Source organism: Phyllostomus discolor, chromosome X, assembly GCF_004126475.2.
Source record: "Phyllostomus discolor isolate MPI-MPIP mPhyDis1 chromosome X, mPhyDis1.pri.v3, whole genome shotgun sequence".
Taxonomy (NCBI): domain Eukaryota; kingdom Metazoa; phylum Chordata; class Mammalia; order Chiroptera; family Phyllostomidae; genus Phyllostomus; species Phyllostomus discolor.
Genome location: NC_050198.1, coordinates 64,490,831 through 64,635,009, shown reverse-complemented (window position 1 = coordinate 64,635,009; position 144,179 = coordinate 64,490,831). Strand labels below are relative to the sequence as shown.

Genomic DNA, 144,179 nt, shown 5'->3' with positions numbered 1-144,179 from the left:
TCTATTCTTCTTTACTACTGCTGCAATGTCTTTGGAGATCACATGTTTTACATGGCATAGTTACAGCATGGAATAGAATTTAGGAACCATATTGTGCTTTATACAAATAGCAAAGAAACTAGTGGCATAGCCAAGTTTATTCTGACTCATACAAAATTGTTTTAAATTATCCAAGGACCGGGCCAATTCATCATATTATCACTCTAGGTGATTGTAAAGGATATTCAAAATATCTACTTTTGCAAATGCTGCATAGGAATCTATAAATGCCAACTTTGAGGGAAGATCATAATACAGAGAAAAGCATGAACTTTGATCTTTAGGGTTTTTTTATCTTTATGGGTGCTTTATTCAGATGGCCAGTGATCTAAGAAGACAATGGATTCTGATCTTTAGTTTTCCAGCAGTTACTGTTCTTGCTATGTTTCTTCTCAGTGTCACATGGTTCTAAACCATTCTGGAGTTAAAAGTGAAGTTCATCCCACAGTTAAGGATGGCATCTATAATGGTTTATAAGTTCAGACAGCTGCTATCCTATAGTAAGTTGAAGCTCAAATCAAAACTTCCTTCCACTATATGTAGAATTAGTGGTATATGTTGGTTACCCAAAATAATATATGAAGAAGAGATCACATATAGATTTAAATCTCTTTTATTCTTGGAGGTGAGCTAGAGGTGAATCACATTTCAGTTCAGTCAATGTTCATTATTTTTTAACAGTTTTTCTCTGCTCCTCTTGCCATAAAAAAGATCCTAACTGCTGAAAAGGGTTAATAAAATTGGTAGTAACAAATAATTTGGGGCTGATTTATTTTAAATTATAAATTTGTATTAAAAAGTTCAACTGAGCATATTAAGGATAGTATGTATTGTAAATATATCCTTGCCTCATAAGAAGTAATGAAATACTTGGCAGTCCCTGGTTCAGTTTATTCATGTATCACAAGTCTTTTCAAATTCTCATGCATTTTTGGTGACTCTGTTTTATGTCTTTATATTTAACTCATTCCAGAAGGTTTTTGTTAGAAAATCCTATATAAGGTCAAGAATCTGAACTAATGACATTAATATGGTCACAAGATGAAAATACAACCTGATGATCTTCTTACCCCCTTACTTTCACCTGAATAAAAATGAGAAGCAATAGAACATCCACAACAAGAGAAATGATATCATTTTATCTACTGAAGAAGCATAGCTGATGGTTTCCTAGATTCAAATCAAAGCATTTGATTTGACTGAAAAACCTTCTCTGATAATATACTAATAAAATAGGCTTGGATGGTGTAAAATCAGATTGACTATAAACTGATCCTTGACAGAAAGAGAACAGGTATGGAAGACTGATATCTACCAGAGAATTTTTCATTTAATAAATAATTCATTAAAATTAAAATAAAAATGAAATAGCTTTCATTACTGACTCCTAAGTTAGTTTATGCAGACTATCTGAATAACACATTCTAGATCAGGAAATTTATATCTACTTATTTTCTATTCAAAAATAGCTGCTTCTCTGTCCAAGGAAAATAGTTTTTTTCTTGCCTTTACCTTCCCTCTCCTTTTTATTTATTTCCTTTTTTTAGCAGATTGAATGTATTTTTTTTCATTACAGATGTCACTGAATTATCTATAGATTCAATGTGTAGATAATTTGAACTTTACTTTTCATCTGCATAGAACACCAAAGGATTATAAAAATCATGTAATAAGGATATTTTTGCAATCCTAATTACCATTTTTAGTTGGGTTGTTAAAACTTCCAATTTTCCTTTACTCTGGATTTAGGCTTTCACAGGCACTGCATGTGGTTTTAGGTTCTCTATGCAAATACTGGCAATATCTTTTGGATTTGAGGTGTCCTTAACTTTTCCAAATTGAAGACTTTACTGCTTATGCTTAGAGAAAGTTTGAGAGATGATGATGATGATGATGATGATGATGATGGTGATTGATGATGAAATATTCTTTTTCAACCCTTCCTGAAAACATAAACCCATTGCAGGGGTAAAATGCACTGTCAATTCAATGAGAATATAGATAATGGAACAAAACTTGTAGGGTGGGTCAAAATTCATGATGGTGAATTGTCTTATAACATAAGGATCTGATTCAATTTAGCTGGGCTATACATTCCTAATAATATTTGTTGAGCTCTGAATGATTGTGTAATCATTGCTATATCCAGGGTTCCTCAATTCTAGCATTATTAACATTTGGACTAGGTAATTCTTTGTTGTAATGGGCTGTCCTATACATTGTAGAATATTTAGTACCCTCTCCTGTACCCACTAAATGCTGGTTGTAAATTTACCCCTAGTTATAACAACAAGAATATCTGTAGACATTATAAAATGTCACTGGGTAGGGAAACAAAACTGCTCCTGGTTGAGAACCACTGCTTTAGTGCAAAAGACCTTGCAGCAGAAAATTTTGTTGGAGCACTGGGTCAGGGGTGGGTGGGTGGAACAAATGAGCAAAAAAGGGAAAAAAAAGAGAGAGAGAAACTCATGGATATGGACAACAGTGTGGTGATTGCCAGAGTCAAGATAGAGAGGTGGTGGAAAGTATATGGGGGATAAACGGTAATGGACAGAGACTTAACTTGGGGTGGTGAACCCACAATACTGTATACAGATGATGTGTTGTGGAATTGTGCACCTGAAATATATAATTTTGTTAACCAATGTTATACCAATAAATTCAACAAACAGGAAAAAAATAAAGGGGAATTTTTTTTTCTGTTAAAGAGTGGTAAACTTGGCATATTCAACACCTGGAAAATATGACTTGTAACATCTCCCTATGCTATAGGACAAAATTATTTTTGGTAATTATAATGAAGTGAAATTAATGCCTGAGATAATTTTTTCATTAATTTTTATTTAGAATCTAATTTTGTATGCGCACGCTAGTAAAATATTTAAAAGTAAAATAAACATAACAATTCAAAAATGAAAAGGTAGGATATAGAAGATGGCAGTGAGATAGGTGGGAGCAGAGTCCACTTCCCCCTGAGCATGGGTAGAACACCTAGCCAATCTTCTGAGGAACAGAGTGAACAGCCAACGGTATCCCAGCATATATGAAGGTTGGAGGCCAAAACTAGAGGACACTGAAAAATCAGATGGTAAGGAGATTGTTTTGGGACAATAAAGTCCCTGGGTTCAGTGCAAGGACAGGGCAGCTGCAGCCCCAGGCCTGGTGCCTGCTGGGCTTGCCACAGGATTCTTGGAAGAGAGCCAGGTAAATGGCTTCCTCCCCTGAAAAACAGGTTTGAGCAGCACCAGTATGGGTCTGGATTCTTGAAGTTGCTGGGGGGAATAAGGACAAATGGGCAAACACACAGGGGCTGTGTGCACTCACTGAGACTATGGATGCCAGGTGGGAAGAGTTGGGCTCTGATGACCCTGATCCAGATAGTCTCCAGTGTGGTTGGAGAGTTGGGCTGTGTGAGAGGCCAGGCACTTGTTTGGAGCAGCAGGCTTGAGCAGGAGGAGTTAAGAAAAAAAAAAGGCAGTCAGTGGCTGTTCAGGGAATTATCCCTCAGCAGCCACCCATGCCTCCCCAAGCTGCACCCGTGCAGCCTCTGCAGCCTCAGCTGTGGGCCTGCCTCTGCTGCCAGGACAGCAGTTGCACCCCTAACATACCTCTGGCCACAGCAGTGGAGAAGGCCCAATTGCGCCCGCAAACCCAATGGTGCGCGACGGACCCAGCCACAACACTCCCCCCACCCCAAGTCCGTCACCACAACCACGGTCGCAGCCCTGCCATGCAGCCCTAACTGGCTGGCTAAGAGAAGGCAGAGGCACACCCCACCCCTGCAGAAGAGAAGCAGGGCTCAGGGAATCAGCAGTACTGTTGGAGTCCGCCCTGCCTGGTCTCAGGAAGCTGTAACCCCCTGTGACTTAGGCTGAGTGAGAGACCTCTGGACCAGGAGCAACTAAAGAGACAAAACTTATTTCCCTGGCATGAACGCTGCCTGTTCTGTGCCTGGCCTCCAATGCTTGGTCAGTTAGCCAATGACGGGTAAGATTTCCCAAGGAGGGAATTGTCTAAAACAGGCATGATCACGTGGAGGCCTCAGGGAAGAGACTCAGGGGGCTGTGGAAATGCAGGAGTGATGGACATTGGCCCCTGCCCCCTCGGCTTTGTCAAAGCCTGTGTCCTTGTTCTTAGTTGTGAGAAATCCAAATCTCTTGGCTGCCTTTGTCTCCTCTGCCTGACTCAGGCCTGCGGAAATAACAGGGGCGGTGCAGTCCAGACCAGAGTCGGTGGACCCCTCAGGTAATCAGGCCTGGGACATAGAATATGCAAGGTTCTGTGATATCTGCTTGCTGGAGGATGCTCTTGAATTAGAATATGAAGGCACAGGCAGGAAACGAAACTAGCCTTTTAGGTCCTGTAGTCTTTTTAAGTGATAACACAAACTCTCAGCCCAGAATCCAAGTGGGAGATCTACCAGCACCTTTGAAAGCTACCTATTCCTTTTGATCTTCCCTGCCAGGCTGTAATCCACAAACTGTATCTGTATTCTTAATAAAAGTCTGCTTGGGCAGGAAAACGGGGCATTCTCCACTAGAGAGAGTGGCCGTTTCGTCCCTATTTCTGCATAGGACTCGGTTGTCCATGTGTATATTTTTCTTGTGTTTCAATGAGCCATCTGCAGCATTCCGTGGTCATTGCAGGCCGGTGGCCGCGACACAGTACCTAGAAAGACTTAACTCACTGGGAGAGCTGAACTACTCTGAAGAGACTCTGAGAGTCCCTGGCACCTCAAGGACAGCACAAGCGGTGGACTGAAGGCATAGGCCTGGCACACAAGGGCACTGAGGGCCTGGCAGAGAACTGAGGAACTGAGCTAGAGGCTGGGCAATGGTGAAGAGTATGGCTCAGACCTGGCCCCCATCCATGCAAAACCACAGGCAAGGAGAAAACCAAAACCCATCCCCACTCAGCCTGCTGCAGCCAGAAAGCCCAGGAGAACTGGCTTGGCCAGTTTAAAGTCAGCAGGAGTCTTTTTTTTTTTTCGTTTCCTCTTCCTTTCTTTCTCTTTTTTTTTTAATTCCCCACAAGAGAGACAATAAAACCTGGAGCTATGAAAGGACAGAGTTGGACCCAAAGAGGGGTCATCTCAACAACTGAGACAGTGAGACAAATTTCACCTTGCTATTCCAGAGAACTTGCAAGTTATCGTTTATTTGAATTATTATTTTTTATTATTTTTACTTCTTTTATTTTATTAGTATTTTTTATTTATCTTCTTTCTGATTAGTTTTTTTTTTTCATTTTGTTTGTTTAATTGCGTTGTTTTACTGGTTTTCTTTGTTTTCTCTTTCATAGTGTATTTTTAATTTTTCTTCTATCATTTCACTTGTGTCCCAATAGCATACTACTCTAAGTCATGTACTTCCCATTCTTGTTATTCAGATCACACAGATTCTGTCACATGATTGTTGTTCCATTACAATTGTAAATAATTATCATTCCATACAATTGTAAATACTACATAGTACCCCTCCTGAATCTTAGCTCACTTCACCGTCTCTGGAACTTTATAACTGTTGTGGTTAACTCTATTCTCTCAGATGTTACACTTATTTTCTATCCTTTATTCTCACTATATCTCACAATCTGACCTCCCATAAACTCACTGTTTTCTGGATCAAACTCATAATCCTTCCCCCAACACCCAAAAAGGGTCTTATCTTTTTTCCGCCATGTCTTAAAAGTGACTAGTTGGATGAAATATCATAGTTAACACTATATTTATACAAAGGATCTCCTATCTCTTCTGTATAGGTTGGCACGTTAATCCCATAGAATACACTCTTGCTATCTTGATCCATTTTGTCTTCCCCCTCCAACTGATCACATAAAACAGTAGGTGGGAGCTGGGAACAACAGTATACCTGCTGGAAGACAGAACCCACCAACAAAAGAACTACCAACAGATAGTAATGCAAGAAGGTGAAGAAAGGAGTGGAAGCCACACGAACCTCCACCCAGCACTAATCAGGAATTACAACTAAATGGTGGAGAAATTACCTAGAACAAAAACTAAACAATAGCAAGAGAGAAGCCTCAAAACCTTGGATGAAAGAAGAACCAGCTTCAATGTAACCTGCCCACACCTGCACAACAGAATACAAAATGTGGTGGATGGTGTGACCCTCAGTTAACCAGCTAGAGGGAAGGACACACCAAAGAAAGACCCAAAAACAATCAAAACTCAAAGACATTCAAAGAGCCAACATAAAGGACAGCCCAAGACCAGCAAGCTCAGGAGTTCAAGGAGACCGAACTACTGAATATCACAGGTTTCCTAACATAGAAGTTCACACCATAAACCCAGGGAGTCAGAACAGATCTACATAAAAAACAGAGGCTAATGACAAGAGTCTCACAAACAATGGAAAGAAAAAAAAACAAACCCCAAATGAAAGAAAAGGAGGAAGCATCAGAAAGAATGCTAAATGAACTAGAGGCAAGTCAACTATCAGATATTGACTTCAAAGGAATGCTTATCAAGAAGTTTCAATGAGCTCACATAGAATTAACAAAAACTACAGGCAAACTACAATTAACTCACTGTAACTATATCAATATGAAAAAGAAAATTGAAATTATCAACAAAGGCCAAGAGGAAATGAAGAATGCAATTTCTGAATTTAAGAACACAGTAAAGGAATTAAAAGCAGGCTAGATGAAGCAGAGGATTGAATCAGTGAGCTGGAATATAAGGTAGAAAAAAACACCCAGAAAGAGCAAGTAAAGGAAAAGAGACTCAGAAAGAACAAAGAGGTGTTAAGGGAAATGCAGAACAACATGAAACATAATAATATCTATACAATAGGGATACCAGAAGTAGAAGAAGAAGAGCAAGGGACAGTAAACCTGTTTGAAAAAGTAATGATGGAAAACTTCCCTAATTTGATGAGAGAAAAAAATCAAACAAATCCAGAAAACACAGAGTCCTAATCAAGAGGAACCCAAAAAGTCCCACTTCAAGACACATCATAATTAAAATGGCAAAATTCCAAGACAAAGAGAAAATCTTAAAGGCACCAAGGGAGAAACAAGAAATAACATACAAGTGAGCCCCCATAATACTAGCAGCTGAGTTCTCAATGGAAACCTTCCAAGCCAGAATAGATTGGCAAGAAATATTCCAAGTAATGAAAACCAAAGGCCTGCAACCAAGACTACTTTACCCAGCAAGGTTTTCCATTAAAATAAAAGGTGAAATAAAGAGTTTTCCAGGGAAAATAGCCTCAGAGAATACACCTCCTCCAAACCAGCTCTGCAAGAGATGCTAAAGGGTCTGGTTTAAGAAAAGGAAAAAAAAAAAAGAGTGTGGCCAAGATGGAGGTGTAGGTAGAAACCCATCGCTTCCTCGAAAAATCAAAAGGAGGATGACAACCAATCTAAAATCAATAAACAACCAAAAGTTCCAGAAAATCAAACTACATGGAGCTCAAAAAAAAACAAGGAATTAAAGAAAGAGTCAAATGGAACAAGCAGACTGGTAAAAAGTCACAATGAAGCAGCAGACCACAGGGGTGGGGCTGGCCGAGAGAAACCTGAGGTGAGATAGTGGACATTAAGAGCAGGACTGGCTGTGGTGAGGTAGCAGCGTGGATGGGCAGGGTAGGCTGAACTGGAAACTGAGACTCAGACTGAATGTGGACTACAGTGGGTGCACAGTGGGGGAAATTCCCAGTCCCACATAAGAGTTCGCTGGAAAGTGGGTTAAAGTCAAGTAGGCAAGCTGCATTGCTCCCTCTTTGGCTCCTCCCCCAAAGGCAAAACCAGAGAAAGGCAAAAACAGTAGTCCTGCCCTGGTGAAAGCCTAAGGCCCTGCCCCTTTACAACTTAACAGGTGCACTGAGACAAAGAAATATGACCCAAATGAAAGAACAGAGCAAAACTTAGAAAGAGAACTAAGTTATGAGAACATAGCCAACCTATCTGATGGAGAATTTAAAGCCTGGGTAATCAAAATGCTTATAGATCTGACTGAGCTTGGTCAAATGATTGAAAAACACAAATGAAGGATACCCAAAGTGAAATAAAGCAGATGTTCAGGCAACCAAGAATAACAGGAAGGAAACCAGGTCTCAAAGCGATGATTTAAAACAAAAGGGAGAAAAAAAAACATCCTACAGGAACAGAATGAAGAAATAATAATTCAAAAAATGAAGAGAGGTTGAGGAATCTCTGAGACAACCTGAAACATTCCAATATCTGAATAATGGGGGTGCCAGAAGGGGAAGAACAACAGCAAGAAACTGAAAACTTATTTGAACAAATAATGAAGGAAAATACCCCCAACCTGACAAAGGAAATAGACAACAACCATTATGAGGTATTTAATAAAAATAATCTGTTTGCTTAAAAGCAACTTTACTTTATGGCTGAAATGTTATTTAAAATTCTGCAACTGTTAAAAATGAAAAGAAAAAAGAGTGAGAGAGGAACACAGGTATGAAAAAATGGCAATGAATAAGTACATATCAATAATAACCTTAAACATAAATGGATTAATATGCTCCATTCAAAAGACATAGAATAGCTGAATGAATAAGAACTGAAAACCCACACATATGATGCCTACAAGGGACCCACCTCAGAACAAAAGACCTACAAAGACTGAAAGTGAAGGGATGATAAAAAATATTGCAAGGAACTGGATAGGGAAAATAAAAGCCAGGATAGCAGTACTCATATCAGATAAAATAGACTTAAAAAAAGAGCCATGAAAAGAGTCCCAGAAGATCACTTCATAATACTCAAAGGAATAATACACCAAGAAGGCATAAACATTGTAAATATTTATGCACCCAACATAAGAGAACCCAAATACATAAAGAAAATCTTGGAGGACTATGAGATATTAACAACAACAAAACTATAGTAAGGGATTTCAACACCCCATTGTCAAAAATGGATAGATCTTCCAAACAAAATGTCAACAAAGATATTGTGACATTGAATAATGTCCTAATCAGATGGAATTAACTGATTATATATATATAATCACTCTACATATATATATTAACAGATTATATATATATATATATTCTCTCTCTCTCTCTCTCTCTCTCTGTATATATATATATATATATATATATATATATATATATATATATATATATATAGGAATATCCAGGAAAATTTTTTCCATATATATATATATATATATATAGAGAGAGAGAGAGAGAGAGAGAGAAAGAGAGAGAGAGAGAGAGAGAGAGAGGGAGCCTTTCATCCCAAAGAAGCAAAATACACATTCTTTTCAAAAGCACATGGAATATTTTCAAAGATAAACCACATAATAGGATGCAAAACAAGCCTCAACAAATTCAACAAAATTGAAATCATACAAAGCATTTTCTCAGACCAAAAGGGACTGAACCTAGAAACCAACTTCAAGGAAAAGACCCAAAAATACTCAAAGCCATGGAGATTGAATAGAATGCTATTTAGCAATGAATGGGTCAGTAATGAGATCAAGGAAGAAATAAAAAAAATTCCTGGAAACAAATGAAAACGAACTCACAACGACACAAAACTTATGCGACACAGCACAGGCAGTCCTGAGAAAAGTTCATACCTATAGAGGCCTACCTAAAAAGAGTAGAAACATTTCAAACAGCCAACTCAACCCTACACTTACAAGAACTGGAGGAACAACAACAAAGGCAGCCCACAGTAAGTATGAGAAAGAAAATAATCCAAGATCAGAACAGAATTAAATGACATAGAGATCAAAAGCACAATTCTAAGGATCAATACATCCAGGAGTTGGTTCTTTGAAAAGATAAACAAAATGCACAAGCCTTTAAGCAGACTCATCAAAAAAAAAAAAAAAGAGGGAGGACACAAACACAATCAGAAATGAAAGAAGAGAGATTGCAACTGATACCACAGAAATGCAAAGGATTGTAAGAAATTACTACAAAGAACTGTATGCCAAGAACTTTGAAAACTTAGGTGAAATGGACAAATTTCTAGAAAAAATATAATCTTCAAAAACTGAATGAAGAAGAAGCAGAAAGTCTGAACAGATCAATAACAGCTGATGAAATTGAAGCAGTAGTCAAAAAATTCCCAGCACCCAAAAACTCTGGACTGGATGGTTGCATAGGAGAATTTTACAAAATATTTAAGGGAATACTAAATATTGAGTTCTTTAAATATTTTGGGGATCAAAACCTTGTGTGATGTGCCATTGGCAAATATGTTTTCCCATACATTGGTTCTCTTTTCATTTTAATGTTGTTTCCCTTAGCCATGAAGAAGCCTTTTATTTTCATAAGATCCCATTTGTTTATTCTTTCCTTTATGTCCCTTGCTTTAGGGGAGAGATTGGTGAAGGTATTGCTGTGTGGAATATCTCAGGTATTCCTTCCAATGTTCTCCTCTAGGACTTTAATGGTGTCACGGTTTATATTTAAGTCTTTTATCCACCTTGAATTAATTTTTGTATAAGGTGTAACTTGGTGCTCAAGTTTCATTTTTTTGCGCGTAGGTGTCCAGTTCTCTCAAGACCATTTGTTGAAGAGATCATTTTTAATCCATTTTATGTTGCTCTCTCCTTTGTCAAATATTAATTGATGGTAGAGACTTGGGTTTATTTCTGGGCTCTCTGTTCTGTTCCATTGGTCCATGTGCCTGTTTTTATGCCAGCACCAGGCTGTTTTAATGACAGTGGCCTTGTAGTACAGTTTAGCGTCAGGTATGGTGATCCCTCCTACTTTACGGTTCTTTCTCAAAATTGTAGCAGCTATTCGGGGTCTTTTATGGTTCCATATAAATTTTTGAAGTGTTTGTTCTGTCTGTGAAATAAGCCATTGGTACTTTAATAGGTATTGCATTGAATGTGTACACTGCTTTAGGTAGTATGGACATTTTGATTATATTAATTCTTCCAATCCATGAACACAGTATATATTTCCATTTGTTTGTGTCTTCCTTGATTTCTTTCCTGAGTGTTATGCAGTTTTCTAAATACAGATCTTTTACCTCTTCAGTTAGGTTTATTCCTAGATATTTTCTTTTTCTTTTTTCTATTTCAAATGGGATTTTTTTCTTGATTTCTGCTTCTGCTGTTTCACTGTTGGTGTACAGAAATGCCTTTGATTTCTGGATATTAACTTTGTATCCCGCTGTTTTGCCAAATTCATTTATTAGGTCAAGCAGTTTTTTGGTGGAGTCTATAGGATTTTCTATGTACACTATCATGTCATCTGCAGACAGCGACGGTTTTGTTTCTTCCATTCTGATTTGGATGCCTTTTACTTCTTTTTCTTGTCTGATCACTGTGGCTAAAACTTCCAGTAGTACATTGAATAGAAGTGGTGAAATTGGACAGCCTTGCCTTGTTCCTGATCTTAGGGAAAAGATTTTAATTTTCGCCCATTGAGTATGATGTTGGCTGTAGGTCTCTCATATATGGCCTTGATTATGTTGAGGAATGCTCCCTCTATTCCCACTTTGCTGAGGGTTTTCATCATAAATGGATGCTGTACCTTATCAAATGCTTTTTCTGCATCTATTGGTATGATCATGTGGTTTTTGTCTTTGCTTTTGTTTATGTTATGTATTACATTTACTGATTTGCGAATATTGTACCATGCTTGCACATCTGGAATGAATTCCACTTTGTCATGGTGTATGATCTTTTTAATGTACTGTTGGATGTGGTTTGCCAGTATTTTGTTGAGGATTTTAGCATCAATGTTCATCAGCGATATTGGCCTGAAGTTTTCTTTCTTTGTTGTGTCTTTATCAGGTTTTGGAATTAGGATGATGTTGGCCTCATAAAAAGAGTTTGGGAGCCTCCATCTTTTTGGATTTTATGGAATAGTCTGTGAAGGATAGGGGTTAGCTCTTCCTTAAATGCTTTGTAAAAGTCTCCTGTGGAACCATCTGGTCCAGGGCTTTTGTGTGTTGGAAGTTTTCTTATTACTGCTTCAATATCTTTTGCTGTTATTGAATTGTTCAGGTTTTCTGCTTCTTTTTCATTGAGTTTTGGAAGATTATATTTTTCTAGAAAATTGGCCATTTCTCCTAGGTTTTCAAAATTTTTGGCATACTGTTCTTTGTAGTAATTTCTTACAATCCTTTGTATTTCTGTGGTATCTGTTGTAACATCTCCTCTTTCATTTCTGATTATGTTTATTTGGGTCTTCTCTCTTTTTTTTTCTTGATGAGGCTGCTTAAAGGCTTGTCGATTTTGTTTATCCTTTCAAAGAACCAGCTCTTGGATTCATTGATCCTTAGAATTGTGCTTTTAGTCTCTATGCCATTTAATTCTGCTCTGATCTTGGTTATTCCCTTCCTTCTGCTTCCTCTGGGCTGTCTTGGTTGTTGCTCCTCGAGTTCTTGTAGATGTAGGGTTAGCTTGTTTGTTTGAAATGTTTCTAACATTTTTAGGTGGGCCTGAATTGCTATGAACCTCCCTCTCAGTACTGCCTTAATTTTGTCCCATAAGTTTGGGGTTGTTTTGAGTTCATATTCATTTGTTTCCAGAAACCTTTTGACTTATTCCCTAATATCATTCTTGACCCATTCATTGTTTAATAGCATGCTATTTAATCAGCATGATTTTGAGTGTTTTGGGGTTTTTTTCCTTGGGATTGGTTTCTAGCTTCAGTCGCTTGTGATCCAAGACAATGCTTGGTATGATTTCAATTTTCTTGAAATTGTTGAGGCTTGTTTTGTGTCCTATCATGTGGTCAATCTTTGAAAACGTTCCGTATACATTTGAAAAGAATGTGTATTTAGCTTCTTTGGAATGGAGGGCTCGGTATATATCAGTAAAGTCCATTTCATCTAGGGTATTGTTCAATGCCACAATATCTTTGCTGATGTTTTGTGTGTAAGATCTGTCCATTTTTGATAGTGGGCTGTGAAAATCCCCCACTATAATTCTGTTGCTGTCCATATCTCTTGAAGTCTTCTAAAATTTTCTTTATGCATTTGGGTGCTCCTATGTTGGGTGCATATATATTCCCAATATTTACGTCTTCTTGGTGGATTCTTCCCTTGAGTATTAGGAAGTGACCTTCTGTGTCTCTCTTTATGCACCTTTTTTGGAAGCCTATTTTGTCTGATATGAGTATTGCTACCCCGGCTTTTTTTTTCCTATCCATTTACTTGGAAGATTTGTTTCCAGCCCTTCACTTTCAGCCTGTGCAGGTCTTTTATCCTGAGGTGGGTATCTTGTAGTCAGCATATGTGTGGGTCATTTTTTCTTATCCATTCAGTTAGTCTATGTCTTTTGATTGGAACATTTAATCCATTTACTTTTAAGGTTATTATTGATAGGTACTTATTCATTGTCTTCTATGTACGTGTGTTCCTCTCTCTCTCTCTCTCTCTCTGTCTCTCTCTTTCTCTCTCTCTTTTCCTTTCTTTCCTTAAAGCAGTCCCTTTAGAATGTCTTGCAGAGCTGGTTTGGTGGAGGTGTATTCTTTCAGACTTCTTTTGTCTGGGAAGCTTCTTATTTGCCTTCTATCTTGATTGAGAGCCTTGCAGGGTAAAGTAGCCTTGGTTGCAGACCTCTGGTTCTCAAAACTTGGGATATTTCTTGCCATTCTCTTCTGGCTTGGAGTGTTTCCATTGAGAAGTCAGCTCTTAGGCCTATTGGGGCTCCCTTGTATGTTACTTCCTTCTTCTCCCTTGCTGCCTTTAAGATTCTCTCTTTGTCTTGAAATGTTGCCATTTTAATTATGATGTGTCTTGAGGTGGGCCTGTTTGGGTTCCTCTTGATTGGGACTCTCTGTGTTTCCTGGATTTGTGTGTCTTTTTCTCTCATCAAATTAGTTAAGTTTTCCATCATTGCTTTTTCAAATAGGTTTTCTATGCCTTGCTCTTCTTCTTCTCCTTCTGGTATCCCTTTTATATGGATATTATTATGTTTCCTATTGTCTTGCATTTCTCTTAGCTGCTCTTCATTCTTTCTGAGCCTCTTTTCCTTTTCTTGCTCTTTCTGGGTGTTGTTTTGTACTTTGTCCTCTAGCTCGCTAATCCGATTTTCTGCTTCATCAATCCCGCTTTTCATTCCTTCTACTGTGTTCCTCGGTTCAGAAATAGCATTCTTCATTTCCTCTTGGCCCGTGTTGATAATTTCTATTTCCTTTTTCATGTTTATATAGTTGCAGTGAGATTGTTGTAGCTTCCCTCTAGTTTCTGGTAGCTCATTGTGAGTTCATTGAGCTTCCTGATAATCATTGTTTTGAACTCAATATCTGATAGTTGAGTTGCCTCCATTTCATTTCGCATTTTTTCTGAAGCTTCCTCTTTTCTCTTCATTTGGGGAGTGTTTCTTTGCTTTCTCATTGTTCGTGGGATTCTTCTTGTTAGCCTCTGTTTCTTAAATTGATCTGTTCTGGTTCCCTGTGATTATGGTGTGAACTTCTGTGGTAGATTACCTGTGAGATTCAGTTGTGCAGTCTCCTTCGTGTATCCTGGTGTTCACAACTTCCTCCTAATCTTTTTTGTGATCAGTTGGAGGAGTAAGGCAAAATGGTTGAAGACAGCAAGACAGTATTCTATGATATTTACATTAGCAGCCAGTAGAGAAGAGATGGGATATCCTTTGGCTACTTTTAGTGTTAAACACGATCCTCCACCCCACTAGCCAAGTTTTAGAAAGGTTGGAAAGAAGGTAAGACTCTTATTGGGGACAAAAGTATTGTTAGTTGGATCTAGAAAGCTGTGAGGCTGTGGGAGGTCAGATTCTGATGTAGGGTTGGAATAAAGATTAGTAAATAGGAGTAGTGTGTAAAAGAATAGAGACAACCCCTACAATAATGGAGTTCAGGAAACTGTGAAGTGGGCTGATATCAGGGAGGGGTGTTGAGTAGTGTTTGCAATTGTATGGACTAGGTCTTATTTATAGTAATATTAAAGCAACAATTATGTGGCAGAATCGATGAGATCTAGATAACAAGAATAAGGAGTATAGAACCTTGAGAGGTGTACTAATGGAACATAAACGAAGGATAGTAAATTATCAACACACTGTGACTGAGATAACAGGGGGAACCAATCAAATGACAGTATAACCAGCCAAGCGAAGAACATTATACAGAAAGAAAAAGAATACCAAAATACTATTAAAATAATAAATGTCAGAAAAGTGAGAAAAAGATAATACAAATTTGCAATAACTTGCAAGCTCAAAAAAAGGGAAAAAAAGCAGAATAGCAGAAGATGGGGTGCAGGAGAGATAAATTTTGAGTGGAAGGGATAATAGTCAGATGAATGGAAGAGAAACATAAGGTATTGAGAGATATAAAAATAGTAAGAATTAAAAAATAAAAAGTCACTTAAAACACAAGATACAATCAATCAACCAACAACAGCCAAAAAAACCAAAACAAAACAAAAACCTCTTGTTGGTTTCTAACTGGCCAAACCAGGTTTTCTGGTCTTGCTGCCTTCAGCACGCTGAGGGGCATTTGAAATGCTTATCACTCTTCTGAGTCCAAACTCAGTAAGTCTCTCAGGTACTGTCTTTAGGGCCAGCAGGGCAATCTCCCCAGAGCCAATCTGACTTTTCCCTACAGGGCCCTGGGCACTCCTGAGCATGCTCTCTGGAGCTCACTGCCATGGTCTCCCAGGCTCCCGGGCCCCGCAGAGCTCCTGCGTCTTTTCCAGGTTCATGATGCAAGCTCCAGGGATTGCAAGGAGATGTGCCCTTCCCCCAAATTTCACCGAGACGGGTGCTGTGTTCTCGGGAAGCACACACTTCTTTTCTGGATTCATGGTGCAACCTCTGGGGATCATAAAGGGGCACACACATCCCCCAATTTTTCAGTTTCGGGCCCTAGGAACCCTGTAAGCACCACGTCCCTTCCGGGTTCACAGAGCAAGAGTCAGGATTCCTGAGGGGGCCTGCGCTTCAACAGTTCACCACAGCAGGCTCCAAATTTGTATTTCTTAATCCCCTCATAATTTTCACCTATGTCCCAGAACCCCTCCCATCTGATAACCATCAAAACATTCTCTGTATCTATGATTCTGTTTCTGTTCTGTTTGCTTATTCTATTTTTGAGATTCAATTATTGATAGATATATACTGATTGCCATATTATTGTTCATGTTTGTTGTTGTTGTTGTTGTTGTTGTTCTTCTTCTTCTTCTTCTTCTTCTTTTCTTCTTCTAGAAGACCATTTAACATTTCATATAATACTGGCTTGGTGATGATGAACTTTAACTTTTTCTTGTCTGGGAAGCTCTCAAGGCACATCATAATTAAAATGCCAAAAGTTAAGTAGAAATAGAAAATCTTAAATGCAGTAAAAGAAAAGCAGTTAATTGCCTACAAAGGAGCCCCTATACAACTGTCAACTGATATTGCAAAAGAAACTTTGCTGGCTAGTTGTGATTTGTAAGAAGTATTCAAAGTGATGAAAAGCAAGGGCCTACAACCAAGATTACTCTACTCAACAAAGTTATTATTTATATTAATATATTTTTATGAGAAAAATTATACCTATATATTGATTTGTTACAATAATAACGATAAAATAATGTTATATTTTAATAACAATTAAAACAGTTTACCAATTTAAAATAGAATAACTTTTAATTTTAAATATAGCATTCAAATTCAATATGGTTTTATTAACTAAAATTTCCACTTACTGCACCAAAATATCAAATCAAGTATATTAAAACACCAAATCCAAATAGATAAGGAACAGTACATTACAACATTCCATTGACATTAGTCTTTTAATAAAAATTCAAGTCATCACACAGAATGACAGTATTGAAGCAGCTTAGATCCAGTTTGTTTGCTGTTAAAATCATTGTGCTATCATTGTTTACTTCAAAGCTCCTATTTAAATGCATGAATATGCAGAAGCACAGGGGTTGGAGATGTGAACTCTACCAAAGGAGAGCTTGCATGATTTTAAACTGCTATGAACTTCTTGAAATGAATGCACTTAGATATTCATGTGTGTCCGAGGTCAAGTATATAAGTGAAAGTTCTTCAAGTTATTTTCCATGTCAAATATAATGTTTACCATGATATAAGTAATAGCAATAAGCATTATTATTAAAAGCAATATAAGATATATTATTAAATCTTAATGGTGATTACTGCAATTTTTTTGAACTCAGACTAGTGGTTCTCAGCCAGTGTTGATTTTCCTTCACAGGGGAATTTGGCAATGTTGAGAGATATTTTTGGTTGTCATAATTGGGGAGGAAATTGCCACTGACTTCTTGTGGGTAGTGGCTGTGATTGCTATTAAACATCTTACAATGTACAATATAGACATCACCCAAAAGAATTATGTAACTCAACAAGTCAATAGTTGTGAGGCTGAGAAACTCTGACTCAGATTGGTCAAAGAATTATTCCTCTTGGAGAAGTATTTTATCTCTGAGATTGTTTAAAATGCAGACACGTGGTAATAATAAATAGAAGACTGATTTTCAGTGTTTTATTTACTATTTGTAAACCTTCTACAAACAATCTACACCCCTGTATTTTGTGTCTGAAAGAGGCTGCATTCACTATTCTGACCTGGATTAGATGGCCAATTAGCAAAAATTGAGGCATAGAGATATTTTATTTATGTGGTTGTCATAGGCCTTGCTAAAGATTTTAAATTATTGTTCAAGTACACTTATCTCCATTTTTACCCTTCCACAGCTCCCCCCACACCATCCATTCCTGCCTCCCATCCTCAAACCTATCCCCTTTGGCTATATCCATGTGTCCTTTATACAAGCTCCTTGATGATCCTTTCCTATAATTCCTCTCCCCTCTCCTCTCTGGAAACTGTCAGTTTACAGTGATCCCTCACCTATTGCAGGAGTTACATTCCAGAGACCCCTGGGATAGGTGAAAATCCGTGAAGTAGCAGCGTTATATTTATGATATATACATATGTAATATATAATAAATATATAAAAATATATATAAACTATATAAAATAAATATAAATATATTTAAATCTATCTATATAATATATATCTTCATATATAACATATATAATATATATAATATAATATATTTTATACACATATGCATAATATATATGTATAAAATATATTATAATATTTTATATATGTATTATATGTACATATATAAAATATTAGTATATACTATATATTATTATACATACAGGTATTACATATTACAGTATAAGTATTGTATTACATAATAATCACAAACATCAATATATATTAACATATTATATGATATAATATACATTACATATTAATACATAATACATATAATGCATATATTAATATATTATATTATATATTAATATTTATTACATATTATATTTGTATATAAATATACATAATATATATGCATAATATATTATATAATATGTATAATATATATTATATATGCTTATATGCTTTATAAACCCTTCCCACACTCCTATAAACCTTTCTTACTCTCTTATTAACCTTTCCCACACTCTTATAAGCACTTCATATGCTCTTAAACACTTGTTACACTCTTAAACCTATGTAACTTTAACAACATATACTATTCTATATGTGTACTTACTAGTGAAGTGTACTACAACTTGAATGATGAAGATCATGAATTATTTAGCTGTGCAGTATTGATGGTGATGAAAGTGATGACAATAGATGAATGTCCTGCACAGCCAAGAAGAGCATTACAGCTCTTCTGAAGGCACCACTTCATCAGGTGCTTCATCAGGTGGTGCAGTATCTTCTCCCTGGGCTGTAACTTCTGTTTCCACTAAAGACATAAGCGTAACTGATCTCTTTGTCTGAGTGATGAACATAGTTAGGGGGAGTTGCTGGTGCTGCTTTTTATCTGCAGAGGCAGCTTCCCCATGCAGAGAAACACTCTTGAGTCCAAAGTGTCTCTGAAATTTATCAAACCAGCCCTTGCTGGCACTGAATGGGGTTGGTCTGGTGGGAGAAGCACTCGACGGTCCTGCTTCTGTGTCATCATCCTGGTCTTCATCCTCACCATCGTCATGAACTTCCGTGCTTTCTGAAAAACTATCACAAAGCTTTTTGGCCTTCATCCAGATGGTGTTGGTATCCAGCGAGATATTCTTCTTCCTGCAGTCATTTATCAACAGGACCAATGCAGACTCCATCCTCACAATGACCTTATTGTGGGAAGTGACCACCCTCTTTGCAGATCTTGTTAAAAGTCATTGTTGCCATAGACCTAATATTCTTCTCGTCTTTCTTTATGTAGCGAACAATAGATTCGTTGATCCCGTAATGGTGGCCTATGGCCACGTAGCTTTTGCCTTCCTTTAAAATGTCAAGAAGTTGCACCTTTTCTTTGGTGGTAAGAAGATTCCTCTGGTGCTTGGGTTCACTGCCACAAGCCTTAGAAGGTGCAGAACATTTGCATGGCATCATAGGGCTTGAAATAAATTCAAACTTTTATGAAAATTTCACAAAAACACAACACTGCAGAGCAACACTACATGCAGTGATCAGACATCGATGTGAAGTGCACAAGGAGAGATGCTGAATGAATGGGTGCAGTGTGGGAGAGCAAACAGACTGATGCTACGGTTACTGAGCCAATCAGTACCCAGGATACGGAACACGGTCTGTGGTTGGTCTCCCTCCATTCCATCAGCCAAAAGTGTGCCATGTACAATCTCACATTGGCAAACTTGTGCAAGTGGTAGTAGTGTATTGCATTTCCATTGTGTACAGTACAGTATTCATCTGCTGATGAAATACATACTGTATTTTATTTCAATTTAATATTCTTTTAATATGTTTGAATTAACACATTTTTTGTATTTTTATATTGTTTTAAAGTTTTAGGCAAAAATAATTTAAAAAATATTATATAAATACCTATATACTGCAAAATCCCATGATATAATGAAAACTTCATGATACAGAATTAGATATATATTTTTTTAAACCCCACAATACAGGGAAGCCATAATAAGTGAACCGTGATATAATAAAGGATGACTGTATTCTTTATTTCAATGTCTCTAGCTGTATTTTGCTTGCTTGTTTGTTTTGGTGATTAGGTTCCACTTATAGGTGAGACCTTATGGTAATTCTCTTTTGCCATGTGGCTTATTGCACTTAGCATAATATTTTCTAGTGCCATCAGTGCTGTACCAAAAGATAGGAGCTTCTTCTCTTTCTTTCTGCTCTGTGGTGTTTCACTGTGTAAATGTACCACAGTTTTTTTGATCCACTGGTTTACTGATGGGCATCTTGGTTGCTTCCAGCATCTAGCTATTTTAAATTGTGCTGCTGTGAACATTGGGGTGCATAGGTTCTTTTGAATTGGTGTTTCAGGATTCTTAGGGTATAATCCCAGCAGTGGAATTGACAGATAAAAAGGCCATTCCATTTTTAGGTTTCTGAGGAAATTCCATACTGTTTCCAACTGTGGATGCACCAGTCTGCTTTCCCACCAACAGTGCACTAGGGTTCCCTTTTCTGCACAACCTCTCCAACACTTGTTGCTTGTTGATTTGTTTATGATGGTCATTCTCACTGTTTTGAAGTGGTATCTCATTGTGGTTTCAATTTGCATCTCTCAGATGGCAATTAAAAAATGGGCAAAGGACTTGAACAGATATTTCCAAGGAGGACATACAAAAGGCCCAGAGATATATGAAAAGTTGCTAAAGTATTTAATGCCATTAAGAGAACTGGAGTTTTGAGAGTTCTGAAACTTCTGGCAGCTCTGAAAATATACTTGAAAAAATTTTCCAATATACTGAGGTTGATCTGTGATGAAATGTGTCATAAATTCATGCTGTGCTGTTTGGCTGAACCCAAATGTAAAGAAGAACATATTTAAAAAAATTTTTTGAGATCTAGGAAGGCAGAACCTGAGTGGCAATGTTCGTAAGAAACAATCACACTAATTGACTAGATCAACTTCAGTGAGCATATATAAATCACCAAATAGAAAACTTCAAAGACAAAATCAGATAGTGAGATATTGAGTACCAGATATGGATTTTACTATCTGGTTTGCTTATTCTTGTTTCTGTTTTGTTTTGTTTACTGTTAACTGGGTCAGCCAAGATTGCAAAATGTTTATCCAGGATATGTTAAAGTTGACAAATCAAAGGCAAATGGATAAATTCTTATTTGATAAATTCCCATGTAATGAAACAGAATTCATTCTCTGGAGATGGCACACTCAGTCTTGTCTTTATGTCTTTATTCTATTTCTCTTTCTTTGGACACCTAGTTCACCTTTCCACTAGAGAAAGAAGCAAATTTGATTAGTTTTCTCAGGATCTAGTTTGAATCAGACTTCAGGTGTTTATGCAACTTCTATTCTCATTTTTATTTAATGTTGATATATTTTCAGGATTTTCTTTGTGGGATTATACTTACACAACTCTCTTTCTCTCAAGTGATGAGGTTGTGGTCCAGGTTTGACTAAGTAGAGTGTTGCTTTCTCTTGGCTATAGTGATTGGTTCACAGATAATAACAGGACCCAAACAAAGTAAATTAGAGTTAGAGAATATTTTCTCATGGGGTTTCTTGAAGAGTGGGATTTAAACCTAGAGTTGCTGGTAACCATCTTACTACCAGGAGAGGAGGACCTTCCTAAAAGTAGAACCAACAGGGAGGAGAATAGAGCTGACAGATGCAAAGGGAGAGAAGAGAGAGCATTTTGTTTGGATTCCCTGAATGCATTTGTATTTAATGTATACACCTGAACTTTCCAGTTACATAAATCAATAAATCCCAGTTATGGGGGAAGACAGTTTGTGTTGGTTTTTTGTCACTTATAACATAGTAGTTTATAACTACTACCATCACTTCCTTCCTAAAACTTTTCTTGAACATTTTACCTCAAATAATTCTTTCATAACTCTGAATTTGCATAGGTTTTCTAAATTCATATTATGTAATCTCACAGTTTGTTATATACTATCTTTTATTTTTATCCACTTATTAAATGCATGTGAATCTCATCTCCCCAATTTGAATAATAGAAATATAGTCATGGTTTATAAATTAATTTTGCATTTAACATTTAATTAATTTATAAATTCATCAAGAGAAGGTATTTTGTATTATATTTTTTACATATTTTCCATAGTACTCAGCATAGGATGGTCACTTAATTGGTACCTAACAAGTACTGGATTTATTCAAAAATCCATTCATAGCTATGTTTCTGATTTGCAAGCATCTGAGAAACTTTCAATTTAATAAGCTACAGGCATCAGACATGTTTTTAGGAACAATAATCTTGGACTTTACAAAAATAAACAAATGCAATTCACCATGAACCAATTTGCAGATATAGAGCAGGGTCAATTCATTCCAGTGAGCTTTTGGAAGTTAGAAACCTTGCCATATTTTCCTTTGTGCACACCACGATCTAACCCAATGCCAGGCAAATAGTAAATGCTCCATACAGATTTATTAGATGAATTAATGCATTGTTTATAACATTATATCAGCAATGATATACATATACTATAGTTGGTGCTGTTCAATATGGTAGCCACATGTGATTATTGAACACTTGAAAGTTGCTTCAGTGACTAACAGAATATTTCTTTGTTTGTTTGTTTATTTTTAATCCTTACCCAAGGAGGAAGGGAGAGGAGAGGAGGGGAGAGAGGGGGGATATCAATGAGAGAGAGAGAGAAACATCAGTTGGTTGCCTCCCATCAGTTGCCTCTTGTACGTGCCACAACTAGGGGTTGAACCCCCAACCTAAGTGTGTGATCAGACTGTGAATTGAATCTTCAACCTTTAGGTGTATGGGACTCTACTCCAACCAAGTGAGCCACCTGACCAGGGCCTGAATGTTTATTTTCATTTCATTTTAATTAACTTAAATGGTCACATGCTGGTTACTATGCTGTACAGCAAGGATTTATAAGCTCAAGGAAGCCCAACGCAGCTCAACTCAAGTATCTCTTTGGAAATACACATTTAAGAAGCCATTACAGATTTGGTTCTTTGGAAGAAAATATAAATTATAGTGATAGTCAAAGCAACAAGGAAGTCTTCTTTTAAACTTCAGCTCAAATATCACCTCTTCTGTGAAGTCTTTTTTGATTCTGACTCACACCCCATCTTCACACTCATCTAGGTCAGAACTAATAAATTATTGATTAATTCCAATGGTACTTTGTTCATACTATTATAATAAAGTTTGTTAGGCTATATTATAACAAGTTTAACTTATTCTTCATTAATGAGTTATGTTTGTTGCTTTTTGAGAGCATAGACTATGTCTTATTCTCCTTTATTCATTCGAAAGTACTTATTAAGTTCTTCTGTCAGAGCTTACAGTCTAGGAAGCAAAATGGATCTTAAATATTCCTTAATAATAAAATATAATAAATATTACATGCTATGGAATTACATTCTTCCAAAAATTTATGTGTTGAAGTCCCAATCCCCAATGTGACAATATTTGGAAATAGTTCCTAGAAGAAGGAAATAAGGGTTAAATGAAGTGATATGGTGGAACCCTAATCTGATAGGATTGGTGTCCTTATACAAAGAGGATGAGACACCAGAGCTCTCTCTCCAAGCTCACACATGATGAAGAAACCACGTGAGTACAGGGAAATAGTGTCCACCTACAACTCAAGAAAAGAGGCCTCAGAATTAAGCTTACCTTGCTGGCATCTTGATCTTGGACTTCCCAGCCTCAATAACTAGGAGGAAAAATTCTGTATTTTAAGCCAGTGAGTCTATGGTATTTTGTTATGGCAGTTAAAGTGGATTAATAAATTACAACTGAGGTATATAGTAGAGTCCTATGAAGGCATCAAGCAAGACAACCTAACAGGATACTGCACAACACACAGGGTGTTTTATTTGTTTTTTCCTCCTCTTTTATTTATTTGTTTATTTATTTATTTAAGATTTTCACATTTTTTATTTTTTTTTTAGAAATCAGCTGTTTTCTCTTTTTTAAGATTTTATTTATTTTTAGAGAAGGAAGGGAGGGAGGGAGAGAGACAGAGACAGAGACAGAGAGAGAGAAACATCAATGTGTGGTTGCTGGGGGTCATGACCTGCAACCCAGGCATGTACCCTGACTGGGAATTGAACCTGCGACACTTTGGTTCACAGCCCGTGCTCAATCTACTGGACATTTTTTATTCTTGTTCAAGTACATTTGTCCCCATTCCCACCCTCACACACCTCCCAAACACAACCTGCCCCACTTCCCACCCTTGATCCTACCCCATTTTGGCTTTGTCCATGTGTCCTTTATACATGTTCTTTTTCTTTTTTTTTTTAATATTCTTTTTTTAAGATTTTATTTATTTATTTTTAGAGAGGGAAGGGAGGGAGATAGAGAGAGAGAGAGAGAGAAAGAAACATCATTGTGCGGTTGCTGGGGGTTATAGCCTGCAACCCAGGCATGTACCCTGGCTGGGAATCGAACCTGCGACACTTTGGTTCACAGCCCGCGCTATACATGTTCTTAACAACCTTTTCCTCTCATTATCTTATCACACCTCCCCTCTGGTTACTGCCAGGTGTTCTTAATTTCAGTGTCTCTGGTTGTATTTTGCTTGCTTGTTTGTTTTGTTGATTAGGTTCCACTTATAGGTGAGATCATATGGTATTAGTCTTTCACTGCCTGGCTTACTTTACTTAGCATAGTGCTCTCCAGATCCATCCATGCCGTTGCAAAGAGTAGGAGCTCATTCTTTCCTTCTGCTGTGTTGTATTCCATTGTGTAAATGTACCATAATTTTTTTATCCATTTGATGTGGACTCTGGCCTGCAGGGTCCATGTGTTGTGGCTGTGACAAATTCACACAGAGTACAGAAGTCCTGTGGAGAAAAAGTGATGGCATGGCTGGTTTCTAAGTGAGAGAGAGGGCCCAACCCCTGCCTTTACAGGCTTTTATTGCTTCTCTGGGTACATTATGTTGAAGATGGTCCTCATTTACTACGCACAGGGTCACTGTAGTTGATTACCTTTTAAAGATAACAAAGGAAAAATGTTGCTAATTACTTCAAAGAGAAGGATGTTGCAGATCAAGGGGAAAGGTGTTTGAACTGGTTACACCCCATACTTTGGAGGTTTAGCACAGATTTTAGGAAGTTATTTTAGAGATATGCAGTCGACATTTGCTGCCTCAATTAAAGGTGAGGGAGTTTTAGAAAAAATAAACCTCATAGCAGCCTAGGTACAATGCAGGCCTGGTTCCCCATGGGAGAACTGATCTGTGGGTTTGGCTTCCTGGGTGCTGACCTCACTCCCTGTCAATTTTCTGAATCAAGGGCTGGGCTATGTATGCTATATCACACAGAAAGGTTCCCTATATCAGTTCACATGCTGATGGGAATTTAGGCTGCTTCCAGCACCTGGCTATTGTAAAGTGTGCTGCTATGAACATTGGGTGTACAGCTCACAGTGTGAACCCTATGATGCTACACTAAGGTGGCTTCTTTTAAGCTCAGATCCAAGAAAGACCAGGAGATAGCCTATTGAGGGACTACTGAGGGGGCAAAAGAACTAGACTGTCTGAAGTGAATGATACCATGTGGAGCCCATGAGGAAGTGAAAGAAATTTAGTATGTCTGGAACCTAAGTAGGAAATGGTGTACAATGAAGAGGAGGTTTGTGAAGGAACATGGAAGCCAAGGCAAAGTATTTATCTTGGAGCCCCCAAATGAAGCCATTTAAAACATTTTAAGCAGTAGAGTGGGACAATTATTGTTTTTTCTGGAAAGCTGAGTGGTTGCAGAATTAAAAGAAGATTGGAGGAAAGCCATTTTGAGGCAAGGAGACCACATAGAAAGCTGCTGCATTTGTTCAGATGACAGATGATAATGGTTTGGGCCAGAGTTCTTACATTTCTAAGGCCTGGTACAATACCCAGGACATGACAGGTGTTCAGTGAATGAGGTAAAGCAGTTTGAATTAAAATTAAAAGGTCAATATATTCTTTTTTTGGATGACAAAAATAAAAGAAGACCTACAAAGAGAAACAGCATCTTTCAAGATTTACATGATACTAACGGATATATCAAGATGTTATTTCAGATGCATAAAACAAGGAAAGGATTTTTACTAATTTTGGTCACATCCAAACCAAAAAAAACTATTTATGCCAATAACATCATCTCAGAAAATGAATAAGATTAGCAATACAGAGATAAATAGAACAGGAAGATGTAATAGCTGACCACTGGATTCAGGTTTAAACAAGGTTTTCACATTAATTGAAACTAAATACAATTCTGACTTATAGTCTGTATTGAAGGAGTTGAAGGTGCATTTTTTGAAGACCGATATTTCAGAGAATTATCCTACACTTTTTTTTATTTCCATTTCCTTTCTAAAGTTAGCTCAGATGTTAATAGTAGAATTTAGTTTGGCAAAAAGCATATCAGAAAAGATTGAAACTATTGAAATTACCTTACCTGATAAAGGAACTGATTTATAAAACTTTAAGAATTTGGGTTAAGGCCCAAGATGGTTGGGAGTTAAGTGGGACCACAGCGCAGTTCTCCTTGTGCCCATCTGGAACACCTAGCCGATCTTCTAAGGAATACAGTGAACAGCCAATGGAATCCCAATTTATATGAAGTTTGGAGACCAAAAATTGTGCAAGACATTGAAAAACAGATGGTGAGGAGACTGAGCTGGGACAGTATGGTCCTGAGATCTGCACAGGGTCCCAGGTTGCTGTGGCCCCTGGCCAGTGTCTGCCACAGGATACGGGAGCGGGGAGAGTTAGATCACCAGCTCCCTCTCCTCCCAGAGCAGGGAGGGCAGCCCAGAACTAGAAGGGACCTAGATGCTGTAGATCACTGCGGGGGATAGAGATAAAGTGGGAGACACACAGAGGCAGGTATACATCCACTGGGACTGTGGACACCAGCACCAGAAAAATTGGGGTGCTGGGAGACACCTGGAGAAGGGAGGAATTGGGCAGGGTCAGACCCTGACTCAGATAGTCTCTGGTCTGGATAGAAAGTTGGGCTGTGTGAAAAGCCATGAGCTTGTTAAGTATGATGGGTAGCTGCTTTGTAAGGAACTCTTGAGTAGTGGGTGACTTGCCCTGATGGTGATTTGAGCTGAATGCACCCAGAGACTGAGTGGCTAAGTAGAACCATGTGCCTGAGCCTGACTTGTGCTGAGTGCCCAGAAACAGAGTGGCTGATTTGAGCCTGGCAGCTCAGGGAGGACCTGGGCCAGAGGCTGGACAACTGTGAACATTGTAGCCCAGATCTGGTCTCCATCCTCTCAAAACCAAAGGAAGGGAGAAAAGCAAAGCCCAGCCCCCCTCTTCCTGTGGCATCCAGGAAGACCAGCAGAACTACCTGAAAAGGTTTCAAGTCAAAAGGAGGTTGATTTTTTCTTTCCTCTATCTTTTTTTCCTTCCCACAAATGAGATAATAAGAGGTGAAATTACAAAGGACCCAGAGACAGATCCAAAGAAGGACCACAAGGCTAACCCCCAAAATTGAGAAGTGAGGCAAATGTCAACTTGCTATCCCATAGAGCTGGCATTTTATTGTTTATGTGTATGATAATTATTTTTTTCAGTATTTTTTACTACTTTTATTTTATTAGTATTTTTTTTATTTCTCTTCCATATGTTTAGTTTTCCTTGTTTTGTTTCTTGGTTTAATTGCATTGTTTGATTGTTTTTCTTATTCTCTTTTTATTCTGTTTTAATTTTCCTTCTTTCACTTTACTTGTGTTCCAATAACACACTACTCTTGATTGTGTACTTTCTATTCTGGTTATACAAATCATATATTTCTTGTTATATTATTTTTGTTCCAGTACTCTTGTAAATAATTGTAGTTCCATATAATTTTACATACTATACAACCACCTTCCCTGATCTTATCCCACTTCACCTTTTTCCTGAGCATTATTATTTTTGTGGTTCACTCTTATCTTATCTCTCACACTACACCTACTTTTTATCCTTTATTCTCACTATATCTCATTATCTAACCTTGACTAAGGGCTCTGTTTTCTGAATTCAGCTCACAATCCTCCTCCTCTCTAAAAAAGAGTCTTATCTCTCTTTCACCTTTAAAAAAAGGAGGTAGTTTGGTGAAATATCACAGTTAATGCTACATTTATCCAAAGAATCTCCTATCTCTTCTGTACTTGCTGGTACTTTAAATCCCATAAAATATTCTCCTGATGTCCTAATCCAGTTTGCCTACCGCATGCCATTGATCACATACAAGAATAAATGAGAGGTGCAAACATCAGTATACCTGTGGGAAGACAGAAACCACCAACAAAGGAACCACCAAAAGGTAAAAAATCAAATACAACAAGAGGGCCCACACAAACAGAAGAAAAGAGCAAACCTAGAGTGTCCAGACAAGGAGATCAAAGAGACCACAACACTGAACCCCATAGAATTCCTATCATAGGAGTTCACCCTACAAAGAGAGCTAGCAAAGCAGAATATCAGGAAGGACAAAAACAAACAAACAAAAAGTCACCTAAAATGGGGAGAGGAAAAAAGCCAGAACAGTTTGACAACAAATATTCCAAATAATGAAAACCAAAGGCCTGCAAACAAGACTGCTCTATCCAGCAAGGCTGATAATTAAAATGGAAAGCAAAATAAGGGGTTTCCCAGACAAAAGAATTCTAAATGAATACACATCCTCCAAACCAGCTCTGCAAGAGATGCTAAAGGGAATGCTGTAAGAAGTGAAGAAAAACAGTGAGAGAGAGAGGAACACAGGTACAAAAAGTGGCAATGAGTAAGTACGTATCAAAAATAAACTTAAACATAAAAGATTAAATGCTCCAATCACAAGACATAGAATAGCTGAATGGATAAGAAAGCATGACACACATATATACTGACTACAAAAGAGCCACCTCAGAGCAAAACACCTACACAGACTGAAAGTGAAGGGCTGGAAACAAATATTCCAAGCAAATGGACAGGAAAAAAAAGCCAGGGTAGCAATACTCATATCAGACAAAATAGGCTTCATAAAATGGGTCAGAAAAAGAGACCCAGAAGGTCGCTTCATAAATCTCAAGGGAAGAATCCATCAAGAAGATATAAACATTATAAATATATATGAACCCAACATAAAAGTGCCCAAATACATAAAGGAAATCTAGGAGGACTTTAAGAAAGATATTGACAGCAACATAATTATACTATGGGATTTCAACACCCCACTGTCAAAAATGGATAGATCTTTCAAACAAAATATCAACAAAGATATTGAGGCATGAACAATGTCTAGATCATATGGACTTAACTGATATATATATATATATATATATATATATAATCAGTTAATATATATATACACACAGAGAGAGAGAGCCTTTCATCCCAAAGAAGCAAAATACGCATTCTTTTCAAATGCACATGGAACATTTTCAAAGATATACCACATGATAGGACACAAAACAAGCCTCAACAAATTCAAGATAGTTGAAAACCATCAAGCATTTTCTCTGACCACAGGGGACTGAAAATGGGAACCAACTTCAAGAAAAAAAACCCAAACACTCAAATTCATGGACATGGAATATCATGCTATTAAACAAGAAATCAAAAAGTTTCTGGAAACATAGAAATGAACTCAGAACAACCCAAAACTTACATGACATAGCAATGGCAGTTCTGAGAGGGAAGTTCATAGTGATACAGGCCTACCTAAAAAAAGATAGAAACATTTCAAATAAACAACCTAACCCTATACCTGCAAGAAATTGAGAAACGCCCTGGCTGGCGTAGCTCAGTGGATTGAGTGCGGGCTGGGAACTAAAGTGTTCCAGGTTCGATTCCCAGCCAGGGTACATTCCTGGGTTGCAGGCCATAACCCCCAGCAACCGCACATTGATGTCTCTCTCTCTCTCTCTCTCTCTCTCTCTCTCTCTCTCTCTCTCTCTCCCTCTCTCTCTCCCTCTCCCCCTTCCCTCTCTAAAAATAAATAAATAAAATCTTAAAAAAAAAAGCCATTCGGAAGTTTAAAAAAAAGAAAAAGAAATTGAGAAACAACAACAAAGGTAGTCCACAGTAAGTATGAAGAAGGAAATAACCAAGGTCAGAGCAGAATTAAGTGACATAGAGACTAAAAGCACAATTCTAAGGATCAATACATCCAGGAGCTGGTTCTTAGAAAGATAAACAAAATTGACAAGCCTTTAAGCAGACTAATCAATTAAAAAAGAGAGAGGATCCAAATAAACACAATTACAAATGAAAGAAGTAAGATTAAAATGAATACCACAGAAATACAAAGGATTGTAAGAAATTACTGTGAAGAAGTATATGCAAAGAAATTTGAAAACCTAGGTGAAATGGACAAATTTCTAGATAAATACAATATTCCAAAACTGAATGGAGAAGAAGCAGAAAGCCTAAACAGACCAATAACAGCTAACACGAAATTGAAGCAGTAATAAAAACCCAAACCAAACCAAACCAAACCAAACAAAACAAAAACAAAACAAAACAAACAAACAAAAAAAACCAGCGACTCCCAGCACACAAAAGCCCTGGATTGGATGGTTTCACAGGAGAATTCTACAAAGCATTTAAGGAAGAGCCAACCCCTATCCTTCACAAACTATTTCAAAAACTCCAAGAAGAAGAATGACTCCCAAAGTCTTTTTATGAAACCAGCACCATCCTAATGCCAAAACAATGTAAAGACATAACAAACAAAGAAAACTTCAGTCTGATATCGCTGATGGACATAAACGCTAAGCTCCTCAAGAAAATATTGTCAAACCACATCCAGTAATACATTAAAAAGATCATACATTATGATCAAGTTGAATTCATCCCAGGGATGCAAGGATGGTATAATATTTGCAAATCAATAAAAGTAATACATCACATAAACAAAAACAAAGACAACGATGACATGATCATAGTAATAGATGTGAAAAACACATTTTACAAGGTACAGCACCCATTTATGATTAAAAACTCGGCAAAGTGGGAATAGAAGGAGCATTCCTCAACCTAATGTCATATATGAGAGACCTACAGCCAACATCATTCTCAACGGTCAAAAAAACAAAACTTTCCCACTAAGATCAGGAGCAAGACAAAGTGGTCCACTTTTACTACTTCTATTCAACATAGTATTGGAAGTCCTAGCCACAGCAATGAGACATGAAGAGGTAGCAAAATGCATCCATATTGGAAAAGAGGAAACAAACTGTCATTGTTTTCAGACTACACATAGAAAATCCTACAGATTCTACCATAAAATTGCTCAACCTAATAAATCAGTCTAGTGAAACAACAAGATACAAATCAATGTTCAGAAATCAAAGGCATTTTTGTCACCAACAATGATACATCAGAAACAAAAATCAGGAAAAAAAATCCCATTTGATATAGCAACAAGAAAAATAAAATACCTAGGAATAAACCTAACCAAGGAGGTCATGGACCTGTACTCAGAAATCTATACAACACTGAAGAAAGAAATTAAGGAATACACAAACAAATGGAAACATATATCGTGTTCGTGGACTGGAAGAATTAATCTCATCGAAATGTCCATACTACCAAAATCATTTTATAGTTTCAATGAAATCCTTGTTAAAGTAACAATGGCATATTTCACAGACATAGAACAAATAACTCAAAAAATTTATATGGAACCATAAACGCCCCCAAATAGCTGCAGCAGTTTTGAGAAAGAAGAACAAAGTAGGAGGTATCGCAATGCCTGATATCAAACTATTACAAGGGTACTGTAATCAAAACAGTATGTTACTGGCATAAGAAGAGACATATAGACCAATGGAACAGAAGAGAGAGCCCAGAAATAAACTCATGTCTCTACAGTCAATTAATATTTGACAAAAGGGGCAGCAACATAAAATGTAGCAAAAATAGCCTCTTCAACAAATGGTGTTGGGAGAGCCAGACAGCTATATGCAAACAAATGAAACTTGATCACCAACTTACACCATACACAAAAATAAATTTAAGGTGGATAAAAGACTTAAATATAAATTGTGATACCATAAAAGTCCTTCAGGAGAACATAGGCAGGAAAATTTCAGATATTCCATGCAGCAATATTTTCACTGATATGTCCCCTAGGCCAAGCGTTATAAAGGAAAAAATGAACAAATGGAATCTCATCAAAGTAAGAAGCATCTGCATGGCTAAAGAAAAACATGAACCATATGGGAATGCATATTTGCCAATGATACCTCAGACAAGGATTTGATCTCCAAAATATATAAAGCACTCACATGACTCCACTCTAAGGAGACAAGCAACCCAATTAAAAACGGGCAAAGGACTTGTACAGACACTTCTCCAAAAGGGACCAAAGGCATATGAAAAGATGCTTAGTATTGCTAGCAATCAGAGAGATGCAAGGTAAAACCACAATGAGATACCACTTCATACCCATGAGAATGACCATCATAAACAAAGCAACAAACAAGTATTGGAGAGGCTGTGGAGAAAAGGGAATCCTAGTGCACCGTTGGTGGGATTGCAGACTGGTGCAACCACTATCGAAAACAGTATGGAATTTCCTCAGAAACCTAAATGGAGGTGTCTTTTGACTCAGCCATTCCACTGCTGGGATTATTCCCTAAGAACCCTGGAACACCAATCCAAAAGAACCTATGCATCCCAATGTTCATAGAAGCATGATTTATGATAGCCAATTGCTGGAAGCAACCTAAGTGCCCATCAGTAAATTAATTGATAGAAAAAAAAAACATGTTGGTACATACATACAATGGAATACTATGCAGCAGAAAGAAAGAAGGGGCTCCTACCCTTTGAAGCAGCATAGATGGTTCTGGAGAGCATTATGCTAAGTGACATACGCCAGGTAGTGAGGGATAAGTACCATATGATCTTACCTTTAACTGGAACCTAATCAACAAAACAAAGAAACAAGCAAAATGTAACCCAAGACATTGAAATTAAGAACAAACTGAAAGTAACCAGAGCAGAGGTGGAAAGGAATAATGTGGGAAAAGGGTGAAGGGTTTACAGAAAAATGTATAAATGATACATGAACAAAAACAAGGGGGGTGGATACAGGGGAGGGAGGTGGGAATGGTTGGGGTGTTGGGAAGGGGTAGGGGGAAAAGGCAGAAAACTGTACTTGAACAACAATACAATTCAAAAGTATTTTAAAAAATAAATGTTTGTCTTATCCCCACCCCCCGCACCAAAAAAGAAAAGTATTTGGGTGTTTGCCTATATTTAAGGAATGGCTTAGGTTACATCTTGACTAGAAGCAAAGAGGTTGACCAATTGACTTCTTTAGATATCTTTTGTATACATTTAATTGACCTTCTTATCCTATTAAGTGTTGCCTTCAAAGAGGCCAGCTTTATTAAATGTCCATTTTGCCAATAATCTTTTTCTAACTTCTAAAGTCTATCTTTCAACTTTTAAGCCTTGATCTACCAGATTATCTGGTCCCAATACATTCTAGTCCCAATACAACAAGCTGTTTCTTTATAATCAGTCAAGAAATTCTGTAAATTTCACCTCTTCCAATAATCTACTACAGCTTAGTTTTCATATATTTTATTTTGGACTTATCTAGTTATTTTTCCAATTTTTGTATATGTTGTTTATATCTATTTGCATTATTTTGTCTTGATTATATATTTCTATGGACCAGAAGCAACATTGTTGTTCCTTGTATGGAACCTGATATACATTCCTATGAAATGAGTATATGAGTGCTATATAGAATGTGTGCATATGTGTGTATGCATGTTTGTGTGTAATTCTTAAAAACCTGAAATTATCTATATTTTCTTTTTTTTAAATATTTTATTTATTTATTTTAGACAAAGAGGAAGGAAGGAAGATAAACATGAATGAGTGGTTGACTCTCATTTGCCCCCTACTGGGGACCCGACCTGCAACCCAGGCATATGCCCTGACTGGGAATCAAACCAGCAACTCATTGGTTTGCAGGCCAGCATTCAATCCACTGAGCCACACCAGCCAAAGCTATATTTTCTTTCAGGTTTATATCCAGACTCAGACTTCAGTAATAAACATATGTATAATGAAGATCTTAAAAGTATGACTTTTGGTTTTAGGATGGCTTCAGGGAATATCAGGATTGGCTTAGGTTATTTTTGTGATCATAAACAAATCGCATGACTTAATCTAACCAACTTTCTGAAAACAAACAAGGAAAAAAAAACAGCCCTAGAACATTCTTTGCCATTTTGTATCTTCTTTCAGTTCAAATTAGTATACATTTCTTGTTCATTACAACAGAAAGACGTAGAAAGAATGGGTCTCTTGTAACCACAAATCAATATATAAACCCTGATCAATAGATGTGAGTTTCCCCTGGATATTTGAAATATTTTTATGCATTTTGCACACGATAGAGCAGGGAACAATCCATTAGGTTTTAAAAAGAGGAAAACAATAAAGGTAAACTAGATGTCAAATTCTCACATCTTTCATACTTCTGGTATGAAAATTGGCTTTTCTGCCTGCCACTTCCAATGATCAAAAATGTAGATAAATTTAACAGTCACACACACACACACACACACACACACACACACACTCTTTCTCATTCTCATTTTATCTCTTCCCTGTATTTTCCATGAATCTTTGCCTTAGTTTTTCACTGCCTGAAAAATAAAAATACTTATAATGGTCTTGGAGTGCTATGAAGATTAATCCTTTGAAATCTGAACTAGAAGAACCTCACATATCATAGAGCCATCCCGGCAAACTTTGTCATCTTTCAAAATCAAGAAGCTGGATATACAGCTAAACTTTGCTTGATGTTACCCATCAGGCTTCTTTTTATATGGTGGACTCCATGAAACCTTGTGTTGCACACAAGAATGTTTCATTGTGAGGACAAAATTTAGCATAGGCTTCAGCTGCCACACTTTATCATATTAAAGCTAAATGGGATATCATAGCATAGCATGAATTACAGATATATTTTAGAGCCTATTCCTAACCCATGACCAAGATTTATGGCTAGCTCAACTACAAATCACAAGGTGACTTCTTTACTTGGAAAGTTGTACTGAAATATTAGGCCATAGACAGTCTATGAAACAAAAACCTTATAATTACCTGCTCTCCAGGGATGAGTAACAATTTGTGCCAAGTAAGAAAAATAGTAAACTTATGGGAAGGTATTTGCATTACTTGTTAAGGCTATATTGTCATATTTAATGTCTTAAATAAAAGATTAAGATCTTTGATTGTGGATTTTTGAAAAGATGGTGGCTTTGCTCCAGGGAGCATGATTCTCTGCTTCTGTGCAGGGGAGAGAAACTCGCAGATTGGAGCAGGAACAGAGCAAGTGGCCTAGGTTACCAAAACACTTTTGAAAACAGGACATCAAAAATTATAGTGGACATTGAAAAGCCAGATGGTAAGGAGACTGCTTCAGCACAACAGGGACCCAGGGATCAGAGCGGAGACAAAGGGGGTTTCAGCCCCCAGGCCTGGTCCTCCCAGGTCTGCCTCAGGGCACCTGGGAGAGCAGAGTGGCTGCTCCCTCCCCAGACAATAGGGGTTGAGCAACACCAGGGGAGACCTTGTGGCTTGAAGGCACAGAAAGGGGCGTTGGACTGGGAGACAATTGTGCAAGGGCTGCGAGCACCCACCCATAGCACTGGGAGAAGTGAGTGCCTCCTGCCCACATGACCAGGGGCGGCCTGGAAGTGCACCCGAACCCCCATCTCAGTGGGTGTGTGGATTGTGGAAAACCCAGACCTCACAGTCCTGAACAAGGAAAGGGTGCGGACATTCTCAGGTTTCTGGAGCCTGCAGTGGTGAACTGTGGAAGTGTGTGCACCCTCAGGAATCCTGACTCTCACGCTGTGAACCTGGAAGGGACACAGCGCTTAGAGGGTTCCTAGAGCCCAAAACTGAAAAATTTGGTGGATGTGCATGCCACTCTACGATCCCCAGAGCTTGAACCGTGAATCCAGAGATGTGTGTGCTTCCCAAGAACATAGCACCTACAGCGGTGAAATCTAGGGGAAGGGCGCTGCTCCTTTCGATTCCTGGAGCTTGCATCTTGAAACTGCAAAAGACACAGGAGCCCTTCGGGGCCCCGGAGCCCAGGAGACCAGGGAAGTGAGCTCCAGAGAGTGCTTGGGAGCACCCAGGGTACTGTAGGGGAAAGTCAGATTGGCTGTGGGGAGAGTGCCCTGCTGGCCCTGGGGACAGTACCCAAGATACTGACTGAGTTTTTACTGGGAAGAATGATAAGCATTCGAAAGGCCCCTCAGCATGCTGAAGCCAGCAAGACCAGAAAAACTGGTCTGGCTAGTTAGAAACCAACAAGAGGTTTTTGTTGTTGTTGTTGTTGTTGTTGTTGTTTTGCTGTTGGTTGATTGATTTTATCTTGTGTTTTAAATGACTTTTTATTTTTCAATTATTATTTTTATATCCCTCAATCCCTTATGTTTCTCTTCCATTCACCCTAGGATTATTCCTTCCACTCCAAATTGATCTCTCCTGCACCCCATCTTCTGCTTTTTTCTTTTTTTTTTGAGCTTGCAAGTTATTGCAAATTTGTATTATCTTTTTCTCACTTTTCTGACATTTATTATTTTAATAGTATTTTGGTATTCTTTTTCTTTCTGTATAATGTTCTTCGCTTGGCTGGTTATACTGTCATTTGATTGGTTCCCCCTGTTATCTCAGTCACAGTGTGTTGATAATTTACTATCCTTCGTTTATGTTCCATTAGTACACCTCTCAAGGTTCTATACTCCTTATTCTTGTTATCTAGATCTCATCGATTCTGCCACATAATTGTTGCTTTAATATTACTATAAATAAGACCTAGTCCATACAATTGCAAACACTACTCAACACCCCTCCCTGATATCAGCCCACTTCACAGTTTCCTGAACTCCATTATTGTAGGGGTTGTCTCTATTCTTTTACACACTACTCCTATTTACTAATCTTTATTCCAACCCTACATCAGAATCTGACCTCCCACAGCCTCACAGCTTTCTAGATCCAACTAACAATACTTTTGTCCCCAATAAGAGTCTTACCTTCTTTCCAACCTTTCTAAAACTTGGCTAGTGGGGTGGAGGATCGTGTTTAACACTAAAAGTAGCCAAAGGATATCCCATCTCTTCTCTACTGGCTGCTAATGTAAATATCATAGAATACTGTCTTGCTGTCTTCAACCATTTTGCCTTACTCCTCCAACTGATCACAAAAAAGATTAGGAGGAAGTTGTGAACACCAGGATACACGAAGGAGACTGCACAACTGAATCTCACAGGTAATCTACCACAGAAGTTCACACCATAATCACAGGGAACCAGAACAGATCAATTTAAGAAACAGAGGCTAACAAGAAGAATCCCACGAACAATGAGAAAGCAAAGAAACACTCCCCAAATGAAGAGAAAAGAGGAAGCTTCAGAAAAAATGCGAAATGAAATGGAGGCAACTCAACTATCAGATATTGAGTTCAAAACAATGATTATCAGGAAGCTCAATGAACTCACAATGAGCTACCAGAAACTAGAGGGAAGCTACAACAATCTCACTGCAACTATATAAACATGAAAAAGGAAATAGAAATTATCAACACGGGCCAAGAGGAAATGAAGAATGCTATTTCTGAACCGAGGAACACAGTAGAAGGAATGAAAAGCGGGATTGATGAAGCAGAAAATCGGATTAGCGAGCTAGAGGACAAAGTACAAAACAACACCCAGAAAGAGCAAGAAAAGGAAAAGAGGCTCAGAAAGAATGAAGAGCAGCTAAGAGAAATGCAAGACAATAGGAAACATAATAATATCCATATAAAAGGGATACCAGAAGGAGAAGAAGAAGAGCAAGGCATAGAAAACCTATTTGAAAAAGCAATGATGGAAAACTTAACTAATTTGATGAGAGAAAAAGACACACAAATCCAGGAAACACAGAGAGTCCCAATCAAGAGGAACCCAAACAGGCCCACCTCAAGACACATCATAATTAAAATGGCAACATTTCAAGACAAAGAGAGAATCTTAAAGGCAGCAAGGGAGAAGAAGGAAGTAACATACAAGGGAGCCCCAATAGGCCTAAGAGCTGACTTCTCAATGGAAACACTCCAAGCCAGAAGAGAATGGCAAGAAATATCCCAAGTTTTGAGAACCAGAGGTCTGCAACCAAGGCTACTTTACCCTGCAAGGCTCTCAATCAAGATAGAAGGCAAATAAGAAGCTTCCCAGACAAAAGAAGTCTGAAAGAATACACCTCCACCAAACCAGCTCTGCAAGACATTCTAAAGGGACTGCTTTAAGGAAAGAAAGGAAAAGAGAGAGAGAAAGAGAGAGACAGAGAGAGAGAGAGAGAGAGAGGAACACACGTACATAGAAGACAATGAATAAGTACCTATCAATAATAACCTTAAAAGTAAATGGATTAAATGTTCCAATCAAAAGACATAGACTAACTGAATGGATAAGAAAAAATGACCCACACATATGCTGACTACAAGATACCCACCTCAGGATAAAAGACCTGCACAGGCTGAAAGTGAAGGGCTGGAAACAAATCTTCCAAGCAAATGGATAGGAAAAAAAAAAGCCGGGGTAGCAATACTCATATCAGACAAAATAGGCTTCCAAAAAAGGTGCATAAAGAGAGACACAGAAGGTCCTAATACTCAAGGGAAGAATCCACCAAGAAGACGTAAATATTGGGAATATATATGCACCCAACATAGGAGCACCCAAATGCATAAAGAAAATTTTAGAGGACTTCAAGAAAGATATGGACAGCAACAGAATTATAGTGGGGGATTTTCACAGCCCACTATCAAAAATGGACAGATCTTACACACAAAACATCAGCAAAGATATTGTGGCATTGAACAATACCCTAGATGAAATGGACTTTACTGATATATACCGAGCCCTCCATTCCAAAGAAGCTAAATACACATTCTTTTCAAATGTATACGGAACGTTTTCAAAGATTGACCACATGATAGGACACAAAACAAGCCTCAACAATTTCAAGAAAATTGAAATCATACCAAGCATTGTCTTGGATCACAAGCGACTGAAGCTAGAAACCAATCCCAAGGAAAAAACCCCAAAACACTCAAAATCATGCTGATTAAATAGCATGCTATTAAACAATGAATGGGTCAAGAATGATATTAGGGAATAAGTCAAAAGGTTTCTGGAAACAAATGAATATGAACTCAAAACAACCCCAAACTTATGGGACAAAATTAAGGCAGTACTGAGAGGGAGGTTCATAGCAATTCAGGCCCACCTAAAAATGTTAGAAACATTTCAAACAAACAAGCTAACCCTACATCTACAAGAACTCGAGGAACAACAACCAAGACAGCCCAGAGGAAGCAGAAGGAAGGGAATAACCAAGATCAGAGCAGAATTAAATGGCATAGAGACTAAAAGCACAATTCTAAGGATCAATGAATCCAAGAGCTGGTTCTTTGAAAGGATAAACAAAATCGACAAGCCTTTAAGCAGACTCATCAAGAAAAAAAGAGAGAAGACCCAAATAAACATAATCAGAAATGAAACAGGAGAGATTACAGTGGATACCACAGAAATACAAAGGATTGTAAGAAATTACTACAAAGAGCTGTATGCCAAGAAATTTGAAAACCTAGATGAAATGGACAAATTTCTAATAAAATATAATCTCCCTAAACTCAATGAAAGAGAAGCCGAGAGCCTGAACAAACCAATAACAGCAAAAGAAATTGAAGCAGTAAGAAAAAAACTCCCAACACACGAAAGCCCTGGACCAGATGGTTTCACAGGAGAATTCTACAAAGCATTTAAGGAAGAGCTAACCACTATTCTTAACAGACTATTCCAAAAATTCCAAAAAGATGGATGCTCCCAAAGTCTTTTTATGAGGCCAACATCATCCTAATTCCAAAACCAGATAAAGACACAACCAGGAAAGAAAACTTCAGGCCAATATCGCTGATGAACAATGATGCTAAAATCCTCAACAGAATACTGGCAAACCACATCCAACAGTACATTAAAAAGATCATACACCATGACCAAGTGGGGTTCATCCCAAGGATGCAAGGATGGTACAATATTCACAAGTCAGTAAATGTAGTACATCACATAAACAAAAGCAAGGACAAAAACCACATGATCATATCAATAGATGCAGACAAAGCATTTGTAAGGTACACACCAATTTATGATAAAAGCACTCAGCAAAGTGGGAATAGAGGGAGCATTCCTCAACATAATAAAGGCCATATATGAGAGACCTACAGCCAACATCATACTCAATGGGCAAAATTAAAATCTTTTCCGGTAAGGTCAGGAACAAGACAAGGCTGTCCACTTCCACCACTTCTATTCAATATAGTACTGGAAGTTTTAGCCACAGCAATATGACAAGGAAATGAAATAAAAGGCATCCAAATCAGAAAGGAGGAAACAAAAGCGTCACTGTTTGCAGATGACATGACAGTGTACATAGAAAACCCTATAGACTCCACCAAAAAATTGCTTGACCTAATAAATGAATTTGGCAAAAAAGTGGGATACAACGTCAATATCCAGAAATCAAAGGCATTTCTGTACACCAACAGTGAAACAGCAGAAGCAGAAATCAAGAAAAAAAATCCCATTTGAAATAGAAAAAAGAAAAATAAAATATCTAGGAATAAACCTAACCAAAGGGGTAAAAGACCTGTATTTAGAAAACTAATTAACACCCAGGAAAGAAATCAAGGAAGACACAAACAAATGGAAACATATACTGTGTTCATGGATTGGAAGAATTAATATAACCAAATGTCCATACTACCCAAAGCAGTGTACACATTCAGTGCAATACCTATTCAAGTACCATTGGCTTATTTCACAGACATAAAACAAACACTTCAATAATTTATATGGAATCATAAATGACACCGAATAGCTGCTACAATTTTGAGAAAGAACCGTAAAGTAGGAGGGATCACCATACCTGACATTAAACTATACTACAAGGCCACTGCCATTAAAACAGTCTGGTACTGGCATAAAAACAGTCACATGGACCAATGGAACAGAACAGAGAGCCCAGAAATAAACCCAAGTCTCTACCATCAATTAATATTTGACAATGGAGAGAGCAACATAAAATGGATTAAAAATAGCCTCTTCAACAAATGGTGTTGGGAGAACTGGACAGCTACGTGCAAAAAATGAAACTGGAGCACCAACTTACACCTTATACAAAAATAAATTCAAGGTGGATAAAATACTTAAATGTAAACTGTGACACCAGTGAAGTCCTAGAGGAGAGCATAGGTTGGAAAATCTCAGATGTTTCACGCAGAAACTTTTTTACTGACATGTCCCCTAGAGCAATGGACATAACGAAAAGAATAAACAAATGGGACCTCATCAAAAAAAAAAAGCTTCTGCACGGCCAAGGAACACAGTATCAAAATAAAAAGAGAATCAACTGCATGGTAAAACATATTTGCCAATGAAACCTCAGACAAGGGTGTAATCTCCAAAATACATAAAGAACTCACATGACTGCTCTCTAAGTACACCAGCAACCCAATTAAAAATGGGCAAAGGACTTGAACAGACACTTCTCCAAGGAGGACATACAGAAGATCCAAAGACACATGAAATGATGTTCAATATCGCTAGCTATCAGAGAGATGCAAATTAAAACCACAATGAGATACCACTTCACACCAGTCAGAATGGCCATCCTAAACAAAGCAACAAACAACAATGTTGGAGAGGTTGTGGAGAAAATGGGTCCCTAGTGCACTGTTGGTGGGACTGCAGACTGGTACAACCATCATGGAAAGCAGTGTGGAACTTCCTCAGAAAACTAAAAATGGATCTGCCTTTTGACCCAGCAATTCCACTGCTGGCACTATATCCTAAGAACACTAAAACACTAATCCAAAAGAACCTATGCACCCCAATGTTCATAGCAGCACAATTTACAATAGCTGGGTGCTAGAAGCAACCTAGATGCCCATCAGTAAATGAATGGATCAAAAAACTCTGGTACATTTACACAATGGAATTCTATGCAGCAGAAAGAAAGAAGGAGCTCCTACCCTTTGCAACAGCTTGGATGGAGCTGGAAAGCATTATGCTCAGCAAAATAAGCCAGGCAGTGAAAGATAAATACCATATGATCTCACCTTTAACAGGAGCCTAAACAACAAAACAAAGAAAGAAGCAAAATATTGTCAAAGGTACTAAAATAGAGGACAGGCTGACAGTGACCAGAGGGGAGAGAAGAGGCAATTTCAAGGGAAGTGTTTACAGGAACAAATTTAAAGGACACATGGACAAAAAGTTGGGGGAGGGTGGTATTGGGAGGAAAGTGGGGAGGGTTGGGTGGGTGGGCTGGACTGGGAGTGAAAGGGAGAAAACTGTACTTGAACAATGGTTAAAATAAAAAAAAATTAAAAAAGGTCTTTGATTGTTATGGAGACCTTAGAAATTCTTTGCAGAGGCATAGTTTTTTTTTTTTTTTTTTTTTTTTTTTTTTGTGGGTGGAGCAGCTTATACAAATATAGAAGGGCTAGGAAATACTACATTTCCTTCTGGAGATTTTCCTCTTTGAACTCATTGTGCTGCCAAGTTTCTCTACTAAGAAATCAACCCTGAAAGAATTTGAACTTGTGACTGAAGGAAAGAAAAGTTTGTCAAAATTAAGTTATCTTTCTGGTTAAGACTGGCTCTCAAAGGCACTGCTGGGATATGATAGAGTTGGATGAATAAGGCCTGATGGGCTGAAATGTGATAGACCATTTCAGTCGAGAGAAAGACGTGCTATAGTGTATAGTCCTGTCAGGAGTAGAGCCCAGAAAGTTAAGGAGAGGTTATGGAAGATCTGTGTCTAGAGAAATTGAGTCAATTGTTCCACTGGGAATGCAGAAGAAAAAAAAAAACAGATGTTATTAAATTTCAACATTTAGAAGAGTTATTTTGTTCCTATATTATCCTGTAATTATTATAACTCCATGGGTCTAAACTTGTTCTGCACTCTCTGGCATTTTTGTTGAATGGTTTAGCACATCTGCAGTAAGAAAATGTGTAAAAAGGAAAAACTTAATGAATTTAATAATCTGTGGTTGGTTCAACTGCCTTAGGGGAGGATTCTAAAAATATGTCATTTCAGGGCCACTTAAACTGCTAGCTAATACTGTTAGCTATTGGTTAGGGTAATAAAGGTTGATATTCACCCCAGAAGAACAAGCCGGTACCACTTAGAAATAAAGGAAAATATGTAGCTCCAGCAGTATATATTTATTTATAAAGCACTTAGAAAGCAGAATATCCAGAAACTATGGGCAGTTATACTCTGGTGAGCAAAACTCAGTGAAAAATTATCTTCTTGGGCTATAAGATTTTCCCTTTGTGCTATTTTCATCTGAATGTTGATGCCCCCACCCACAAACTTCCAAATTCAATGTGAACAGGTGTTGTACTACACAGGTTCTGAGAACTGGTATGTTTTGTGTTGGGGAGTGGGTAGGATATTCTAAGGAAGAATGGGAAATTCAGCCTTGAAGGTTCAGATAGAAATATCCTAGAACACTTAGAAAAAAAAAAACAGTGCATAGAATTCTGGGGTAGTGGCTCTGTTGGTCAGGTCTTTTTAGTTCACACTTCAGGGTAGCATAGAAAAATCACTATGCATATAAACCCTTCAAGTTCTCCACCTTTGAAATCCAGAATCATTATTTTGAACTCAACATTACAATTTAATCTGCTTATGCATGCTAGATTGTAAGTGAATGAAAGATTTGATCTGCTCAATTTTTTTTTTTTTTGTCTGGACTGCCTATTTAGCAGGCTGGCATGGTAGGGACTCACACGATCTGGGACCTGCCCTTCCAAGGACTGTTTTAATGAATTAGAAAGAGCCAGTTGCTTTGGTTCTGTTTGAGCTTACTGTGCATATCTCCACATAGCCATTGAAGGTTGGGGGAAAGCATTTGTTTGAACAAAGAGTGAATAATGGTCTTTAATGCTTTAGATGCTTCTTAGAAATACAACTAAGTATTCATCCTATGAGGCTTCTTTCTGCCTCCTCCCTAAAGAAATCACTCTGCTTCCCTGGGAATCAATTTTATGTGAATATGAGACTTTCTTGAGATGAATATTATGACAGTAGTAAGCTTACTATATTGGAATGACTGCTGCACACTAGCTCTTCAAGAAAAGAAATTCAGGTAAACTGTAATGCAAACTCCAGTCAGCTCTACTGCTGCAGACAGAGGGGAAAATAAGCTCTCATTGCCCGAACAACTTTCTGTTGCAGAGGTTAGACTTTTATTAAATTGAGATCATTTAAAATTAACAGGAGATATTTGAAACAATCAATTAGACCAGTTTTTTAAAATGATTCACCAGTTCTTTTTCTTTAAATATTTTATTTATTTATTTTTAGGGAGAGGGGAAGGAGGGAGAGAGAGGGAGAGAAACATCTATGTGTCATTGCCTTGTGTTTGCCCCCAACTGGGGATGTGGCCTGCCAACCAGGCATGTGTCCTGACTAGGAAATGAACCAGGATCCTTTTGGTTCACATCCAAGAACTCAATCCACTGAGCCACACCAGCCAGGACTTGACCAGTTTTTTTATCTTCTCACAAACCCTGTGGAAGCATTTTTTGTAAGAGAGTGCAACATCAAGTTTAACTTGAAAATGTTTCAGTATTTCTATGATACACATTGTTTCAGCAATTTAAGTTCAAGGGCAAAATTTCAGTGCTCTCTATTTCTTTCTCCTTATTTTGCAGAGATCTTTCTCTAACATCTCTAACTATGGTCCCACTTTTCATTTAGGTCCCTTAAAGTTGCCCAGCTTCTTTTTTTTAAGGATTTTATTTATTTATTTGTAGAGAGAGAAGGGAGGAAGATAGGTAGATAGAGAGAAACATCAATGTGTGGTTGCTGGGGGTCATGGCCTGCAACCCAGGCATGCACCCTGACTGGGAATCGAACCTGCAACACTTTGGTTTGTATTGGGAACAAGGAAATTAGGAGTTAAATGGGACCTTGGTAAACAGAGACCACATTATAGCTAAAAAGGAGCCGATAAGGGAGACAAATTGCAGGATGCAATCAAATGCTCTGCTTTGTTTATATGTCCGGCAGATGTTACATCCCCTGAGTAGGCTAGATAAGCAATGCTTTGTCGTTTTTAATGAGGAAATAGGAACCTAGCAAGCTAGAACCAGGAGATTACTAGGTTAATGAACAAACATCCTGCCTTCCCGCCTTATGCAAAAATGCTTGGTTTGAAATTCTCGCGCGCGTGCGCGCATGTGGTCTTTGTAAGCAAATTGCTAACTGCCACATCTGCTTCTATAAAACGCTTGCTTGCCTGCCCCTATATAAGAATGTAGTTGTAAGCGCCGGGCGTGACTCTCCAGCTAGGCTGCTTGGGTGCTTGCATGCCCCATTTGAGAGTTCGCCCCTGCGCAGGTTAAACTCGGACAATAAAATAACACCTTTGAACCCCTGAAAGTCTCCGATGCTCATTCCTCGCTGGTATTGAATGCAACAGTTCCCAGCCCAAGCTCAATCCACTGAGCTACGCCAGCCAGGGCAAGGTTGCCTGGCTTCTTAATGTAATGGACATCTTCATATCTTAATAAAATAAAAATTAAATTATATTCATTACTGGGTAAGCATGACATGACTTTTGCTAGCATATGTAAGGTGTGAAAACCTGGGGGGAAATACTATTCAACTTGTTTCACTTGAGTACACTGCAGTGCACTGGAAATGAGTTCAGTCTTAATGGCACTGAAAAAGGTAGAATCAGAGAAAGGTGGAGATCACCAATTTGAACCTAATTAAAAAGACTTGACAAAAACATGAGGAAGCCAGATGGTAAAGTCAATTTATTAGTACTGTGCCAGTCCAGGGACAGAATATGTTTAACAGCTGACATCCTGCAAAGATAGACTGATAATATCAACATTAAAACCAAAAGGGTTTTATTAAAAGTGTTACACATTACTCTTTAAATGCTTTCAAATTTTTGTATCTAAGTGGAAACAAAAAAATTAAATTCTCTATTTTAGCCAAATTCTAAATTTCTACAAGAGCTTCAAGCATTTGTTTACTATTAAATGTCTCCAAAACTACTTTGAAAACTAAATACTAACATCATTATAATATGATAGCACATAGTGGAATGGAAACGCAGTAAACACAATGGTTATCATTCCTTGAGAAAATTGTTCTTTAATTGTAGAAGTTGAAGAATTGATAACTTGAAAACAACACTTGACCTAGAGCACTTAAATATATAGTATCTAAATTCAGGCAACTTTTGGTTACTCCAAATTCAAACATTTAGAAATTGGAAATTTCGTCTTGATTATACAATATTAGATGGGCCACCTTTAATATTTTTATTGCAATGAATTTAGACAACATCAGTGCATAAGCTAAAATAGTTATATCAGAAAAATTTTAATCCAGGTAATTTTCTGTTATTAATATTATGTTGCAGTGAAAGATGAGTATATATCCCAATAAATACTCAATTAAGGACTGATATGTATCCCAGTAAGTACTCCCAAATACTCAAATAAGCATCTATCTATATGTGTTTAGTGATATTAAAAACTTAAATGGAATTTGGAACTGGGTGAGCTATATTTTGAAATACTTTAATAGAAAAAAGGAGGAGGGTTTAAAAAGTGTCAGACACCTATCAGGGGATAAATAGGAGAACAGGGTATATGTATAAAAGAGTGAGGAAAAAGTAAGACTGTCACCATTGCCTAATTTTGCCACCAGAAAATAACTTTTGGAGCATTAACTCCTTCATTTCCTTTGTTCCTCTGTGATGTAACTGAATAATTTATAGGTAACTAAGGCTTCCACAATGCCAGAAAATAATGAATAGATATGCCTTTATCCAGTGAAAAACAAACAGTAATGCCTTAGATTTATAGTCTTCCTTTTCCAAAGAGCTCAAGGGGAAGACATTTCGTAGCCCAATTCATCTCCAATACTGAATCACCTTTAATAAGAAATTTAGGTAGTGCCAGGTACAAGGCTAATGAGGATTGTTGAATCCAAGGTTTTATAAAATAGTATGTTAGCTTTCTGCCTCCAAAATATGTGAAGTGTCAATTCACATATTTTGTTCATTTCCAAATTTTTCAAAGGGAATCAATACCACAGCCTCTGAAATTTTCATAAATTCTGTCAAGGCAATTTGTTTCATGGACCATTGTTAAACACAGTATTTGTCACCCTAGCATTCACAGGGTTACATAAATAGCCTTTTGAAGCTCCTCTACACCTGAGGCATAAAAATGGCAGACCAAAATACTTATCAGAATGTTCTTCATTGATGCTGTGGAAAAGGAGGCTTTATTTTTTTTGTTGTTGGTAGTCACTATCTTGGCATTGTCTTCTCACTCCATTTGGTTTTCTGGTGGTCTATCTGGCTCCCAGTTTTCCAATGCTTCTTTCTAGTGCATCCTTGGATTGCATTTATATAATATTTAGATTTTTATTTGAATTTGCATATTTGACAATATGTTCACTAAAAACATTCCCCCAAATATCTAATAATACAATTTTGATTAAAGATTTTACTTATTTATTTTTAGAGAGGGGAAGGGAGGGAGGGAGAAAGGAAGGAGGAGAAACATCAATGTTTGGTTGCCTCTCAAGTGCCTCCAACTGGAGATGTGGCCCACAAACCAGGAATGCACCCCGACTGGGAATCGAATCAGTGACCCTTTGGTTCAGAGTGTGCCACTCAATACACTGAGCAACAACAGCCAGGGCCAATAATACAATTTTGACTAAAAAAATGGTTATACATACAAAGACTAAATAAAATGTTATGCAGCCATTGTTTGTTTGTTTTTAAATCAACTGTAGTGAATCATAATTTACACACAACAAACTGCATCCATTAAAATTGCACAGTTTGATGAATTTTGACAATTCTATACACCCATGAAACTATTACTAAAACTGAGACACATACCATTTTCATCACTACCAAAAGATTTCTTATGCCACATTGCAATCCATCCCCTATTCTGTATGCCCCAGACAACCAATATCTGCTTTCAGTCCCTCTAGATTAGTTTTAATTTTTATATTTTCATATAAACAGGAAACTATAGCATATACCCTTTTTGACTAGCTTCTTTCATTTAGCATTATTATTTTCTAATTCATTCATTTTGTTGTGTATTAGTTCATTCCTTTTATTGCTAACAGGTATTCTATTATATGAATATAGTATTTCTTGTTTGTTGACTTGTTGAAGGACATTTGGGTTGTTTCAAATTTGGGGCTATTAGAAATTAAGTTGCAAGCCCTGGCTGGCATAGCTCAGTGGATTGAGCTCGGGCTGTGAACCAAAGTGTCACAGGTTCAATTCCCAGCCAGGGTACATGCCTGGGTTGCAGGCCATAACCCACAGCAACTGCACAATAATGTTTCTCTCTCTTTCTCTATCTCCCTCCTTTCCTTCTCTAAAAATAAATAAATAAAATCTTTAAAAAAAAGAAATTAAGTTGCTATTAACATTTATGTACAGGTTTTTCTATGTATATGCTTTCATTTTTCCTAGGTAAATACTTAGGACTGAAATGGCTGAGATTTATAATGTACATATGTGTATATTTCTAAGAAACTGTTAAACTGTTTTCCAAAAATTATATACTATTTTACATTGTCTCTAATAATGTATTAAAAAGCCAGTTGCTGTCTATCATTGCAAAATCTTGGGATTTTTAAAATTTTAGTTATTTTTAATGTTTTTATTTAGTATAGCATTATGTTTTTAATTTTCACTTCACTGATGACTGATATCTTCAGTAATCCATTCATGTACTTATTGCCCATTTTTGTATTTTGTGAAGTGTCAGTTCACATATTTTGTTCATTTCTAAATTTTTCAAAGGGGATCATTTTATTATTGATCTTTAAAAACTCAATAGATTTGGTGGGATCCAAGATGGCAAAAGATTAAGTGGAAGCTACACTAACCTCATCCTAGTACCACACTGGAATTACAACTAAATTGTAGAGAAATCATGATAAATAATAAACTAAATGCTAGTTGGAGAGAAACTTTATAACAAAGGACAGACAGAAAAAAGCACTTCACCACAAGGACATTGGTAGGGAGTGTGGAGAAGGCACAAGAGGGCTGGCTGGTCTCCCAAAGATATCTGGCAGCTGAAGTTCTGGAGGAATGTTTCAGCTGCCAGGGTTTCCCTCTGAGAAGTATGTAGCTTAAACCCCAAGTAGGGCTCCCCACCTACAGCAACAGAGGCCAAAAGAAACCCAGAAAACATCCACCTGTGAAAAGCAGGAGTGTTTCTGTCTGCCAGGGAGAGAAAACTGAAGAAGCAGAGAGCCTTAAAAGGCCAATATGCAATATGTTGTTTGTATTCACTTACCCTGGGTTCTGGCAGAAGGAGGGCAGAGTGGACTAAAGATGCTTGAGGGGAATCTGGGGTTGGTGGTTCTGGGGAGAGAACTGAAGTACCAGCTGCCAGGATCCTGGTGCTGAGTCATTCCTAATACTGTAGAAGCCGTCTTTCTCAGGCAGAACACTCTTCTACATGTGGCATCAGCCTAAAAGGAAGCAATAGCTCCATCCATAGAAATTACTCTGTCCCATCCTGTGATGCTTAGGCCAGGCTGCTGATTCAGCTTTAGGCTATCTTACTGATCAGTTTAACAACTAAGGCAGAAAATACAATAAGCGGCCAAAATGGGAAGACAAAGAAAGAGACCCCAAATGAAACAAAAGAAGTCTCCAAAAAAGAAGTAGATGAAATAGAGGCAATCAATTTATCAGATAGAGAGTTTAGAATAATGAGTCTAATGATACTCAACAGCATGAATAAAGATGTAAAACCATTAAAAAAAGAACCAGTAAGAAATAAAGAATGCAGTATCTAAAATAAATAATACCCTGGAAGGAATAAACAGATTAGATGAAGTGGAAGATCAAATCAGTGTTTTGGAAAGCAACATTGAAAAAAGCACCCAGGCAGAGCAGCAAAAGTAACGAAGAATTTCTTTTTAAATGAGGATAGCTTAAGAAATATTTTGGACAACGTGAAGCTTAAAAACATCTGCATCATGAGAACACCAGAAGCAGAAGAGAATAAACAAGGTATCGAGTATCCATTTGAAGAAGTAATGACTGAAAAACATCTGCATCATGAGAACACCGGAAGCAGAAGAGAATAAGCAAGGTATCAAATACCCATTTGAAGAAATAAAGACTAAAAACTTCCTTAATCAGGTGAAGGAAAAAGCCACACAAGTCCAGGAAGCTCAGAGAGTCCCAAACAATTTGGACCCAAAGAAGCCTTCATCAAGACACATCAGAAATAAAATGACATGGCTTAAAGACAAAGAGAGGATCCTAAAAGCTATAAGAGAAAAGCAGGAAGTTATATACAAGGGAACACCAATTAGACTGCCATCTCATTTTTCAGCAGAAACATTTCAGGACAGAAGAGACTGGTGTGAAATATTCAAGGTGATAAAAATTAAGGACCTACAACCAAGGTTACTTTACCCAGCAAGGCTATCATTTAAAATCAAAGGAGAAATAAGGAGATTCCCAGACAAGAAAGAGCAAAAGCAGCTTGTTAATACCAAACTAGTACTGCAACAAATGTTAAAAATCCTGCTTTATGAAGAAGAAAAAAAGAAAGAAAATAAAATAGAGGAAAATATAGTCTAAAAATAAAATGGTACTAAATTATGTATATCCAAAAATCACCTTAAATATAAATGGCTTAAATGCACCAACCAGGAGACATTGGGCAGCTGAATGGGTAAGAAAATAAGACCCATATATATGCTGCCTTCAAGAGATCCATCTCAGACTGAAAGATATACACAGACTAAAAGAAAAAGGATGGAAAAAGATATTTCATACAAATGGTAAGGAATAAATGTTGGGGTAGCAGTACTTATATCTGAAAAAATAGACTGTAAAACAAAGGCTATAATAAGAGACAAAGTAGGATACTGCATATTGATAAAGGGAACGATCCAACAAGAGGATATAACCCTAGTAAACATTTATGCACCCAAGATTGGAGTACCTAAACATGTGAAGAAAATCTAGATGGACATAAAAGGATATATCAAAAGAAATACATTCATAGCTGGAAATTTTAACAATCCATTGACATAAATGGATAGATCTTCCAGACAGAAAACCAACAAGGACATAGTGGCCTTAAACGATTGAATAGATCAAAAGGATTTAACTGATACCTTCAGAACAGTTCATCCCAAAGCATTTCAAGTGCACATGGAATGTTTTCAAGGATAGACCAAATGTTAGGACACAGGACAAGTCTCAATGAATTTAGGAAGATTCAAACCATATCAAGCATTATATCTGACCACAATGCTATGTAACTTGAATTTAATCATGAGAAGAGCACTGAAACACATGCAAAGCTAAATAACAAGTTATTAAACAATGAATGGGTCAAGAATGAGAACAGAGAAGAAATAAAAAATATTTTGAAACAAAAATGAGGACACAACAATAAAAAAATTGTTGGACTTTAGGAAAGCAATCCTAAGAGAAATATTGATTGCATTATAGACTCATGTCAAAAAAAAAAGAAAGAAAGAAAAGAAAGAAAGAAAGAAAGAAAGAAAGAAAGAAAGAAGAAAGAAAGAAAGAAAGAAGAAAGAAAGAAAGAAAGAAAGAAAGAAAGAAAGAAAGAAAGAAAGAAAGAAAGAAAGAAAGAAAGAAAGAAAGAAAGAAAGAAAGGAAGGGAGGAAGGAAGGAAGGGAAAAGAAAAAGAAAAACAAACTCAAATAAACATTCTAACTTCATATTTTAAAAGAACCCGAAGGAAAAAAAAAAACACAACAAACAAAGCCCAAAGTGAGTAGAAGGAAGGAAATAAAAAAGATCAAAGCAGCCCTGGCTGGTGTAGCTCAGTGGATTGAGCATCAGCCTGCACACTAAAGGATTGCTGGTTCAATTCCCAGTTAGGGTACATGTCTGGGTTGCAGGCCAGGTTCCCTGGTGTGGGGCATGCAAGAGGCAACCACACATTGATGTTTTTCTCCCTCCCTTTTCCTCTGTCTAACATTAAGTAAAATCTTTTCAAAAATGAAATCAGAGATAAATGAAATAGAATCTAAATAAAATGATACAAAAAGTCAATGGATCCAAGAGCTGCTTCTTTGAAAAGATAAACAAGTTTGAAAAATCTTTAACCACTTTCATCAAGAAAAAAAGAAATAGGATCCAAATAAATAAAATTACAAATGAAAGAGGAGAAATTACAACTAACACCCAAGAAACATAAAGGAATATAAGAAAATATTATGAACAACTAAATGCCAAGAGACTGGACAAAATGGATGAAATGAATCATTTCCTAAAAACATACAGTCTTTCAAAATTAAATCAGGAAGAATCAGAGAATCTGAATAGATAGTCATACCTAGTGAAATTGGAACAGTAATAAAAAAAAAAAAACTCCCATCAAACAAAAGCCCTGGACTGGATGACTTCACAGGTGAATTTTACCAAACATTCCAAGAAAAACTAACACCTCCTCTTCTTAAACTACTCCATAAAATTCAAGAGGAAGGAAGGCTCCCAAACTCATTTTAAGAGGCCAGCATTATCCTACTTCCAAAACCAGATAAAGACACTACAATGAAAGAAAATGACAGGCCAATAACCCTGATGAACATAAACACTAAAATCCTTTACAAAATACTAGCAAACCCTATGTACCAATACAGGAAAAAGATCATACGCCATGATCAAGTGGGATTTATTCTGAGAATGCAAGCATGATAGAACATTTGCAAATCAATAAATGTGATTCAGCCCTGGCTGGTGTGGCTCAGTGGATTGAGTGCTGGCCTGAGAACCAAAGGGTCACCAGTCAGGGCACAGGCCTGGGTTGTGGGCCAGGTCCCCAGTAGGGTGTGCATGAGAGGCAACCACACATTCATATTTCTCTCTCTGTCTTTGTCCCTCCCTTCCTCTCTCTCTAAAAATAAATAAATAAAATCTTTTAAAAAATAAATATGATTCACCACATAAACAAAATGAAGGATAAAAAACAATAAATGCAGAAAAAGCATTTGATAAAATCCAGCACATGTTTATGATAAAAACTCTCAGTAAAGTGGGAATAGAGGGAACATATGTAAACATAATAAAGGCCATATATGGCAAACCCACTGCCAGAATCATAAAAAATGGGCAAACACTAAAAGCATTTCCATTAAGATAGCAAACCAGACAAGAATATCTGCTTTCATTTATATTATTCATTTTTAAAATATAATTTATTGATTATGCTATTACAGTTGTCCTATTTTTCCTCCCCTTTATTCCCCTCTGCCCTGATTCCCTCCCCCCACCATAAGTCATGTCCATGGTTCGTACATGCAAATTCTTTGGCTTCTCCATTTTTCATACAATTCTTAATCTCCCCCTGTCTATTTTATACCTACCATTTATGCATATTATTCCCTGCACTTTTCCCCCTATTCTCCCCACTTCCTGTCCCTGCTGATAACCCTCCATGTGATCTCTATTTGTGTGAATCTACTCCTGTTCTATTTGTTTGCTTATTTCATTTCATTTTGTTTTTAAATTTTTAGGTTTGCTTGTTGATAGTTGTGAGTTTGTTGTCATTTAATTGCTCATATCTTTATGTTCTTTCAACACAGTACTGGAAGGCCTAGCCAGAGAAATCAGACACAAATAAAAGGCACCCAAATTGTAAAGCAAGAAGTAAAAGTATCTTTATCTGCAGATGACATGATACTGTGCACAGAGAACCCTAAAGATTCCACCAAGAACCTACTAGAACTGATAAATGAATTCAGCAAAGTGGAGGATAAAACATTAATATACAAAAATCAGTTGCATTTTATATGTCAATAATGAACTAACAGAAACAGAATTATGAAAACAATTCTATTCATAATTGCTACAAAAAGAATAAAGTACCTAAGAAGAAATCTAAAAAAGGATGTAAAGAAACTGTCCTCAGAAAATTAGAAGACACTGATGAATAAGAGAAGATGCTAACAAGTAGGAGAAAATACTGTGTTCATGGATAGAAGGAAATAACATAATTAAAATGTCCATACTACCCAAAGTAATCAATAGATTCACCACAATTCCTACAAAGATACCAATGATGTATCTCAGAGACCTAGAACAAATATTTAAAAAATTTGTGTGGAACCACACAGAATCCCCAAATAGCAACAATGATCCTCAAAAGAAAGAACAAAGTTGGAGGAATCATGCTACCTACTATCAAATTATAAGGCCATAGTAATCAAAGCAGCATGGTCCTGGCATAAAAACAGACACATAGATCAATGGAACAGAATAGAGAGCCCTGAGATAATCTGACACCTAAATTAATTGATATTTGGCAGAGGAATAAAAAACATACAATGTGCTAAAGATTATTTATTCAATAAATGGTGTTGGGGATATTGGACAGATACATGTAAAGAAATGAAACTAGACCAGCTTCTTACACCACACACAAGAATAAATTCAAAATGGACCAAAGACTTAAATGTTAAACTCAAAACTATAAATATCATAGGAGAAGACATAGGCAGTAAAATATTGGACATTGCTCAGAGCAATATTGTTTCTGATGTATCTTCTCAGGCAAGGGAAACAAAAGAAAAAATAAGTAAATGCGAGTTCATCAAACTGAAATGTTTTTTTTTTTCACAGCAAAAGAAACCATCAACAAAATAATAAGACAAACCACACAATGGGAGAACATATTAACAGATATATCTGATAAGGTGTTAATATCCAAAATTTATAAAGTATCTACAAATCTCAACATCGAAAAACTCTCAATTTGAAAAATGGGCAAAGGATCTGAATTGACACTTCTTCAAAGAGGATACAGAGATTGCCAATAGACATATGAAAAGATGTTCAGATTCACTAATCATAAGAGAAATACAAAATAAAACCACAATGAGATAACTCTCCTCACACCTGTCAGAATGGTTATCAATACATAAACAAACAACTATTAGTCAGGATGTGGAGAAAGGGGAACCCTTTTGCAGTGTTAGTTGGAATGTGGATTGGTGCAGTCACTATGGAAAGCAGTATGGAGAGACCTCAAAAAATTAAAAATGGATCTGCCTTGTAACCCTGAGATCCCACATCTGGGAATACATACAAAGGAACCCAAAACACTAATTTGAAAGGATGTGAGTGCCCCTATGTTCATTGCAACATTATTTACAATCACCAAGATACGGAAGCAGCCCAAGCATCCATCAATAGATGAGTGGATAAAACAACTATGAGATATTTACAGAATGGAATACTACTTGACCATACAAATTTTTTACCATTTGTGTCAGCATGGATAGACCTGGAGAACATTATGCTAAGTGAAATAAGCTAGTGAGAGAAGGACAATCACCACATCATTTCACTCATATGTGGGATCTAATAAACAAACTGAACTAACAAGGAGATTTGGGATACATTCATATATGGAGAGTAGGATGACAGCTAGTGGGGTGGGGGCTTGGGGATGGGGGATTGAGTAAAATGTAAAATGACTCATGGACACAGGTAACAGTGTGGTGATTGCTGGAGGAAAGGGATATAAGAAGACTAAATGGTAATGGAAAACACAATAAATATTCAAATAAAAAGAAGTGTTTCTATCATCTGAATACATGCCCTTGTCAGATGTAAGTGCAGCAAGATATTTTTTCCCAGTTTGTGACTTGTATTTTTATCTGTTTATCAGGGTCTTTTGAACAGCAAAACTTTTTGCTTGATAAAGTCTACTTTGATAATTTATTTTCTTTCATGGTTGTTGATTTCTGTGACACTTGAAAAAAATGTACCTATCCCAAAGTCATATACATTTTCTTCCCTGTTTCTTTATAAAAATTTTCACTTTAGCTTTTTCTAAAGATTTTATTTTTTTATTTTTAGAGAGGGTTAGGGAGGGAGAAAGAGGGAGAGAGACATCAATGTGTAGTTGCCTTTCATGTGTCCTGTACTGGGGACCTGGCCTGCAACCCAGGCATGTGGCCTAACTGGGAATTGAGCCACTGACTCTTTGGTTCACCAGCTGGAGCTCAATCCCCTGAACCACACCAGCCAGGGCTCACTTTCAGTTTTTATATTAAAGTCTACATCTATTTTGAATGAATATATGTCTATGGATTTAGGTTTGGATCAACATTATTTATTTTTCCATATATCCAGTTTCAACACTATTTATTTAGAAGACTTTTCTTTCTCCACTGAATTGCCTCAACAATTTTGTTGAAAAATATTTTGATCATCTATTTGGGCTTATTCTGGACTATTATTTTTCCTTTGGTAAATACGTATTTCTATCCTTTCTTCCATATTACACTCAATTACTATTGCTTTAGAGCCAGTCTTGAAATTGGATAGGTTTACAACATTTTTTTTTGCCCTGGCTGCTGTGGCTCAGTGATTTGAGCACTGGACTGCAAACCAAAGTGTCTCTGGTTTGATTCCCAGTCAGGGCACATGCCTTGGTTGTGAGAAAGGTCCCCAGTAGGAGGTATACAAGGGACAACTACACATTGATCTCTCTCTCTCTCTCTCCTTCTCTAAAAATAAATAAAAAATACTTTTAAAATAACAACATTTTTTTCTTTTAAAAATTACTTTGACAATTCTAGGTCATTTGTATTTCAATAAACATTTGGAATCAATTAAAAAATTTGTCTTTTAATTTTAAAATAGGATTGCCTTTAATTTCTGTCAGCAGTGTTTTATAGCTTTCCTTGACAAAACCTTTCCTGTTTTTTTTTAATTATCAAATAACTTTTAAAATGTTATTTTCCTCTCATTTGCTGGTATATAAAAATATAATTGACTTTTGAATATTTACTTTGTATCCTGTGACCTTGCTAGATTCATTAGTTAGTTCTATTAATTTTTTTGTAAATTTTGTGGGATTTTCTACATAAATAATCATCTGGAAATAGAGACCATTTCACTTATTCCTTTCAAATGTTAATGTCTTCTATTTGTTTTTCTTTCCTTATTGCAATAGCTAAGACTATCAGGATAACACTTAGCTGAAAGTGTTTAATGTTTCTCCATTAAGTATTTTGTTTAGTTCTTTTTTGTTGTTGTTGTCAGTGCCTGTCAAGGATCCCACAGATTGGTGATAGGTGATTTTGAACAACATTGTTTTCATCAACACTGTAACTTCAACCATTGCAATCCCCACCATTAATCACAGCACCCACTGACCCCAACCAGGGGAGGAAATCTGTTTCTTTCCCTACCCTGCCCTTTTTATTCTCCCTTTTCTACTACTCCACATAAAAACTTCTTCAAAGGGATGGCTAGATCACTCATGTTTAAAACCAAAATTATAAACCAGATAAATAAAAACTTTAAGAATAAAGCTAAAAACACAAGAATCAGAAAAGTATCCCAGATCACTGACTTATATTAAGATAGCCAAAGCAAACAAACTCATAGACAAAGACAACAATATGATTGTTGCCAGAGAGGAAGAGAATTCAGGGTAGATCAAGAGGGTAAAATGGGACAAATATATGGTGAGAGAAGGAAACTGCAATATTGGTGGTGAGCACACAGCTCAATATACTGATGATGTATTATAGAATTGTACACTTCATGTTTCTTTTCTTTTCTTTTTTTTTGTCATTTAACAGCTGGTATTAGTCAGATTGAGGAACACTTTTCTATTATTTTTTTGTGAGTGTATTTCTTTTTATTTTAAAGCATGAGTGGTTTTCTACATCTATTAAATAATATATTTTTCTCCTTTTTCAGTTAAGGTGATGAGATGAATTATATTGATTTATTTTTTAATGCATTCCTGAGATAAAACTAACTTAGTTATTGTGTTACCTTTTGGTCAGATTTGGTTTATTAATATTTTATTAAGAATTTGTGCATCTATTTTCATGACAGGTATTGGTCTTTGTCATGTTTTGATATCAAAGTAATGTTGGCTTCATTAAACCATTTGGCAGGGGATACCTCATTCTCTATGTTGTGAAATTTATCTTTTTTATGTTGTCAAATATGATACATTGTATTTTCAAGAAAACCATATGATCTCACCTTTAACTGGAACATAATCAACAAAAGAGAAAAGCAAACAAAATATAACCATAGAAATTGAAATTAAGAACAATCTAACAAGAGCCAGAAGGGAAGGGGGAGGGGGCAGTGGGGAGAAGAGTTTTCAGGAACTACTATAAAGGACACATGAACAAAACCAAGGGGAAGGGTGGAAGGAAGGGAGGGAGGTGGGTTTCGCTGGGGTGGGGGGGAATGGTGGGGAGAAAATGCAGACAACTGTAATTGAACAATAACAAAATAATTTAAAAATACATAAATGTCCAGGATGGGCATTATAGCAACATATTCCTCTGAACAGCACTTCAAGACCATAGTTGAAAGTGCACAGTAAAAGAATTGAATAGAAAGAAAAATAATTTTTCAATTTAAGTAAGCTATTGAAACTGTTAAAATACTGTAAATGAATGGATCAAAAAACTATGGTACATTTACACAATGGAATTCTATGCAGCAGAAAGAAAGAAGGAGCTCATACCCTTTGCAACAGCATGGATGGAGCTGGAAAGCATTATGCTAAGTGAAACAAGCCAGGCAGTGAAAGACAAATACCACATGATATCATCTTTAACAGGAATCTAAACAACAAAACAAAACAAAACAAAAAACTAGCAAAATATAACCAAAGACACTGAAATAGGGGATAGTCTGACAGTGGCCAGAGGGGAGAGAAGAGGGAATTTCAGGGGGGAATGGGCAGGGATTACAGGAACAAATTTGGAGGACACATGGACAAAAACTAGGGGTGGGGGGTAATGGGGGGAACGGGGGAGGGTTGGGTGGAGGGGCTGGAACGGGAGTAGGGGAGAGAAAACTGTACTTGAACAATGATTGAAAAAAAAAAAAAAGAAACTGTTAAAATACTTCCAGCAAGATGGAGGAATAGGTGGATGCACCATACCTCCTCGCACAACCAAGATTAGAACAACAAAAATTTACAACAATAATTTACAAACAGAATAACGCCCAGAACTGACAGAGGATTTATCTGAATGGAAGTTGGACAGCCAAGAAGTTGAAGTAGATGTGTTCATCTGGACTGGTAGGAGAAGACGAGCCAGGCGGGCATGGGGCTGGCGCAGGTTGGCGGCGGAGGTCGGGGAAAGTTTGGCGCGAAATCGGCGTGATAGCCATCCGGGGCGCAAGAACATAGTGGTGGTCCCTGAGTACACAAGCTACAGCTGAGTACACAAGCTGCGGCTGCCCCAGAGGGGCAGCGACTGTGGACCAGGGAAGAACTCGCAGCCTGGGAGCCCAGAGAAGGGTCTGAGCCAGAAGGGAACGGAACTACCGCCATTGTTCTCTCCCGTCCCCACTCCCACCCCAGCCCCCACATATAACGTCACAATCTAGCGACTGGGGTGCCCAGCCCTGGTGAACACCTAAGGCTCTGCCCCCCACCGTAACGAGAGCAACCAGACTGGGGGGGCGAGGAGAGACAGGGAAAGCTATGTTTTCAACAGAGCAGATCAGTCCCCCAGGACTCATCCTTTTGAGCGACTAAGAAATAGCCAATCTATCAGATGCGCAGTTCAAAACACTGGTGATCAGAAAGCTCACAGAATTGGTTGATTTTGGGCGCAATTTAGATGAAAGGATGCAGGTTACCATAAAAGAGATGCAGGAAGATACATGGAGGAGAGCCAATAGTGAAAGGAAGGAATCTGAGTCTCAAAACAATACAGTGGACCAGATAGAAGATAGAATCAACCAAGCAGGAAAGCATGATGAAATAAGAATTCAAAAAATCAAGGAAAAGCTTAAGAGCATCCAGGACACCTTTAAACATTCCAATATCCAAATTATAGGGGTACCAGAATCGGAAGGGGAAAAGCAACAAATTGAGCACATATTTGAACAAATAATAAAGGAGAACTTCCCCAATCTAGCAAAGGGAACAGTCTTCCAAGAAATCCAAGAAGCTCAGAGAGCCCCAAAGAAGTTGGACCCAAGAAGAAACACACCAAGGCACATCATAATTACATTAGCCAAGGTAAAAACGAAGGAGAGAATCCTAGAAGCAGCAAGAGATAAGGGGACAGTAACCTACAAAGGAGTTCCCATCAGACTGTCAGCTGATTTCTCAAAAGAGACCTTACAGGCAAGAAGGGGCTAGAAAGAAATATTCCAAGTCATGAAAGACAAGGACCTACATCCCAGATTGCTCTATCCAGCAAAGCTCTCATTTAGAATGGAAGGACAGATAAAGTGCTTCTCAGATAAGGTCAAGTTAAAGGAGTTCATCATCACCAAGACCTTATTTTATGAAATGCTAAAGGGACTTATCTTAGAAAAGAAGATAAAGAAAAGACATGTATAGTAAAAGGACAGCAAACTCACAAATATTAACAACCACACCTAAAGCAAAACCAAAAGAAACTAAGTAAACAATTAGGACAGGAACAGAACCACAGAAACGGAGGGCACATGGAGGGATAGCAGCAGGGGGGTGGGAGGAGGAGAGAGGGGGAAAAGGTATAGAGAATAAGTAGCATAGAATGTAGGTTGAAAATAGATAGGGGGAGGGCAAGAATAGTACGGGAAATGTAGAAGCTAAAGAACTCATAAGTATGACACATGGACACAAACTAAAGGGGGGAAACGTGGGTGGGAGGGGGGTACAGAGTGGAGGGGAGAGAAGGGGGAAATGGGACAACTGTAATAGCGTAATCAATAAAATATATTTTAAAAAACTGTTAAAATAAAGATCTTTAAATTATTCTTTAAATTATCTTATTAATGTCTATTGGACATAATTTGATAACCTCTTTTTAATTCCTGATAATGATTTATATATTCTCTCATTTTTCTCAATCAACCCAGGTAGGACTCTGTCAATTGTGTTGATATTTTCATAGAACCAGCTTTTGGCTTCATTAATTATCTGTGTTACCTGTTTATTCCTTCTCTCATGTTTATATTATTCCTTTGACATACTTTTGGTTTATGTTCTTATATTTTTAGCTTCTTGAGGTGGGAATTTAGGTAATTGATATTAACCTTTTTTTTCTGGTTTTCCAAAAAAAACATTTAAAACTTTAAGTTTTTCAAATATTTCATGCCAATCTCTTCTGGCTTGTAGTGGTTCTGTTGATAAATCAGCTGATAGGCTTATCGGAGCTCCCTTGTATGTATGTATACAATGGAATAAAGACAGTTTCTTCAAAATATGGTGTTGGGAGACCCAGACTGGCACATGCAAAAAAAAATGAAACTAGACTACCAACTTACACCATACAACAGAAGAAACTCAAAATGGATAAAAGACTTAAATAAAAGCCATGACACCATAAAAGTGCTTGAGGAAAATATATACAGGAAAATTTCAGATATCCCACATAGCAATATCTTCACTGATATGTCCCCTAAAGCAAGGAACATAAAGGAAAGAATAAACAAATGGAATCTTATCAAATTAAAAAGCCTCTGCATGACTAAAGAAAATAGCATTAAAATGAATAGAGTACCAATATATGGAAAAACATATTTGCCAATGATACCTCGGACAAGGGTTTGATCTCCAAAATATGTAAAGAACTCACATAACTTCACTCTAGGAAGACAAACAACCCAATTAAAAAATGGGCAAAACACTTGAACAGACACTTCTACAAGAAGGACACACAGAGGTCCCAGAGACATATGAAAAGATGCTCAGCATCACTAACCATCGGAGAGATGCAAATGAAAACCACAATGAGATACCAATTCACACTGGTGAGAATAGCCATCATTAGTAAATCAACAAACAAGTGCTAGAGAGGCTGCATAGGAAATGAAACCCTAGTATATTGTTGGTGGGAATGCAGACAGGTGCAGCTGCTGCAGAAAACTGTATGGAATTTCTTCAAAAACTAAAAATGGAACTGCCTTTTTACCCAGTGATTCTGTTGCTGGGAATATACCCTAAGAATCCCAAGTCACCAATTCAAAAGAACTTATGCACCCCTACATTCATAGTGGTGCTGTTTCTGATAGCTAAGTGCAAGACAGTCTAAGTGCCTGACAACCTAAGTGTCCATCAGTAAATGCATGGATCAAAAAAATCTATGGTACATTTACACAGTGGAATACTACACAGCAGAAAGAAAGAAGAAACTCCTACCTTTTGTATCAGCATGGATGAAACTGTAGACTATTATGGTAAGTGAAATAAGCCATGTGGTGAAAGAAAAATACCATATGATGTCACCTATAAGTGGAATGTAATGGACAAAATAAACCAATGAACAAAATAGAACCACAGGCATAGATACAGGGGAGCAGACTGAAAGTGACTAGAGGAGAGTGAAGAGGGAGACAATGGAGGAAAGAAGGAGAAGGGGCTAGACAAAGAACATTTATGAATTACCCAAAGACATGGACAACAGTGTGGGATTTCATTGTGAAAATGGAGGGTGAGATGGTTGGAGGAGGGAAAAAGGGGAAAAAGTGAGATACTTGTAATAGAATAACAATTAAAAATGATAAATAAATATTTTCAAACAGAAAAAATAAAACTATAAGTTTCCTTCTAAGCACAATATTTTGAACTGTTTTATTTTATTTTTATTATAATTCTATTAGAATTTCTTCTTTGGCTCATGGATTATTTAGAAGCATCTTGATTAAGATCCAAATATTTGAGGATTGCTTAGATTCCTATTGTTATTAGTTTTTATTTATTTTTTTAAATTTTAATCATTGTTCAAGTACAGTTTTCTGCCTTTTACTCCCATTCCAGCCCACCCACCCATCCCTCCCCACCTCCCTCCCATTACCACACCCCCCACTAGTTTTTGTCCATGTGTCCTTTATATTTGTTCTTGTAAACTCTTCCCATTCTCCCATGAAATTCCCTCCCCTCTCCCCTCTGGTCATTGTCAGCCTGTTCTCTATTTCAGTGTCTTTGACTATATTTTGCTTGTTTCTTTGTTTTGTTGTTCAGGTTCCTGTTAAAGGTGAGATTATATGGTATTTGTCTTTCACTTGCTGGCTTATATCACTCAGCATAATGCTTTCCAGTTCCATCCATGCTGTTGCAAAGGGTAGGAGCTCCTTCTTTCTTTCTGCTGCATAGAATTCCATTGTGTAAATGTACCATATTTTTTGATCCATTCATTTACTGATGGGCATCTAGGTTGCTTCCAACACTTAGCTATCATAAATTGTGCTGCTATGAATATTGGGGTGCATAAGTTCTTTTGAATTAGTGTTTCAGGGTTCTTAGGATATAATCCTAGCAGTGGAATTGCTGGGTCAAAAGGCAGATCCATTTTTAGTTTTCTGAGGAAGTTCCCTACTTTTTCCATAGTGGTTGTACCTGTCTGCAGTCCCACCAATAGTGCACTAGGGTTCCCTTTTCTCCACAACCTCTTGAACACTTTTGTTTGTTATTAGTTTTTACTGTAATTGTTTTGTGTACTGTGTGATTTCAGTCCTTTTTGGACACACTGAAATCTGCTTTATGGACACACATATGGTTTATCTTGGTGAATGTAGCATGTACATATGAAAAGTATATATATTCTGTTGCTATTGGGTGTCCTAGGCTATAAATACCAATTAAGTCAACCTGGTTGATATCATTGCTCAGCTCCTCTATGCTTAATCTGATTTTTGTGTATATATTCTATTAATTACTGAAAGCAGGGTATTAAAATTTACTGTGATTTTGAAAATGTCTATTTTTCTCTTTAATTCTGTAGCTTCCTGTTCATGGATTTGAAAGTTCTGTAATTAACTACATGTGCATTTACATCTTTCCTGACAAATTGATTGTTATCACTATAAATGTCCCACTCTACTTTAGTAATACTCTTTGTCTTGAGATTTCTTTTAGCTGGTATGAGTATAGATACTATGTTTCTCTTATGTCACTGCTTGCAAATACAACATATCAATCTATTTTTCCATATATCTGTGTCATATTTAATATATATATATATATATATATATATATATACATTATACACATAAAAATAAAGTATGTTCAAGACAAAGTTTTGAATTACAGTGTTTCTGATACTTTCTACCATTCCATTGTAGTGTCATGTATTATACTGTTATGGTTGTCTTTACATCTACTATTGGTTTTTGTTTCCTTTTATTTTTGTCTTTCTGTTTTCCCCACTATGCCCTCCTTTAGATTATTTGAATGTATTTTAGAATGTGATTTTATCTACTAACTTTTAACTGTATTTAATTTTTAGTAGTTGCTGTGGAGATTCCAGCATGCATTCTGAAATTGTGACAGCCTACTAAAGATTAGTATTTTACCACTTAACATAAAATATAGTAACCTTACAACTACATGGGTCCATTTTCTACCCCTCCTCACCTTCTTTTATACAATGTTTGTCATATGTATTACAACTAATTGCATTTCAACTCCATAACATATTGTTTGCTTTAAATAGTTGTGTTTATTTTAAAGACATTGAATGATTTGTCATTTTTACTCAAATATTTACATTATTTTGAGTCTCTTCAGTCATTCCTAATGACCTAAGATTGTCTTTTCCACTTGAAGAACTTTCTTTGGCATTTCTTATAGTTTAGATTTGCTGGTGATTCATTCTCTTCATTTTCTTTTTGTCTAAAACCAAAATTTATTTTATGCCAGTTGCTTCCTTCAAACTCTGATTCCTCTCCCAAATCTGCATGTTTTTATCATTCCATAAAAGGTAACAAAATACGTAGGACAAAACTTTTCCTTTCTTAAACTGTTACAAACCCATATTGCTTATATATAAATATTATAATCTAAAGATGATCATTAATTAGGTGTGCAAGTTCAACAACATAGCCCATTAACTGTTAAAAAAAAAACACCAAAAAAACAAGACAAGTTTATCTAAGAGTGGAGTGTCCTCCTGTGTTGTTCATCCTCAATGATCACAGGATTTTGTCAGTAAAGGAGGAAACCCCTGTGTGCATGTGTGTATAAGAGTGCTTTAGCCTAAGTTTTCACACCTCAGAGAACATAAATATACATAGAAGCATCCTTAATAGAATCAAGTACAAATCAATCCATTTGAGCTAATTTCAAATACAGAAAAAAGTATGGCACAGAATAAAAGCCACAACATGGTTTTCTTTAATTATACAGACTAACATCACATATGCCAGCATGGAGTTTGTTATTCAGACTACACAGATGTCTCTCTTTAATTCAATCAGCCCTGCTCAAGCAAAAGACAGGAAATGATTTGATGGTAATGATGATTAAACTTGCTCGGCACTCTGATACAAATGGAAAAAAATAAACCAGGGATGCTTCCACTGGTCCCAGTTCCAGAATATTCCCACTGAAACAGACACTCTCTTTTTAAAGGAACAGGAGTAGGAGGAAGGGTCTAGAAGATTTGGATAAGTACAAATACTTCAAGTTTTAGAATTTGCATGTGATCGTCAGTGGAGCCCCAACTAGAGGCCCTGTCCCACTCCACCTAGCCCTGACCAGGCCTTCATGTGGCCTCAAACTCATCACTGTGCTGCTTGGTGTTGCCCTCTCAGATCTGCTGCAGGATTTTGTACTTGCCCCAGCCTTGCTGCATGTTCTCATTGTGGATGATGTTGTTGTGGTTCCTCTTGCTCTAGTCTCTGTCACAGGACAGCTCACTTGATAGATTCATCAGCTGCCACTGCACGCACTAGTTCTTCTTGGCCTCTGTGATCTGCTTATCTTCATTGTGGCCCTCCAGGATGTCCTTGCTGAACAGCTTGGTGCTGTAGCCTGTGTACTCCATGCCCTTCTCCTTCATGTTCTCCTGGATGTGGTAGCCCACAGGCTCATATGCAGGGGAGGGGAGCGACAGGGGTGGGGATGCTGTCATCACCAGTTGCAGCTCTTCCCCGGTCTTCACCAGGTCATCTAGGCTTCCTTGGCCTGGTGCTGCCACTCCTGCTGCCACTCCTCAACTTCATCCTCCCTGCACCTGCATGCCTCCTACAAGAGGGCTATCTTGGTAGTGTACTCTGCAAGCTCTATAGCCAGCTGCTCCTAGCTCTTTATCTGATCTGCTGCCTGCCTCTCCATCTCCTCCTGGGCATGCAGCACATGGCCAGGTGGTCAGCTTGGAGGCTCTCAGCCTCCTTGTGGGTGCACTTTCGCTCCTCCTCCAGTTGCAGGGCCCTCTGAAACTAGTCCTGGAGCTCTTTCTTGGCCTTCTTGGTTTTGTGCTGGTAGTCCTGGACCCTGAGCATCAGCTCCTCCTTCTGCCATATCATCTGCTCTTTCTCTCTCTCTCTGCAGTTTCTCTCCTCTTCTCATTTTCCAGCTGTTGCAGCTGCAGCTGTTTTTGGTGCTTCTCCTCTGGGGCCTGGGGCTTCATCTCCTACACCTCGATGGTGTCAGGCTTCCTGCGGGGTAACTTCAGGTTGTGGTTCCTCTTGCAAGCTACAAAATCTGCTTGTTGATTTGCAGGGGGGAGGAAAAGAATAAGTCAGTTGCCTTCTTGTTGATGGGCTTAATGACAAACTTTTTTTTTGTTATTGAAAGAGATGTAAGTCGTGACACCACAAAAGTCCTAGAGGAAACATAGGCAGTAAAATGTCATATATCTCATGAAGCAATATCTTCACCAATATATCTCCTAGGGCAAGGGATATAAAGGAAAGAATAAACAAATTAGAATACATCAAATTAAAAGGCTCCTGCATAGCTAAAAAAAATCAGCAAAATGAAAAGGAAACCAACTGCATGGGAAAACATATTTGCCAATGATATCTTGGACAAGAGTTTTATCTACAAATTATATAAAGAACTAAAAAACCACACCAGGAAGTCAAACAGTACAATTAAAAATTTTTTAAAGGACTTGAACAGACACTTCTCCAAGGAGGACATACAGAGGGTCCATAGACATATGAAAGGATGCTCAACATCACTAGCCATCAGAGAGTTGCAAATTAAAACCACAATGAGATACCACTTCACAAGGTCAGAATGGCCATCATAAACCAGTCAGCAAACAACTGATGCCAAGGATGTGGAGAAATGGGAACCTTGGTTTACTGTTGGTGGGAATGCAGACTGGTGCAGCCTCTATGAAAAACAGTATGGGATTTCCTCGAAAAAACTAAAGATGGAACTGTCTTTTAATCTAGTGATCCCACTGTTGCAATTATACCCTAAGAATCCTGAAACACCAATTCAATAGACCCTATGCACCCCAATGTTCATAACAGCACAATTTACAGTAGCCAAGTATTGGAAACAGCCAAAATGCCCATCAGTAAATGAGTGCATCAAAAAACTGTGGTGCATTTACACAATGGAATATTATGCAGCAGAATGAAAGAAGGAGCTCCTACCCTTTGTGACAGAATGGATGGAACTGGAGAGTATTATTCTAGGTGACAAAAGCCAGGTGGCGAAATACAAACACCATATGATCTCAGTCATAACAGGAACCTAATGAACAAAAGAAACAAATGAGCAAAATACAACTGGAGACATGTAAGGGAGGAACAAACTGACAGTGACCAGAGGGGATGAGGGAAAGGGATAATGGGGGATATAAAGGGAAGAGTCCAGTCAAGCAGCATGTATAAAAGGCCCATGGTAATGGACAGCAGGGTGGGAACTGACTGAGGAGAGATGGGGCAGGCTAGAGCAATGGAGGAAAAACTGGGGCAACTATAATTGAAAAACAACTAAAAAAAGAAAGATCTGAAAGATAGGGAAGTAAGATTTGACTCAGCTATTGGTGTTCGCCTTCTGACTTCTTTCTGGATCCATCTCAGGTTTTGTCACAGCTCCAGGTCCTATTGTCTTACTCTTGTTAGGGGGAAGGCTCTTGATGATTTTAAACCTGTCAAATTGGTTTTACAGGTCATCTGAGATCCTGCAGGCAGAAGGGGACTGGGCTCCTTTTTTCCCCCCATGGACAAAGCCAAAGGAGGGTAGGATTGAGGGTGGGAGGTGGGGGTGGGTGAAGTGGGGGAGAGTGGTTGGAGGAAAATGGAGACAACTGTAGTTGAACAACAATAAAAATAAAGTAAATTTTAAAAAGAAATGATTATGTTTTACTCTAAAAAAAAGTTTGTTCCTGATTTCACTTCATGGGAAAGCCCATCTTTGGGGTCAACTTATCATTTTTCTCATAAGTATTTAGTCCAAAGACATCCACTCCAAGTGAAAGGTCTGTTCCTTTCTTATTTTTTTTTTTACCTCAAAATAATTGGTTCCATACATTTCCAGTTCCTGGATAATATTCAGATACTCCAGCATAGCACTCACTCTCTGAGCATCTGGAGGTGCTTAGTGTGCCACATCTGGATCCAGTTCTCTCACTGGTTGTGGTGAGCTTGTGAGGGTCATGACTCACTGGGGGATCAGCTGCATGAAGCTGAGGTACTCAGAATTCTGCATTTTTTTTGTTATAGTCTCCAAACTTTGGCTTGCACTGCTAAGAGCTGAGAAGCTCTGTGGTCTCAAGAGGGCAGTCAATCCCATTGTTAAGAAAGCCCCCCTTCATTTGGAGGAAGAAGAACTTCTGTGTGATGTCCTGGATGAGCTCCTCAGACACATCTTCAAGAAGAATGTGGCCCTGAACTTGAACTGGAAAGGAGTCTTCTTCCTTACCTCTTGGGCTGACACCTTCTTATCAAATTTCAGCTAGGTAGGGAAATCCTGTATTATCTACAAACTGGAGGCCAAAGTACCACACTCCCAGCATGCCAATAGTCTTAACCACCTGATCAAAAATCTGTTTTCCTGTCGTATTTGGTAGGATGGTGAACTCCAGCTCTGCATCTACGGTGGGAACTTGGACACTGGTTGGTTTCAGCATTTTCAGTTCCTGGAAGGGTTTTTTTTTTTTTAATTCTCTGAAAACACAAGTCACCAGCAGTAGTTGAGAAGGCTTGGCTCTCGGGACCCATGGAGTCTGCAGAGGACCACTTCTCTCCTGAATGTCTGTGCTTTGGCCTAATTTATAGTTTTTAATAATTGGAGGATAATTTTAAGAGTTTACTGACTTATATTGAAAGTAGAATCCCCATTAAGTTGTTTTTAAAAAATATTTAAAACATGGAAAGTGTTTATGCAGTATTGGTAAATGAAAAATATAATCATGAACAGAATGTCTTCCAATTTTTGAAACAAAAAAAATGTAGCTATACATTTGATGTATAAAAAGGAAAATAAAACATCTAAGCCCTAATAAGGATTATTACTTGGTGGTTGCATTGTGGCTGATTTTTGTTTTATTCTTTAAAACTTACTATAAATTATATTTTAAGAACTGCACATTTACCCCTGGCTGGTGTGACCCAGGGGATTGGGTATCAGCCTTCGAATCAAAGGGTCACTGGTTTGAGTCCCAGTCAGGGGACATGCCTGGGTTGTGGGCCAGGTTCCCAGTAGGGGGCATGTGAGAGGCAACCACACATTGATGTTTCTCTCCTTCTCTTTTACCATCTCTGCCTCTATAAATAAATAAATAAAAGTTTTAAAAATAGCACACTTAATTTTATGATCAATAAATAATAATTGATTTAAAATGATGTTGGAAGGCAATGAATTAACTTTAGTATTTTAGAGGAAAAAAAGGTTATTATCTAGTCCAGGAAATCAGAGCATCTTTACATGGAGAATGTGGGATATGAAATGTTTCTAGAAGGTGACACTTTAAATAAATATATGATAATATAGGTGAAATGGAAGGAATATTCCAATATTTTCTTGTTATAGAATTTTAGTTTTTGAATTCAAGAAGGTATATGCCAAGTTTCTCACTTTTTTGAGTTGCAAAATGAGTTTGTTACATTGGGTTTCATCCATAGGTTGATTCTGTTAGCAAGAGTAGCAGAGGGATAGGTTACTCATTGAACCTTCAGTTTGGTTTCTATTTCTGGCTCAGAGGCTGGAACTGGGGAAGTAAAAAAGAGAAGAATGAAGTATTTGATAACTTTCCTTTATTTTTGTTTCTGTTGCTTTCTTTTAATATCTTCCAACATTTTATTTTCCATCGAGAGAAATATTCTCAATCTGAGATAATCTCATAAACTTTCCTTATCAAACTTCATTAGAGAATTATTTCTTGTTTCTGATGTCATTTTCTATTATCATGATCTAATAAAAACCCAATATTTTAAGAATAAAACATTGAATTTTCACTTGAAATTAAAAATTAAATGTTTAAAACATGTTGTAGCATTTTGATAAAAAGTTCAAAGAGATAATTTTGGATTGCAACATGACTGTTATGCTTTCTAATTTTAACATCATGTCAAATGAACAAGCTACCACTCATCGGAAGTCTCAAATAATGTAAACTACTTTTCATTGTTTAAAACTCAACATCTAGATGCAAGGGGAAAGTTATAATAAAAATATACTACATAATAGGTATTAAATCACAAATCCAACCTCCAGGGTATATACCCTGGAGTGAACGCAACTAAAGACATCCCCTTCCCATCCTATACAGGGATTACTGACGCTCACTATGAGGATCCTGAGGCCCTGCAAGATTATAAGTGTTCAAAGGAATATTCAATAATGTTGAGAATGCAAGACAAAGAAATGGCCTTATATGTTTTAAAAAGATTAATATTAAGTGTGCTGAAATTGTAGTTATTGCTTAACAATCAAATAAAAATTATTTTAATAATAGTATTCTATTTCTTGAACATTTCAAGTAATTGTCATTTAATGCCTACACAGTTTGGACACAAGGGCTGTGAGCACCTTTGGAGGCTGTGGACACCGGAGGGGCTGGGTCGCGCAGCGGGCCCTGATCCCCATAGTCACTGGTCTGGCTGGGGAGTTTGACTGTGGGAGAAGCCAGGCTACAGTGTGGAGTGGCAGGCTTGAACAGGAGAAATTTCTCAAGAGGAAGGAGTGAATAGACAGACACTGTTTGGGGAATTCTCCTAAAGTGATCAATCGCTCCAGCCTCCCTGCCACCCTGCCGAGGGTGCACATGCAGGGAGAGCATCCCCACACCCCAGTCCACAGCTGTAACCCTGGGGAAAGACGTGATTACCAAACCCAGGGTCTAAGGAGCCATGTTAGCTTCCCAGACAGTGCGGGAGCCAGTGTGAGCTAGTGCCACTGACCAAGGAAGAAAAGCCATACCAATCACCCCTCAGCCTGCCGCAGCCATCAAGAGCAGAAAAACGGGTTTGGCCACTTTGAAACCAAGAGACTTTTTAATTTGATTCTATTTTTTTTAACAATTGTTAATTTTTTAAATTTTTGTTGTTTTTATTCTCTTTTGATTTTTTCTGTCTCTTTCCTGATTTCTTGTTTTATTCCTTCCTCCTTCCTTTCCTCCAATTTTATCTCTTCTTCCTTCATTCACCTGCCTTTTCTATTTTTATTCTTTTGAATTTTATGTAAATACCTACAAGTGAGACAAAATCCTGGATCTGTGAAAAGACCAAAGTTGAACCCAAAGAAGGGGCATCACAACAGCTGGGACAGTGAAACAGATTTCACTCTGCTATTACAGAGAACCTGCAAGTTATTGCATATTTGTATTATTATTATTTTTCAGTATTCTTACATCTTTTTAAAATAGGATTTTTGTATCCCTCTTCTTTTTGTATACTCTGCTCTGCTAGGCTTGATATATTGTATGACCTGACAGGTTTCCCCTGATATCTCTTTCCATAGTGTATTGCTAATCCACTGTCCTTTAACTCACCTGTGTCCCATTAGCACAGTACTCGAGGTTCTGTACTCCCTATTCTTGTTACCTAGATATCATAGATTCTGTCATATGACTGTTCCCCTAATATTATTGTAAATAATTGCTGTTCCATGCAATTCTAATTACTTCACCACACCCCTCCCAGATCTTAGCCCATTTCAAAGTTTCCTGGACTCTATTAATGTAGTGGTTAACTCTATTCTCTCACATACAACACCTATTTACTATCCTTTACTCTCACCTTACCTCAGAATCTGACCTCCCACAACCTCCCTGCTTTATAGATCCAACTCACAATCCTTCCTTCCCCAACAAGAGTCTTATCTTCTTTCCATCCTTTCTAAAAATCAGCTAGGTTGGTGGAAGATCATGGTTAACAGTATACATAGTCAAAGGATCTCCTATCTCTTCTCTACTTGCTGCTACTGTAAATATCATAGAATACTCTGTTACTGGCTTAAACCATTTTGCCTTCCCCTTCCAACTGATGACAAAAAAGAATAGGTGGAGGTGGTGAACACCAGGATACCCACTGGAGGAGGAAACCCAACAACAAAGGAACCACTAACAGATAACAACAGAAGAAGGTGAAGGAGGGAGTGGTAACCACACAAACCTCAATCCAGGACCTATCTGGAAATACAACTAAATGGTAGAGACAGTTCCCAATACAAACAACTGAACAAGAACAAGAGAGAATCCTTAAAACCTTTTACACATGGAAGAACCAGCTTCAACACAACCTGCCCTCAACAGCACAACAAAATACAAGAGGTGGTGGACAGGGTGACCCTCATTTAACCAGATGGTGGGAAGTAACCACCAAAGAAAGAACCAACAACAATCAAAATCCAAAGGCAAACACAAAGCCAACTTAAATGACACCCTAAAACTCGTGAGCTTGGGAGATCAAGGAAACTGCACCACTGAAACTCACTGCTATTCTACCAAAGAAGTTCACACCACAAACCCAGGGAACCAGAAGAGATCAATTTAAGAAGCTGAGGCTAACAAGAAAAGTCTCACAAACAATGGGAAGACAAAGAAACAATCGCCAAATGAAAGGAAAGGAGGAAGCCTCAAAAAGAATGCTAAATGAAATAGAGGCAATTCAACTATCAGATATTGAGTTCAAAGCAATGGTAGTCAGGAAGCTCAGTGAGCTCACAATGAGCTACCAGAAACTACAGGGAAGCTAAAATGAACTCACTGAAAACTACATCAACATGAAAAAGGAAATAGAAACCCTCAACAATGGCCAAGAGGAAATGGAGAATACAATTTCTGAACTGAAGAACACAGCAGAAGGAATGAGAAGCAGGATCAATGAAGCAGAAGATCCGATCAGCAAGCTAGAGGACAAAGTAGAAGAAAACACCTAGAAAGAGCAAGAAAAGGAAAAGAGGCTCAGAAAGAATGAAGAGCAGCTAAGAGAAATGCAAGACAATGTGAAACATAATAATATTCATATAATAGGGATACCAGAAGGAGAAGAAGAAGAGCAAGAGATAGAAAACCTATTGGAAAAAGTAATGATGGGAAACTTCCCTAATTTGATGAGAGAAAAAGGCACATAAATCCAGGAAACACAGAGAGTCCCAATCAAGAGGAACCCAAACAGGCCCACCTCAAGACACATCATAATTAAAATGGCAAAATTTCAAGACAAGGAGAGAGTATTAAAGGCAGCAAAGGAAAAACAGGATGTAACATACAAGGAAGCCCCAATAAGGCTAACAGCTGACTTCTCAATGGAAACACTCCAGCCAGAAGAGGATGGCAAGAAACATTCCAAGTAATGAGAACCAGAGGTCTGCAACCAAGGCTACTTTACCCAGCAAGGCTCTCAATCAAGAGAGAAGGCCAAATAAGAAGCTTCCCAGACAAAAGAAGTCTGAAAGAATACACCTCCACTAAACCAGCTCTGCAAGAGATGCTAAAGGGACTGCTTTAAGGAAAGACAGGAAAAGAGAGAGAGAAAGAGAGGAACACAGGTATGTAAATGGCAATGAATAAGTACCTATCAATAACCTATGTCTCCAATCAAAAGACATAGGCTAGCTGAATGGATAAGAAAAAATGACCCACACATATGCTGCCTACAGGAGGCCCACCTTAGGATAAAAGACCTTCACAGGCTGAAAGTGAAGGTCTGGAAACAAAACTTCCAAGCAAATGGACAGGAAAAAAAAGCTGGGGTAGCAATACTCATATCAGACAAAATAGACTTCCAAAAAAGGGCCATAAACAGAGACCCAGGAGGTCACTTCATAATACTCAAGGGAAGAATCTACCAAGAAAACATAAATATTGTAAATAAATATGCACCCAACAAAGGAGCACCGAAATACATAAAGAAAATCTTAGAGGACTTCAAGAAAGATATGGACAGCAACACAATTATAGTGGGGGATTTTAACACCCCACTATCAAAAATGGACAGATCTTACAAACAAAACATCAGCAAAGATATTGTGGCATTGATCAACACCCTAGATGAAATGGACTTTACTGATATATACAGAGCCCTCTATCCAACAGAAGCTAAATATGCATTCTTTTCAAATGTACACGGAACATTTTCAAAGATGACCACATGATAGGACACAAAACAAGCCTCAACAATTTCAAGAAAATTGAAATCATACCAAGCATTTTCTCAGACCACAAGGGACTGAAGCTAGAAACCAACCCCAAGGAAAAAAAAACAAAAACACTCAAAATTATGGAGATTAAATAGCATGCTATTAAACAATGAATGGGTCAAGAATGAAATTAGGGAAGAAATCAAAAGGTTTCTGGAAACAAATGAAAACGAACTCACAGCAACCCAAAACTTATGGGACACAGCCAAGGCAGCCCTGAGAGGGAATTTCATAGCAATAAAGGCCCACCTAAAAAAGTTAGAAACATTTCAAACAAAAAACCTAACCCTATGCCTACAAGAACTCGAGGAACAACAAAAAAGACACTCCGGAGGAAGCAAAAGGAAGGAAATAATCAAGATCAGAGCAGAATTAAATGACATAGAGACTAAAAGCACAATTCTAAGGATCAATGAATCCAAGAGCTGGTTCTTTGAAAAGATAAACAAAATCAACAAGGCCTTAAGCAGACTCATCAAGAAAAAAAAAGAGAGAAGACCCAAATAAACACAATCAGAAATGAAAGAGGAGGGATTACAATATATACCACAGAAATACAAAGGATTGTAAGAAATTGCTACGAAGAATTGTATGCCAAAAATTTTGAAAACCTAGATGAAACGGACAACTTTCTAGAAAAATATAATCTTCCAAAACTCAATGGAAAAGAAGCCAAAAGCCTGAACAAACCAATAACAGCAAAAGAAATTGAAGCAGTAATAAAAAATACTCCCAACACACAAAAGCCCTGGACCAGATGGTTTCACAGGAGAATTCTACAAAGCATTTAAGGAAGAGCTAATCACTATTCTTAACAGACTATTCCAAAAATTCCAAAAAGTTGGGAGACTCCCAAACTGTTTTTATGAGGCCAACATCATCCTAATTCCTAAACCAGATAAAGACACAACCAAGAAAGAAAACTTCAGGCCAATATTGCTGATAAACACTGATGCTAAAATCCTCAACAAAATACTGCCTAATCACATCCAACAGTACATTAAAATGATCACACACCATGACCAAGTTGGATTCATTCCAGGGATGCAAGGATGGTACAATATTCGCAAATCAGTAAATGTACATCACATAAACAAAGCAAAGACAAAAACCACATGATCATATCAATAGATGCAGAAAAAGCATTTGATAAGGTACAGCACCCATTTATGATGAAAACCCTCAGCAAAGTGGGAATAGAGAGAGCTTTCCTCAACATAATAAAGGCCCTATATGAGAGACCTACAGCCAACATCATTCTCAATGGGCAAAAATTAAAATCCTTTCCACTAAGATCAGGAACAAGACAAGGCTGTCCACTTTTACCACTTCTATTCAATATAGTACTGGAAATTTTAGCCACAGTGATCAGACAGAAAAAAGAGATAAAAGGCATCCAAATCTGAAAAGAGGAAACAAAACTGTCGCTGTTTGCAGATGACATGATAGTGTACATAGAAAATCTTATAGACTCGGCCAAAAAACTGCTTGAGGTAATAAATGAATATGGCAAAACAGCGGGATACAAAGTCAATGCCCAGAAATCAAAGGTATTTCTGTACACCCACAATGTAACAGCAGAAGCAGAAATCAAGAAAAAAATCCCATTTGAAAGAGAAAAAGGAAAGATAAAATACCTAGGAATAAACCTAACCAAAGAGGTAAAAGACCTGTATTCAGAAAACTACATAACACTCAGGAAAAAATCAAGGAAGACACAAACAAATGGAAACATATACTGTGTTCATGGATTGGAAGAATAAATATAATCACAATGTCCATACTACCCAAAGCAATTTACACATTCAATGCAATACCTATTAAAGTACCAATGGCTTATTTCACAGGCATAGAACAAACACTTCAAAAATTTATATGGAATCATAAACGACCCTGAATAGCTGCTGCAATTTTGAGAAAGGAGAGCAAAGTAGGAGGGATCACAATACCTGGCATTAAACTATACTACAAGACCAGTGTCATCAAAACAGCTTGTTACTGGCATAAAAACATGTACATGGACCAATGGAACAGAACAGAGAGCCCAGAAATAAACCCAAGTCTCTACCATTAATTAATATTTGACAAAGGAGAGAGCAACATAAAATGGATTAAAAATAGCCTCTTCAACAAATGGTGTTGGGAGAACTGGACAGCTACGTGCAAAAAAATGAAACTTCACCACCAACTTACACCTTATAGAAAAATAAATTCAAGGTGGATAAAAGACTTAAATGTAAATCGTGACACCATTAAAGTCCTAGAAGAGAACGTAGGTAGGAAAATCTCAGATATTTCACACAGAAACTTTTTTACTGACATGTCTCCTAGAGCAATAGACATAAAGGAAAGAATAATTAAATGGGATCTCATCAAAATAAAAAGCTTCTGCACAGCTAAAGAAAACAGTATCAAAATAAAAAGAGAAGCAACTGTATGGGAAAACATATTTGCCAATGATACCTCAGACAAGGGTTTAATCTCCAAAATATACAAAAAACTTACATGACTCCACTCTAACAAGACAAGCAACCAATTAAAAGTGCACTAAGGACTTGAACAGACACTTCTCCAAGGAGGTCATATAGAGGGCCCAGAGACACATGAAAAGATGCTAATATCACTAGCTATCATAGAGATGCAAAGTAAAGCCACAATGAGATGCCAGTTCACACCAGTCAGAATGGCCACCATAAACAAACCAACAGAGCAACAAACAACAAGTGTTGGAGAGGTTGTGTAGAAAAAGGGGTCCCTAGTGCACTGTTGGTGGGACTGCAGACTGGTACAACCACTATGGAAAGCAATATGGAACTTCCTCAGAAAACTAAAAATGGATCTCCCTTTTGACCCAGCAATTTCACTGCTGGCACCATATCCTAAAACATCAACAAAAGAAATCATCAACAAAATCATCAACAAATGAACCTATGCACCCCGATGCTCATAGCAGCACAATTTACAATAGCTAGGTGCTGGAAGCAACCTAGATGCCCATCAGTAAATGAATGGATCAAAAAACTCTGGTACATTTACACAATGGAATTCTATGCAGCAGAAAGAAAGAAGGAGCTCCTACCCTTTGCAACAGATTGTATGGAGCTGGAAAGCATTATGCTAAGTGAAATAAGCCAGGCAGTGAAAGACAAATACCATATAATCTCACCTTTAAGAAGAACATAAACAACAAAGCAAAGAAACAAGCAAAATATAACCAAAGACACTGAAATAGGGTACAGACTTACAGTTATCAGAGGGGAGTGAAGAGGGAATTTCAGGGGAGAATGGGTAGGGTTTTCAGGAAGAAATTTAAAGGACACATGGATAAAAACTAGGGGGAGGGTGGTAATGGGAGGGATGTGTGGAGGGATGGGTGGTTACGCTGGAATGGGAGTAAAAGGCAGAAAACTGTACTTGAATAATGATTAAAATAATGCCTACACAGTTTGAAATAATATAGTCATGTAATATTTTTAGAGAAACATATATTATAATAGATAAAATGATACTTTGTGTTCATTTTCTTTTTTTTTTAATTTTAAACTACTTTATTGCTTAAAAAATGCTAGGCATCATCTGAGGCTCCAGGGGTTTGTAATCTTATTGCTGGTGGAGGGTCCTGCCATGATATTGATCGCTGCTGACAGAACAGAGCAGAGTGGTGGTTGCTTAAGTTTGTGGTGGCTATGGACAGTTTTTTAAATAAGACAACAATTATGTTTGACACATTGATTGACTCTTCCTTTCAGAAGCAATTTTTCTGTTTGATGCAATGCTGTTTGATAGCATTTCACCCACAGTAGAATTTTCGAACTTGAATTCAACTTTCTCAAACAATGACACTGTATTATCAACTAAGTTTATGTAATATTCTAAATCCTTTTTTAATGGTCATTTCAACAACGTTCACAACATCTCCACAGCATTGCAATAAACATGTTTTTTTTAACTGTCCATAAAAAGCAACTCTTCATCCCTTAAAGATTCTATATAAGATTGCAGCAATTCAGTCATGACTTCAGGGCCCACTCCTAATTTTTATTTTCTTGCTATTTCCACCACCTGTGCAGTTATGTCCTCCACTGATGTCCTGAACCCCTCAAAATTATTTGCGAGTATTGATGTCAACTTCTTCCAAACTTCTGTTAATGTTGATAATTTTATCTCTTTCCCTGAATCAAATGTTTCTTTTTAATTTTTAAAATATATTTTATTGATTATGCTATTACAGTTGTCCCATTTTTCCTTACTCTATTCCCCTCTGCACTGGACACCCACTCCCACCTGCATTCCCCCCCTTTAGTTCATATCCATGGGTTTTACATATAAGTTCTTTGGCTTCTACATTTCCTATATCATTCTTAACCTTCCCCTATGTATTTTCAACCTACCATTTACACTACTTATTCTCTGTACCTTTTCCCTCTCTACCACTCCCTCTCCCCTGCTGATAACCCTCCATGTGATCTTCATTTCTGTGATTCTGTTCCTGTTCTAGTTGTTCAATTAGTTTTTTTGTTGTTGTTTTTGTTTAGGTTTGGTTGTTAATAGCTGTGAGTTTGTTGTCATTTTACTGTTCTCATATTTGGCCTTCTTTTTCTTAGATAAGTCCCTTTAACATTTCATATATTAAAGGCTGGGTGATGATGAACTCCTTTACCTTGGCATTATTTGGGAAACACTTTATCTTCCCTTCTATTCTAAATGATAGCTTTGCTGGATAGAGTAATCTTGGATGTAGGTCCTTGCCTTTCTTGACTTCGAATACCTCTTTCCATCCCCTTCTTGCCTGTAAGGTTTCTTGTGAGAAATCAGCTGATAGTCTTATGGGAACTCCTTTTTAGATAATTCTCTTTTTTTTCTCTTGCTGCTTTTAAGGTTCTCTCCTTATCTTTAATCTTGGCTAATGTAATGATGATGTGGATTAGTGTGTTCCTCCTTGAGTCCAACTTCTTTGGGACTCTGAGCTTCCTGGACTTCCTGAAAGTCTATTTCCTTGGCTAGATTCAGGAACTTCTCCTTCACTATTTGTTCAAATAAGCTTTCAATTTCTTGCTCTTACTCTTCTCCTTCTGGAATCCCTATGATTTGGATGTTGGAATGTTTAAAGATGTCTTGGAGGTTCCTAAGCCTCTCCTCATTTTTTTGAATTCTTGTTTCTTCATTCTGTTCTGGTTGGATGTTTATTTATTCCTTCTGGTCCAATCCATTGATTTGAGTCCTGGTTCCCTTCCTGTCACTGTTGGCTCCCTGTAGATTTTTATTTATTTCACATAATGCAACCTTCATTGCTGCGTGTGTCTTTTTTATGCTATTGAAGTACCCAGTGAGTTCCTGCAGTATCCTGATAACCAGTGTTTTGAACTGTGCATCTGATAGGTTGGCTATCTCTTCATCACTTAGTTGTATTTTTTTCTGGAGCTTTGAACTGTTCTTTCATTGGGACCATTTTTTTTTGGCACACCTGTTACATAGTAAGGGGTGGAGCCTTAGGTGTTCACCAGGGCGAGGGACCCCATGTTACTACCTTGTGATGCTGTATGTGGGTGAAGGGTCTGAGAGGGAACAGTGCCACTTACTCCTCTCTCTGCTGGTTTTCAGTTACTTCCCCAGCTGTCCACAATCAAATCGGTCCTTTCTGGTTCTGATTCCTGGGTGTCTGGGTTTTTGTACATTCTAGGACCCTGTGGGTCTCTCTAACAATCTCTCCTGTGAGCCAGGGAGTTTCTCCTGCTGCCACCTCGACCCCCACAGGTGTTTTTAGCCAGAGGCTTTGAGGCTTTATTTCCCTGTGCTCGAACCCTGGGTTGTGTGGTCTCTCCTGCTTCCCAATTGTTCCTCCTGGTTTATCTGCACTCGAATGTGGAACATACAAGCCTCCAAGCCACTGCCTCATCTAGTTCTCCAGCCTCCACCTTGCTGTGAGTCCTCTCCACCCAGCTGCCCATCTCCACCCCTCCTACCGCTATGAATGAATGTTTCTTCTTTAATTCCTTGGGTGTTAGACTTCCATACAGTTTGATTTTCTGTCAGTTCTGTTGTGTTTTTTTGTTGTTTTAAATTTACTGTTGTTCTTCTTTTGGTTGTGTGAGGAGGCACAGTGTGTCTACCTACACCTCCATCTTGGTGGGAAGTCTCCCATTTTTTTGTCAGTATTCTCTGTATTTGTCATTGCAGTTAGTCAGATCGTTTTTAATACATGGGCATCTGAATCATCTCTCCGCAACCAGCAATAATAAATGTTAGGAGAATGCTTGATCCTTAACGAAATGTATACTTTTTAATGAAGCTCAAACAGTTTATCACTGATCATTTAAAATTCACTTAAGCATCTAGAATGGAATGGCTGGAATTTCCTAGCAGAACTTCCTGTGAAGTTAGAAATGTTCTGAATCTGCACTGTCTGTTATGATAACTACTAATCATGTGTTGCTATTAGATCTTAAAATAAGACTAGTGTGCCATAGAAACTAAAATTTAATTATTAATAAATTAGTTACTTTAAATAGCAACGTGTGGCTATTTTTAGGTTTAGAGTATAGATAATAATAGAGTTCTCATGTATTATTGAAATAGTAAAGTGATAATAAAACTTTAAGTAGAATTTTCTTTCTCTTATTTCACTCTGAAATGAGAATTTAGTTAGAAATTGAAAATTCAAAAAAGCTTTTTAATTCACCAAAGTCTCCAAATAAACATGAAGAAAATGCAACAATTGAGTATGCAATCCAAACGTTTCAGTTTTCTGTTTATTTGTTGACAGGGTTTAAATATTCTCTTGAGATTTATTTTTTTGAAATGCATAATTGATGCTCTGTTGAATTAGTTGAAATTGTTAAAAATTTATATGCTTAAATTTAAAATGAATATTTAAGTTTAATTCATTAAAATATTTATATTTATTTTGTTAAAGAAAAGAAGCCTGAACACCTAATTTTGCATAAGTTATATAAAATCATTTTAACTATCTGTGGATTTTGTTAGTGGCTGTTATCCATCTAATATATATCATGACAAAAAATTCTCAAGTGAAAGGAGAATGTAGTGCAAATTTGTCCTCCTTCAAATTCTGTCATTAAACTTTTAATGGTTTTCTGTGACCACCTTTGAGCAGTTATAGGTCTTCCCTTTTGTCTGTAGTAAAATACAGGGTCCAGCAGAAGTAAGGCTTGCTTGAACGTGATGGGTAAGGTATGTGAATGTCCCACACAAGATGGACAGCAACTTGAACATTTCACCTAAAATGCCACATATGGTGTGCTTGAGTGTGATATTGTTATGTTATAGAACTATATGCTTATGATTTTGTAATAAAATATTTTATGTAATACAAGGGGTGTTATTTGTGCTGGACCCTGTATTTTTTGGGGAGGAGGTGGTAGTGGTGGGATGGTGTGACAAGAAGGGGATAATAAAAGTAAAAATATTGTAGAACTCAGTATAGTTTTTATACTCATTTGGTATTTCTGATCTTTTTGGCTTGCTTTCTCTTTCTGTCTCTCTGCCTCTGTGTGTCTCTCTCTCAGACTTGAGCACCTACTTAACCTTAGTGTATTATCATGTGTGGATTTAATAGCATTATTCTAGCATTATAGTCATTGTTAGGGGAAAATAAATTTCTTCACATGCAAAACAGGATTTTTTTGACTACCATTCAATATTCTACCTTTAACTTTCTATCATTTAAGTTTCCTTTTATCATAGCCTCTTTCTGCTCCCTGAGTAAAGTGAAGGTAACAAACACTGGCAAGAAAAAAAAACTTGGTGAAAGACAGGAAGAAGAAAAGTGATCATCTGCAAACTCCATTTGCACCTTCAGAGATATAATAATGTGAATTATTAATATGCAAGGTCTTATATTCTTGGTATTTAAAAATGTCTTACAGCATTATCCAGGTAACTGTTTATGGCCTCCATTCCCTACCCCACTAGTGTGTAATGTCTTATTAATGTGGGGAAATCTGCTGATTACATATTGCCACTCCTGCCTGAAGGCACAAGTGAGAATTCAATTGAATTTCAACATCATTTTCCACTTTCAATACCCACTATGCTATGGCTCAGCAGAATACATTGGAGGTGGTTAAATTCAAATTTATTTTTCTATCAATATAATGTTGTAAAATTTGCAATAATGACCTTAATTTGTGTTATGCGCTGTATGGATAATAGCATAATTTTCCTAATGAAAATAACTAATATATACTATACATTTGTTGTTTTAAATTGTGGTAATAATGCCTTTTTAGTGACTTTAGTCTTCACTTTTCTGAAGTGAGGTTTTGTAAAAATGGCTAGTGATTTTACTGATTATCCCCAAATGGCTCAATGAACATGTTCTTAATATGCTATGAATAAATTTTTAAACTTATTTTTCAAAGTGCCTATATGGTAGTTTTAAGCCCTGAAAATTTTACTCCAAATAAGCTCATCTTTAAATGTTGGAGTCAAGAATTGGTTTTATTTATTTTAGAAAAAAATGTAACAGCTCTTTTAAAATAAAAAAAAAAAGATTCCAGAATTGAGACTTTTGTTAATTGCACAACAATACTTATTTACACATAAAAATTTTAAAAAGGCCTTTTTGAAGGAAAAGTATATTTCTTAAGCTCTGTTAATATTTTGCCTCTATTTGTTTCCAGTGGCTTGCTCAGGCTCTCTAGTGATTATGTTTGGAACACTTATGGAGTGCATTACTTAAACATTGTTGCAGTGATGCAGCTCCATGAGCAATGCAGGAAATAAAAGACAACAGGGAAAATTAATTTACATTGGCTTAAAAAAGACTAGAAAAAATGGATTCCAGTACTCCTTTAAGTGCTCATGCTACTTTTTTTGTGAAAGGAGAAACACCACACAATATATTAGGACAACAAAACTAGCTTTTTAGATGAAACAAACAAACAAACAAACAAAAACCAACAACAAATTGTTCAAGGATCATTCCTACTCTGACTAGAAGATTCCATATTCTATGAGAGATTGCAGAAGATACTGACAAACAAATCTTACCTTTCTTGCTTATGGCCCTGTAAGTGTCAGGCTATCTCAGTATTTAGTACCAGTCATCATCCTAATATTCAGTCAAGGATATGAAGTAGCTAGAAATGGCTTAGAGATTGCTAGAAAAAGAAAGCAGTCATCCTTAGAACCCATATGTGTATGGTGGCCCTGTGAAAAGTACCATCTCAAGGTGTTTTACCTAAAGCCCAAGAAGTTAAATCTTATGTTTGTATTTTTCTTATTTTACCTCTCTAGATAATTACAACAATTAAAATCATTTTTAGATTATGGAAGCAATCTATGCTCTTTGTGAGCCAACACAGAATAATACAATGTTAAATGACTAAGTCAACTAAAAATTTGGCTTATGGTTGATATAGATTAAAGAATTATATCAATGTTAAGTTTCCCGAAGATTGATAACTGTATTGGTGGAAATATTATTTAGATGAAATGCTCACTGAACTATTTAAGGGTAGAGAGCTTTATACAATTTACTCTCCATTGTTTCAGAAAAATGTTAAGTGTGTGTGTGTAAATATATGTAGATGCACATTTATATGGAAAAGAAATAGCCAACAATGAAGCAAATGGAGTAAAATGCTAATATGTCAAGCTATATAAAAGATAGGTGGGTGTTCTTTGTACTATTGTTATCCTTGCAACTTTCGTTAAGCTTGAGATTATTTCCAAAAAAGTTGAAAAAATAAACAGTGAAAACTCCCATTATCCAGATTTTTTCTATGTATACATCACACAGAGATGTTTTAAAATATAAATAGGATAATATATATTTAATTTTGTGACTAGATTTTTTTTCTTTTTCACTTACCATATATATTGAATTGTGTTAGTATTATGGGCACCTGATTTCCAAGTACAGTCATTTTATTCTAGCCAAGCTTCTTTTGAAGGCATTGCACTCTGTCTTTTTCAATTGCCCAATGAATCTTATACATGTGTTTCAAAGAACTATGTCAACATTTACATTAGAGTAAAAATTGAATTTGAGATAACCATATTTCTGAGGTCCTACCATGGGGAAAACTATGTTATAAAATTCAACTTAATTTGTTATTTTAGTCATTTACGGAAAAGATAGTTCATTCATGTGGTTTAAATTTAAAACAGTGCAAAAGGGCATACAGTGAAGAACATTCTTTCTATCTCTTTCCCTGCTACCCAGGCCTTCTTTTCAGAAGCAATCAGGGTTATTTCTTTCTTGTCTATCTTTCCAGAGATATTGTTTGTGTTCACAGTATGTGTATGTGCATTTGTGCAGTCATATCTTCATAGCATGCATATATATGCACATATATATGTGTATATATTCATATATCTGTATATTATATTCAAATTCATCACATATTTATTGAGCCCCTTCAGTGTACCATACACTATTATAGGTGTTGTGATATATCAATGAACCAAACAAAATCCTTACTCGCATGTAGCTGTCATTATAATGGGAATACACATACAATAAACCACAAGCATAATAAATCCATTATATAATATGTTAGTAGGTAAAATGTGCTATAAAATAAAGAGGGCAGAGAAAGCACAGTTTGGAGTGCCAGGCATGGAGCAGGAGAAGAAAACTGTGTTGGAATTTCAAAGAGAATGGGACTCCTTGAGAAAGTAACGTTTATGCAGACTTGAAAGAGTTTTAGATTATCTTGCGGATATCTGGAGCACTTCAAGAACTGGCAATGGTCAGTTTTAAAGCCTTAAGGTAACAGCATCATGCCTGGTATCCTTTAAGAATACCAAAGGGTTCCGTGTGACTGGATCAGAGTGAACCAAAGAGAAAATAGTTCCATAGAAGGTCAGAGAAGAAATTTAGAATCAGCTCACATGAATGGAGAGACATGGGGGAGGTTTGATCAGAAGAATGACATTATCTGACTTAAGTTGTTTTTTTTTTTTACCCTCACCTGAGGAGATTTTTAAAATTGCTTTTAGAGAGAGGGGAAGGAAGAGGCAGAAACATCAATATGGGAGAAACATCAATTTGTTGCCTCCCATATGTGCCCTGGCTGGGGATAGAACCCGCAACCTAGGTATATCCTGACAGGGAATCTAATCTCCATTCCTTTTGGTTACTGAACAATGCTCCTACCGAGTCCCATTGCCCAGGGCTGACTTAGGGTTTAAGAAAGTAATTCTCTGACAGCTGAAAATAATTTTTGTACAGTATTAAGACATGGGTGAAAACAAGATTAAGTGGGTTGTTCCAAAATTTGGATAGTTTGGATCAGGGTAGTAGCTGTAGTCCAGTTACACATATATTCTGAAGTCAGAGCCAACAAGATCTAACAGTTTGAGCATGGTATATGAGTGAAAGAGAAAGAGTCAGAACTAACTTCAATAGTTCTGACATGAGCAACTGAAAATGTGGATTTGCCATTGGGACAGACACAGGTATTGAGAGGCCTAAAGTTTCTATACAATGTGGAGGCCTACCTCAGAAAAATGAACACACAATTACAAAAACAGAATTGAATATTTGGTAAAATGGGAATATTTGTTTATAATGAGATAAACAATTACAAAATTTACAAATGTTAAACACGCATACAGGTAGCTGTTTATTTTCCTTTAAAAGGGCCAAATATTGCTCTTTCTATCTTCCAACCAAGATGGAGGAATAGGTAGATATGCTTCACATCATCACTGAACCAAAAGAAGGATAACAAACAATCTAAAGACAAAAACAAACCAGAACTACTAAAAATTGAACTGTATAGAAGTCAAGACAACCAAAGAGTTAAAGAAATATTCATCCACACTGGTAAGAGGGGTAGAGACAGGAAGCTGGGGCAACAACATGCACAACAAGGCAGTGGCTGGCAGATGGAGATATCCCAGTTTCATGTGTGGATAACTCAGGAGGAACAACTGGGGAATGAGATAGACTGAGCAACCCAGGGTTCCAATGTGGGAAACTAAAACCACAGAAGCTTGGACTGTAAAAACCTGTGGGAGTTGTGACAGCAGGAGAAACTCCCAGTCTCACAGAAGAGTCCATTGAGGAGGCCCACAGGATCCTAGAACACACACAAGCCCATCCACATGGGAATCAGCACCTGAAAGGGAATAATCTACTTGTGGGAAGTGACTGAAAGTTGGGTGAGAGCCAAGCAAGCAGCATTGTTCTCTCTCTGACCCCTCCCCCACATACAGCACCACAACACTGGGAAGTGAGTTGTCGTACCCTAGCAAATACCTAAGGCTCTGCTGCTCACAATGTAACAGGTGCTCTCAGACAAAGGAATATGGCCCAAATGCAGGAACAGATCAAATCTCCAGAAGAAGAATTAAGTGATGAAAAAATAGCCAACCTATCAGATGCAGAGTTCAAAACACTGGTAATCAGGATTCTCACAGCAACAACTGAGTATGGACGTAAAATAGAGGAAGAAGTGAAGGCTATGCAAAGTGAAATAAAGAAAAATATACAGGGACCAACAGTGAAGGGAAGGAAATCGGGTTTTAAATCAAAGATTTGGAACAGAAGGAAGAAATAAACATTCATCCAGAACAGAATGAAGAGACAAGAACTCCAAAAAATGAGGAGAGGCTTAGGAGCCTCTGGGACAATTTTAAATATTCTAACATCTGAATCATAATAGTGCCAGAAGGAGAAGAAGAAGAGCAAGAAATTGAAACGTTACTTGAGAAAATAATGAAGGATCATTCCCCAATCTGGAGAAGGAACTAGACACGCAAGCCGAGGAATCTCAGAGAGCTCCAAAGAAGTTGGATCCAAGAAGAAACACACCAATATGTATAATAATTAAATTATCTACAATTAAAAATGAGAGTCTTAAAATCAGCAAAAGAAAAGAAGAGAGTTACCTACAAAGGAGTTACCATAAGACTATCAGCTGATTTCTCAAAAGAAATCTTGCATGCAAGAAGGGTCTGGAAAGAAGTATTCAAAGTCATAAAAAGCAAGAGCCCACAACCTAGATTACTCTACCCAGCAAAGCTTTCATTTAGAATGGAAGGGTAGATAAAATGCTTCCCAGATAAGGTAAGGTTAAAGGAGTACATCATTGCCACACCCTTTTATATGAATTGTTTTTTTTTAAGGTTGAAAGAATGTTTTTTTTTATTTTTTTTTATTTTTAATTTTTTTAATTTTAATCATTGTTCAAGTACAGTTTTCTCCCCCCTACTCCCATTCCAGCCCACCCACCCAACCCTCCCCCCTTCCCCCATTACCCCCTACCCCTAGTTTTTGTCCATGCGTCCTCCAAATTTGTTCCTGTAAATCCTACCCATTCCCCCCTGAAATTCCCTCTTCTCTCCCCTCTGGTCACTGTCAGACTATCCCCTATGAATTGTTAAAGAGACTTATCTAAGAAAAAGAATATAGAAACTATGAACAGTAAAATTACAACAAACTCACAACTGTCAACAACTGAGCATAAAACAAAAACAAAAACAAATTAAGCAACCAACTAGAATAGGAACAGAATCATAGAAATGAAGATCACATGGAGGGTTATCGATGGGGAGGGTGTGGGGTATGATGGGAAAAAAGGCACAGAGAATAAGAAACATAGTTAGTAGGCATGAAATATACAGGGGGAGGTTAAGAATAGTATAGGAAATGGAGAAGCTAAAGAATTTATTCGTTATGACCCATCCACATAAAGTATGGGGGGGATGCTGGAGGGAGGGTGGGTGCAGGGCAGAAGGGGGTAAAGAGAGGGAATGGCACAGCTGTAATAGCATAATCAGTAAAATATATTTTAAAAGGAGAAAAAACTGACATATACCATGAACATCACAAAAACCCAGAAAAAATGCCTAGTTTTAAAGTTAATTACTTGAAACATCTCTACCTGTTATCATTTGTTTAGTTTCAAATAGTTCTTTTATCACTATTCTATGAATATTCCTTTTTAAAGCATCCTGTTCTTGCTTCATACATACATAATGCCTTTTCTGAGTATATCATTGATTGTTTTTTTTAAGTTTTCTTCTTGCATGTCTTCACTTATTTCAGTTTTCTTTTTGTTCTGTTGTAAATATTTTTATTTTTATAAGTTGTTTTAGTTTTTAGTTTTGTCTCTAACTTATGTGTTGGATACTTTCCACAGGGTTTGCTAACTGTTGGTTGTCTGCTCATATTTAAGAGTACTGATCGCAACTCAGAGCCTGGGATGTAGCTTGTTTATTCAGTGCATGGGCAGACTGCTCATCTGTAACCCTCTGCTGTCTGCATATTTACTTTTCTTTCCTGGGCTCATAAGATTGTCTAGATAAGACTTTTGCAATCTTTTTCCTGGAGGGTGATGCCAGTCTTCTGCAAGCTTAGTAGAGGAAACATTCAATTTATAATGCAGATAGCTATCCAATTCCCTTATTTTAGATAGTGTACAGGTTCAGTGTGCCTGGTGTCTTCCAGTTCAGTGACCCTCTATTTTTTACCCATAGCTGAATAATAAACCTCAAGACTTTTGTGGGCATGGAGGAAAAGTATTTATTTAGTTCTTTGGAATGAGGGAGACGATTATTTTAGATTAAATAGTTTTTCATATCCTTGGCCAGGTAGCTCAGTTGATTAGAGCATCATCCTAATATACCAAGCTCATAGGTTCAATTCCCAGTCAGGGCGCATATAAGAAGCAACCAATGAATGTATAAATAAATGCAACAACAAATTCTTTTTTTTCTCTCCTCCTTCATCTTTCACTCTGAAATCAATAAATAAAAATTTAAAAAATAAAATAAAAAAGGAGTGCATTGATTTAAATATTAAAAATAACTTCTCAGTGTCCCAGGTTCGATTCCCAGCCAGGGTACATTCCTGGGTTGCAGGCCATAACCCCCAGCAACCGCACATTGATCTCTCTCTCTCTCTCTGTTTCTCTCTCTCTCTCTCTCTCCCCACTTCCTTCCCTCCCTAAAAATAAATAAATAAAATCTTTTTAAAAATAAATAACTTCTCAAATAGTTTTAGCAAAACCTTCAAAGTTTAGCTGTTTCCCCCATGCCTTTCAGTTCTACAGGTACCTGGCATTGTCACTTTCTGACTCTGATGAGAACATTGAATTATAAATTGTGTTATTTCTCAGCATTCTCCACTAATTCCTGAGGCCTCTACTATTTCAGGTTTCTTAAGTCCACTAACACTAATTATCTGTTTTCCACTTCAGGAACATTGCTTTCATCTATTCTAATGGTCTTCCAGGACTTTTGGGTTTATATATTTAAAAAGTTTTTACCTGAATTTTAGTGGGGTTTGGGGAGATTACAACTAGATACCTATATACAATTTACCATCTAACTGAATCCTCCTTGGGGTCCAATATTTAAATAATTTGTTTTGTTATTACTGTAATTTGACCAGGAATCCTGATTCCATTCATTTTTCAAGGTAACCACCACCACTAGTACCACAACAAACTTACCTAACCATGTTTATTATATGAGAATTAATTGTACACAAGAGGACATGTTAATACAAGTCAATGATACAGCAATTGTGAAGTGAGAATCTACTTGGTACCAGACACTGTACTAAGCTTTTGATATATGGAAATGGATAAAGCTTCGTACTCATCCTCATAAGATCACAGTCTAACAGGTGTAAGTGATATAGACAAAAATAGTATGTGTAATATTACAAGTACATAAATAGTTCCAATATAGACCCCACAGAGGTGTCATTAAATCTATTGGGATCAGGCTTAGGGGAGACTTCCTGGAGAGGTTGATGCTGAGGCAGTGTATGAAGTAGTTAGCCACTTAGATATAACAGATATGATTAAGTTTCATTAAACAATATAAATCTTTCACATTCCTGATTTAGGTCTGAGAGCTCTTTTAGATCTTAGAGTCCCAGATATGAAAGAGAAGAAATAAATAAGTATATATTTCAGAACTTATTAATTCAAGATGACAGAATGTCATGGTAAATATGTTCACATCATAATTCACATAAGTAGAGAAGAAATACAATGAAGTCAGTTTACTTCTTTTGTATTCATTATGATTTTGTGGTGTTTAATGTAATGGTTTACGTAAGAATGCTTTAGCCCTGGCTGGGTAACTCAGTTGTTTGGAACACTGTCTCATACACCAAAATATTGCAGGTTTCATTCCCAGTCAGGGCACATACCTAGATTGTGGGTTTGATCTCCAGTTGGGGCACATTTGGTAGGTGGCTGCTTAATGTTTCTCTCTCTCTCTCTCCCTTCCTTCTCTCTAAAATCAATAAAAACATATCCTCAAGTGAGGATGAAAAAATAAGAATGCTTTAGCCCTGGCTGGTGTAGTTCAGTGGATTGAGCACTGGCCTACAAACTAAAGGGTCACTGGTTCAATTCCTAATCAGGGAACATGCCTGGGCTGTGGGCCAGGTCCCCAGTTGGTGGTGTGTGAGAGGTGACCACACATTGATGTTTCTCTCCCTCTCTTTCTTCTTCCCTCCCCCTCTCTAAAATAAATAAATTTTAAAAATAAAAAAATGTTTTGTGAGATTGAACATGAACACTTTTCATTATCAATTCAAAAAGAAAATCTGAACTTTAGAGTCATAAGTTCATTAAACAAATACTAAACACCTGCTATGTACTAGGAACTCTTCAGGTGTGGGGCAATGATGAAAAAACAGATTGTGGCAGAGGCTGCTTAAAATGTTAAGAGTTTAATGAAGGGAGAAATATAGATTGCAGTAGGATCATATAACAAGTGAGGTTAACATAGCTTTAGACATTTGATGTCTTCCTAAATCACCTATACTTATATTGAGGTATAAGAAATGATAAGTTAGCTAAATGATGAACGCAGATGCTAAAATCCTCAAAAAAAATGAACTGAATAATGCAATGCATCAAAAAGATCATACACCATGATCAAGTGGGATTTATTCCAGAAGTGCAAGTTTCATACAATATTCACAAATAAGTAAATGTGATTCACCACATAAACAGAATGAAGGATAAAAACCTCATGATCATGTCAATAGATGCAGAAAAACATTTTGATAAAATCCAGTACTCATTTATAATAAAAATTCTCAGCAAGGTGGGGATAGAGGGAACATACCTAAACATAATAAAGGCCATGTATAACAAACTCACTGCCAGCATCATACTCAATGGGCACGAACTATAAGTGCTGTCCTTAAGATCAGGTACAAGACAGGGATGTCCACTTTCACCACTTTTTTCAACATAGTACTGGGAGTCATAGAAACAGCAATCAGTCAAGAAGAAAAATAAAAGATGTCTAAATTGGAAAGGAAGAAGTAAAACTGTTCTTATTTACAGATGACATGATACTGTACACAGAGAACCCCAAAGATTATACCAGAAAGCAAAGTACTAAATTGATAAATGAATTTAGCAAAATAGCAGGATAAAGAATTAATATTCAGAAATCAGTTGCATTTTTTATATGCCAATAGCAAACTAACAGAAAAGCTAATTAAGGAAAAAAGTCCAGTTACAATTGGTTCAAAAAGAATAAAATACCTAAGAATAAACCTAACCAAGCATGTAAAAGACCTGTACTTTGAAAATTAAGACCCTGAAGGAAGAAACTGAAGAAGATACAAATAAGTGGAAGAATATATAGAGTTCATGGATAGAATGAATTAACATCATTAAAATGTCCATCCTACCCAAAGCAATCTATAAAGTCAATCCAATTCTTATCAAGATTCCAATGACATATTTCATAGAAGCAGAACAAATATTTCAAAAATTCATATGGAGGCACAAAAGGCCCCACATGGCAACAGTGATCCTGATAAAGAAGAACAAAGTTGGAGAAATTATGCTGCCTAATATCAAACTATACTGCAAGTCTACAGTAATCAAAACAGCATGGTACTGTCATAAAAAGAGACACATATATCAATGGAACAGAATACAGATCCCAGAAATAAACCTACAATTTTATAGTCAATTAATATTCAACAGAGGAAGCAAGTACATACAATGGGTTAAAGATAGTTGATTGAATAAATGGTGCTGTGGATATTGGACAGATACATGCAGAGAAATGAAACTAGACAACCTTCTTATACCACACAAAAGAACAAATTCAAAATGGAGCAAAGACTTAAATGTTAGACCTGAAACCATAAGTATCTGTGGGGGAGCTTTGTCCAGCAGAGCTCTCCTGGCTGCCACAGATGAGAATAAGTCTACCAAGACATGATCTTCTTGGAGAGGAAAGGCTGACCAGTCTCTCAGAGGAGAAAAGTCTAAAGTCTCTCTCTCAATTGGCTTTTATTGAGTTTAGCTTGCATAGGGATGCATATCAAAGAAAGGAGGAATGGTTTACAGAGAACATTTCTGGGATCACGGGTGTCCCTGTGAGTCAGGGGCTGATAGACAGGGTGATGCCAATTGACTGCAAAACCTTAGGAAATAAAGTTATTTTGTGCTTGAACCCTTAAAATCTAAATTGAAAGCATTCTTAGCAAAGCAGGTTTCACAGGATTTGATGCATTCTTTCTCAGGCCTGATCACCCCTCCCCCATTGGGAACCACCAGTTCTGACACAGGGCTGCACCCACCCTTTGGCATTTTTTCAGGCCTGAATCAGGTGGGGGAAGCAAGGCAGCCAAGAGATTAAGAGACTTTTTACAGATAGAATGAGGACTCAGGCTATGATAAAGCTAAGGGGTGAGGGTCTTTTGTTCTTCCTCCACAACCCCTTAAGCCCTTCCCTGATGGCCCCTTTTCAGCTGTGCCTATCTTAGGTTGTTCCTTCCTTGAGGAATCTTACCCATCATTGACTATCCAGCTATCCTCCAGAGGCCAAGCAGGGTGAAATAAATGGAGCAGAGACTGTGCCCCTGCTGGGAGGATAAGTTTTGGCTCCTTACTGGCTTATGGTCTCAAAGTACCCTAGCCACAGGGCCTTTTCACCTGTTGGTGGGGTTACAGCTTCTGAAACCAGGCAAGACAGTTCCCAACAAATATTCCAGAAGAAAACATAGGCAGAGAAATCTTGGATATTGTTCATACAAATTTTTATCAGATATATTTCCTTAGAAAAGGGAAACAAAAGAAAAAATAAACAAAGAGGACTTCATCAAATTAAAAAGTTTTTGCAAAGAAAATCATCAACAAAATAGCAAGGAAATCATCAACAAAATAGAAAGACAACCCACAGAATGGGAAAACATATTCATTGATACATCTGATGAGAGACTAATATCCAAAATTTATAAATTACCTACAAAACTCAACACCAAAAAAAACCCAAACAATTCAATTAAAAAATGGGCAAAGGACCAGAATAAACACTTCTCCAAAGAATACATACAGATGACCAATAGGTATATGAAAAGATAATCAATGTCACTAATCATCGGGGAAATGCAAATTAAAACCATAAAGAGATACCATCTCACACCTGTCAGAATGACTGTCATGAATAAGTCAACAAAGAAAAAGTGCTGGCAAAGATGAGGAGAAAGGACAACCCTTTTGTAGTGTGGATGGAAATGCACACTGTTGCTGCCACTATGGCAAGTAGTATGGAGATACTTCAAAAAATTAAAAATGGATCTCCTTTTGACCCTGTGATCCCACTTCTGTGAATATATCTTAAGGAACCCAAAACATTAATTCAAGAAAACATAAGCTCCCCTATGTTCCTTGCACCGTTATTTTACAATTTCTAAGATATGGAAGCCTCCCAAGCATCAGTCAATAGATGAGTGGATAAAACAACTATGGGACATTTACACAATGGAATTTTACTTGGCAGTAAGAAAGAATAAAATATTACTTTTTTCAATAATATGGATTGAGCTGGAGAACATTTTATGCTAAGTGAAATAAGCCAGTCAGAGAAGGACAAATACCATATGATTTCACTCATATGTGAGATCTATTGAACAAACTGAACTAAGAAGCAAAAAAATAAACAGACTCATAGATGGAGAACAGACAACAGCTAGTGGGGGTGGAGGTTAGCAGGTAGAGGGATTGAGCAAAAGAAAAAAAAAAGGACTCATGGACATGGACAACAGGGTGGTTATTATTGGGGAGAAGGGGTATAAGGGGACTAAGTAGTAATGGAAAATATAATAAAGATTATATATATATATTTTTTAAAAAAGGCTAAGCAAGGGAAAAGAGCTTTAACTGACAATCCAGCACACATGAATTTCCTGAAGTAGTCAAAAGTAAGACCCATTGAGGACTGGACAATAAAGTCAATGTCTGCTTCCAAAGTATGAGGCACACTGTGGCATAAGATAAGGCTTTAGTGACAGGCAGCTGCCAGTTGATAAGCTTGTAAGAATTTATGTTGGAAATGTCCTGTAAGATGGCAGTGTAGGTAAACTTGACCCATTTCCTTGCACAACTACATCAAAATTACAACTGGACTATAGAACAACCATCAGTCAGAACCACTAGAAATAGAACTGAATGGAAGTCCTGAAAGTATGGATTAAAGAAGAAACCATATGGAGACTTGTAGGAGAGATGAAGATATGGAATGCACTGGTCCTACACTTATGTATAGCAGATAAAAATCAGGAGTGATATCTCAGTAGTGAGGGTCTTAGCCCCATGCTAAGCTCCCCAGGCCATGGTTCCAGTGCCAGGAAGATAAGTCCCAATAACTTCTGGCTGTAGAAACCACCAGGGATTGAGGCTGTGGAAGACAGAGACTTCTGGAGTTCCAGGTAGTTCCTCTCAAAGGGCCCAAACACAGACTTACTCAGACTTACTCCCTCTGAGTTCCAGCATGGACATAGAAGATTGAAAGGTATCAGGGAATCACAGGGAGGGACTGAATTGTCTAGTATCAGGGCTAGAGCTCAGGAGCAGGTTTCTCCCAGACAGAAGTGCTGGTAGAGGTGATCTTTTTCTGAGCCCTCCCATCACAGAACCACAGAGGTGACTGGCAGGTGCCATACCTGAGACTTCATCAACCTGGCTCACACTGTTTGCCCCACCCTAGTGATTTCCTGATTCTCTGCTGAACCCAACTTTTGCACCCAGCCAAGCTGTTTCCAGTGGCTTTTCCATATGAAAAGCTTGTCTTGGCCCATGCTTCAGATTTTCCTAAATTCTCTCAAACAAGCAGCATCTGGCTTCAATGATCCCCATACCTCTTGCTAAGTTCCTCCAGACCCGGCACAAGCAGCATCAGACTATGGTTCACAGCTCGACTTCACCTGGTCATTTGTAAGCCCAGCAGGCTGTGCTACTGGAATATCTGGGACACCAACTACATTAGTTAACTCTACCAAGCCTGGGAGATGTAACAACTCTACTTAATACATAGAAACAAACACATGAAGGTTGTCAAATTAGGAGATGAAGAAACATGGTGCAAGTGAAAGAACAGAACAAAACTCCAGAAAAAGAACTAAACAAAATGGAGATAAGCAATCTACTAGATAGAGTTCAAAACACTGGTTATAAGGGTGCTGAAAGACATTACTGAGGGCCTCAACAGCATAAGAAAATCTGGTCAGAAACAAAGATACACTAATTGAAATAAATAATCTACATGGAATCAACAGTAGAGTGGAGGAAGTTGAGAATGAAATCAACAATTTGTAATATAAGGAAGCAAAAAAATAACCAATCAGAACAGCAATAAGAAAACAATAAAAAATGAGGATTGTGAAATTAGCCTTTGGAACAACTTCAATTATTACAACATCTGCATCATAGGGGTGCCAGAAGGAGAAGAGACAGAATAAGAAATTGGAAAACTATTTGAAAAAATAATGACAAAAAATTTCCCCAACCTGGTGAAGAAAATAAACATACAAATCCAGAAAGTGCTGAGCATCCCAAACAAGATGAATCCAAACAGGCCCACACCAAGATATATCATAATAAAAATACCAAAGGAGAAGACAAACAGAGATCTTCAAAGCAGCAGGATAAAAGCAGTTAGTACCTACAAGGGAGCTCCCATTAAATTATCAGTTGAATTCTCAAAAGAAATATTTCAGGATAGAGGAGGTTGGCAAGAAATATTCAAAGTGCTAAAAAGCAAGGACCTAAAACCAAGATACTCTACCTAGCAAAGTTATCATTTAGAATTGAAGGACAGATAAAGAGTTTCCAAGAAAAAAAATGCTAAAGGACTTCATCACCACCAGACCATATTATATGAAATGTTCAAGGATCTTCTCTAAGAGCAAGGAGAAGGTAAAAAAATGAACAATAAATCGGCAATATGTATCTATCAACAATTCCAAAAAAATTAATAAGCAGGATGTAAACACACCATAGACACAGAATGTTTTGATGGTGCCAGATGGGAGTGGGTAGTGGAATGAGTGGAAAAGTGAAGGGATTAAGAAGTACAAATTGGTAATTACAGAATAGTCATGGGATGTAAACTACAGCATAGAGAATACAGTAGCCAAAGAACATATATGCATGACTCATAGACATGGACAATAGTGTGACTACCTGAGGGAGTGGGGACAGCTGAGTACACTGAACACAGAGGAAATATTTGAGAGACTATTATAGCATAGACCAGTAAAATACAAGTTTTTTTAAAAAAGAATTGGGTTTTATCCCAACAAAAATGGAAATTGAAGGGTTTACACAGGGCAGTAAACATTTATACATATTTATTTATGCATTTTTTATTTATTTATTGTTAGAGAGAGGGGAAGGGAGGGAAAAAGAGAGGGAGAGAAACATCAGTGTGTGATTGCCTCTCATGTACCCCGCACCCAGGGACCTGGCCCAAAACCTAGGCATGTTCCTTGACTGGGAATCAAACCAGTAACTCTTCCGTTCACAGGCTGGTGCTCAATCCACTGAGCCACACAAACCAGGGCAGTATACATGTTTATATGTATATATATTATATTATATTATATTATATTACTTTATATTTTATTTTATTTTATCATTTTATTTTTTTGTTGTTATATTACAGTTGTGCCAATTTCCCCCTGTTGCTCTCCCCTGTCCCATCCACTCCACTGCTCCTACAGTCAATCCCTAACCTGTTTTCCCTATCTATGGGCTATTTATACTTGTCCTTTACTAGATTTTTCCCTTTCTTTCCTCCCTTATACCCCTCTACCTATAACTGTGGTCCCTGCCAGTTTGTTCTTATTTCCATGCCTCTGGTTATATTTGGTTCATTTGTTTGTTTTTCTCATTAGGTTCCTGTTATAAGTTAGGTCATATGGTATTTTTGTTTAGCCACCTGGCTTATTTCACTTATAGTGATACTCTCCAGATCCATCAATCCTGTCACAAAAAGGTTTCTTTCTGCTGCATAGTATTCCAATTTGTAAATGTACCATAGATTTTTGATCCACTCATTTTCTGATGGGCATTCAGGCTGTTTCCAGGACTTGGCTATTATAACTAATGATTCTATGAACATTGGGGTGCATTGGGTCTTTTGATTTGGTATTTTAGGATTCTTAGGGTACAATCCCAGGAGTGGAATCACTGGGTCAAAAGGCAGTTCCATTTTTAGTTTTCTGAGGAATTTCCATACTGTTTTCCACAGTGGCTGCACCATTCAGAATTCCCACCAATAGTAAAATAGGGTTCCCTTTTCTCCACAGTCTTGTCAGCACTTGTCTGTTGATTTGTTAATAATGATCATTCTGTCTGGTGTGAGGTGGAATTTCACTGGGTTTTAATTTTCATCTCTCTCATGGCTAGTGATGTTGAACATCCTTTCATCTGCCTGTGGGCACTCTGTATGTCCTCCTTGGGGAGGTGTTTTCTCAGGTCATTTACTCATTTTTAAATTGAATTTTTTGTCTTCCTGGCATTGAGTTATATGTGTTCTTTGTATATTTTGAAGATCAAACTGTTGTTTGATGTATCATTGGCAAATAGGTTTTTCCATATTGTTGATTCTCTTTTCATTTTGATGATGTTTTCTTTAGCTATAAAGAAGTTTGTAATTTGATGTGGTCCCATTTATTTATTCTTTCTTTATTTTATTTCTCTTGCCCTAAAGGATGTATCAATGAAAATATTGCTACGTGGGATATCTGAATTTTTACTGCCTATGTTTTCCTCTTGGATGTTTATGATGTCATGGCTCATATTTAAGTCTTTTATCCATTTATTCTGAGTTTATTTTGGTGTATGGTGTAAGTTGGTGGCTTAGTTTAATTTTTCTTTGCATATACCATTCCACATCTCTCAGTACCATTTGTTGAACATTCTATTTTTACTCCATATTATGCTTCTTCCCACTTTGTCAAATGTTAACTGATGATAGAGACATTGTTTTATTCCTGGGTTTTATATTCTGTTACATTAATCTTTGTGTCTTTTCTTATGCTATTACCAGACTGTTTTGATTACAGTTGACTTGTAGTTCAGTTTGATATCAGAAATTGTGATCTCTTCTACTGTGTTCTTGTTTCTCAAGATGCTGAGGCTATTTTGGGGTCATTTCTGGCTCCATATAAATTTTTGAAATAGTTGTTCTAAATCTTTGAAATATGTCATTAATATTTTTATAGGGATTGGATTGAATCTATTATATGCTTTAGGTAGTGTGGACATTTAAATGATGTTGTTTGTTCCAATCCATGAATATAGTATATGCTTCAATTTGTTTATATATTCCCTAATTTCCATCTTCAGTGTTCTGTAGTTTTTTATTACAATTCATTTACTTCTTTGGTTAAGTTTATTCCTAGGTAGTTTATCTTTTTTGTAGCTACACTAAAGGAGATTATTTCCTAGTTATTATTTGTATTATTTCATTGTTGGTGTACAAAAATGCCTTCAATTTCTGAATATGACATTGTATCCTGCTGTTTTGCCATATTCACTTATTAAGTCAATTAGTTTTAGGTGGTGCCTATAGAGTTTTCTATGTACAATATCATGTCATCTGCAAAAAATGACAGTTTTATTTCCTCCTTTCCAATTTGGATGTCTTTTTATTTATTTTTCTTGTCTGATTGCTACAAGTTCCAATACTATATTGAATAAAAGTGGTGAAAGTAGACATCTTTGTATTGTTCCTAATTTTAGGGGGAATCCTTTAATATTTGCCCTTTGAGTGTGATATTGGCTGGAGTTTTCTCATATATGGTTTTTATTATGTTGAGGTATGCTCTCTCTATTCCCACATTCCTGAGCATTCTTATCATAAATAGGTGGTATACTTTATCAAATGCTTTTTCCAGAGTCTATTGATATGATCATGATCAATAAAATGAAAGATTATTTACATGATGTATTATGTGTTTTGTTTTGTGAATACTGTACTATCCTAGTATCCCTGGGATGAATCCCACTTGATCATGGTGTATGATATTTCTAATGTATTTCTGGATGCAGTTTGCCAATATTTTGTTGAGCATTTTGACATCTATGTTCATCAGTGATATTGACCTGTAGTTTCCTTTCTTGTGTATTTACCTAGTTTTAGGATGATGCTAACCTCATAAAAAGAGTTTGGTAGTCTTCCCTCTTCTTGAATTTTTTGGAATAGTTTGACAATGATAGTGGTTATCTCCTCCCTAAATGTTTGGTAAAATTCACCTGTGAAGCCTTCCAGCCCAGGGCTTTTGTATGACACAATTTTTCTGATTACTGTTGCAAATTAACTAGCTGTTATTGATCTGTTCAGGCTTTCTGCTTCTTCATTCAGTTTTGGAAGATTACCTTTTTCTAGAAATGTGTGAATTTCACCAAGCTTGTCAAATTTCTTGTCATATAGTTGTTTGCTGTAATTTCTTGCAATTTTTTTTTTGTATTTCTGTGGTATTGGTTGTAATTTCTCATCTTTTTTTCTCTCATATTACTTTTTGTGGGGTCCTCTATCTTTCTATTCTTGATGAATCTGGTTAAAGGTTTGTTGAGTTTGTTTATGTTTGCAAAGAATCAGCTACTAGACTTTTTGATCCTTTCAGTTATTTTTTAGTCTCTATGTCATTTAATTCTGCAGTGGTCTGGATAATTCCCTTCCTTCTACTTGCACTGGACATTGTTTGTTGTTGTTTCTCTACTTCTTGTAGATGTAGGGTTAAGCCATTTATTTTTCTCTCTTTCCTAGGTAGGCCTGTATTGCTATGAACTTCCCTCTCTGGACTGCCTTCCTTGTGTCTCATAGGTTTTGGGTTGTTGTGAGTTCATTTTCATTTGTTTACATACATTTTGATTTCTTCCTTAATCTCACTGTTAATTGATTAATTATTTAATAGCAGTTTATTCAATCTCCATGAATTCGAATGTTTTTCAGTTTCTTCCTTGCTGCTGGTTTCTAGTTTTGAGCCATTGTGATCTGAGAAAATGCTTGATATAATTTAATTCTTATTGATTTTGTTGAGGCTCCCTTGGAGACCTACCATGTGGTCTATATTTGAAAATGTTCCATGTGCATGTGAAAAGAATGTATATTTTGCATCTTTGTCCTGAAAAATTCTGCACATATCAATTTTGTCCATTTTATCTTGAGTGTTGTTCAATGCCACAATATTCTTGTTGATTCTTTGCTTGGAAGATCTGTCCATTGTAGACAATGGGGTTAGAATCTCTTATTATGAGTGTGTTATTGTTCATATTTTTCTTGAAGTCCTCTAAGATTTTCCTTATATATTTTAGTGCTCCTATGTTGGATGCATATATGTTTACTAGGGTAATAGCTTCTTAATGGAATCTTCCCTTAAGTATTGTATTGTGTCCGCCTTTGTCTCTCTTTTGGCTTTTGTTCTGAAATCTATTTTGTCTGATATAAGTATGGCTGCCCCAGCTATTTTTGTTGTTTGCTTGGAATATTTTCTTGTTTGCTTGGAATATTTCCAACTCTTAACTTCCAGCCAGTGTAGGTTTTTTTGTTCTGAGGTGTGTCTTTTGTAGACAGCATATATGGGGATCATGTTTTTTTTTTAATTAAAATATATTATTGTTGAATTACAGTTGTCTGCATTTTCCCCCCACCGATGACCCTACACCAGCCAAGTCCCTCTCCCTCTCCTGCTCCCACCCTCCCCCTTGATTTTGTCCATGTGTCATTTATAGTAGTTTCTGAAAACCCTTTGATTCACTATCTCCTCCCGCCTCCCCTCTGACTACTGTCAGATGTTCTTATTTTCAATGTCTCTGGTAATATTTTGCTTACTTTTCTCTTTTGTTGATTATGTTCCAGTTAAAGGTGAGATCATATGGTATTTGTTCCTCACTACCTGGCTTATTTCACTTAGCATGATTCTCTTCAGTTCTGTCCATGCTATCTCACAGGGTAGGAGCTCCTTCTTTCTCTCTGCTGCATAGTATTCCATTGTGTAAATGTACCATATTTTAAAATTATATTTTATTGATTATGCTATTAAACTTTTCCCAATTCCCCACCTTATCCCCCCTCCACCCTGTACCCCCCAACTGTCCAGCATCTCCCTTTAGTTCATGCCCATGGGTTGTATATATAAGTTCTTTGAGTTCTCTCTTTTCTATACCATTTTTGACCTCTCCCTATCTGTTTAATGCCTACAAATTATGCTTCTTCTTCCCTGTACCCCCCATTCCCCCTCCCAACTGAAAAGCCTCCATGTGATATTAATTTCTCTGATTCTGTTCCTATTCTAGTGTTGGCTTAGTTTTAGTTTTTGTTGTTTTTCTTTGTTTTATTTTTTTTAGGTTCATTTGTTGATAGTTGTGAGTTTATTGTCATTTTACTCTTTATAGTTTTGATCTTCCTTTTCTTAGATAAGTCCCTTTAACTTTTTATATAATAATGGCTTGGTGATGATGAACTCTTTTAACTGGACCTCATCTGGGAAGCACTTTATCTGCCCTTCCATTCTAAAATATAACGTTGTTGGAGAGAGTATTCTTTGATGTAGGCCCTTGCCTTTTACGAGTTCAAATACTTCTTTCCATCCCCTTCTTGCCTGCAAGGTTTCTTTGAGAAATCAGCTGATAATCTTATGGGCACCCCTTTGTAGGTAACTCTCTTCTTCCCTCTTGCTGCTTTTAAAATTGTTTCTCTGTCTTTAATCTCAAGTAACTTAATGATGATGTGCTTTGGTGTGTTCTTCTTTGGGCCCAACTTCTTTGGGACTCTCTGGGCTTCCTGGACTTCCTAAAGCTCTATGTCCTTCAGCAGGTTAGGGAAGATTTCCTTCATTATTTGTTCAAATAAGTTTTCAATTTTTTGCTTTTTTTCTTCTTCTTCTAGAACCCTTATAATTTGGATATTGGAACATTTCAGGTTGTCCCAGAGATTCCTCAGACTCTCTTCATTTTTTTTTGTTCTTGTTTCTTCATTATGTTCCCGTTGGATGTGTATTTCTTCTTTTTTGTTCCAAATAGTTTCTTTGAGTCCTGGTTTCCTTCCTGTCACTTCTGGTTCCCTGAATATTTTTCTTTATTTTATTTTGGGTATCTTTTTTGTTGTTGTTGTTCTTTCAGTTTTCAACCAAGCTCAGTCAGTTCTTTCAGCATTTTGATTACCAGGGCTTTAAATTCTCCAGCAGCTAGGTTGGCTATATCCCCCTCACTTAGCTGTCTTTCTGAGGTTTTGCACTGTTCTTTCATTTTGTCCCTTTTTCTTTGTTTGGGACCCCTGATAAGTTGTAACTGGATGGGTCTTTGGTATTCACCCAAGCAGGGCAAACCTCCTTGCTGTGCTGTGATGCTGCCTGTGGGGGAGGGGACAGAGAGGGAACAATGCAGCTCACCTTCTCATCTCTAGCACACTTTTCAACAAACTCTCATTTGAGACTGGGAGATTCTCCTAGTGCAGCAACCGCTGTAGTCCACAACCACCTCTGAATCTGTTTCCCCTTAAGTCAGCCCCTCCCTTACAGCCTGCCTCCGCACCACAGCCAGCCCCACCCTCATGGTACACCACCTCACTGAAGTTTCTGTATGTCTACCACCTTACCAGGTTGGTTGTTCTGTTTGACTGTTTCTTTAATTCTGTGATTGTGAGAGTTCCATGCAGTTTGATTTTCTGGCACTTCTGGTTGTTTATTCATTTTATATGGGTTGTTTTTGTCCTTCTGGTTGTGTGAGGAAGCAAAGGGTTTCTACCTATGCCTACATCTTGGCCAGAACTTGTACCATATTTGTTTGATCCACTCACATACTGATGGGCACTTAGGTTGTTTCCAGTACTTGGTTATTTTAAATGGTGCTGCTATGAACATTGGAGTTCATAGGTTCTTTTGGATTGGTGTTTCAGGGTTCTTAGTATATAATCCCAGCAGTGAAATTGCTGGTTCAGCTACCCTATGTCTTTTTATTGTAGAATTTAATCCATGTATATTTAAGATTATTATGGACAGGTACTTATTCATTCCCATTTTTCCCTTGGTACTTGTGTTCTCTCTCTCTCTCTCTCTCTCTCTTCATCTTCTTAAAGAATTCCATATAGCATCTCTTGCAATGGTGGTTTGGTGGATATGTGTTCTTTTAGCCTTCTTTTTTGAAATCTGGGTAGCTCCTTATTTTTGCCTTACATTTTAAATGAGAGTCTTGTTGTGTAGAGTAGATTTAGTTGCAGGCCTTGCTTTTAATTACTTGGAATATTTCTTGCCATTCCCTTCCGGCTTGTATTGTTCTATTGAGAAGTCAGCTACTGGCCTCATTGGAGCTCCTTTGTATGTTACTTCCTGTTTGTCCTTTGCTGCCTTTGAGATTTTCTTTTTGTCTTGGAATTTTACCATTTTTATTGTGTTGTGTCTTGGGGTAGGCCTCCTTGGATTCATATTGATTGGGTCTGCATCCTGGATTTGGCTAACTTTTTCTCTCATTAACACAGAGAAGTTTTCTGTCATTTTTTTCCCAAATAGGCTTTCAATGATTTGCCCCTGTTCTCATTCTGGTGTGCCTTATGATATGGGTATTATTACATTTCACGTTGTTCCATGGCACCTTTTAACCATCTTTATTCTTTTTGTCTCTCTTTTCCTTTTGTTGCACTCTCTGTGAATTTTTTTCTACCTTGTCCTCCAGTTAGCTGATTCAATCTTCTGCTTCATCTAGACTGTTTTTTTCAATTTAGGAATTGTGTCCTTTATTTCCTTCTGGCTCTTATTTATAGTTTTTATGCCCTTTTTCATGATGATGCAATATACATTAAGTTTCTTGTAGCTTTCTTATAATTCTTTGTGGTTCTCACTGAGCTCATTGAACTTCCTTTTAACCATTATTTTCAGCCCAGTGTCTGATAGCTTACTTGTCCCTATTTCATTTAACACACTTTCTGGGGATTCTTCCTCTCCTTTGAAAAGAATTAGGTATTCTTTCTTTGTCTCCCCATTTTAAGTACTCTTCTTGTTTTTTTTTTCCTACTTGTTAGATTGATCTACTTTCACTCCTTGTCTTTGGTTTGTGATCTTGCATGTTCTTGTGCATGTGCTGCCAGAGAAAAACCAAACAGCCCAGGGAAACAAACACACACCTGCAAAAATAACCCTCACCCATAATCACATTGTCCACAGCAAATGAGTCCGTTTTAACAAGGATGTAAAGAGATTAAGACTATTATTAAAATGGTGAAATGAATATGAGATGATTAACAAAGAAAAATGATTCTAGGACAATAGAGGAAGGAGGAACAATAATAAGAATAGGTAGTAGAGATAAGGCAAAGAGAGAAAATTTACATCATAAATGAAAAACAGAATGAAGAAGGTGGAATCAAGCAAGAGAAGGTAAGCATATAGTATTAGTTTTAAACAGAAAATTTTAAAAAGTGCAGTGATAGAAAGAAAAGTAAAAAAAATAAGTAAATAAATGAAAATATAGGAACTAGTGTTGGCTGGTGTGGCTCAGTGGATTGGGCACTGGCATGTGAATTCAGGGTCACTGGTTTGATTCCTAGTAAGGTTACATGGTTGAGTTCTGGGCCAGGTCCCCAGTGGGGCGATATGTGAGAAGCAGCCATGCATTGATGTTTCTCTCCCTCTCTTTTTTCATCCCTTTCCCTTATTCTAAAAATGAACAAATTAAACCTTTAAAAAATATATAGGAACCAAATTGGAGACAAAAATCCACCACAGCCCTATCATCAATAAATGAGCTAAGATTAATGTAGGTGGGATAGGAATGAATAAGAGGGAAAAAAGAAATAAAAAAGCTTAAGAGTTGTCAAGAGGAAAGGGAAGTGATTTTGAGATAACAAAGGGAGAAGGAATGCTAAGAGTGAAGAACAAAAAACAGGATAAGCCAGTGAAAATTCAAATGTGGGGCAAAAAACCAGAAAGAGCAGGAGAAAGGCAGAATGGAGTAGATGAGGGGAACAGTAAAATTTAAGATTTGACATACCGAAATACTAAACATCTAGAGATAAACTTGAAGAAATGCAGCAACAACCACCCTATCCATAACCAATAAGCATGGATTGATAAAAGTGGAGAGAGAACAAGGGTATTTTAAAAACAAGAAAAAGAATGTGAGATAACCAATAACAAGAACAGTGGTTTTGAGAAGGTGGAGGGTGGAGAAATAATAAGAGTTCAAAATGGAAACAAGTCATAACAAGAGAGAAAACAAAATTTAAAACAACAATACGAAGTAGAAAGAAGAAGATAAAATGGACTAAGAGAAGGGAGGAGAAAAATATGAGACTTGAAATAAACTCTAATATAAAATCTAGTGACAATATGCACAATCTTGTAGGGCAAGAAATGAATATTAAAAAGCTATGCAGGAGAGAAAATATCACAAATCGTGAAGAAGTGCGCATTGGAATTCATCTTGGTAGCATATACTAATTACCACTGTTTTTTTTCTTTTTGGATACACCTCTGGGGATGTCAAATAGTGTCCTAGTCTTACCTTAGGCAGCCTGTTTGAGACTACCAAGGATCAACTGTCCATGGCTGACTCTTTTAGTTGCTAACTGAGTCACTCTGTAATCAGGAGTCATGCTTAAGCATCATACAGTAGAGCAGAATAATTCCTGTGGGCCAGGCTATTGCTTCTCAGGTTGATTCCACTGGGAGGGGAGTGGTCTGCTTGAGCAACATGGTTCCTGCAGTGTGGGAGATGACTCAGCAATGGGATCTTGCCAGTTATTTTCTTAGTTCTCTATGCAAAGCCACTATCTACAGTCTCTCCTCAAGTGTTTCTAATCAACTCTACCTCCCCCCACCTTTGCCAGAGCCCACAGTAAGTGGCTACAAATGAAATGTTATACATTCATCCTTTAAAAGGCTCTCTGTGACTCCAGCCATCTGTTCCTGGCAGAGAGAAACCCTGCTGCTTTTCACAGCTGGATGTTATCTGGGTTCTTTTCAGGCTCTGGTGATGGAAGCTAGGCAGCCCAGCTTGGGGTTTAGATCCCACACTTCTCATAAGGAATACCTCAGCCACTGAAATATTCTTCTGGTACTTCAGCTGCTGCCAGTGGGACCATGGCAATCTCTCTCACAATTCTACACTCCATACCAGTCATATTGTGGTGAAGCTGTTTCTTCTATCAGTCCATGGTTATAAGGCTTCTCTCCTGCTATTGTTCAGTTGTTTATTCTAGATGATTTCTCTACAATTTAGTTGTAATTCCAGATTGGTCCTGGGAGGAGGTTAGTGTAGCTTCCACTTACTCCTCTGCTATTTTGGATCCTATATGTATATTTATAAAAAAATCACCCTGTTAACATAATTAGAATAATTTTCAGATACATCATAAAATCATTCTTTAAAAGATCACGAATGTTCCTAACATAAGAAAGATGCACTGGGAATTATGTATGCAAGACCATCTATGACATATTTATACAAAAAATTAAATGTAAATCAGATCAAGCCTTTAGTTGTAACTATGAGTTTATAGAAATGAAGGAGAACAGAAGAATATGTGCAGTGACACCAGTGGAATATAATCAAGAAAATCAAGACTGTTGCGAACTCTATAAGATGGAAGACTCAAAGTATTCAGGAAATAAACTCTAAGAAATAGGAATATGAAGAAGAAACCTATAGAGCAGGAGGAGCTTTAAGGGAAACATCAACCAAATGCAATGAGAAAACCTTGTTTTTACTGTGATTCAAACAAAAATGATAAACATCTTCATACTCTTAATATATCTGAACAGCAATGGGATATTTAACAATATTCAGGAATAACTAGTAATTTTATAGATGTAAAAATGATGTGGTGGTTATGTTTTAAAAAATACTTCTTATTTTTAGAGATATATACAAACATATTTACAAGGTAATTAATTAATAAGGCAACTTTCTGCTACATTTTTCTACTAATTGTTTCCTATAATTGCTTGTAGGAGAGGAAGTTTAGAAGCAGAATGAATATGTAGATAGGAAGCTTTGGCAATAATTCAGAAGAAAAATATGAAAGACTAGACTAGAGTTGCAGTGGAGATGAAGAAGGGTAGATGATTTCAAGATATGCTTTGGAGTTGGAGCTGAAAGAATTTGTTGATGCCTTAGATGTATGGGAATTTTGAGATAAGGAAATACACAAAAATAATTACTAATTTGGGGTTTGATCAACTCAGTGGATTAATAGTGCCATGTGCTTTAACTGGGAAAAAATAGAGGATAATTAGTTTATGGAGAGAGGTAGTAAGAGATGATGGGTTCAATTTGATATTGATATTAACTTTTGATATGAGGTTTCAGTGAGATATGTTAATGCAGGTGACTAATTGGTATTTTGGATTTTCAGATCTAGAGTGCAGGAAATAGCTCTGGTTTGGAGTTGGGAGATATCAACTTAAGATTCATTGGTATGTAGATAACAACAGAAAATATGGAACTATATTAGACCACCTTAGAGAAGTGTGATGGAGAAGGAAAAGAGGAAAAGGGAGACCAGAGAGGAGAAAAGGTCTAGGACACAAATCTGAGGACAAGGAAAGAAGAGAATTAATAAGCAAAGATGAGAAGATAAGGGGCAAATTATGAAAAATATTCTCCTGATATTCCAGGAGGAGAAAAAAAGGTGTTAAAAATGTCTGTGGCTAATATTGTCAGTTGCTATGGAAAGTTCCAGTAAGATAAGAGAAGAGTGTACATTGGATTTGGTGATAAGGAAGTCATTAGTGATTTTATGATATTTTTATGGAATGATGGAGAAAAACTAAGTTTAAGTAATTTGGGAATTTAGTGAAACATGGGGGGATTGTGACAGACAATATAGATAACTTTTTTCAGTAAATGTGAGGATAGACATAGGGTGATATTAAGAGGGAAATATGGGGTTAAGATGTATTTAGGACTTGAGTGCATATAAATGAAAATGGAAAGTCTCCAGTACTGAATGAAAAAATGAAGATAGAAAAAGGGGAGGGGATAATCAGAAGTGAAAAATCCTGACTCATGACAGGGGTGGGAACCACAATAGAGGTGGAGGGCTTGACTTTAGGCATGAGAAAAACCACCTTTTCTTTTATTACAGAAAAGAAATATAAAGAATATGTACAGATAACTGTGTAAGTATCTGTGTGTGTGGTATGTGAAAGAAAAACAGAAGGTTATTTGCAGAGTTTGAAGGAAGATTTGTAGATGAAAAGTCACAGAAGTTTTAGAATAATGGGGGAAATTTGAAGTAGCTAAAGAAATATATCCTGTGAGTTGATAAAGAAACAATGAAATTACAAGGCAATTTAGGGATCAGTGGTTACCATGAATATATAGTTGATCCTTTACCAATGGGAGGTTTGGGGCACTGACCTCTGCATAGTCAAAAGTCTATGTATAATTTTGACTCCCTCAAAACTTAACTACACCAGTTTTTCCTCAGTACAGAGGATTGATTCTAGAACCCTGGTGAATACCAAAATCTGTGTATGCTCAAATCCCTTATATAAAATGGAATGTATCAATGCACACAATCAGCCCTTATATCTACAAACTTCCAGATGCAGGTAGAACATAGCACAGGTATTTATTGAAAAAGACCTGTGTGTAAGTGGACCTGTGCAGTTTAAACCCATGTTTTTCAAGGGTAAAATGTAGTGGTAGCTATATGTCCAGTTGTATGATTTTCACCAACAGTGCTCAGCAGTCTACAGTTAAACCACAATCATTTGACATTTAAAAAGAAAGAAAATATGAAGGGTTCAAAGCAAGTTTTATTTACTTAATGTATAATTCCTGTTTATCTCCCAAGGACTTTGTGAGTAAAAACAAGATAATGGGTTCAAAGTACTTTGAGATCTTTGAAGCAAAGTTCTTTTTTAAATACAAAGTGAAGGTACTGTGATTGTCATATAAAATTAAGCTATATGAGATTTTTTATGTTTCCTTTTTGTTTGACTCCTGCATTATGTCCCTTTAATTTCCCTTTGATCCATCCCTTCACAATTAACTTTGGTATGATTTTCCTAATACTGATATTTGATATTATCCTGTCCACTTAAGAAACTTCAGAGTAAATTAAAATTGATGATGCCTTGATTATAAAATAACAAACATTTCAAAACAGAAATGTCATTCCTAAAAAAAAAAAAAATTAAGAGCAACTTACACTGCCCATAAAAATCCACTCAAGATATTTCCAAACATCAACTATTTTATAGTTGTGAAGTGAATTCCATTAAAAATTTAGACATGTATCTATATAAGCATTTATTCTATTTTAACTGTATTTATTTTGAACATAACACTGTTGTTAGCCCCTCAGGACTTGGGGCTAAAGATGGATAAGATGAATTCCTTTTGTGTATTCAAAGAGTTCATAAATTTGAGGCAAGAGTGACAACAAGGGTGAAGAGCCAATCAATGGAGAGCCTTATAGTTAATGTTAATAAGGTTTGGTTTTTAACACAAGGACAAATTAAAACTTCCAAATGATATACAATAGGGAAGTGACATGATCAGATTTGTGTTAAGGTCACCAATATAGCGGTGTGCAAAAGGGACTGGAGAAGAATAAACTATAAGGAGAGATATATTATTTTTTGAGTGACTACTATATGCATGGCACAGTATTGAATGCTTTCTATATTTAATATGACCACAATAACATGGAAGGAAAAACATTATCTCTTCAATTTTGTGGCTGAGGAAAATAAAGCTTAGAAAGTTTAATTTGTCAAAAGTCACAATTAGAAAATATATTGTTGGCATCTGAACACATGCTGACTCTACAATTCATGCTTTTCTTTAAGACCATACAATCTCTTAGGAGGCACTGTATCAATCTGGAAGTGAATGATAAAGGCCTGAATCAAAACAGTATCCATAAGATTGGGAAGAAAAGAAAAATGTGATAGCTATTCAAAGAATATAATAGACAACAAAACTTTGGTTACCGTGTAGATTTGGAGTGGGGAAGACCAAGAGGGTATAAGGAGTCAGGAAACTCTCCCATGTTTTAATTTGCCTAGATGTGAGGATGGATGATGGTGTTATTAATAAAAATTGGATGAAGTAAAGGAATGAATAGAAAAAAAGATGTTGAATATACAGGAAAGAATGGGAAAAACTGATGGAATAAATTGTTGGAAGAGATGAGAAACAACGCAAGTGGAAGCATTACCTTAGTTGCTTTCTCTGTAATGGTACAAGAGACTAATTATTGGTACAGGTGTATAATAGATAAATTGCAATAATTTGGGAGGGAATAATGTTGACAAATTTTGGGCCCAATAGCCTCTATATTATCTCTGAATAAGGAAGTGAAGGTAGAAGGAAAAGAAAGGAAAGTGAGCTTGAAAAGCACATTCTTAAAAGTTTTAATTAGCCACTGAGGGGAATGGGAAAGAAAACTAATCACCATTTTCTAAATCACAATGCAATTGTCTTGGTTCACTATTGTAAGATACTCAGGCTAGAACTTGGTTTCAAGTTTATAATTTTTTCTATTTCTCAAAATAAAGTTATCAGAAATAATTTCTATAATTGATAACACAACTCATCCATGAGAACATACATAATTGTATATATAACATATATTATATAATACATATAATTTGAATATGTAATATATAATGCATTATAATTTATATATTATATATAATTTACATATAAATAAACAGATATATTTTATATTTATTTCACAATGTGGTGGAAACACAGTAGACTCTCAGGAGAAGCATATAGATTCTTCTTTGGCTATTGTCTAGTTATATAAGTACTATGTTAGCCATTTAAAATGAATTTAGAATGCTTTTCTTTTATATTATTGAAAAATTTGAGTAAGAAAAATAATATGTTTCTTGAATTTCTCTGTAACTCTTTTAAACTCTGGTGTTTTCTTCACTGGAAGATATTTTTAACTGTCAGTTAAATTTATTTAATGTCCATTAAGTTATTCAGTTTCCTATTTCTTCTTGAGTCAGTTTTGATAAATTATATTTTTCTAGAAATTTACTCATTTATTTATGTTTGTAAAATTACTATAGAAGTTCTTTATATTATCCTCTTATCTGTTTAATATCAACATCTATAGTTATATTTAATTTTTTATTCTTAATATTGTTTATTTGTACCTTTTCACTCTCATTCTTTTTAAAAGGATTTTATTTATTTATTCTTAGAGACAGGGGAAGGGAGGGAGAAAGAGAGGGAGAGAGACATCAATGTGTGGTTGCCTCTTAAGCACCCCCACTGGGAACCTGGCCCACAACCCAGGGACATGCTCAGACTGGGAATTGAACAGGCAACCCTTTGGTTCTCAGACCAGCAGTCAGTCCACTGACTGCCACACCAGCCAGGGCCCTCAAACTCTTATTATGGTACATAGCATGCCTTTTCTTTTTTCTTTTGGTAACTTCATCATTAGAAGTTCATCATTAAAAAAAAATCTTATCGAAGTGCCAACTTACACCTTTGTTGGTCTTTTATTTTATGTTTAATTTCTATTTAATTAAATATTACTATTTTTTCTTTCTACTTTCTTTTGATTTACTTTGGTATTTTTTCTGAGTTCTTGAAATTGATTATCTAATCATTATTTAAACTTTGCTTCTTTCATTTTATACCAATTTAAGGCCTTAAAGTTTGTTCAAAATAACACTTTAGGTACATCCTTGTGTTTAGATGTATAAAGTTTTTGTGGTCATTTATTTCTAAATATTTACACATTTTTATTATGAGGTTTTCTTTGATATATGACCTACTAGGTATTTCATTTGTTTGTTTTTAATGTTCAATAATGAATTTTTCTTGTATAAAAATATACATGATTTAATTTCCTTTGTATATGTACTCAGTGCTCAATGATGGGATTGTTAGATCATGTGGTAATTGTATTTTTAATTTCTTGAACAAGCTCCATACTCTTTCTTATAATGGTTGTACCAATTTACATTGCTACTAACAGTGCATAAGTGTTTCCTTTTCTCCCCACTGTCACCAACACTTGTTATCTCTTGTATTTTTTATAATAACCATCCTAATAGGTATGAGGAATCTAAATATGTTAAACTCAAAAGACCAGAGAAAAGAACAGTGTTTATGAGGGACAAGTTGGTCAAAGTGAACAAATTTTCAGTTATAAGATCTGGGGATCTAATGTATAGCATGGTGACTATAGTTAATAATACTGTATTATATACTTGAAATTTGCTAAAAGAGTAGATCTTAAGTATGATCACTGTATCAAAACAAACAAAAAGCAAAATAAAACAAACCATGAGGTGATAATGCATTAATCAACTTGATTTTGGTAATTCTTTCACAATGTATACATATATCAAATCATCCCACTGTATAACTTAAATTGTATAGTTTATATTTGTATATTATACCTCAATAAATCTAGAAAAGTGAAATGACAACATTACCCTTATAAAATATTTAACTTTGACAGTCAAAGAATATGGTCTGTATGATGACCACTTTTTTCAATTTGACAGCTCATATCTTTTATACTACTATTTATTTTTACGATCTACCCTAATTGTCAACTACAGAGATAGCTATAATTTAGTATCTTAAAATGATGATTTATTTTTCAACTTCTCTCTGTACTTCTGTCATTATTTTATGTTTTGGAGGCTATATCAATTGGTTAAAACAAGTTTAGAATTGCTTTATCATTTTGGTAATTAGGTGTCTGTTATTATGTAATGACCCTCCTTATCCCTAGTACAGGACTTTTTAATGTTTTATTTTTTAATTGCCAATGTCTATTTTTCTGGTACTAATGTATCTATAGCCACTTACCTTGGGTTAATGTTGCATAATATAATGTTTTTATTCTTTAACTTTCATCTTCTTATATACTTTTGTAAAGTATGTAATTGGATTTTTAAAAATCTAGTAGAACAGTCTTTGTCTTTAGCTGGAGAGTTTAGTCCATTTATATTTGTAGTAATTACTGGATATTTGCATATACTTAAATTATCTTATGTATTTTCTGTTTGTCTTTTTTCTATGTCCTTTAGGCCTGGTAATCTTTTGGACTGACTGATTTTTTTTTAAATGTCAGTGATTACTGGCTATTTTAATATGTTTTTTTTAACACAGCAAATTCTAAAATTAGTCAACATTGTTATGCTCCATTTGAACTACATAAATACTTTTGAATGCTTTAGTTTTATGATCGCCCTTCCAATGTTGAAAACAGCAGTGATAGTAAAAAACCTTGTGGTATCCTTCTGACTTTATTGGAAAGATGTCTAGTGTTTCACTATTAACATATGTAATACCTTTTATTAAACTATGAAACTATATTTTTAGCTAAATCATGTCATCTTATTTTTTGTTTCATTGATGTGATAATGTTTTCTGGGATGGTTGAGAAAGGGTATGAAGCTGACTCTGGTTTTAGTAACAAAAAAGTAGAATACATGTTTAATGTGGTCTTCTGTGGGCATGCTGGGGATCAGAATGGCAACATGTGTGCTATGTCACCTTGGAAAGCATGTGTGATAAAATGAAATAAAACACAGAGCAGGCATGCTTTTATTTGGGATGGGTACTAGAGTAAGGAAACATGCAGAGCATAGGCACTTGGAGAGAACATTAAAAATAACTCTGTGGGGGTCCAGGGCAGCGAAAAGATAAGTGGGGATACTAGTTCTTGAAAAAGAAGAAAATGGGCAAGGTGGGCAGTTTTCAAAGACAAATTATTTGCATTTGAATTTTTTATGGTTATCCTTGGAAGAAAAATAAGCTGTACTACTTTCCTGTGGCAGCTCCTACATACCTTTGTCTCTATTCCCCAGGTTAATGAGGAGATCAGCGAGTAACCTGCTGCTTTCCATTATCTGTTTCATTGCTTCTCTTCATTAGTGTTATCACAGAAAGTGGAATTCAGTGTACTTTGGAGGCACTACAGTAAGATATTACATACATACTAGTCAGCAGCCAAAATCACATCATTATTTGCTAGTGAATCTGCAAATAACCAGTGTATCAGGTACTTCCACAATTTTCACCAAATGTTGCACTTTTGAGAGCTTCATTAATCCAGCTCCATTAGGATGGATAGAGTGAATGAATTTATGGCTGCGGAAGGTGAAGTAGCAGAATTTGCAGCTCTTAAAATATTGCTGGTGTTTATTTATGAAAATGGAGTCTAAGTGATATTAAAATTCCCCTACAAAATATTACTTGTAGTAAAAAACCACCAAATACATGGTAAATTTAATGATAAAATAGTTAAAACCCAACAAATGATTATTTACTAAAATTAATGACTCTGAAATGACAAGCCCCTATGTTTCTTAGAATCATGCATACACAGCTCTAGAATTGCAAGCAAGGGAGCAGCTGAAACAAAACAAGAGACATTCCAGAGGGAACAGAGCTATATATATTCAAAAAGGAAATCTGATTGAAAAAGTCATCAGTACTGCAAGGGATTTTCATCCATACTTGACCTTTTCCTGGAATTATAATTATCTGTTTTAAAGTGACAAATATTATGTTTAGAAAAAGCAAACATTGGTGTTTAGGGAAGAATAGTGCAGACAGCTACTCTACATCAAGATGAGGTTTGATTATCTAAAACCGTGACTTCTGGGCTTGGATTTTGGTTTATGATCAATAGACAGAACATCAAAGAGATATCCCTTGCAAATATCCTATCATCTTTGTTCTCCATTTTCATTTCATTTTGTCCTTCTTTTGATTCACCATTTGTCTTTAGTCTTGTCTACCCTGCAGCTAGGAATGACTATTGCGAAAAGTAAGCATGAAATAGGTAACCTCATGTGGGCCAGGAAGCTTTCTCTTTCTTAATTTGTCCACTTTTATGTGTCAACCTGTATTGGCACACACTGTGACCAAAGCTAAAAGAGTAGTACACACTGTCTAGAGCCATGGATTTTATGAAAGGAGCTTTTTGCATACAACTGACAGATTTAACCAAGTTTTTGCTGTGATTAGCCTTTGAAAGCTGTAACCAATTCTGATAGTAAAGAAGTGCTATTTGGAAACAAATTACAACTCTTGTCTTTATGACATGTATCAACCTACACACAAGCTGCATAAATCACTTTTTATATTTTTTCTGTAATGGAAAAATACTTCAGGGCATTTTAACAATCAATAAATTACATGTTTAATGAACCAGACCAAAATATAAATAGTCTGAGTTAAACACCCCTAAGAATAAGGACTGAGTATTGACTTGGTAGAAATTCTGATCACATAGGCTACAGGCTATTGGATCCATCACAGTTCAAGAGAATAAATGCTTGTTCTTCATCTATGATTATCCACATGAAAATTCTTCTTGAACTTTATTGCTTATTTGCAGACCTTGCTTATTTAGTGCTTATACCACTCTTCCAACAAATCACAGTGAAAACAGAGCATTTCACATTTACACTTTTAAAAGTATTACTCCAGGAAGTTATATAGTATATCTATTAGCCCTGGTGAATTGGTAGAGAAAGCTTTTTGGAACCACTTATGCTAAATCACTATGTTCATTTGACGCTACTCTGAAAGCATGTAAAGCTCTACTGATAAAGAAATTTAAATGTAGCCACAGAGTCATTCAACTACCTTTTTAGCTCTCAGATATGTGAATGGCATTTATCCTGCTGGCCCTTAACAAGTTGAGAGAAATTAGTGAAACTTGAATTATTGTGATAGAACTGTCCAAGTTAATGTGAGCTACTTCACTGCTTCTCTATCTTGTATTCAGGATTACAATTATCCATGCATTATAACAATAAAGAATTAATGATATTTGACCTAAAATTTTTGACATAATTTTTTGCTTCTTATTAAAGAACAGTGAACTGGTATAGGTTAAAGAAAATGAGGCTGGGAACCAAAGAACATGAGTCTCACAAACAACTAATGAGGGTGCCACTAACTAGTTGTGTAACCCTGGCTAAATCACTTCTCTTGAATTTTCATTTTCTCATCTCTAAAATGAGGGAGCCAGGCAAGAAGATGAGTAAGTGATGCTTTTATTGTATAAGTGATGGTCTTTGTTGGAAGCCTGAGAGTTTGCATATGAAATCTGGTAAAGTTGTATCTTATTTTATAAAATAGTCACATTAGACAAGTGTTGTGTATATTCATTTCTTTCTTTCATTTACTTTATATGTGTGTGTGTGAATCCAATTATATTTTGAGCACAATAAGGGAGACTTTTATTTAAAACAAAACTGTGATGATTCTTTATGAGGCAAATAAACCTTGGTGATGCCAATGTTCATATTCTAATGTTTTTATTTTGCAAGTTTCCATTTTAATATATCAAGTTTGCTTACTCCAAAGTATACTAACCTTTCCATAATAATGAAAACTTACACCAATTTTTAGCCTAGAGAAAAATTTTAATTCTTCCTAGGTACTCCCAAATATTTACTGACTATGCCATTTATTTAGATATTTGCCATAAGAGAAATTGGCCTTTATTGGTGAAGTGCTCAGTCTCTGAAGTTACACAGGCTGGATTTTAGGTCTGGTTCTGTTGCTTACTAGCTAGGAAGCTGTTGACCCTCAGTTTCTTCATCTGTAAATATGAGATAACAATAGTACTTATCTTGTGTTCATGTAAGAATTAAATATGATAAAAGACATTAAGTACTACAATTAGTATCCAACATATAAGTGCTTATTAAATTTAAACTATTAGCATTATTCTCAAAACATCTTATATTGTGAGTTTTCTCTTCTTATAAACAATATACATTGCACACTTTACCAGGATTGTAAATTCCATGAAGCCAGAGAACACATATAATGCTTGTTTGTATATTATGCTCTACATACCCTAGAAGAATGTCTTGAATTAATCAGTTATTCAATATGTATTCATTTTTTTTACTAATTCACATTGATTCACACCAGAGAGGATTTTATTCCACTTTAAAACAGAACATGATTAAGAGGAAGGTGGCAGTGTGGTATGAGGGAGCAGATTCCATTTCCTCCTGCACACAGGAGAAAAACTAAATGATCTACGAAGGAACAGAGCAAAAAGCCAACAATATCACCTTATTTATAAAAATAGGAGATCAAAAATTATAGTGGACATTGAAAAAACAGATGATAAGGAGAGTGTTTCAGGATAATAAGGGCTCAGGGATCAGCACAGGGACCTGAGAGGTTGCAGCCCCAGGCCCAGCACTCCTGGGTCTGCCTCAGGGTACTCGGGAGAAAGCTGGGTCAACTGCTCCCTCCATGGCCAAACAAGGATTGAGCAGTACCAGGGGAGGCCTCGTTCCTTGAAGGCACAGAGAGGGGAGTGAGGACTGAGAGACAATCACACAGGGGCTGTGAGCACCCATGCATAGCCCTGGGAAGAGCATGTGCTCAAGCCTGTGCAACCAAGGGCGGCCTGGCTGTGCGACCATGCCCCCAAACCCGGAGAGAGTGTTGTTTTTCTGGAAGACCTAGACCCCACAGCCTTGAACAAGGAAAAGGCATGGGCACTCCACAGGATCCCCAGTGCCCAGGCCATAAACTCAGGGGAAGTGTGTGCCCCTTGGGATTCCCAGAGCTCACATGAACCCGGAAAATGTGCAGGTCCTCCACAGGATCCAAGAGACTGTGGTGGTGAACTCCGGACAGTGTACTTAGGAGTGCCCAGACCCATACCCAGGGCCCTTCAGAGAGGTACTAGATCAGCTCTGGGGAGAATTTGAGGCTAGCCCTGGGGACAGTATGCAAGAGGCTGACTGTGTTCTGTGTTCTGACCCGGAAGGGAGAAAAGTGATTCCATTCACCCCTCAGCCTGCTGAAGACAGCAAGGCCAGAAAAACTGGTTTGGCTAGTTAGAAACCAACAAGAGGGTTTTTTTTTTTTAATTGTTTGATTTTATCTTTTTAAATAACTTTTTATTTTTAAAATCTTATTATTTTTATATCTCTCAATTCCTTATGATTTTCTTTCTTTCACTCTAGTGTTATTCCTTCCTTTCCAAATTTATCTCTTCATTCCATCTTCTGTTTTTTTTTCCCTTTTTTGACCCTACAAGTTATTGCATATTTGTATTACATTTTTCATTATTCTTACATTTCTTATTTTAATAGTATTTTGGAATTCCTCTTCTTTCTGTATAGTCTTCATTGCTTGGATGGTCATAATGTATCATTTGATAGGTTTCCCCTGTTATCTCATTCATAGTGTATTGCTAATTTACTGTCCTTCATTTGTGTTCCATTAATACACTACTCAAAGTTCTATACTCCCTATTCTTGTTATCTAGATCTCATAGATTCTGTCATATGATTGTTGCTCTAATATTACTGTAAATAAGACATATTCCATACAATTGTAACTACTACACAAAACACCTCCCAGATCTTAGCCTACTTCATGGTTTCCCAAACTCTATCACTGTAGTGGTTAACCCTATTCTCTCACAAACTACACCTATTTACTATATTTTACTCTCACCCTACCTCAAAATCTGACCTCCCACCACCTCACTGCTTTCTAGATACAACTCACAATACGTACCTCCCCAACAAGAGTCTTATCTTCTTTCCATCCTTTCTAAAATGTGACTAGTGGGATGGGAGATCACAGTTAACATTATACATAGTCAAAGGATCTCCTATCTCTTCTCTACTGGATGCTACTGTAAATATCATACAATACTCTATTGTTTTCTTAAACTATTTTACCTTACCACTCCAACTGATCACAAAAAAGAGTAGAAGAAGCTGTGAACACAATGATACCCAAAGGAGACTGCACCAGTGAATCTCACAAGTATTCTACCACAGAAGTTCACATGATAAACTCAGGGAACTAGAACAGATCAATTTAAGAAACAGAGGCTAACAAGAAGAGTCTCATGAACAATGTGAAGACAAAGAAACAATCCCCAAATGAAGGGAAAGGGGGAAACCTCAGAAAAATGCTAAATGAAATAGAGGCAACTCAACTATTAGATATTGAGTTCAAAGCAATGATTATCAGGAAGCTCAATGAGCTCACAATGAGCTACAAGAAACTACAGGGAAGCTACAGTGAACTCACTGCAAACTATATCAAAATGAAAAAGGAAACAGAAATTATCAACAGGGGTCAAGAGGAAATGAAGAATACAATTTCTGAACTGAAGAACACAGTAGAAGGAAGGAAAAGCAGGATCGATGAAATAGAAGATCGGATCAGCGAATTGGAAGACAAAGTAGAAAAAAACATCCAGAAAGAGCAAGAAGAAAAAAAGAGACTCAGAAAGAATGAAGAAGGATTCAGAGAAATGCAAGACAATATGAAACATAATAATATCCATATAATAGGGAAACCACAAAGAGAAGAAGAAGAGCAAGGGATAGAAAACCTATTTGAAAAAGCAATGATGGAAAACTTCCCTAATTTATGAGAGAAATAGGCACACAAATCCAGGAAACACAGAGAGTCCCAATCAAGAGGAACCCAAAGAGGCCCACCTCTAGACACATCATAATTAAAATGACAAAATTTCAAGACAAAGAGAGAATGTTGAAGGCAGCAAGGGAGAAACAGGAAGTAACACACAAGGGAGCCCCAATAAGGCTAACAGCTGACTTCTCAATGGAAATGCTCTAAGCCAAAAAGGAATGGCAGGAATTATTCCAAGTAATGAGAACCGGAGGTCTGCATCCAAGGCTACTTTACCAATCGAGGCTCTCAGTCAAGATACAAGGCCAAATAAAAAGCTTCCAAGACAAAACAAGTCTAAAGGAATACACCTCCACCAAAACAGCTCTGCAAGAGATACTAAAGGGACTCCTTTAAGGAAAGGAAGGAAGGACGGAAGAGAGAGAGAGAGAGACAGGCATGTAAATGGCAACAAATAAGTACCTATGAATAATAACCTTAACTGTAAATGTATTAAATGCACCAATCAAAGACATAGAATAGCTGAATGGGTAAGAAAGCATGATCCACACATATGCTGCCTACAAGAGACTGACCTCAGGATAAATGACCTACACAGTCTGCAAGTGAAGGACTGGAAACAAATTTTCCAAACAAATGGACAGGAAAAAAAGCCGGGGTAGCAATACTCACATCAGACAAAACAGACTTCCAAAAAAGGGCCATAAACAGAGACCCAGAAGGTCACTTCATAATACTCAAGGGAAGAATCCTCTAAAAAGACATAAACATTGTAAACATATACACACCCCCAAAAAGGAGCACCCAAATGCATAGAGAACATATTAGAGGACTTGAAGAAACATATTGATAGTAACACAATTATAGTGGAGGATTTCAAAATCCCACTGTCAAAAATGGACAGATCTTCCAAACAAAATATCAACAAAGATATTGTGGCACTGAAAAATGCCCTAGATCAAATGGACTTAACTGATTATATATATATATATATATATATATATATATATATATATATATATATATAACCCTGCATCCCAAAGAAGCTAGATACATATTGTTTTCAAATGCACGTGGAACATTTTCAAAGATAGACCACATTATAGGACACAAAACAAGCCTCAACAAATTTAAGAAAATTGAAATCATACCAAGCATCTTCTCAGATCACAAGGGGCTGAAACTAGAAACCAGCCCCAAGGAAAAAAATCCAAAACACAAAAAATCATGGCGATTAAATACCATGTTATTAAACAATGAGTGGGTCAAGAATGAAATTAGGGAAGAATTCAAAAATTTTCTGGAAACAAATGAAAATGAACTCACAACAGACTAAAACTTATGGGACACAGGGAAGGCAGTTCTGAGAGGGAAGTTCATAGCTATAAAGGCCAACCTAAAAAAGATAAAAACATTCTAAACAAACATCCTAACCCTATGTCTATAAGAACTCTAGGAGCAACAACAAAGACAGCCCAGAATAAGCAGAAAGAAGGGAATAACCAAGATTAGAGCAGAATTAAATGACATAGAGATTGAAAGCACAATTCTAAGGATCAATGAATCCAAGAGCTGGTTCTTTGAAAAGATAAACAAAATCAACAAGCTTTTAAGGAGCCTCATCAAGAAAAAAGAGAGAAGACCCAAATAAGCACAATCAGAAATGAAAGAGGAGAGATTACAACTGACACCACAGAAATACAGAGGCTTGTAAGAAATTACTACAAAGATCTGTATGGCCCAAAATTCGAAAACCTAGGTGAAATGGACAAATTTCTAGAAAAATATAATCTTTCAAAACTCCATGAAGAAGAAGCAGAAAGCCTCAACAGACCAATAACAACAGATGAAATTGAATCAGTAATCAAAGAACTCCCTACACACAAAAGCCCTGGACCAGATGGTTTCAAAGGATAATTCTACAAAGCATTTAAGGAAGAGCTAACCCCTATCCTTCACAGACTATTCCAAAAAATCCAAAAAGAGAAAAGATACCCAAACTCATTTTATGAAGCCAGCATCATCCTAATCCCAAAACCAGACAGAGACACAACAAAGAAAGAAAACTTCAGGCCAATATCGCTGATGAACATAGACACTAAAATCCTCAAAAAATATTGGCAAACTGCATCCAAAAATACATTAAAAAGATCATACACCATGATGAAGTGGGATTCATCCCAGAGATGCAAGGATGGTACAATATTTGCAAATCAGTAAATGTAATACATCACATAAACAAAAGCAAAGACAAAAATCACATGATCATACCAATAGATGCAGAAAAATTTTTGATAAGGTACAGCACCCATCTATGATAAAAACACTCAATAAAGTGGGAATAGAAAGAGCATTCCTCAACATAATAAAGGCCATATATGAGAGACCTACAGCCAACATCATACTCAGTGGGCAAAAACAAAAATCTTTTCCACTAAGATTAGGAACAAGACAAGGTTGTTCACTTTCACCACTTCTATTCAGTATAGTACTAGAAATTTTAGCCATAGAGATAAGACAAGAAAAAGAAGTAAAAGGCATCCAAATCAGAAAGGAGGAAACAAAACTGCCACTGTTTGCAGATGACATGATAGTGTACATAGAAAATCTTATGGACTCGGCCAAAAAACTGCTTGACTTAATAAATGAATATGGCAAAACAGCAGGATGTAAAGTCAATATCCAGAAATCAAAAGCATTTCTGTACAACATCAATGAAACAGCAGAAGCAGAAATCAAGGAAGAAATTACATTTTATATAGCAAAATGAAAAATAAAATACCTAGGAATAAACCTAACCAAAGAGGCAAAAGACCTGTATGCAGAAAACGACAGAACAATGAAGAAAGAAATCAAGGAAGACACAAACAAATGGAAACATATATCGTGTTCATGGATTGGAAGAATTAACATCATCAAAATGTCCATACTACCCAAAGCAATTTACAGATTCAATGCAATACCTATTAAAGTACCAATGACACATTTCACAGGCATAGAATGAGCACTTCAAAAATTTATATGGAACTATTAATGACCCCAAATATCTGCTGCAATTTGAGAAAGATGAGTAAAGTAGGAGGGATAACAATACCTGATATTAAACACCATTACATAGCCACTATAATCAATAGAGCCTGGTACTGGCATACAAACAGGCACATGGACCAATGGAACAGAACAGAGCCCAGAAATAAGCTCAAGTCTCTATGGCCAATTAATATTTGACAAAGGGGGCAATAAACAAAAAATTCAGTAAAAATAGACTGTTCAACAAATGGTGCTGGGAGAGCCTGACAGCTACATGCAAAAAAAAAAAAAAAAAAATGAAACTCGAGCACCAACGTACACCATACACAAAAATAAATTCAAGGTGGATAAAAGACTTAAATATAAACCATGAGACCATTAAAGTCCTAGAGGAGAACGTAGGTAGGAAAATCTCATATATTTCATGTAGAAACTTTTTTAATATGTCCTCTAGAGCAAGGGACATAAAGGAAAGAATAATCAAATGGGATCTCATAAAAATAAAAATCTTCTGCACAGCTAAAGAAAACAGTATTAAAATAAAAAGACAACCAACTGCATGGAAAACATATTTGCCAATGAAACCTCAGACAAGGGTTTAATCTCCAAAATATATAAAGACCTTACATGACTCCACTCTAAGAAGACAAGCAACCCAATTAAAAGATGGGCAAAGGATGTGAACAGACACTTCTCCAAGGAGGACATACAAAGGATCCAAAGACACATGAAAAGATTTTCAATATTGCTAGCTATCAGAGAGATGCAAATTCAAACCACAATGAGATACCACTTCACACCAGTCAGAATGGCCATCATAAACAAAGCAACAAACAACAAGTGTTGGAGAGGTTGTGGATAAAAGGGGACCCTAGTACACTGTTGGTGGGACTGCAGACTGGTACAACCACTATGGAAAATAGTATGAAATTTCCTCAGAAAACTAAGAATGGATCTTCTTTTGACCCAGCAATTCCACTGCTGGGACTATATCCCTAGAACTCTGAAACACCAATCTAAAAGTACCTATGCATCCCAATGTTCATAGCAGCACAATTTACAATAGCTAAGTGCTGGAAGCAACCTATGTGCCCATCAGTAAATGTATGGATCAAATAAACTATGGTACATTTACACAATGGAATTCTATGCAGCAGAAAGAAAGGAATTCTTTGCAATAGCTTGGATGGAACTGGAAAGCATTATGCTAAGTGAAATAAACCAGGCGGTGAAAGATAAATACCATATGATCTCACCTTTAACAGGAACCTAAACAACAAAACTAAGAAATAAGGAAAATATAGCCAAAGACTCTGAAATAAAGGACATGCTGACAGTGACCAGAGGGGAGAGAGGAGGGATTTTCAGGGCAGAATGGGAATGGTTTACAGGAACAAATATAAAGGACACATGGACAAAAAGTAGGGGGTGTGGAAATGGAAGGGAGATGGGAAGGGATGGGTGGGTGGTTTGGAATGGGAGTAAAGGACAGAAAACTATACTTGAACAATGATTAAAACAAAATTTAAAAAATATAACATAACTAAACACAAGAGTGGTAAATGGTGGTATAAGGATCTTTAAAGTTTCATGAAAAAGACAGATTCCAATTACTCTCATGGATAGAGGTTTATTGAAAGGATTCATGAGAAAATAAGGTAGTACGGTCACTCATTAGTTTCAGAGTCACTTTGGTAACTGATGTTTCTAAAGTTTGAATATTTGACTTGATTTGAATTCTGGCTCTGCCACTTTCAAATAGTGTGACCTTGGGCAAGTCACTGAAGCTCTTAGTGTCCAAGAGTCTTTATCTATATATAGTAGATAAATCCACCTCCTAGAGGTGAATGAGGATTAAACAAAGATAATGCATGTAAAGTGCTTATTCCAGTACCTGACCATGATAGGTTCTCAGTGAATGGTACTTACTTTGTATCAGCAGCAGCAGCAGCAGCAGCAGCAGCAGCACTAATGGTAATAATAATAGTAGTTGTTGCTGCAATTGTAGTTCTTATTCACATGACTTAGAAAATAAGAATATAGCTGAGTGTTAATCAGGATAACTTCCTGAGGTCAAATGATTTGCATTCTCTTTTTCACTTAACATTTGTAATTCTCAAAATAGAGGATCAGATTGGGTTGGTTTTGCATTTATTTATTTATTTATTTATAAGATTTCATTTATTTATTTTTAGACAGGGGGAAGGGAGGGAGAAAGAGAGGAGAGAAACATCAATGTGTGGTTGCCTCTCATGGGGCCCCCACTGGGGACCCAGCCTGCAACCCAGGCATGTGCCGTGACCGGGAATTGAACCAGTGACCCTTTGACCCTTTGATTCACAGCCTTGCTCAATCCACTGAGCTACACCAGCCAGGGCATGGTTTTGCCAACATGTAATGTGCACTACCAAAACAAGCTCATAATTAAGTGTATCCCCACCACACCCTGTTCAAAATCTATAGTGATTTTCTTTAGGTACCCTACTAATTCCTGGTCCAACCTACTGGAGTGAAACTAGCAAGATTGTTTTTAGCTCTGATATACACACCGGATGCACAATGACAAGGGCAAAGAAAGAAACAAAAACAGGACCATTTTCTTTAATAGAGATCTGTTTCTAAGTCAAACACTTTGCTTTTATGGAACCTTCTTTGAACATATTCAGTCTAGTGTCCTTCCTACAGAATAATATTTTTTTCTTTTTCTTCAGTATGAGTTTCCTTAAAGCTCCTGATATCGTCCAAGTATTGAGTCAAATGAATATTATATAATTAAATCACATAGAAAGTAAAAACCTGTGTGATAGGATATTAGCAATCTGGGTTTCCAGAAAGTCATGCTGCTTCATTGTATACTACTGCAACTTTTATCGAGCTGTGTTAGGTCCAGATAAAATGATTTAATGATTCAAAATGAATGAAAACTCACCAAGGATTCCCACTGTGAAGTCCTTCCCACTTTATCAAAGCAGACAGGCCTATGGATAGCTCAAAAACAAAAGGAGGTCTTTGAAGCCCAAAGTTACCTTAGAACTGTTATGAGTCCTGCTTTGAAGATCATGTTTATATTTTAAACTTTTACTCTTTCATGAGAGAAGCAGTTTGATTCATTGCTGCATCTTCCAAATTTTTCAAAATGAACCTAAACTTAACCTTGATGGATTTCTGACAAGTTTTTTTCTATAATAAATTTTTATAGTTGTGATCACAGTTAAAGCAAAACTTTTTGTAAAAACTCATGTTTAAGACATGAAATACTAGTAGATAGAGGGCACTGGCATGCTGGTAACAAACATGGCATGGGATAAGAAAATGTCCAACAGATTTTATTTTCAAAATATTTTATTTATTTATTTTTAAAAAGAAGGGAAGGGAGAGGAAAAGAGAGTGAGGGAAACATCAACGTTTGAGGCAAACATTGATTACCTCTCACATATGCCCAACTGGGGACCTGGCCCACCACCCAAGCATGTGCCCTGACTGGGGATTGAACTGGTGACCTTTTGTTTCACAGGCCAGTGCTCAATCCACTGAGAAAAACTACCTACGGCTTATAACACTGAGGTACTGACAAATGCTTGTTTGCCCATTCTGCTTCCCAGAGTTCTTTTGGGCTTGATATCAGCTATGGAGGTACCACATAGATCAGTGGGCTTCTTATTATCAACATTGTCAAAAAAGCTTATGAATCTCAAATGATTAGTATCCTTTAAAGAAGATTCTCAACTAAAGTGAATAATGTTTTGAAGGCAATAATAATTTCTATTTCACATCTGAAACAAGGCTGTGAAAAAAACAGAGAAAGTGAAATTACATAGAATAGATTTGCTTTTGAGTATCCTGGAAAAGATTCATCATCCCTTGGTAGATGATTGAAACTGACCAGTGTTCATAATCTTCCAGTGCTTATTATCTGCTGGTGTAAACACACACACACACACACACACACACACACACAAGGTCTGTCTGAAAAAAGTCCAGCCGTTGTTAATATAATGAGAATGGTTTGTGCAACATTGATGTAAACTGGCAGCCAGGAAGAGTGTAGTGGAATGCTCATGTGCATGAATGATGAAGACTTAACTGTACTAGTCAGTGAGGATGGTTGATGCCATTGAATGAGCATGTGTACTCTGCGGACATCACATTCAAAATGACTGAGTGAGTAGAGCAACAAATCTGCATGAAATTTTTCATTAAGCTTGAGTACTCCTTTGTGGAAATTATTCAGATGATTCAGAAGGTTTTTGGGGAAACTGAAGTTAATTAAGCACAAATAAATGTGTGACACAAATGCTTCAAGATGGTCAAGAATATGCTGAAAGTGATCCACATGCTGGAAGGCCTATAACAAGCAGAACACTTGAGAATATTCAACAAGTATGGGTGCAATCATCAAAGATGGATGACTGACAATGAGAAATGTAGAATCTAATCTGGGGAATCCCAAAGCTACTGTGTCTAAGACTTTGACACAGGATCTTGGCATGAAATGCAGCAAAAATTCATTCTGTGGCTTCTGATACGAGAGCAGAAGGAACATTGTGCTGCAGTTGCTAATGACTTGATTGAAAACCCATCAATGAACCAGATTTAGCACGCTGTGACTTCTTGCTTTTCCAAATTAAATCACCATTGAAAGGGAAGAGATTTCAGACCACCAATAAGATTCTGGAAAATACAATGGGGAGAGCTGATGGTGATTCCAATAAAGGATTTTGTAGAGTGGTTTGAACAGTAGAAGAGATGCTGGAAAAACTATGTAAGGTCCCAAAGTGCCTACTTTGAAGGGGACTGAGGCATCGTTGTCCTATATACAATGTATTTTGTGTCGTGTAACTTCTTCAATAAATGTCTCTATTTTTCATACTACATGGATGGATACTTTCTGGACAGACCTAGTACATCTGTTAAGGGGTTAATATAAAAGATTTATTTTTAAAAACAAACTCACAAAACTCAATACCAAAAAAAATCAAGCGAGTCATTGTAAACCAAAACAGATTGGCACTGGAGATTTTATATATATGTATGTGTATACACACATACATATATACATATGTATATATATTTGCTTAATCCCTTTATTTTCTTTCATCCAGTCACTCTCCCACCTCCTGTAATAGCTGTCAGTCTGCTCCATGTATCCATGCTTATTTCTGCTTCATTCTACTTTGTTCATCTGTTTATTTTGTTCATTAGGTTCCACATATAAAAGAGATTATATGGTACTTGTCTTTCTCTCACTGGCTTGTTTCACTTAGCATAATGCTCTCCAGGTCCATCCATGCTGTCACAAAAGATAAGATTTCCTTCTTTTAGATGGCTGAATAGTATTCCATTTTGTAAGTGTACCACTACTTTTTTATTTTATTCTTTTTTATTTTAAAAAGTTTTTTTGGACCTGGAAAGATGGCGGCTTTACTCTAGGCAGCATGTTTCTCAGCTTCTTTGAAGAGGAGGGAAACTTGCAGATCGGTGGAGAAACAGAGCAAGTAGCCTAGGTTACCAAAACATTTTTGAAAACAGGACATCAAAAATTATTGTGATCATTGAAAAACCAGACGGTAAGGAGGCTGCTTTGGGACAGAAGGGACCTAGGGATCAGCGTGGGGACCAGGGGGGTTGCAGTTCCCAGGCCCGGTGTTCCTGGGTCTGCCTCAGGGCTCCCAGGAGAGGGGAGTAGCTGCTCCCTCTGGGGAATATGGGGTTGAGCAACACCAGGGGAGACCTTGTTGCCTGAAGGCACAGAGAGGCCTGTTGGACTGGAGAAAAAATCACCCAGGGTCTGTGAACACCCACCCAGAGCAGTGGGAGAAGTGAGTGCCTCTAGCTGGCATGACCAGGGGCGGCCTGGAAGAGCGCCCGCACCCCTAGCCCAGTGGGAGTGTGGATCAGTGGAAAACCCAGACATTGCAACCCCGATCCAGGAAAGGGTGCGGAGTTCTCAGGTTTCTGGAGCCTGCAGCGCTGAACTGTGGAAGCACGCACCCCATCTGGAATCCTGACTCTGGAGCTGTGAACCCGGAAGGATTGCTGAGCTTAGTGCATTCCTAGAGCCCCAAACTCAAAAATTTGGTGGATGGGCACGCCCTTTTATGATCACCAGAGATGGTGCAGTGAATCCCAAAAAGTCACAGGTGCTTCCTGAGATCTTAGAGCTGGAACCCTGCAGGGACCCTGGAGCCTGGGAGAACACGGCAGTGAGCTCTGGAAAGCGAGTGTGCTCCAGAGCGCCCAGGGTCCAGCAGGGGAAAGTCAGATTGGCCCTGGGGATAGTACCTGAGAGACTTACTGAGGTTTGGCTGGGAAGAGTGATAAGCATTTCAAAAGTCCCTCAGCCAGCTGAAGCCAGCAAGATCAGAAAAACTGGTCTTGCCAGTTAGGAACCAACAAGAGGTTTGTTTTGTTTTGTTTTGTTTTGTTTTGTTTTGTTTTTGTGGCTGTTGTTGGTTGGTTGATTTTATCTTGTGTTTTAAGTGACATTTTATTTTTCAATTCTTATTTTTATATCTCTCAATCCCTTATGTTTCTCTTCCATTCATCCTAGTATTATTCCTTCCACTCCAAATTTATCTCTCCTGCATCCCATCTTCTGCTTTTTTTTTCCTTTTTTTTTGATCTTGCAAGTTACTGCAAATTTGTATTATCTTTTTCTCACTTTTCTGACATTTTTTATTTTAATAGTATTTTTGTATTCCTTTTCTTTCTGTATAATATTCTTTGCTTGGCTGGTTATACTGTCATTTGATAGGTTTTCCTGTCACCTCAGTCACAGTGTGTTGATAATTTACTCTCCTTCATCTGTGTTCCATTAATACACCTCTCAAGGGTCTATACTCCTTATTCTTGTTATCTAGATCTCATCGATTCTGCCACAAGACTATTGCTTTACTATTACTGTTAATAAGATCTAGTTCATACAATTGTAAATACTACTCAATACCCCTACCTGATCTCACACCATTTCGCAATTTCCTGAACTATCCTATTGTGGGGGTTGTCTCTATTCTTTTACACACTACTTCTATTTACTACTCTTTATTCCGACCCTACCTTAGAATCTGACCTCCCACAGCCTCACAACTTGCTAGTTCCAACTAACAATCCTTTCGTCCCCAATAAGAGTCTTACCTTCTTTCCATCCTTTCTAAAATGTGGCTAGTGGGGTGGAGGACCACAGTTAACACTATAAGGAGCCAAAGGATAACCCATCTTTTGCCTACTAGCTGCTAATGTAAATATCATGTATACTGTCTTGCTGTCTTAAACCATTTTGCCTTACTCCTCCAACTGATCACAAAAAAGAGTAGGGGGAAATTGTGAACACAACGATACATAAAGGAGACTGTACCACTGAATCTCACAAGTATTCTACCACAGAAGTTCACACCATAATTACAGGGAACCAGAACAAATCAATTTCAGAAACAGAGGATAACAACAAGAGACTCACAAACAATGAGAAAACAAAGAAACAATCCCCAATTGAAGGGAAAGGAGGAAGCCTCAGGGAAAATGCTAAATGAAATAGAGGCAACTCAACTATCAGACAGTGAGTTCAAAAGAATGATTATCAGGAAGCTCAATGAACTCACAATGAGCCAGCAGAAACTACAGGGAAGCTGCAATGATCTCACTGCAAACTATATCAACATGAAAAAGGAAATAGAAACCTTCAACAAAGGCCAAGAGGAAATGAAGAATGCCATTTCAGAACTGAGGAACACAGTAGAAGGAAGGAAAAGCAGGATTGATGAAGCAGAAGATCAGATTAGCAACCTAGAGGACAAAGTAAAAAACAACATCCAGGAAGAGCAAGAAAAGGAAAAGAGGCTCAGAAAGAATGAAGAACGAGTAAGAGAAATGCAAGACAATAGGAAACGTAATAATATCCATATAATAGGGATACCAGAAAGAGAAGAAGAAGAGCAAGGGATCGAAAACCTAGTTGAAAAAGTAATGATGGAAAACATCCCTAATCTGATGAGAGAAATAGGCACACAAATCCAGGAAACACAGAGAGTCCCAATCAAGAGGAACCCAAACAGGCCCACCTAAAGACACATCATAATTAAAATGGCAAAATTTCAAGACAAAGAGAGAATCTTGAAGGCAGCAAGTGAGAAACAGGAAGTAACATACAAGGGAGCCCCCATAAGGCTAACAGCTGACTTCAATGTAAACACTTCAAGCCAGAAGAGAATGGCAAGGAATATTCCAAGTAATGAGAACCAGAGGTCGGCAACCAAGGCCACTTTATCCAGCAAGGCTCTTGATCAAAATAGAAGGCCAAATAAGAAGGTTTCCAGACAAAAGAAGTCTAAAGGAATACACCTTCACCAAACCAGCTCTGCCAGAGATTCGAAAGGGACTGCTTTAAGGAAGGGAAGGGAAAGAGAGAGAGAGAGAGAGAGGAACACTCTTACATAAAAGACAATGAATAAGTACCTATCAATAATAACCTTATGTAAATGGATTAAATGCTCCAATCAAAAGACATAGACTAACTGAACAGATAAGAAAAAATGACCCACACATACGCTGACCACAAGATACCCACCTCAGGATAAAAGACCTGCACAAGCTGAAAGTGAAGGGTTGGAACCAAATTTTCCAAGCAAATGGACAGGGAAAAAAAAAGCCGGTGTAGCAATACTCATATCAGACAAATAAGGCTTCCAAAAAAGGTCCATAAAGAGAGTCCCAGAAGGTCACTTCATAATACTCAAGGGAAGAATCCACCAAGAGGACCTAAATATTGTTAATACATATGCACCCAACATAGGGGCACCCAAATAGATAAAGAAAATCTTAGAGGACTTCAAGAAAGATATGGACAGCAACACAATTATAGTGGGGAATTTTAACACCCCACTATAAAAAATGGACAGATCTTCCAAAAAACATCAACAAAGATATTGTGGCATTGAACAATACCCCTGATGAAATAGACTTTACTGATATACACAGAACCCTCCATCTAAAAGAAGCTAAATATACATTCTTTTCAAATGTACATGGAATGTTTTCAAAGACTGACCACATGATAGGACACAAAATAGGCCTCAAGAATTTCAAGAAAATTGAAATCATACCAAGCATTTTCTTGGATCACAAGGGACTGAAGCTAGAAACCAACCCCAAGGAAAGAAACCCAAAACACTCAAAATCATGGAGATTAAATAGAATACTATTAAACAATGAATGGGTCAAGAATGATATTAGGGAATAAGTCAAAAGGTTTCTGGAAACAAATGAATATGAACTCACAACAACCCAAAACTTATGAGACACAGCCAAGGCAGTCCTGAGAGGGAAGTTAATAACAATACAGGCCCACCTAAAAAAATTAGAAACATTCCAAACAACCTAACCCTGCATCTCCAAGAACTCGAGGAACAACAACAAAGACAACCCAGAGCAAGCAGAAGGAAGGAAATAACCAAGATCAGAGCAGAATTAAATAGCATAGAGATTAAAAGCACAATTCTAAGGATCAATGGATCCAAAACTGGTTCTTTGAAAAGATAAACACAATCGAGAAGCCTTTAAGCAGACTCATCAAGAAAAAAAGAGAGAAGACCCAAATAAATACAATCAGAAATGAAAGAGGAGAGATTACAACGGATACCACAGAAATAAAAAGGATTGTAAGAAATTACTACAAAGAACTGTATGCCAAGAAATTTGAAAACCTAGATGAAATGGACAAATTTCTAGAAAAATATAATCTGCCAAAACTCAATGAAGAAGAAGAAGAAAGCCTGAACAGACCAATAACAACAAAAGAAATTGAAGCAGTAATCAAAAAACTCCCAACACACAAAAGCCCTGGGCCAGATGGTTTCACAGAATTCTACAAAGCATTTGAGGAAGAGATAACCCCTATCCTTCACAGACTATTCCAAAAAATCCAAAAAGATGGGACACTCCCAAACTCTTTTTTTTTGAGGCCAACATCATCCTAATTCCAAAGCCAGATAAAGATACAACAAAGAAAGAAAGCTTCAGGCCAATATCACTGATGAACATTGACTCTAAAATCCTCAACAAAACACTGGCAAACCACATCCAACAATACATTAAAAATATCATACACCATGACCGAGTGGGATTCATTCCAGGGATGCAAGGATGGTACAATATTTGCAAATCAGTAAATGTAATACAACACATAAACAAAAGCAAAGACAAAAACCACATGATCAAATCAATAGATGCAGAAAAAGCATTTGATAAGGTACAGCACCCATTTATGATGAAAACCCTCAGCAAAGTGGGAATAGAGAGAGCTTTCCTCAACATAATAAAGACCATATATGAGAGACCTACAGCCAACATCATTATCAATGGGCAAAAATTAAAATCTTTTCCACTAAGATCAGGAACAAGACAAGGCTGTCCACTTTTACCACTTCTATTCAATATAGTACTGAAAATTTTAGCCACAGTGATCAGACAGAAAAAAGAGATAAAGGCATCCAAATCGGAAAGGAGGAAACAAAACTGTCACTACAGACGACATGATAGTGTACATAGAAAGTCTTATAGACTCGGCCAAAAAACTGCTTGAGCTAGTAAATGAATATGGCAAAACAGCAGGATGCAAAGTCAATATCCAGAAATCAAAGGCATTTCTGTACACCCACAATGTAACAGTAGAAGCAGAAATCAAGAAAAAAATCCCATTTGAAATAATAAAAAGAAAAATAAAATATCTAGGAATAAACCTAACCAAAGAGGTGAAAGACCTGTATTTAGAAAACTACATAACACTCAGGAAAGAAATCAAGGAAGACACAAACAAATGGAAACCTATACCATGTTCATGGATTGGAAGAATAAATATCACCAAAATGTCCATACTACCCAAAGCAATTTACACATTCAGTGCAATACCTATTAAAGTGCCAATGGCTTATTTCACAGACATAGAACACTTCAAAAATTTATATGGAATCATAAACAACCCCGAATTGCTGCTGCAATTTTGAGAAAGAAAAGTAAAGTAGGAGGGATCACAATGCCTGCCACTATACTATACTGCAAGGCCACTGTAATCAAAACAGCCTGGTACTGGCATGAAAACAGGTGCAGAGACCAATGGAAGAGAACAGAGACCCCAGAAATAAACCCAAATCTCTATGGTCAATTAATATTTGACAAAGGAGGCAGCAACTTAAAATGGAATAAAAATAGCCTCTTCAACAAATGGTGCTGGGAGAACTGGACAGCCACATGCAAAAAAATGAAACTCAGCACCAACTTACACCATATACAAAAATAAATTCAAGGTGGATAAAAGACTTAAATATAAACCATGACACCATTAAAGTCCTAGAGGAGAACGTAGGTAGGAAAATCTCAGTTATTTCAAGCAGAAACTTTTTTACTGACTTTCCCCTAGAGCAAGGGACATAAAGGAAAGAATAAACAAATGGAACCTTATCAAAATTAAAAGCTTCTGCACAGCTAAAGAAAACAGTATCAAAATGAAAAGAGAACCAACTGTATGGGAAAACATATTTGCCAATAAAACCTCAGACAAGGGTTTAATCTCCAAAATATATAAAGAACTTACACGACTGCTCTCTAAGAAGACAAGGAATCCAATTAAAAAAAATGGGCAAAGGACTTGAACAGACACTTCTCCAAGGAAGACATACAGAAAATCCAAAGACACATGAAATGATGTTCAATATTGCTAGCCATCAGAGAGATGCAAATTAAAACCACAATGAGATACCACTTCACACCAGACAGAATGGCCATCATAAACAAAACAACAAACAACAAGTGTTGGAGAGGTTGTGGAGAAAAGGGATCCCTAGTGCACTGCTGGTGGGACTGTAGACTGGTGCAACCATTATGGAAAGCAGTATGGAACTTCCTTAGAAAACTAAAAATGAATCTGCTTTTTGACCCAGCAGTTCCACTGTTGGGACTCTATCCTAAGAATACTAAAACACCAATCCTAAAGAACCTATGCATCCCAATGTTCATAGCAGCACAATTTACAATAGCTAGATGCTGGAAGCAACCTATGTGCCCACCAGTTATTGAATGGATCAAAAAACTATGGTACATTTACACATTGGAATTCTATGCAGCAGAAAGAAAGAAGGAGCTCCTACCCTTTGCAATAGCTTGGATGGAACTGGAAAACATTATGCTAAGTGAAACAAGCCAGGCAATGAAAGACAAATACCATATGATCTCACCTTTAACAGGAACCTAAACAACAAAACAAAGAAACAAGCAAAATATAACCAAAGACACTGAAATAGAGGACAGGCTGACAGTGACCAATGGGAAGAGAAGAGGGAATTTCAGCGGACAATGGAAGGGTTCACGGGAACAAATTTAAAGGACACATGGACAAAAACTAGGGGGAGGGTAGTAATGGGAGGGAAGTGGGGAGGGTTGGGAGGGGGCACTGGATTGGGAGTAAAAGGGAGAAAACTGTACTTGAACAATGATGAAAATAAAATTTTAAAAAAAGTTTTTTTATTTATTGATTTTAGAGGAACAGAGAGAGAGAAGAGAAAGATCGACATATTATTCCACCCATACATGTATTCATTGGTTGCCTCCCACATATACCCTGATTAGGGATCAAACCCACAACCCTGGTGTTTCAGGATGCAGTTTTAACCAAGGTACCATGGCAGGTCTGGTTCTCATTATATTTTATAGCTCACATATAATTCACATTGTTGTTTATCTGCTAGCTCACATCACTGGCATGACACAACAGCTGGGCCTGCAACTGATCCATCTACTGCAGGATCTATCTTTCAGCTCCCTGACTCCTGAGTGAAGGGTGTTTAAATCTGTAAGGAACGACCTTGACTTTGACAGGACATCCACACCATCAAAGTTAATCCACTCATCTACTACTGGCCACTTTGGCTGTTTCCGGATATTGGCTATTGTAACTAACTCTACAATAAGCAAAAGGGTGCATATATTCTTTATTAGTGTTTCAGGGTTTTTTTCTATTATATTCCCAGAAACAGGGTCACTGGATCATAAGGCAGTTCCATTTTTTTTTTTTAGTTATTTTTTTTAAGTTTTAGTATGTTCTTTTTTTTTTTTTTTTTAGTGACTTTCTTCAGAAAACTAAACATGGAACTTCCTTTTGACCTGGCAATTCCACTACTGGGATTATACCCTAAGAATCCTGAAACAACAATTCAAAAGAACCTATGCACCCCAATGTTCATAGCAGCACAATATACATTAGCCAAGTGTTGGAAACAACCTAAGTGTCTATCAGTAAGTGAGTAGATAAAAACAAAACAAAGCAAAACAAAAACTGCGTTCCATTTTTTAAGTAAACTCCATGCTATTTTCCTTAGTAGCTGTAGCAGTCTGCATTCCCACCTGTAGTGAATGAGGGTTCCATTTTCTCCACATCCTCACTAACGCTTGTTCATGGATTTATTGATGATACCATTCTGACAGGTGTGAGGTAATATATCATTGTGGTTTTAATTTGCATCTCTCAGATTTTTAGTGATGGTGAACACTTTTTTCATATGTCTATTGTCTATCTGTATTTTCCCTTTGGAGGAGTGTATATTCATATACTTCATCCCTTTTTTAATTGGATTGTTTGTCTTCTTTGTATTAAGTTGTATAAGCTATTTATATGTTTTAGAAATTAACCTCTTATCCAATGTATCATTGGCTAATGTGTTCTCCCATTCTATGGGTTTCATTTTAATTTTGTTGATGGTTTCTTTTGCTGTGCAAAAGCTTTTTCTTTGATGTAGCCCCATTTATTTTTTCATTTTGTATCCCTTGCCTGAATAGATACAATGACAAAAATACTGCTATGTGAGATGTCTGAAACTTTATTGCCTGTATTTTCTTCTAGGATTTTTCTATTTTTGGCTTACTTTTAAGTCTTAAATCCATTTTGAGTTTATTCTTGTTTATGGTGTAAGTTGGTGGTCTAGTTTAATTTTTTTTTGCCAGTACCTGTCCAGTTTGTCTGACACCATTTATTGAAATGATTATCTTTACTCCATTGTACATTCTTGTTGTAAGTTCTTGCCTCCCTTGTCAAATATTAATTGACTATAAAGGGATGGGTTTATTTCTGGGCTCTCTATTTTGTTCCATTGACCTATATGTCTGTTTTTATGACAGTACCATCCTGTTTTGATTACTATGGCTTTCTAGTAGAGTTTAATGTCAGATAGTCTGACTCCTCCATATTTGTGCTTTCTCAAGACTTCCCACTGTACATTTTAGGGGTCTTTTGTGATTTCATAGATATTTTTGGAATATTTGTTCTAGTTCCATGAAATACACCACTGGTATCTTGATAGAAATTGCATTGAATCTGTAGATTGCTTTTGGTAGTATGGACATTTTAATGATGTTAACTTTTTTCTATTCATGAACATGGCATATGTTTCCACTTATTTGTATCTTACACAATTTCTTTGCTCAGTATTTTATAATTTTTTTGAATACAGGTCTTTTACCTCCTTGGTTAAATTTAGTTATTTCTAGGTACCACATATTTTTTTCTGTTGCAATAGTAAATGGGATTGTTTTCTTAATTTCCATCTTTAAAAAAATTCTCATCCAAGGATATATTTTTTTAAATTGGTTTTTAGAGAGACAGTAGGGCATTGATGTAAGAGAGAAATACCCATTGATTGCTACCCATAGTAGCCCTGATTAGGGTTCAAACCCACAATGTAGGTCTGTTCCTTGACTGGGAATCAAATGCACTACCTAATGTATATGGGAAGATGCTCTAACCAACTGAGCTACCCTGACAAGGTAATTTCTCTAATATTTTATTATCGGTGTATAAAAATGTCACCAATTTCTGAATGTTAATTTGACATCCTGCTACTTTGCCAAATTCACTTATTTGATCTAATAGTTTTTTTTTTTTTTTTGGTTGAGTCTTTAGGGTTTTCTATATACACTATCATGTTATCTACAAACAATGACAGTTTTACTTCCTCCTTTCCAGGTTGTACGCTGTTTATTTCTTCTTGTTGATTGCTGTAACTAGAACTTCCACTACTATGTTGAATAAAAGTGGTAATAATGGACATCCCTGTCTTGTTCCTGATCTTAAAGGAAACAGTTTTTAATGTTTCCCATTGAATATGATGTTGGCTTTGAGTTTGTCATATGTGGCCTTTATTTGTTGATGTATGATGCTTTTATTCCCACTTTGCTGGGACTTTTAAATCATAAATTGGTGTTGGATGTTTTCAAATGCTTTTTCTGCATCTATTGATATGATCTTTTGATTGTACCTTTCTTGTTGTTTATGTGATGTATCACGTTTATTGATTTGCAGATATTGTACCAACTTTGCATCCTCAAAATAAATCCCACTTGAACATGGTGTGTAATCTTTTTAATATATTGCTGGATTTGGTTTGCTATCATTTTGTTGAGCCATCCAGTCCAGCACTTTTGTTTTCTGGGAGTTTCTTGATTACAGTTTCAATTTCATTAGTTGTAATTGGTCTATTCAGGTTTTCAGATTTGTTCTCATTTAGTTTCGGAAGACTGTATGTTTCTAGGAATTTATCCATTTCACCCAAGTTGTTCAATTTAGTGACTTATAACTGTCATATATTTTCTCTTTTTCACTTTTTTTACTGTTGTTCGAGCACAGTCTCCATTTCCCCCTCCCACCCAGCCATCACCACCTCCCACTCCTGATCCCAACACATTGATTTTGTTCCTGTGTCCTGTATAGCTGTTCCTGAAAAATGTTCCCCCTTTTCCCTCCATCATCCCCTCCTACCTCCCCTCTAGTTACTGTTAGTTAGTTGCTAGTTTCAATGTCTCTGGTTGTATTTTGCTTGCTTGTTTATTTTGTTAATGAAGTTCCACTTACAGATGAGATCATATGATATTTGTCTTTCACTACCTGGATTATTTCACTTAGCATAATGGTCTCCAGATCCATCCATGCTGTCACAGAGGGTAGAAACTCCTTCCTTCTTTCTGCTGTGTACTTGTGGCAGACTCTGGCCCACAGAGTCTGCCTGTTGAGACTGAAGATGAAAAAAATGCATGGGCTACAGCAATCCTGTGGAGAAAAAGGGACGGCATGGCCACTCTCTCAAGGGGAGAGCACCTCTGAGTGCTTCAGCTACTCTCTCAAGAGGAAAGTGCACCAACCCTTGCCTAGACAAGCTTTTATTATTTTTCTCAGGTTTTACACCAAAGAAGGATTTATTATCTGTTACATAGAATATTGTTGTCTACATTTTAAGTACAATCAAAGAAATGAAAATAACACATGCAGAAGGGAAAGGCAGTGAGCTAGTTAGCTCTGTCCTTGGGAAAATTTACACAGACTTTGGAAACTACCTGGATGATAGACAATAAACATATACTATTTCAGACCAGGGTGAGAGAGTTTTTGCAAGTGCAAGCCATAACAGTCTGTATGCATATTTTAGGCCTGATTCTCATGGGAAAACCTGGTTTGAGGGTCTGCTCCTGCCCACTACATTGCTTCTATAGGTTTTCCATACAGAGTTGAGTCACATTTGCCAGACCAAAACAAACCAGTTCCGTTCACATAGTATTCCATTGTGTAAACGTACCATAGTTTTTTGATCCATTCATTTAATGGTGGGCACTTAGGTTGCCTGCAGCACATGGCTATTGTAAATTATGCTGCTATGAACATTGGAGTGCATTGGTTCTTTTGGATTGGTATTTTAGGGTTCTTAAGATATAATCCCAACAGTGGAATGGCCAGGTCAAAAAGCAGTTCCATTTTTAGTTTACTGAGGAAATTCCACACTGTTTTCCATAGTATTTTATTAAAATCCTTTGTGTTTCTGTGGTTTCAGTTTTTACTTCCCCTCTTTCATTTCTTATTTTATTTATTTGGGTCATCTTTTTTATGAATCTGGTTACAGCTTCATCAGTCTTCTTTGTCTTTTCAAAGGATCTGCTCGTGGTTTCATTTATCTTTTATATAATTTTTTAAAAAATTTTCAATATCATTTATTTCCCCTCTAATATTTATTATTTCCTTCCTTCTACTTACTCTGGGATTTGTTTGTTGTTTTTTCTAGTACTTTTTGGTGTAGAGTTAGAATGCTTATTTGAGATTTTTCTTGTTTCTTAAAGTAATCCTGTAATGCTATGAACTTTAATTTCAGTACTGCTTTCACTGTGTCCCATAGATTTTGGTTTGTTGTGACTCCTTTCATTTGTTTCCAAATAACTTTTAATTTTGTCTTAGATATCACTGTTAAACTATTCATTGTTAAAGAACACACTGTTCAGGCTTGATGTGTTTGAATGTTTTTAAGGTTTTTTTAATGTAGTTGATTTCTGGTTTTACACCATTGTGGTCAGAAAAGATGCTTGATGTGATTTTAATCTTCTTGAACTTTTTGTGTCCTAACATGTGGTCTACCTTTTAGAATATTCAATGTACACTTGAGGAGAATGTATATTCTGCTATTTGGGAATGAAATGTTCTGTAAATATCAACTAAATGTAACCAATCCAGGGTGTTATTTAAAGTGACTGTTGCCTTGTTGATTTTTTGTCTCAAAGATCAATTCATTGATGTCAGTAGGGTATTAAAATTCCTTCATATGTCTGTATTGTTTATTTCTGCCTTGTTCTTCACCAAGATTTCCTTTATATATTTAGGTGATCCTGTGTTGGGTGCATATATGTTTACAAGGGTTATATCCTCTTGTTGGATGGATCTCTTTAGTATTATGTATTCATCTTCTTTGTCTCTTGTTATGGCCTTTGTTTTGAAGTCTATTTTCTCTGATATAAGTATTCCTACCCCAGCTTTTTCTTGGTTTCTATTTGCAGGAAATATTTTCTTCCATCCCTTCCTTTTCAGTCGTTGGTGTTGTTGTTGTTGTTGTTGTTGTTTTTGTTTTGTTCTGAGGAGGGTCTCTTGTAGACAGAAAGTTGATAGGTCATGATTTTTTTCCATTCATCTACACTTTTTCTTTTCATTGAAGTGTTTAATTTGTTTACATTTAAAGTGATTATTGAGCCTTGGCTGGTGTGGCTCAGTGGATTGATTACAGAACTGCTAACCAAAAAAATTGCTGGCTTGATTCCCAGTCAGAGCACATGCCTGGGTTGCAGGCCAGGTCCCTAGTAGGGGGCATGAGAGAGGCAACCACATGCTGATGTTTCCCTCTCTTTGTCCCTCCCTTTCCCTCTCTAAAAATAAGTAAATAAAGCCTTTTTAAAAACTAAAGTTAGTATTGATAGGTACTTATTTATTGTCATTTTGTCCTTTATACCTGTGTTCCTCTCTATTTTTTCCTTCTTCTTAACAAATAAAGCCTTTTAATGTTCTTGCAACACTGGTTTGCTGGTAATGAACTCCTTTAGTTTTTGTTTGTTTGGTTGGTTTTTGTCTCAGAAGCTCTTTATTTGGTCTTCAATTTTAAATGAAAGCCTCACTGATAGAGTAGTCTTGGCTGGATAGAGTTGTCTTAGACAACTCTTAGATAGACTTGGCTGGATAGACAGGTTGTAAGTCCTTGCTTTTCATCACTTTGAGTATTTCCTGCCAATCCCTTCTGGACTGAAATGTTTCTGTTGAGAAACCATTGACATCCTAATGGCAACTGCCTTTTAGGTAATTAATTGTCTGCCCATTGCTGCTTTTAAGATTCTGTCTTTGTCTTAACACTTTGGAATTTTAATTTTGATGTGTCTTGGTTTTGGCCTTTTTGGGTTCATTTTGACTGAGACTCTCTGTGCTTCCTGAACTTGTGTGACTTTTTCCTTCACCAGCTTAGGGAAGTTTTCAGCCATTATTTCTTCAAATAGATTGTCTATGCCTTGCTCACTCCTTTATCCTTCTAGTGCCCCTATGATGCAGATGTTATGCTTGATGTTGTTTCAAGTGCCCTTAGACTTTCTTCAGTTTTAAAATTCTTTTCTGTGTTTGATGTTTTGCTTGAGTGATTACTGTTACCTAGTCCTCTAAATCACTGATTTGATCCTTTGCTTAATCTAACCTGCTGTTGATTCCTTCTGTGTTTTTTTTTATTTCAGATGGTGTGTTTGTTCTTCATTTCTGACTAGATTCTCATGGTTTCTATTTCCTTTTTAATGATTACTGTTTCTTCATTTAAGTTCTCATTAACATTTATTCATTCTTCCCTTAAGTTCCTTGAGCATCCTTAAAAGAGAGGGAGAGAAACATCAATTGTGTGGTTGCCTTTCATGTGCCCCTAAATGGGGATCTGGCCCACAACCCAGTCACATACCCTTACTAAGAATTGAACTGCTGATGCCTTGGTTATCAGGCTGGCTCTCAGTCCACTGAGCCACACCAGCCAGGACATAACCATCGTTTGAAACTGTCAATCTGGTATCTTGGTCGCTTTTATTTCATTTAATCTTGTTTTTTTTTTTTGTGGTAATTTCCCTTGTTCTTTTATTTGGAGCACATTTCTTTGTCTTCCCATTTTGTCTCTGTGTACTAGGTAGATCTTCTTTGACTCCCAAACTTGTGATGGTTTTATGATGTAGGTGTGTTGTTAGGCTCAGTGGAAAAATCTCCCATATCAATTGAGCTCAGTGCTCCAGGAATGTTTCTGTGGGTTACATGCACCCTCCTGTTGTAGTTGAGTCTTAAATGCTGTTAGCCCCTTTGTGGGTGTAGTTAACCCTCAGGCTGACTAACTATATGGATAAATCTCTATAATTGTGTATGAGTTGCTCTACAAGGGCTACCCCCTGAGGTAGAGTTGTTTCCAGTAAACTCTGGTGTCTGCCAGAATTCCCCTTTAGGCATGTCACTTGTGTGGCTAGTTTAGTTGAGCTCTTGTGTGGTCTGAAGCCAACACAACACTGGTTGTGTTGGATCTGCATCCACTTTGGTAGGGTTCAGGTACAGCCTGATGTCAGATGTTGTTTGTAACCAGCCTTGGGCTATCTGTCAGGAGTTACCATACTATTCATGTTTTTGGTTACATTTACTGGATGTGGGTATGCATGGCAAGAGCCAATCTTTGTGTAAGGGTTTGCTTCCTCTAGCATAGAGCTGGGGAAAGAGATTTAAAAGGCCCAAGGCTGTCTGAGGTCTGCTTCCACCTGTCAGCTATTTCAGCTTTCCTTGAGGTTGCCTGGTGTTCTTCCACAGCCTTCCAAAAAAAGACTGTAGAGTGGACCCAGGCTGGCAGTGATCTGTAGACTGTTCCACAGGTTGTGAGCTCAGTAGGGCAGGGTGACTGAGTTCAGGAGTATGTGGCTAGTGAGTACCCTACTTGGAAGCTGCATGTTCAGGAACTCAATGAGGGCAAAGTGATCCCTACTCCAGAGCCAACCCACTCAGTCTCTGCCAGAGTGTCCACCTGTAGTTCCCCCAGGAGGAGCATGTGGCAGGTTCAGGTTGGGTGCAGCCAGTCAGTCCCTCTGCAGGAGCAAGCTCAGCTGGGCAGAGCCTCTGGGGCTGGAGGTGGAGAAAAAATCAAAAGAGTCTTTCTTTGAAGGTGGTGCTAGCTGAGTCCATAGGACAGGGCCAAACACTTTGTCCTGGTCCCAGAAAATAGCCTTAAAAGGATACACACTCCAAATATCCTGGCTTTGAGCAACCCTTGTTTCCCCCCACAGAACTGTCCTCAGCAAGGATCAAATACCAGGTCTTTGGGGGCAGACCCAAACAGTGTCTTGTTGTGGGTGGTGTTGACAAGACTAAAAGAAGGGAGACACAACTCCTTCCCTTTCCAGCATAACGTAGGCAGAGCTTGCAGGGGAGATAACAGTGGCCTCCTTGCAGTGTAGCCACACAACCCAGTGACTGCTCATCTGACTCCTGGACAAAAGTCTTCCTAGAAGATAGCAGTTCGAAAGTCCCAGCTCTGTATAGCACTTTGATTCCCCTGCGTGACGGAACTCAGCAAGGTGGAGCCACAGAGTGCTAGGGTAGGCCAAGTGATTTAAGAGGTTGCGGGGGGGGTGGGGGGTGGGGGTTGGCACTGTCTCTATGCTCCATATGGGGGAAAATGGTCCACTTTCCAGATACACAGTTCAATCACTGTCTGAGTCTCTGGCAAGAAATTTTTCAGAAAAA

General features: G+C 37.0%; 1 pseudogene; it reads right to left on the bottom strand.

Annotated features, from left to right (window-relative positions):
- Nucleotides 1-65,589: 65,589 nt before the first annotated feature.
- Nucleotides 65,590-68,919, bottom strand: LOC114504858 (annotated as a pseudogene).
- Nucleotides 68,920-144,179: the final 75,260 nt, after the last annotated feature.